The sequence below is a fragment of the Berghia stephanieae genome, chromosome 2 (assembly GCF_034508935.2).
Source record: "Berghia stephanieae isolate SIO BIC M18660-M18661 chromosome 2, UCSD_Bste_1.3, whole genome shotgun sequence".
NCBI lineage: Eukaryota > Metazoa > Mollusca > Gastropoda > Nudibranchia > Aeolidiidae > Berghia > Berghia stephanieae.
Window position 1 is genome coordinate 92,031,344 of NC_088361.1, and position 144,179 is coordinate 92,175,522.

At 35.0% G+C, this 144,179-nt stretch overlaps 3 protein-coding genes across 6 annotated transcripts; 2 read left to right on the forward strand and 1 right to left on the reverse strand.

Moving 5' to 3' along the window:
* Positions 1–18,488: 18,488 nt before the first annotated feature.
* On the reverse strand, positions 18,489–107,099 carry LOC144965849 (ras GTPase-activating-like protein IQGAP1). 4 transcript variants are annotated; one of them, XR_013644114.1, is made up of 41 exons: positions 106,409–107,099; positions 105,580–105,676; positions 62,570–62,726; positions 61,119–61,196; positions 60,524–60,600; positions 58,967–59,034; positions 58,551–58,642; positions 57,314–57,335; positions 56,907–57,085; positions 56,393–56,483; positions 55,627–55,790; positions 54,481–54,556; positions 53,832–54,032; positions 53,270–53,433; positions 52,684–52,765; positions 51,697–51,860; positions 50,992–51,082; positions 50,087–50,254; positions 48,746–48,888; positions 47,620–47,790; positions 46,996–47,079; positions 46,184–46,255; positions 45,470–45,539; positions 45,209–45,295; positions 44,604–44,725; positions 43,247–43,539; positions 37,729–37,803; positions 36,064–36,213; positions 35,597–35,737; positions 34,192–34,276; positions 33,812–33,976; positions 32,186–32,253; positions 31,587–31,719; positions 30,655–30,896; positions 30,212–30,412; positions 27,120–27,234; positions 26,257–26,423; positions 25,348–25,476; positions 24,616–24,724; positions 20,820–22,759; positions 18,489–20,077 (listed from the first exon to the last, which is right to left on the reverse strand). XR_013644114.1 is itself a non-coding variant. In XM_078901632.1 (41 exons), the coding sequence occupies exons 1-41, from the start codon at positions 106,443–106,445 to the stop codon at positions 22,634–22,636; spliced, it is 5,040 nt and encodes a 1,679-aa protein (XP_078757758.1). In that variant the 5' UTR covers positions 106,446–106,979; the 3' UTR covers positions 18,489–22,633. The 4 variants fall into 4 exon arrangements, 2 of the variants coding, with proteins under 2 accessions (XP_078757758.1, XP_078757759.1); XR_013644113.1 differs by having other exon boundaries at positions 20,170–22,759; XM_078901632.1 differs by adding an exon at positions 29,151–29,234 and having other exon boundaries at positions 18,489–22,759; positions 106,409–106,979.
* A 2,988-nt stretch (positions 107,100–110,087) lies between these two features.
* On the forward strand, positions 110,088–128,416 carry LOC144965850 (protein FAM81A-like). Its single transcript, XM_078901635.1, has 8 exons — positions 110,088–110,204; positions 110,830–111,048; positions 115,314–115,472; positions 118,579–118,827; positions 119,491–119,733; positions 120,473–120,583; positions 121,358–121,821; positions 128,151–128,416. Exons 2-7 carry the CDS (start codon positions 110,839–110,841, stop codon positions 121,571–121,573), a joined length of 1,188 nt encoding a protein of 395 aa, XP_078757761.1. The 5' UTR covers positions 110,088–110,204; positions 110,830–110,838; the 3' UTR covers positions 121,574–121,821; positions 128,151–128,416.
* A 2,062-nt stretch (positions 128,417–130,478) lies between these two features.
* On the forward strand, positions 130,479–136,966 carry LOC144965851 (uncharacterized). The gene is made up of 4 exons (XM_078901636.1): positions 130,479–130,622; positions 131,196–131,379; positions 132,161–132,415; positions 133,914–136,966. Exons 1-4 carry the CDS (start codon positions 130,614–130,616, stop codon positions 134,669–134,671), a joined length of 1,206 nt encoding a protein of 401 aa, XP_078757762.1. The 5' UTR covers positions 130,479–130,613; the 3' UTR covers positions 134,672–136,966.
* Positions 136,967–144,179: the final 7,213 nt, after the last annotated feature.

Genomic DNA, 144,179 nt, shown 5'->3' on the forward strand with positions numbered 1-144,179 from the left:
TTTATAAGAACCAAATTAAATCCCAAAGATGAAATAGAATTCCATCTGTTTGTTGACAGAGCTTGTTGCGTGTAGTTGTTGTTATTGCAATGTTGGTAGGTTATCAACAGGTGTTTATGTCGTATTTTTGATAGAGTGAGTGAGAGAGAGAGGGGGAGAGAGAGAGAGAGAGAGAGAGAGAGAGAGAGAGAGAGAGAGAGAGAGAGAGAGAGAGAGAGAGAGAGAGAGTACTTCGTACATATTCAAACTACATTTTGCTACATTACTACTGTGTTAACGTGTGTTGTTTTATCGCCAAGCTCAAATGTTGAAACGAGTTGTCTTTGTACCCTCCATCCATCCATTCAAGTTTATGATCAATCCTTTTCTCCATATATAGTAGTCATGACGTAATTTGGGCCATTCAGTTGGTTTGTATAAAACACAATAACATCTTAGGACAAGTCATTTCTATTAAATAAAAAAAGAATGCAGGGTTGCTAGTTTCTATTAGGCAAAATAATACTAAGAAATTAGGTGACTGGGTGGGGTTCCCTCCCATGGTGAGCAGGGAGGTACCAGCTGTCTTCTATCCCCCCTGTATCTGTTTTCCAATTGCTTTCTGTCTTTATCTTGGAATGAGATTACTTAGTTTTGTCTTGACCCTGTCCAGAGTCCTTGGCTGGGAGGGAAACAGTCGAATGTATAATTTTAGGCTTGGAAGATGATATTTTTTTCATTGTAAATCATCTCTCTGTTATGTACTGTAATATTTTTTTATTTTAACATATGATTTGTAAACATTTGAGTGTATCCCTCTTAGTCTCTGTGGGATTTTGTGCTGGTGTCTGGGTGAGACTTTTAGGTGATGTCAAACTAAGTATACAGATGGTGTGCTCTTGGAATTATACATCTGTTCCCTATTTGAACCGGTCCCCTTTGTCTTACTTTTTCCTCGTCCTTTTAATTGTACATCTAGAATGTTTTTACAATCCAATTTTCTTCCTTTATACTGGTGCTTATATGACCGAAATGTGTTGCAAGCGCCAAATTGGGTGAAAATATCAAAGTATCTTCTTCAGAACAAAATAACACTGACTGAAAGTTTCATGATAAGGTATATTGTGGGGTTTCTTGGAAAAGAAAAATGAGAGTAGATAGTAAATCAGTACCAGGTTGGTCTTGTTATTTAATCCTTTATGAGGTAGGTTTACTTCACAATAAATTCCAACTTTCATTCTACTATCATATACTATATGTCATATACTATTTATTTGTCAATGCAAACATTACACAGCCCTCAATTTTACATTTAAACTGTCGTGCTTTGATATACTTATATGTTTGGACATGAAAGATTGAAATTATTGCTGTTTTGGATTGGATTGCGATGACTGCTATATCTAGTTGTAAATTACATCCAAGACAATTTGTATTCCGCACTTTCTGGGTGGGGATCCTGACCTCCCATAGTGGGCAGGGGGTACATACTGTGTCTTCTATCCCCTTATATCTGCTTTCCAACATGCTCTCTGTCTTTGTCTTGGAATGAGATTACTTGGTTTTGTCCTGGCCCTGGCCCGAGTCCTGGCTGGGAGGGAAACAGTCAAATGCATAGTTATTGTTTTGAGAGATGATATTTTTTTCCTTGTAAATCATCTCTCTGTTATGTATTATTATATTTATTTTTAATGTATGATAATAATAATAATAATAATAATAATCTTTATTGTCCAAATTAAAGGCAATTCATGTGAGGTAAACAATGCTCAGTTTGGTTCATGGTATGAACATCAACACATTTACAAATACAGACACAGCCATACACGAACATACACGCTTGCACATTGTTTCTACACATGTATACAAAAGAAATGAGCGTACATACAAACACATATACATACATACATACATACATACATGCAGACATACATACAAACCAGCATATCATCGTATATGCATGCCTACATTCATACATACATACATACATACATACATACATACATACATACATACATACATATATACATACACACAGACACACACACAGACAGATAGAACGATACGATATATTTGCTGGGACAGCAGATAACCATATTATAAATATAGTGTCTTATATTAAGAAGAAGATGGCAATAATTGTGATGATGATGATGATGATGATGATGATGATGATGATGATGATGATGATGATGATGACTACGATAATGATGATGATGATGATGATGATGATGATGATGATGATAACGACGGCGGCAATGTCGATGATGATGATTCACGACACTGCTTCTCGTTATTTTCATTGGTTGTCTCATTTTTCCACAGAAGATTTGTTAATTAATTTTATGGCGGTTGGAATGAAGGTTGTCTTATGTCGATTTGTCCGACATTTTGCTTCTAGATACCGTCTTCCGGAGCGCAGAAGTTGGAATTTTTCGTTCAGCGGATGCCTCTTTTCGTTGATAATGTTAAAAGATTTCTTCTCAACTGCATTAATATAAGTTGTGTCAAGGCTTCTAAGGTCTGTGTTAATTATTTTTGAAGCCTCTCTGAGGGTTCTATGTAGTTTGGATTTTTCTTTTGTTCCACAGCTTCCATACCACGTTGTGATGCCAAACGAAACGATACTCAATATTAATGACTTGTAGATTTGTATCATGGTCTTTCTGTTCACATTGAAAGACCTTAATTTTCTGAGTATATACAAGCGCTGGTTACATTTTTTGATGACATTGTTGGTGTGCGATTCAAATCTTAGACTGTTATCTATAATTACACCAAGGTATTTAAACGTTTCAACAGTTTCAACCGCCTGATTGTTAATTTTTGTTATTTGTCTTGCTCTTTTTCCTATTTTTCTGTGATCAAACAGTTGTTCCTTTGTTTTTGTTACATTGAGCTCTAGACAGTTATCGGCACACCATTTGCTGAATTTACTAACTTGCTCAGTGTATTTAAATTCGGAGACGGAATCATTGAGCAGGCCGAGTATTGCGGTGTCATCAGCATACTTGATGAGTTGGCAGTTATCAAAGCTAGCCACACAATCGTTTGTATAGAGGATGTAAAGTAGAGGTGAGCTTACACACCCTTGTGGGCATCCGTTTGAAAGAGTTTTTACTGATGATATATTTGAGCCTACTCTGACATGTTGGGGGCGATCGATGAGAAAGTTGTTATACCAGTTGATGAGGTAATGGGGAAGGTTTAGAGCATGCAGTTTACTGATTAATATGTTGGTTTTCATGGCATTAAAGGCAGACGAAAAATCGACGTATAGGATTCGGCAGTAGTTGGCGGGTGACACATCCAAGTGATTTGATATTGAATGCATCACTGTGAGGAGTGCGTCTTCCACACTAAGATTTTGTTGGTAGGCAAACTGATATGGATCAAGTATGTGTTGGTCATATATAAATTGCAACAGCTCTCTTTTCAGAATTTTTTCCAGACATTTCATAATAATTGATGTTAAAGCAACAGGTCTATAATCATTCAGCTGAGTTGGTGGATTCTTTTTGGGTACTGGAATTATAGTCGATGTTTTCCATATAATTGGGATTTTCTGTTCATCTATTGAACGTTGGAAAATAGGCAAGAAAGGGACAGCTAGTTGGTTGTTACAGTTTGAAATGAGTTCCCCACTAAGTCCATCTGGACCTGGTGCTTTTTTCTTTTTACATAATTTAAGAACATTGATGACCGCCTCTTCTTCGATTTCTGGCGGAGGAGACGTATTTTTTGTTATGATATTAATTTTTGAAAGTACGTTGTCAATGGTGTCGAATCGACAGTAAAACTTATTTAATTCCTCGATATTCATATGTGTGTCATTGTTAAAATCTGTCTTTTTGTTGTTAACGCCACCCATTTCTTTAATCATCCTCCACGCCTGCGATGCATTTGAATTTTTAAGGTTTGTTTCCATTTTATCTTTATATTTACGTTTTTCTTCATAAATTACCCTCTTTAATTGTTTTTCTGCCTCGTGCTGCTTGATCTTGTCCCCACTCATATGAGCGATTTTCTTCATATTTATAAATAACTTAACTCGTTTGTTGACCCAAGGTTTGTTGTTGTTAAATATTTTAATCCTTTTAGTGTCCACACACAAATCACAACAGAAATGAATATAAGACGTGACAACATCAACCCATTCGTCCAGTGACATGTTATCAGACATGAGTTCATCCCATATTGTGCAGTCAAAACAACCTTGGAGTTTGTTTATATTTTCTGTTGACCAAAGACGAGTTTCTTTCACAATCGCTTTATGTTGTCTTAATTTAGTTTTGTAGGTTGGAATCAACAACACACTATTTTGATCTGAATTTCCTATTTTTACTTTTTGAACGCTTCTGTATGAATTTTTAATATTTGTATAGCACAGATCCAGGGTTTTATCTCGTCTGGTAGGAACAGAGACGTGTTGATAAAAAGAATTTATAGGAGGGCAGTGATTGAAATCACCAAGAATTATTACGGGGGCATCAGGATGTTTTCTTAAAAAATTAAATGATTCCTCCTCAATTACCCGTAAAGCTGTGTTAGCATTCGCATCAGGAGGGACGTACACAGCAATGACATAAATAAGTGGGAATTCCCGAGGTAAATAGTGGGGTCTAAGAGAGAGGGAAATGAGCTCGATGTCCTTTTCACATAATGAACGTGTAGTTCGACAGCTTTTGCACCAGTTTTTGTTGACATACACACAAATACCACCACCTTTTTGTTTTCCTGTCATTGAGCTATCTCTGTCACGCCTATGTATTATGAAATTTTCCAATTCTACACTTTTATCTGTATCTAAGTCTGAAAGCCATGACTCTGTAAAACACAGTATGCTTGAGTTTTCATAATCAGGATCAAATTTACACAACGCGCTAATATTGTCCGCTTTGTTTCTGATAGATCGAACGTTTGAAAGTATAATCATAGGTAGTGGTACTTTACCAGTTCTTCGAATTCTTTGCTTGACGCCTCCACGTTTTCCTCTTTTTCTTTTCTTGATTGAAACAATAAAACCTTTTCGATCATTTGTTTTGATTGTTGTTTGTCCAATATCAAGCAATTCGTTTTTTGTGTAGACGACGGTCGCCATATTGTTTTTATTTCGAACACAACAACATTGTTCACTCGTTGTAACTTTTCATGCTCTACACATTATTGAAATAGGTACCACAAATAGAAATATTTAAATATAGTCATACCTGTATTCCAATTACAAATAATAAGTCCATATACAAAAACGATGGCAGATAATAACACAAGAATACAAACTTTTACTGATGAACAACAGAGCAATGAAAAACCAAGCGTCGCCATTGAGCGCCACCGGAAATGTAAGCATCTGAGTGTATTCCTCCTTGTTGGATTTTGTGCGTGTGTCCGGATGAGACTTATAGGTGATCTCAAGCTAAGTACATTGATGGTATGCTCTTGGAATCTACATCTGATCCCTATTTGTTCCCAATTCCCCTTTGTCTTACTCTCTCTTGGGTGCTTTAATTGTAATTCTAGAACTTTCGACTATTCCATTTTCTTCCTTTTACTGGCGCTGATATAACCTAAATGTGTTGCAAGCGCCGTAAAACCCTTAAAAACAAACATATTCCGCACTTTATAAGATATGTTTGATGGTGCATTACTATTGATGTCTTAAAATGTTTAACATAAATACAAATATCGTGAGTGTTTGTCCCAATTTATATTTAAATGCCATTCTCAGTCTCAGTGACACAATAATGCATTTACGGTATTTTCTTAACTCAAAACAAGTTTTGTGAATTATTAGGTAAAAAAAGCAATACAACAAGTAGTTCATGTTGGCGATTTCATATTAATGATTGCCTTGTAATTGTTACAAAATACTTTGAGACTGAATATAAAAATGCTTTTTCTTTCTTAATTTTTTTTTTTACAGCAAAGTTTGAAGCATTACTTGCCATTTTGATATTTATTTATTAATTTTTTTTTTTTAATTTAGAAGTGCTAAATACTTTACTTTTTCATCATCATTTTTCTTCAATGCACCATTTTTAATCATATTGAAATTGGCGTTTATTTGTGAGGTGCTTTGTTCTTTTCCTTGAGGGCCAGTAGGTGTGTGACATGGTTGTATGTCTTGTGTCCCTCCAATCGGGGATGGAGATTGGAGGCATTGGTTTTTGGAATATAATGCTTATGTAACAACTTTATTTTTAACGAAAAATCAATATATCAATACATTTGATACTGATAGACTTGACATGAATTTTGTTTTGCTTGTTTTTTTTTTTTAAACTACAAGAATGATCCGGGCATTATTATTAGGAGATGTGCAATGGTATGCGAATGATTGCATTTTCTACTTTTAGTTCTTTCCTTATTTTAGAAATTAAAACCATTATGTCTCTCTTTAACTCATTCAACCCTAGCCCTCTACCTTTTCGTGCTGTCCATGCTCCAAAAAGATTTATTTTTTACTTTTAAGAAATGAAAAAAAAAAGATACACAGTTACTCAATTTAAAATAAAATGGCCTACATAGTTTTATTTAACTAACATCATCATGTGAATATTAAAAAAACAGTAGTTTTAATATCATGCATATGATTTGTCTCAGAAAAATGTAAATAATGATGGGGTAAAAGTAGCCACAGCCAAAGACTGAGATAGTCAGTGTTAGGGTTGAGTGAGTTAACCTTTTTGACTGTTATGAGCTCTCAGAGCATTCTGATATTCGCCTAAACTGTGTAATGAAATGTAATAATGAACTCAGGAAATTTTGGTGATTGCATGGAAATCAACCAGTTTGTATACTTATTTATTTCACATTACATTTATGTATTTGATATAGAACTCCTTTGGCCAGAGTGGTGAAAAGTGGTCCTTCTGTCTGTCTTGTGTGTACTCCCTGTGTCCCCTTCACGGATTCTGGGCCCTGTTCTGGTTTTGCTGTGTTCCTGGTTAGAATTATTTACTGGGATCTTTTGCTGAAAACAATGAAAACATTTGCAAGGATATTATATCTCTTTGGGAGATGATATTTTTCCCCCTGGCAAATCAGATCTCTGGTTTTCGTGTAATGGTTCCTTTCTTTCATATAACATTTTGAGTGTATCTCTTTTTAGCAATATCTTGTAGGCGACATTTTTTTTTTCACGCTTACTATCTAACATGGAGGACTGGGTAAATGGATTGCAAGGTCTCTTAAGAAATAGCATAAAGTAAAAAAAAAAAGGAATACTGGCCACTCTCTGGGTGGGCTCCCCTGGTGTAAAGAAGTCACTTGCTTTATCTACTATATGTTTTTCCTTTCCATGTTGCGCTCTGTGTTAGTTCTGATAGAGATTGCTCTTTTTTTTCTGGTCCTGGCGGGGATCCTTAGCTTGGAAGGGAGACAGTCAAATGTATGGTATCCTTTTTTTTTAGAGGTGATGTTTTTTCCCTTGTAAATCATCTCCTCATTATGTACTATTGTAATAATTTTTAAACAAATGTATTGTACTTTGAGAGATTTTGCCAAGAAGAGTTATTTAAATCGACAGACACATTTGAAGGACAAGTTTTCTGGCACAATTTTTTAATACGCATCTTTCTAAAGAGCAGCACTTAAATAGTTAATAGTTAATAAAGGCGCTTGAAAGCATAGACAGATTCTTGACCTTTTATCTTTTGATTTATCCCATGGTCTTCCCCTTTGCTGATAGGAACTTAAAGAACTCCAAGGGCTGTTTAAATCTTTCAGTCAAATTCCATTGATCTTTGAATGTATTTAATTCCCAGGGTTTTAATTGAAGTTTTGAAAACTCATGGATTTTGTTTTGAATTAATCTCAGGATCTTGACATGGTTGGGATTATGTTGTACGTGTCTCTCTCATGAACATTATCATTAACGTTTATTATTAGTATTTTTTAATACTTCATATTGATTATTGTTCTTATAAATTTTTGAAGATACACAATTTGTTTGTTTTATTTTTGCACATATATATAAGTATATAGTCAGGAGTCAGTAAAATATAAAACGATATTATTTTTATAAAATTTGTAAACTTTTTTTCATTTAGATGTAAACATCACATTAACAAGTGTAAATGTTATATAATCTAGTGTTTGAAATACCCAATACCTCACAATGCTTGCCATTGCTAACACGGTCAATGTAAAAATTTCATTTAGACAAAAAATCTGCACCATAAGTGAGATGCTGTTTCATTACATTTTATTTCAAAATCTGTTATTCTATTTATATTCCATACCTTCATAAAACATAAAGCAAATAAAAAAGATTAAATTACTTTTTCTTATGACGATAGAGGAAAAAAATGATTTTATTTTAATCTAATCGGTGCGGCAATGCCAATCAACATATTTTTATTATTATTAATTTTTTATTTTTTTTTTACCTTCAAGTGTATTGTAATTTTTGAAAAGCTTTAAATTGATCAGAGAAAAAAATGTTTTGATAGCAGTCAGATTGATGCGGCAATTATTGTAAAAATTTTGACCCAGTCAAATTCCTTTCTATACCTGCTCCCGGAGGTCTTATAGGAGGGCTTTCCCCAGGAGCATGGTGGTGATGGATAGAATTCCCTCAAGGACGGGCAAATGTTGGCCCTGACTATACCGATGGATTCTTCACCGGCTTTCAGCCTTGGTTTCTCTTCTATTGCCACTGTATCTTATGTCCTTTCCACAAACGCTTTTTGTTCTAGAATGAGATCAATTGAATTGGTTTCACCTTGGGCCTGTCCATCGTCTTTTGCTGCGAGGGAAAAAGTCAAATGAATTTCTCCTTTGTGAGAGATGATATTATTTTTTTCGGTAAATCATCTCTCCATCATATGATATTTTATAAGTGCTACGTTCTTTGATATGTTTTTTACATTACCAATTGAGTAGAATATTCCTTTTGGCAGAGATCCTGCAACAATGACAATGTGGGGATTTTTAGAGTTTCAGACTAGTTTACAAGGAATACATTGATATTGCTCTTGGACTTCGATATCTGTCGAATTTGTCCCCATTATCTTACTATTCTTCTTTTTTAGGTGATCATAAACTTGATCTACATTGGCAAGTAGCAGGCACTTACCTTACCTTACCCGGGTTCCATCTCTTTTGAGAGGTCGGATGTCATGGCCTTCCATCTTTCACGGTCCATTGCAGCCTCGTTACAGTCTGCCATGCGCCGTCCTGTAGCTTCCTTGATGCCATCTGTCCAGGATTTCCTTTGTCTTCCTCTGCCTCTCTTACCTTCAATTCTTCCCTCCATTATCCTTTTTTCGAGACTATCATGTCTTCGCATATGTCCAAAATATGACAGCTTTTTGTGCTTCACAGTCAAAAGAAGTTCTTTTTGTTTTTGGCCCATTAGGTCGAGGACTTCGATGTTTGTTTTTCTTGCTGTCCAAGGTATTTTCAGCATTCTCCTGTACGTCCACAGCTCAAAAGCTTCAATACGTTGTTCTGTCTGTGCGGTTAGTGTCCACATTTCACAACCATAAAAGAAAATGGACCACACATAGCATTTGGTGCATCTCATTCGTGTTCTGATGGAGATATTTGTGTTGGTGAGGATTGGCTTTAGTTTCATGAACGCATTTTTGGCCAGCATTATTCGTCTCCTGATCTCTTTGTCAGAATTTGCATCGGATGTTACCAACTGCCCCAAGTACGTGAACTCCTTTACTTGTTCCACTGGACACTCTTCTATTTCTATATCTATGTCTATGGGCTCTTTCTTTTTTTGTTATCACCATTGTTTTTGTCTTTTTCGCATTCATGAACAGCCCCTTTTCTTTACTCTCTTCGTTCACTTTTGAAAGTAGCTTCTGTAGGGCTTCCTTACTTTCCGCCAACAGGACAGTATTGTCAGCGTAACGTAAATTGTTGATGTTGTGGCCACCAACCTTCAACCCTTGTGCTGTTTCTACTTGCCGAAAAATAGACTCTGTGTATAAATTAAACAAGCAAGGAGACATAACACATCCCTGGCGCACTCCTTTCTTGATTTCAATTGCATCTGTTGTATCTGCCTGCACTTTTATCTGAGCCTTTTGCTGCCAGTACAGATTAGCGATTAGAGCCACATCATTCTCTTCCACACCTATTGCCACAAGGTCCTGGATAAGTTTCTGATGACTAACAGAATCAAATGCCTTTGAGTAGTCGATAAAACAGGCATATATGTCTTTTTGGACCTCTAAGTATTTTTCTGACAGGATTTTTAAGTCAAAAATTGCCTCCCTGGTGCCACTGTTCTTTTTGAATCCAGTTTGCTGTTCTGAAATCTCACAATCTACTTTTGACGAGATTCTTTTCAGGATTATTGTCAGGAGGAGTTTCAGTAGATGACACATAAGACTGATTGTTCTGTAGTCCGAGCACTCAATTGCACCCGCTTTCTTGGGTAGCATTATGAAGATAGAAGTGCGAAGGTCTTCTGGGATGTGCGTTGACTCGTATATTTCATTCATAAGGTCCGTTATCACATCAACACCAAATTCACCCAGTGCTTGCAGCATTTCTGTTGACACCCAATCTATTCCATTGGCCTTCCCTGTTTTCATGCAGTATAGGGCTTTCTCTACTTCTGATCTTAGGATTGTGGGTCCCCGTAGAAAGGACTGTATATGGTTGTCACCTCTGTCCGCATTGAATAGCTCCTCCACGTATTCTTTCCATCTATTGGCGATTTTTTCCACCTCAAAGAGGAGTCTACCTGATTTATCTTTGATGCAACCGCCAGATTGAGAGTTTTTATATGTGAATTTCTTGATTTCAGCAAACATTGGTCCAGGGTTTCTCTCATGTGATAGCTTCTCAATACGGTGGCACTTTTCATCAAGCCAGTCTTCTTTAGCCTGGATACACTTTTTCTTTACTGATTTGTCCAGTTCATTGTACCTAGGGGTGCCCTTTGAATGTTTCCGTTCTCTCATAAGATTCAAAATCTCATTCGTCATCCATTCTTTCTTTGCCTCTTTAGATTTTTTGTTTAGCATTTTCTCGTTTGTAGTTGTTATTGCACCTTTAAGAGAGGACCATTGTTTATCAATTCTACTCTTATACGTTTCTTCTGTTTCTTTATTTGTGTCTTCTTGTTCTTCCTTAAGACAATAATATGTATTTTCTACTTCTACAGCTCTTAGCTCCTCGTTTCTAAGTTCAGCTAGGTCGTACTTTATGTGTTCGTCCATTTTCTGTTTGGGAATTTTTAATTTAACTTTTATTTTCACCATGATGGGAACATGGTCCGATCCAATGTCAGCACCCGGGTAAGTTTTACATTGGGTCACACAGTTTTTGAATCTGGTTTTGATGAGAAAATAATCTATTTGGTTTCTGCATTTATCTCCTGGGCTCTTCCAAGTGTATAGGCGCCTCTTTGGTTGTTTGAATATGGTGTTTATTATGGTCATGTCATGGGACTCGCAAAATTGGACCAGACGTTCACCCCTCTCGTTGGACTCTCCCAGACCACAACTTCCCATGCACGGTGAGATTGCTGCGTTTCCAACTTTTGCATTGAAATCCCCCATTACGACAACAATGTCACTTGATTTTATGCAGTTGAGGGCCTTGTTTACATTTTCATAATGTGCCTCGACCTCCTCATCTGGGTGATCACTCGTTGGTGCATAAATTTGTAGGAGCACTAAATCAAAAGGTTTAGCTTGGATTTTGCACATTAGGATGCGGTCGTTCACGGGCCAATACCCAGTTACTGATTTAGCAATTTGTTTTTCATCAGGATGCCAACGCCTCTGTTGTGCTGAGTATTTCCGGAGTAAATAAAAGTGTGGCTGTCTCTTTTTATTATTCCATTGTCTTTCCATCTTGTCTCTGAGACACCAAGGATATCCATGTTCATCGCCTCTGCCTCCATAATTAGATTATGGAGCTTTCCTGCTTGAGCAAGTGTTCTCACATTCCACGTGTCAATTTTTAAAGGAACATTTCTTGTCTTCAAGGTAGGTAGATCAGTCTCTGGCTTTCCCGAGGGCTTTCCACCAGAAACGTCATAAGGTGCCATCTTTTGGACATTACTTTGTTCCTCTTCCCTGTACATATTTACAGCTTGATACTTAGTTGCAGGGGGCCCAACGTCACAAGCATCTCTATCACTATATCTCTGACTAGCCATGACTAACTATGAATGATACGTGGTAAGGTTTCCCCCTTTTCCACGATGGTAGCCGCTATCTAATTTTGTCTCAGACGCGCCTCTTTGTCTACCACAGACTTGCTGTCTACGCCTACTTTTACCTAACCATATCCAGACTTTGTGCACTAGAAGGTGAGACATTACCTATTCTACCCTACGACTCGAGTCACTCATGTCGTTTCGCAGGTCAGTCGAGACCCGGTCCCGGCACTAGGGTAAGAGAGAAAGGTGTGTATGATCAGACAAAGCAGTTAGAAAATTACAAGAAAATAAACAAAAAACCCAGCACAAATAATCACAGCCTGCCCCTACACTTATTATACATGACATAAGTATTAGATCTTGTTAATAACAGATACAGAGGTCAAAGTGATACTAAGCTGCTAGAAGCTGTGGACTGTAAAAAGTAATAAACAAAAATGAATATAACAGCTGCAAAAAATAACAAAATACCAAATACGGAATGTTTCGGGCTCAAAACCCTTCTTCACCCAACAACAAAAAAACAATTCCAGATAGACGACAGAGATATGGTAGGTCCTCTCTGTAGATGACTGTAGACTTTCCAAGATTTTTCTCCTACAGAGAGGACCTACCATATTTCTCTGTCATCGATCTGGAATTGAGTAATGCATTCATGTCTTTATTGTTGGCTGAAGAAGGGTTTTGACCGGAAACATTCCGTGTGTGGTATTTTGTTCTCTTTTGAAGTTGTTATAGTCATTTTTGTTTATTAACAGATACAGAGGAATATTCCTTCTATCATCTACCGTACTTGTTTTCCCTTTTAGCTAAACCTTTCATCTTGCTTTCCCCTGGTGCTTAAATGACCCGTGTATGTTGCAAGTGTCGTTATTAAATCTCTAAAAACAATAAAAACATAATTGGCATGAAATGTAAGAATAGTTTAACAAACAATGTAAAACTCCTAAAAAACAGTCAAATCTATTTTTTTAGATTATGTAATTTGTATTCTTGTAAATTGTCTCATTATACAGTATTGTTTTTTTCTGATTAACTTGTCTTCGCAATTTGAGTCTGTTCTTCTTGGATGAAATCCTAGACTGTATCTAGGTAGGGTTTTTGAGTGGTCTCACAAATAGATTGCTATTGAGATTTTGCTTCCCATTCAAACTCCTTTGTCTCTTCTTATCTAGGACTGTACAAGTGATCTAGCCAATGTTTTAGCTGTCCAATCATTCTTCATACTCCTGGTGCTGATTTAAGTGTTGCAAGCGTTGTAAAAATTCATAAAAACTAACAAAACTAAGCGGCTCTTTGTTTCTGATACTTCAGCATTTTGGCTTGGAAATCAGAATGAATGCTGATATTATTTGTTTACTTTTAAATGAAAATCATAACTATGCACTGTTAGTTTACCTTAAAATATGGTAGATGTTTTACACATAAAATATTCATTGTGACGGTATTTTCACCAAAGAAATGATGTGATACAAAGTTCACTATTCCAGCTTTACTTTTAAATGTGTTTCAAAAATGCATTGCTTGGTTACCTGTTTTACATACGTAACGTGACGTAAAACATACAAACCGGTTTTGTCAGGAATTGTTAAATTCTTTAAAATGATTTAGTCCCACCAACCTGTTTTATCATTTTAATATAAATCAAAGTGATCCTAAGCTGCTAGAAGCTGTAGACTTGAAAAAATGTATTTCGGAATATAACAGCTTCTAAAAGAACACGAGGATCCCGTAGAGCAATGGCTTCACATGCAAAGGGATCAAAATCGATCCCAGTTTTTTCTTTCTGATCTCTCTGTCCACCTAGCAGTGAATAGGTAGCTGAGTCTGTTAGATTTGGCAGAAAGTACTTTGCAATAGACTAGCATCCTATCCAAAAGATAGCAAGCAATTGCTATTCTCCGTTTCACGCTATAAAAACCAGGATAAACTCCAACTCCATGGGCCTGGTGGCTCTGAAGGACTACTACTAAAAAAGAACAAAATACCTAACGTGGAATGTTTTGGGTTCAAAACCCTTTTTCAACCAAAACAAAAACGATACATCACTTCAAATCCAGACATCAGAAAAGTATTTGGCACATTTTTTTGAGAGCATACTAGCTGGCAGTCAAGATGTACCAAATACTTTTCTGTCATCCGTCTGGATATTAATATTAAGTGATGTATGTATTAATGTTTTTATAATTTGCTGACAAAGGGTTTTAAGCCCAAAACATTCCGTGTTTGTATATTGTTCTTTTTCGAAGCTGCTATATTCATTTTTGTTCATAGGCTTTGTATGCAATTTTCAATTTTTCAATCTTCTTTAAACCATTTGTTTCCTTCTACCAATGGATATTAAATGGGAGAAGAAAAAGTAAGAAAAGCCTCTTGCTGTAGATTAAATACAAATTTTTAAACGTGACAGCAAGATCTCCCTGCTAATTAAAACGTATTAATTTTGGGTAAAAATTGTGATGATTTATGTTTCTTTGTTCTGCCTCTCTCCTGTGAAATGAATCATAAACATGATTAAAGTTACTGTTTAGCTTCTACCATTGTGATGTAAAGGAAATGTTACTTGCACAAATAAAAGTGTATTGAAGAAACTGAAGAGATTCTGTATTGTTTTCAAATGTTTGTTTTTGTTTTTAAGGATTTATGGCTCCCATAGTGGGCAGGGGGGTACATACTGTCTTCTATCCCCTTATATCTGTTTTCCAACATGCTTTCGCGGGTGGTTGGATGGGAGCATCACCCTTGAATCATATACCTATGATGTTCGCATGGGTGTACGATCCGATAGTGATGTCGTTTCTTCTTCTCTTTACTAGCCTATCCTGCTTCTTTGGTTTGTGATTGTATTTTTGACAGGGGATATTTATTTTCCTGTAAATCCTCTGCCTGTTTGTTCTTGGTTATTTATAATTTAGCTTATGATATCTTTAGGTTATGATTTTGATTGACATTTGTACTATTTTTGTTAGATTGCTTGTTTTTTTGTTTCAGCGGTCTCTCATATAACCTCAATTGTGTTGGAAGAGACCTAAAGCAACAAACAAACAACATGCTTTCTGTCTTTGTCTTGGAATGAGATAACTTGGTTTTGTCCTGGCCCTGGCCGGAGTCCAAGCTGGGAGGGAAACAGTCAAATGCATAGTTATTGTTTTGGAGATGATATTTTTTTCCTTGTAAATCATCTCTCTGTTATGTAGTATTATATTTTTATTTTGAATTTATAATGTAAGCATTTGAGTGTATTCCTCTTTGTTGGATTTTGTGCTTGTGTCCGGATGAGACTTATAGGTCTGGGTGGGGATCCTGACCTCCCATAGCGGGCAGGGAGGTACATACTGTGTCTTCTATCCCCTTATATCTTATCCAACAAGCTTTCTGTCTTTGTCTTGGAATGAGATTACTTGGTTCTTTCCGGGCCCTCGTCGGAGTCCTGGCTGAGAGGGAAACAGTCAAATGCATAGTTATTGTTTTGGGAGATGATATTTTTTTCCTTGTAAATCATCTCTCTGTTATGTATTATTATATTGGTTATTTTTAATGTATAATGTAAGCATTTGAGTGTATTCCTCTTTGTTGGATTTTGTGCTTGTGTCCGGATGAGACATAGGTGATCTCAAACTAAGTACATTGGTGTTATGCTCTTGGAATCTACATCTGATCCCTATTTGTTCCCATTCCCCTTTGTCTTACTTTCTCTTGGGTGCTTTAATTGTAATTCTAGAACTTTTTACTATCCCATTTTCTTCCTTTTTACTGGCGCTGATATAACCTAAATGTGTTGCAAGCGCCGTAAAACCCTTAAAAACAAACAAAAACAGACTTATAGGTGGTCTCAAACTAAGTACTTTGATAGTGTGCTCTTGGAATCTACATCTGTTCCCTAATTGTTCCCAGTTCCCCTACGTCTTACTTTTTCTTGGGTGCTTTAATTGTAATTCTAGAACTTTTTACTATCCCATTTTTACTGGCGCTGATATGACCTCAATGTGTTGCAAGCGCCGTAAAACCCTTAAAAACAAAAAACAAAGGATTTATGGTGCTTGTGTCACTTATAGGTCATTTCAATTTTTTAAAAAAATTACTCCCTTCTGCCACGGCATCACTACATACAGTAATGATGCTGTGGCCTAGGTATTCCATGAAGGAATATAGATAATCCATCAAACAAGATGTCTGGTGTCAATAGGAATCAGCCATATTGCCCAAGTGAGCAAATCGTGGGTTGATAATCTTGCCCAAGAAAAAATGCCGAAAATGCCTGAATTGGGGCTCGAACCCAGGACCTTCCGGATAACTGCAATGCCTTAACCATTCTGCCGCTTCATTGAGGGCATTTCATCACCAGTAAAAAAAAAAGATGATAGAGGAAAAGTTGTAAATCTGAAGTTAAAAGCACCAAAGAAAAGGTAAGACAAACGGGACTGGTGCAAATAGGGAACAGAACCCGTGTGCCTATTTTGGCATTACCTAAATGTCCCATCACGGCACAAGCGAAGGACTTATGAATGATACTTTCAAATGTTTACAAAGCAAAATATCTTTAAAACTAAAAACTATAACAGTACATAACAAAGAAATGATTTACAAGGAAAAAAAAAGATCATCCCTCTCTCTCAAATAAAAAAATAAAGAAAAACTATACAACTTTCCAAGGAGCTAAATCGGGACACCCATTTGCACGTTCCCGTTATGACCCAAATCAGCAGTATGTCTGGACTATTATATAATATAATCTAGATTTAGAGCAATTTCTGTTCCTTGTTTTCATTCTAGTCAAAAAAGCATAATTCATGGATGTCCAAGGATCTTTTTTTTTAGGTCTGTAACTTCAAATTTTAATGCCTAGGCATTCCATAAAGGAATATACATAATCCATCAAACAAGATGTCTGGTGTCAACGGGAATCAGCCCAAATTGTCTTGGTCATGTAAAATATAATTCTTTGTGATTGTTGGATGGGAGAAAACTGAAACAAATTGGTCATATTAGCCTTAATTTTTAGATCGGATTGAAATGTTCCGTTATTGTCTTTTGACTGTATTAATTCCACTTTTGTCTCTATTTTTACTTTTGATATACGACCAGAGTTTTTTTTTTATTGTTGTTGCTCTCATCATTTATTATTTCGTCAAAATACCTTCTGTGGGCTCTACGGCATTCTTTTGAGTTTCCGCTTTGATCTTTTTGAAGTCGTCTTTTGCTGCTTCAGAGTTGTTTTTTTTGGCCTCAAGATACTGTTCATTTTTCTTTTTTAATAAGTCTCTTGGTTTGTATGTTAATCCACGTTTGGCGAGTTTTTGAAGTTGTAATTTTTGAAGGGACATTATCTTTTAGGATAAATTTGATGTTGCTGGTAAAATGTTCCCATTGATCACAAATATCAGAGTCGATGGTAAACTTTTCCAAGAATATATTGGCAAAGTGTGTTTAGTTTATTGTTTCATTTTAGGGATATTTGAATGTTTCCATATATAGATCTTTCTTTTTCTCTTAGGTTTGACACTGTTATCAACTAGTACTATATCATGATCACTAAGACCAGGTAAAATATATACTTTGTCAACACGTGATGGGTGGTTTGTAAAAAACAAGTCGAGGAGTGACTCGGTCATTTCCTTACATATAAGTCAAAAATTTTTTAAAAAGATTCTCTACAGATTGCCATATCGGTACAGTCCCGATTTAAAAAAAAAAAAGTTTTACGGTGCTTGCAACACATTTAGGTCATATCAGTGCCAGTAAAAATGAAGGAAATTGAATAGTAAAAACATTCTAGATGTACAATTAAAAGGACTTGAGGAAAAAGTAAGACAAAGAGAAATGATTCAAATAGGTAACAGTAGTTTCCAAGAGCACACTATCAGAGTACTTAGTTTGAGATCACCTTAAAGCCTCATGCATACACCAGCACGAGATCACACTAAGAGGAACACACTCAAATGTTTACAAATCATATGCTAAAAAAATATAATAATAATAATAATAATAGAGAGATGATTTACAAGGAAAAAAATATCATCTCTCAAAACTATAGCTAACATTTGACTGTTTCCCTCCCAGCCAAGGTCAGGACAAAACTAAGCAATCTCATTCCAAGACAAAGACAGAAAGCAATTGGAAAACAGATGCAGGGGGATATAAGACAGAACAAGTACCTCCCTGCCCACTATGGGAGGTCAGGAACCCCACCCACCTCTCAGCTAAGATTTGGTGCCAGGACCAGGAATCCAGACGAAAGCAACAGTTTAAGGGGGATTGAGGATCTTTCCACCCACCAAAGGAGGTCATAGACCCCAACCCCTAAGCAAACAAGCGTTGGGTTGTAAATGACATAACCATGATAAGGAGAAAGAAATAACGTCGAACAAGAGAGTAGGATGATATATACATGATTTATATTTTAATTTTAAGCAAGAAACCTTCAAATCGATGGATCACGACAATGGTAATACAGTGAAAGTCACGTAAAAATTCTTTAACTCAAAAGTATTGTATAGTTAAGTGGAAGTCGGCACAAGCCTTGTTGCATAGATAATATCGTTGAAGGTAGTGTGAATTGAATGTCACTGAATATCAAATGCAGGGAACACAGAAGATCAAAAGCAAGAGTAATGGCCCCTCCTCATCACAGGGAGTAAAAAACACTCCATTTCAAAAATAACATAAATGTGTAATCAAATGAGAATGCAGTCAATGAGAAAAAAAGATGGTTCGAATTCAACAGAAAAGCATCAAGTTCACAATAACTAATGAATTTTCTTGTAATAATTTCCCTATATTTAGCAGAATATTTACTATTCAAATTGCAGTAACATTATGGGTTTCTTTTTTTATTTTTTTTTTCTCATGTATTGACAGAAATTTATGATGTCCATTTTCAAAACTGACATTGACCAAAAGCACAGTTTTTGAAAAAGAAGAGTTGAGGACTATTTATCGAATAATGGAAGTACTTTTTGATGTGGCACAAGATGGTAAAAGTAGTTTATTATGGTTTTCAAGAATTCTTATCTCTTTTCAATTTTTAATAACAACACAGCATATCAAGCACACTGGACTGTGCTATTTCACGTAAATTCTGTTAAGTTTATTTCAAACAACATAAATCAGATGTTGGGAGCTAAAATCAAAGCCAGTCATTAAATAAGCATGACAATTTAATGCTGGTGTAATGCAAAATTAAACAGTGAAACAGTGACATTATTTTTTTACTTTGTGAAATGATGACTGACGAGACACTGGCTGTGCGGAATTTCAGTTTATATTGGACAAATAAAAATATCTTTTCATTAATAACACTGGAAGATCTGCTTAACAATATGAAAAATGTAGATATTTTGGTGGAATGTAGACAAAGAGGCTGCCTAAGGGGGTCTCACTAGCAAAGTGCAATGCAACATGAAAGCCATATCAATTCTCATACTGGTTAAAAAAAAAAGAAAAAAGATAAAAATAGTTTCATAGAAGGCAGAACAATTTAAAATAGGTTCAATTTTTGTTTATCATAACATGTTTGGTTCATAATTTAATAATTTTCTTGATAGATAAATATAATCACTGCATTAAAAAAAAAAAATTCTTAAAATAGTTTTTAATTAAACCCAACAATATCAAAACCTGTTTGGTTCAGAATTTATTAATTTTCTTGATAAGATAAATATAATCACTGCATTTTTAAAAGGAGAAAAAAACAAACAAAAAAGATTATGCTAAAAATAGTTTTAACGGTAAAATTTCAATAAATGGTATTTATTTTGGTACCAGAATGGAATGTTCATGCTTAAAAGTTTGAGTATCTTTTTCAATGCAACAAAACTGTATTACGAGGTCATGACATGACAAAGGCATAACAGAATACTGCTGTCCTCTGAAAAAAAAACATATTTAAATTTTGGCCAGAAAACTCGTCATTCAAATATTGATCGATTGAAATGATCCTCATCTTGGCAAAAAGTCTCAAACCTGGGACTTCTGTGAAGTCCCAGGTTTGAGACTTTTTGCCATGATGAGGGTCATTTCAATCGATCGATGTTTGAAAGATGAGTTTTTCAAACCAAAATTTTGAATTTTTCCAGAAAACAACAGATTATAAGTTTCAAGTTCGTATCATGAATATATTGACAAGCGTGGCCAGAAATCATTCAAGTGCTAAATTCATTTTTAATGGAAATTCAAAAGATGTTAGCACACAAATAAAATAAGCAGCTAATATTGTTTACAGAGATACATATATGATCACAAAGAAGGGAAAACAAAATCACATTTCAAACTTTAAAATAATATTAGCACCTTGATCAGGGGGGGAAAATTGAAGTGGAGAAATACATATCTAAGCATATAAATAACTAAAAGCAGTACAAACAAAGTAAATAACTCAATACTACCATTCATTATTGATGAAAAAAACAATGTAATATGTAATAAGAGTAGCTTATAAATCTTCAGTTATTATTTTCATCATAAAGACGTACGTTACATGTATGTAAAATAGCAATCTTGACTTAGAGTTCTTGAGAAATTCATTGACATGCTTCTTACACACACTGCCTCAAAATATTAGATAAAAAAATAATCTGCATATAAAACCAAAATGAGACAAATATTCAGTCTGTTTTTAATTTAATATATGGGTGAATTGTTATAAAGACCAATTTGCATTTCTCCCGCATTATTTCCCCCCCCCCCCCCCCTCCAAAAAAAAAACAAAAAAAAAAAAACAATAAAAAAAAAAATTTAAAAACCAAACAAACAGAACAAACCCCAACAAAACCAGACTAATCAAAATATGTTTGCTTGTAATATTCAACTTCTTAAACAAAAAATATAGTGCATGAAGTAGCCCTGCATCCTATCTGCAGTTTACATAATCAAGGTAACCCGTCGCAAAATGATCTTCATATTACATTCCAAAGTAGGGGATGTATTTTATAAGACGCTGAATGACATTAAAAGAATTTATTTTTTTTCCCTTACCCTTGAGAATGTTGAAAATGAATTGATCAAAATCACAATAGAGAACAATAGATGTCTAAAAATACATTGTTAATGTATATTGATATCAAACTTCTGCAATTTTTAAAACTCTAAGCAAACTACAGAATAATAAAATCTCTATCAAGAGCATAAAACAACCAAGTGGAGATGTAAGTGATCTCCTGATATTTTGTATAATCCCTTATAAATCCCTTATAATCACACAGTTTTCATATTCAAAAAACGTTTCTGGCCAGCGAGTTACTTTTACCAAGTACCAATCGAGTTTGCACAAAGCAGCTTGATGGACAACATCTCATATATGTGACATACTTGGCCAAGTAGTACGGCGTGTCATCTTTTAACAAAGTAAAGCAAACTTTAGCATGACCAGTGACCAGACGGCTATTATTAAGGATTATACAAAACAGGTCTGTTTTTAGGCTTTACTTTTATCTTTAAAAAAAATAATCTAGTCCTGGCAATAAAAACACACAATTATTGTGACTGATTGTATTGGGTTATCTTTAAAATTTCCATGCAGTTTTGTGATTTGACAATAGTCAATAGGCAAAAGCAATTATTTATCTCTGGATAGTGCATTTCCAATGAAATTCTAAATCGTCTTCAGGTAAGACACGATACAAATTCATCCATGCTCACCTACTATATATGGAAATGCATATGGAAGCAGGCGTTTCATTTTATGTGTATGTGTTTTCATAAACACACACAAACAAACAAACAAAAAATGAAATAAATAAAACAACCAATCAACATTTTAGACAAATTAAAACATATCGCTCATTGTATAATTCTGGACACAGTTAAAATATAAGTGTGAGAGAGAAATTTCAACTCAAACCCTGATATTATACAAATAACCTATGTTAATGCCGATAGTTCAAAGCAAAAAAAATTAATTTTCCATTCAATCAGCATCTTTTAATTTTTAAATCTTAACCGCTTGTCTTTCTAATTTTATTAATTCTAATATTGGGAAAAATAAAAAATGGGGCAAGGAATTTGTCACCTTATACCTTCCACTAAGTTGGTACAACATTGTAAAAAAAAAATAGAGTAAAGATAATACCAAAGACATTGTTCTTATGGCTATTCTTCTGCTAACCCTGACTACTAATATAACGACGAATGGTGTGTAACATTATGATAATTTCCATTCAGGATCAATAAAGTATATCTTATCTTACCACTCATTGTCTGTACTACTTTGATTCGTGGTCAAGGAAAACTAGGTCAGGTCACTTGAGGAAACTACATCTATTCAGATTCAATTTTAAATGCGCATCATGCAAAATGACTTGATAAAACTAAATTTGGCAGGCAGATGAGAAAAAGTATTTACAATTTATTATGGATATTCCACTACTGGTGTACAGTAACGACATTATAGTTATATACATTGATATTATGACACAAGATACATGCTATCTGCATTGATAAATGTATCTTTAGTTGAATCATTACGGTTATAGTTGACGGAACAAATTATTTATGCAGGAGGTGGAATTTTATTTGTTGTTTCTACTTTGCTAACTGCTTTCCGTAAAATTTCCTGTTCAACAAAAAGATAAGGAGGTTGACATTGATTTTGGCCCTGTTGAACATTTTCATAACAGCCACACCTTCATATTGTAGTTGTAGCAGTTCCTGCAAATGGGAATAGAAAGTACAGAGAATTGAAAGGAAATGTGTGAAATAAATAAATAGCAATAGTCAAATGGAAGGGAAGCATTAATCTAATTAATGAAGGTAGATAACATGGCCGTCTCGCGTTTCCCCTTCACCAACAAAACATGATGGAAGAAACATGAAATTGCATTAACAACACAATCCTCTCATCTCTCAATCGTCTTTAGTGTTTCATCCATCATGTTTTGTTGACAAAGGGGAGACCAAAACGTCCACATGATATCTGACTTTGTTAATTAAATTTAAGCTTCCATTCCATTTGACATGTTTTAAAAAAAATTCTTTAAGCTTCAAGCAGCAACATTTGCAATATGTGAGAAATAAAGAAAATGATGGATAATATCAATGACTGATTACAAAATCCCAGCTTCTCCTTGGGATTTCAAACTTTTGACCTTTTAAGTCTATAACAACAAATAAGTGACTTGATCATCGAATCACTGGCTTGACCAATTCATAATAATAAAAGGATATTTATACTAATTCTTAGTTAAGGAAATTCTTAAGTAAACGGCACAGACATAAAGTAGCCAACTAATATATAATATAATCAATGTGAAATTATTTGATCTTTAAGAAAAATGCATTTATACCATTTAAAACTGATCAAAGAGCTGACTATTTAGGACAATTTGTTTCCATTTTAGTCTAAACTGCAATAGACAGTTTTCTCAATTATATAAGTTTCTAAAATGGAAACAAAGTCAACTCATACTATCTCAATAACACATTGGCATAAATATAGCGCACTTCAACTACTTGTAGACTTGCCCCCAAAAATTCATAGTGTGACTTATCATAATAAATTAAAAAAAAAAAATTAAATAAAAATATCTTAAATCAAATTTGATCTAAAAATGCCTGATACAAAAGTTAAGTTATCCATTATTGTTATTATTTCAATGATTTGTTTTTTTGTTTTTGTTTTTAAGGGTTTTACGGCGCTTGCAACACATTTAGGTTATATCAGCGCCAGTAAAAAGGAAGAAAATGGGATAGTAAAAAGTTCTAGAATTACAATTGAAGCATCCAAGAGAAAGTAAGACATAGGGGAACTGGGAACAAATAGGGATCAGATGTAGATTCCAAGAGCATACCACCAATGTACTTAGTTTGAGATCACCTATAAGTCTCATCCGGACACAAGAATAAAATCCAACAAAGAGGAACACACTCAAATGCTTACATTATACATTAAAAAATAACAAATATACGAATACATAACAGAGAGATGATTTACAAGGAAAAAAATATCATCTCCCAAAACAATAACTATGCATTTGACTGTTTCCCTCCCAGCCAGGACTCCGACCAGGGCCAAGAAAAAAACCAAGTAATCTCAATTCCAAGACAAAGACAGAAAGCATGTTGGAAAACAGATATAAGGGGATAAAAGACACAGTGTGTACCTCCCTGCCCGCAATGGGAGGTCAGGATCCCCACCCAGATTTCAATGATTGTTTTGTACATAGCAAGAGGATCTAAATATCCATCAATAGCTCAAGATGTGTCTTGATAAACAAAATGCATCATCATTCATCCACTGAATTTGTCGAAATAAATCTACCAGCAACTGAAGCAACATTTTGCTCAATTTCCCTTTTGCACACTGTTATAAGTTTTCTCACATTTGTATCTTTTTATATAATAAATAAATACATATATGCAATTTCAAACTTCTTGGCAAGTCTCTAATTTTCCCAATAACCTTTTTGTTGCCCTCATGTTCATCCTTACCTAAAACCTAATATCTTACTCATTGTAAACTCCGCTCTCATTTCCTGACATTTTATGTCTTGAGTAAAGAAAGTTACCTGAAAGACTAGCTCTACTTTGTCCATTGCCACTCCCATAAACTTGGCATCCACAGCAAACACACCAGCTTTCTCTGTTGGTTTGATTTCAAACACCACGTTCTTAAACCTGGAAAACAAAGGTCAACACCATTACATTTTGAATCAGAAGACACTACAATGCAAAACAATTTTTTGGTATACTTATTTCACCTAATGAAGATACAATGTTACCTGTCATTCATTAACTTCATGCAATATGTTATGAAGGAATTTATTCTTTAAGAGAGTCAATTTTATTGATAATAAGCTAAATATTATTTTCATAAATGTGAAAGCTCTGAAGAACATTTGCAGTCCAATGATATGTGGCACTTACCAATGTCTCTTGTGTCGAAGTATTTATTTCAACTGAGTTTACGCTGTGTTTTGAGATCAAAGTATACATGTGTGCTTTTCGAAGAGCACTTACTCAGATAAGCAGTGTATAATTCACTGATATAAACTTAACCAAGTAACTGCTGTACTCTAGAAAGACATATATTTAAAAATTTGACCAGAAAACTTGTCCTTTAAATATTAATGTGAAGCCCAAGGTTTGAGAGATTTTGCCAAGATGAGGGTCATTTAAATAGATCAATATTTGAAGGACGAGTTTTCTGGTCATATTTTCAAAAGTACGCAGTTAACTGGTTAAAATGAAGTCACATCTTGTGACAGAACAACGCTTCATTCTGTTGTAATTCAACTTACTGGTTGTGGGGAAGATTCTCAATCTCAAGGACAACACCCTTCTCTTGCAGTCTTGCTGCTGTGTACTTGACCGAGGCAGGTTGTTTTTGGCCATCTTTTCCACCAAATAATGCAGATTTTCTATTTTTCCTGTGATGAAAATAAACAAATTATAATGTGATCCCCAAATGAGCAATAGAAATACGTCTCTCAATCAACCCATGTCAACCTCAATGGATCAGGAATTGAAGTAAAGTAGGTTGTTACCATACATAACTTACTTGTTTGCATACAAGCCTTGTTAAACTCATTTAAACTATAGATGAAACTTTATAAATTACCTCTCACAACTTAAATACTTTCATTGCCAAGATATCTTCACCTCATTTCTAATTATTTAAAAATAGAGCAGTCATATGGTCTTTTAATTATAAATAAATAATCATATGGTCATTTAATTATAAATAAATAATGTGATATGACATACTTATAGATAAATAATTTTTAAAAAACCCAAACAATTAGACAAAACCTAACAAATTAACACAGACAGCTCTGTCAAAACAGATCACTACGAGGAAAATTAGAATGCTACACTTGTCGAAACGTACAATGCCAAGGTAATATCTATAAAATGAGCTCATGCAAAATAAACTGGTTGGTCATACAAGAGCTGTCATTTAACACATCCACCTCCTGCATATCGATTTATTGCATATTACTTTCATGCCTCTTTAAAACGATTAAAAAAGAAAACAAAATTATATAAAACACCAAAGAGTTGATTGCAAACTCTTGACAACGATGATGATGATGCTGATGATGGGTAATGGTTTTTAATAATATTGATGAAGATTTTACTAATAGTGAAATTTGTAATTGTAAAGTAATAATGTGAAAATCAAGCAATTCCGAATAAACAATACTTACTTGCTTTTCTGTTGTAGATTGTCCAGACATGTTTTGACATACTGGTTGTAATAATCAATTTGAGATTCGTAAAATGTTCGTTTTTCACTCAAACTTTTGATGGTTGCCCTAAGTCGCAATAACTCTTGTTTGCGGTTGTTGCGGTATCTTCTCTGGTTTCGAATGTCCTGATTAAAAGATAGAAATGATTAAATAAAATAAATTCATGACTAAATCTTCCTCCTTCAGTCAGTGCACAAATATTCAATGCAAAATGCTCTTCCCAATTTGACAACCTCGATGCTACCTATTCCAATATCAAATTCATGGTCTCGAGCAAAAAAATAAAGAAAACTAGTTTGTTAAAGCTAAAAGATGTTTGAAAGTGAACAGATGTACACATCGTACACAATGTTGAAACTAATGAGTCGAAATACTGTGGCACAAGTCATCTCCTGTTGTCCTTGTGATTAACATTCCGTCAAAGATTGATGGAATGGAGCAAGAAGCAATCAAACTTCCTCAATATAAGACCGTGCTGATGGTTTTACTTAGATTCTGGGAAATCCATGGATTTTGGAGCCAGAGGAGGAATTTCCTCCTTTTAAAAAATTACAGATGTACTGGCAATGAGAGACTTGATGTGTGGTGGAACAAATAGGTGCAGTTTTCCACTCTCCAGAAGTTAGCTAGAGTATCAATGATAGTTTATCATCTCTATTGCTATAAAAGTGGCAGTTTGTGCAGTAAAAATGGGGCTTAAAAGCAATCATTCAAAATTTTTTCTCCTTTTATACTTTTTGTCGCCATCAGCACTTATGAGGCAATTTAAAAAAAACACCAAAAAAAAAACAAGAGTTGAGTGAGTTTTTTAAAGTTCCTACCTGCACAATTGAGTTTAACAAGTCCTGATATTTGTTCTGCCTGCTGACCATGCCAGCCTGTTCCAAGGCTTGAAGATTGGACTTGATTTTCTTCTTCATGACCTCAATAGGCAGTCTAGAAAAAGAAGTGAGAGAATTGTAACGATTTAAACTTACAGATTCATTTCATTTAGAAAAAACACTTTCAATGCAATTTTTTTTGGGTTTTTTGTTACTCTTTCTTTATGTGTAATATCTTTATGTCTACAAATTCTGTAATATAGATGGAATGAAGGTTACATCACTCAGGTCTTTGATACCCTGTTAGTGATAAGTTCTCAGTAAATTATATCAATTAAACTATAAGTATTAAAGGTTTTACAGTTTTGTGTGTTGATACATCAAATTTGGCGGGTGGATGTTGTGAGTAAATTTACCTAAATGCATAACATCAATCAAGAATATTATTCATTGAGGGAATGTTGGTACATATAATGGTTTAAAAGATCTGATTCCTTTCTTTCAAATATAAGTGAACACTTGCATTAGAGTTATTTACTTGAAGTCTCAGGTCAAGTGTTTGAACTCACTTTGAGAAAACACTTGTATTTTCCATAAAATTATAAAGATTTAATCGCTCTGTCCTTGTGGACTGCTAACTAAACCATAACTAAAATGTTCTTAATTTGGATCTCAACCTAAACTTTTGAGAACTAACATTCCATCAATGACTTTCATATAAGAAAGTTATCTATATTATTTCTTCCAACCTATTCCAACAAAATAATCATGATTCAAGATTTCAGCAAAGTGAGCTAAACTGTAATGTAACTTTCTGCATCATAATGGCTATTTAATTTGTTCTTTTCAGTTCTTTCATGAGATGCCATTGTTTTGACATCTTAAGAGGGAATGTATCTATTCCGTTGAAGAAGAGATGTGAGTAGAAAAGAACTATGTTTTGTTTGTTTTTAAGGGTTTTACTGCGCTTGCAACACATTTAGTTTATATCAGCGGCAGTAAAAAAGAAAGAAAATGGGATAGTAAAAAGTTCTAGAATTACAATTAAAGCACCCAAGAGAAAGTAAGACAAAGGGGAACTGGGAACAAATAGGGATCAGATGTAGATTCCAAGAGCATACGACCAATGTAATTAGTTTGAGATTACCTATAAGTCTCATCCGAACACAAGCACAAAATCCAACAAAGAGGAATACACTCAAATGCTTACATTATACATTCAAAATAAATATAATAATACATAACAGAGAGATGATTTATAAGGAAAAAAATATCAACTCCGAAAACAATAACTATGCATTTGACTGTTTCCCTCCCATCCAGGATTCCGGCCTGGGCCAGGACAAAACGGAGTAATCTCATTCCAAGACAAAAACAGAAAGCATGTTGGAAAACAGATATATGGGGATAGAAGACACAGTATGTACCTTCCTGGCCACTATGGGAGGTCAGAAACCCCACCCAGAGAAAATAACTAAACCATTCAAGATGACAATGACTTTATCAATAATGAAAAGGGGTAAATATAGTGTCAAAAGCATGTATAGGCCCCTCCACCTTATTTGTGTAATTCAATAATAAAAAAATGACGCCCTTCCGCATGTCCGCGTTATATGCCGTCACTCCGCCATTCCATGAAGAAACACAGATAATCTATCAAACAAACGTCTGATGCCAACAGCAATCACTCCTGTTGTCTAAAGTTAGCAAATTGGGGGTTAATAATCTTGCTCAAGGGAAAATAAACGATAGTGCCTGGAGCAAGACTTGAACACTGGACCCTCCAGGTCACAGAGCAATACCTTAACCACCCCCTAATGCATTAATGCACAGACTAATACTATTTATTTGTCAGGACTTTTCCTCATGATAATGTCAAAAGAAACGATAGGTCTCAAGTTTATGATCTGAAATGGAGTTTTTATTTTAAAATAGGTAAAACTGGGTCATTAACTATAAATTGTAACAAAATTCTCAACTCTTGAAGAGGAACAAGCAATCAAACAATTGTAAACAAAACGGGAGTTTTACTTTTGTCTTCTTCTGCAACAAGACTTAACTAGTCTTCTGTGTCTCTCGTCACCGACTTTGGATGTTGAGGGACCCATTAAAGGGCTGAAGATAGTATTTACTTATATTTATTATCATCATCGTATCAATGAGTTATATAAACTTCCTTTTCATCACCACAATTATCATCATCACCATCACTACCACTACTTTCATCATCATCATCATCATCTCATCATCATAATCATTATCATCTATGAAATAGAAAAGAAAAAAAAAAAGAAGAAAGAAATAAAGTGTTTAAACAAAATTAGACCCGAATTGCGATTTTTCTAGATGTTAATTAAAAGTTGGAAAACCTATGACACAGTTTGCTAGTTTTATTGCATATCTATTGTATTTGATCCATTGTTTGCTACTTGTGTGACTCCTGAGAACTTTGTGCTTGTTTCTGAAAGAAATGTGTGTCAACTTATGTAACATAATTTATAAAGAATTAACCATGAGTGATTGACAAAATATGGGCAATTTATATCATTATATTGTTACTTGCCCAATGATGAAAATTATTTACATTTCTATTTCAAGAACTTGAGATTCATTTCAAATAATATTTAATCACGTTGACACAATCAATTTTTGTGCCTCAACAATTACAACTATTTATTTCCCCAACAGTTCGGAATGAAACTATCCCTACAGCACATTGTGGAATGAAACTAAATTTTGAACAGTATGTGCTGCTCATAAAATTCTACCATCAAATTATCAGTTGCTAAACTGTCTACCAAGATATGACTATGACCTGCAAAATTTGAGAACAAATTAATCAAACTTCCCTTTGTGTCAAACTTGAATAAGTGAAAAGGGTAATTAAATATAGGTTGAACATAAACAAACATGTATGCATACAGATACTACGGAGAGGAGGGGTGAAGGGAGAGAGATTTAAAAAAAAAAAGAAAGAGAGATAGAGAGAGAGAGAGAGAGAGAGAGAGAGAGAGAGAGAGAGAGAGAGAGAGAGAGAGAGAGAAAGAGATTTGAGATCACACACACACACACACACACACACACACACACACCTAGTATCACCCAGAATTGAGGCATGTCGAACCAATTTCTTGCCCTGGTTTTGTTTCTGGTTCTTCTTGTCAATCAAGTCTCTCTTCTTGACCATGGCCTGGTGCATTTCCTCTTGGGTCTGACTAGACGGAGAGTCTAACACAACTACCAGATTCTCACCAGACTGGCAGGCAATCACATCCACAATCATCCTCTTAGTCCTGTCAAATAAGTTCAAAAAGTAAAAAACAAGAATGAATGTAACGGCTTAAAAAAAAAAGAACAAATTATCAAACACGGAACGTTTCAGGCTGAAAACCCTTCTTCAGCCAACAGCAAAAATAATAAAAACATAAATACATCACTATAAAAATTAGATAGACGGCAGAGAAATATTTAGCATGTCGTTTCAATATGTAATAGGATATTGAATCCAAGCTCTAACCTAAAATAATATTCTTACCCAATCATCAAACTCTTCATGTCAGCCGAGTCATCAGTTTGAATCTCCAGTTTGCTGGACAAAGTCAAGGAAACTTCTGTTTTGGCCATTTCGGTTCTAAGCGTGTTGTTGGTTGCTTCGTCTCCAGTCAAGTCATGGCCCAGGAGTTCATCAATGGTGGGTGCCTCGCCCAAATCCTCCAGAAGTTCATGAAGTGGATCAGAGGATTGGGGTGCTATCACATCTTGGTGTTGTAGAAGTAACTAAAGTGGAGATACAAAAAAAAAGAAAAGAGTTTCATTTACCAAATAGCATCTAATGACGTTGTTTTATTCCAAATTGCATTGTTGATGCTCCTGTAAAACACTCTAAACACTTCCTCATGATACAGTAGAGCAGTCAACAAATACAATGTATTATTATTATTATTAAATACATACTCACTCAACAAATATAATGTATTATTATTATTATTATTATTATTATTATTATTATCATTATTATTATTATTATTATTATTATTATTATTATTATTATTATTATTAAATACAAATTTATTGTAACATCAGCTTAAACCAAGAAAACAAATAAAGACAATGAATATTTCATATTCAAATCCAACAGTTCTTGAACGATCTAAGGCTTTAGATAGTGAAGTATTGACCAATCAAAATGATAAATTAAAGACAAAGTCGAGTTTGAGCTTTTGTCCAAAATATTGCTTTATCAATACCATTCTGTTGTTGCCTTTTGCACACTAAAGAAGTGATCAATTCTCACAAAATTTTATCTAACAAATTGTAATTGATTAACGTATTACATATACATTGTGTTGTTGTGTAGTTTATTATTGTTTTGCCAGCCATAAATGGTCAGCATTAGACAATTTCAAATATTATTAGAAGATTTAACAAACAAAAAGAGCTGAGTTGAGAAAAGGAGTATCAAATCACCTGGTGAGTATCGACAATCTCTCCCACTGAGATGTAGATGACAGGCTTGGCAATCATAGTCACATCTGTGTATTGATTCACATTGAACTTGACCTCTGGCTCCTCCACTTCACAGGCAGACAAGCAGTATTTCCTGTAAATACGATAATCATTGGTTGCTTCAATTGAGTAAAAATAATGGTACCACCATAGGGACTTTAAAGGTAGAACTGGAGATTAAGTATCTCTTATATTCTATTTTTCTCCTGTAAAAATGGACATTTTTCCTACAATAGTAATCAAGCTTTAATCAAGCCATTAAAAAATCTTATCTCCCCCCCCCCCACCTCCATAAAAATAAATAAAAATAAACTAAAAGTTAAATTTTTTTTTAAATATTTAAAATTGCTGAATGTAATCATTTCTGATAATCTTTTAAAAAAAGGTATTACAACAACAACAAAATCCTGAAAAAACAAGCAACCAAAACAAATTTTAAAAACCCGAAACACTTAAACTTTATCGGAGCATTATTGAATACTTATATTCATTCCAATTGAAATTTTTAATTCAATCATAATCCAATTGGGGGTAAATAATGGATTCAAGTCTATTCTTACTTGAATTTCTCATGCGCATTCCTAATGTAGTCATTCATGCTGGACAAATACGAGCTTTCTCCACCAAACTGTAAAAAAGACAAATACAAATAAGAAAACTTGTACCATGTGTGAGTTTGTGTTTGGGCACAAGAGTGGAATTATTAGATACATAGATCAAAGAGTTTAGAAACAATCTTTAAACATAAATATCCATATATAATTAGATCTTAAAAGGCTGCACCACTTATCAAAGATCAAAAACTAGAGGTGCCTAAATGAGTCTATAAAAAAATAATATATTGAAATTTAAACATCGTTTGTTTTGTGTTGTTCCCTTATTTATGAGTCACATTTATTCCCTTTATCTTTCTCTTATCAAATATCATCTGAAAAAGAATTGAGATGGTTAAAATCTAAATATAAAAGTTCTGAGACCGAGACTTTACCACAAAGACCTTCCAAGGGTTAGAGAAACTTGATCACTACATCTTAATAGACGTATCTAACTCTTATGAATGTATGTTGAAAAAGAGTGCACAAATGCACATGCATCGACAATACAATATGCATAAATCTATCAGTTTTTATGGATAAAGATAAAATGTTTCTTAGTCTAGAGTCATTCCTTCTCTTACCGACCAAATAGACAACACACAAGAGTTTTTGTTTTGTAACATCTTTAATTGACTGACTTTAGTTGTAATAACCTGATTATCAGAATTGCTTCAGCAATAGAGAATACAATGGCCGAATTAGTTGCGTTACATAAAAAAAACCCCAATGCTCTGGCAACCTGCGTGATACCATTGAAGCCCTTGACGAGGAAGGGCTCGATGAGTATTTGTTTCAATTTGATGGTGCTTTTTTGGGTTTTTAAAAATCTGCATGTCATTGTCATGTCTTGTAAAGAGCCTCGAGCGAATATTTTAAACTGATTTGTTGTTTTTTTTGGTTTTAAAAAAAAAAAGAATAAATGATAGAATACTTTCGATGATATTTACAGTACAGCCTTTCTTGTTATTCAATTGAGTTTTATATCAAATTGTAGTGCATCATAATAATGTTTCGTTAGTGGTAAGATTGGGTGGACGGTAGGGGATCGGGCTTTGGGCGGTAGGGGAACGATGGAAAAGAATGTGGTCGAACATGGATAAATTTCTTGCCGGGGAAAAGTCAGTTGACAACCCAAACCTATAACCATGTCTTAAGATTTTGCGATATTGCTCTTTGAAAACGGTATTATTCATGGTGCTTGCTTGGACAGATTATTTCCCTTGTTCTCGTAAGGCGTGACAAGGCTTTAAGCGGACGGTAGGGGACGGAACGACTCTAAGTCTTCCGTCTAACATAAAGTCACAAATTTAAAATCAGTTAAATTGATACACAAAGTGAATTTTATATATGAATTGATATTTTGTATTTATGGGAATAATATATCAAAGATAACAAAATGTGGTGCGTGATAAATTTCTATATTTTTCACATAAGGGTTATATTCTTTGACTAAATTAAAAGTAAAATTCATGAACAAAAAGGATTTTTAAATAATAAATAGAAACTCATTGAAGTTCATAACTTTTTTTAAAATAGAAAATTATTTAAAATAATGATTTTAACAAATTTTTATATAAAAGGTAAACATACTCCTTTATTGGAGGCAGCAAACTGAAGAATTTTAGCAATGGATCCCAAGTTGCGTCTTTGGTCATTTGTAAGAGCTTTTTCTGCTCCAATGTTGACAATATCAAAGGCATCAGGAGCGACAATGGCAGAGTTGATGTAGCGGTAATACAAAAGATTTCCAACAATCTGGTAAAGATAATATAAACTATTACATTCAAGTACAAAGATATATTATTACAATTATTTAATATTTTGATTCCATATCATATATAATTTGATTTAAAAAACCGGATCAGATGGTACAGTTTTTGTCAATGATGGTGATGGTGGTAGTGGTCAAGGTAATGATGGTGATAATGATAATGATGATGACGACGACAACAATGATGTTGATAATTTACCTTTAATATGTCTTTTTCTAATGCATCTGGAAACTTCTTTGTCAAGCATTCTCTCATAACTTTGGCCATGTATCGCATCCCATAACTGAGTGATTATATAAAAAATTTAAAGATTGATTAGCCTTAAAATGAAATTATGCAAAACTTTGAAATTTTATACGAGGGACAATCGAAGATTCTGATAGTTGACCTGCATCAGCTTAGCTATCAATGAGTTCAGGCTTCAAATTTATATTAGAAAGTAATCCTTAATATGTCAACTCTAAGGCCAAATTTTCCCTTTCTTTTGTGACACATCTTTTCATTTTGTTTTGTTTTTAAGGGTTTTATGGCGCTTGCAACACATTTAGGTTATATCAGCGCCAGTAAAAAGGAAGAAAATCGGATAGTAAAAAGTTCTAGAATTACAATTTAAGCACTCAAGAGAAAGTAAGACAAAGGGGAACTGGGAACAAATATGGATCAGCTGTAGATTCCAAGAGCATACCACCAATGAACTTAGTTTGAGATCACCTATAAGTCTCATCCAGACACAAGAACAAAATCCAACAAAGAGGAATACACTCAAATGCTTACATTATACATTAAAAATAACAAATATAATAATACATAACAGAGAGATGATTTACAAGGAGAAAAATATCATCTCCCAAAACAATAACTATGCATTTGACTGTTTCCCTCCCAGCCAGGACCAGGACAAAACCAAGTAATCTCATTCCAAGACAAAGACAGAAAGCATGTTGGAAAACAGATATAAGGGGATAAAAGACACAGTATGTACCTCCCTGCCCACTATGGGAGGTCAGGAACACGACCCAGTATTTTCATTTTATGGGCTCGATGTTACAAAGGAAGTGATGTTGTGAGGTGTGAGGAAACAAGATGGAATTTTCAGATGGAAAGCGTTCCATTCTACATTTACAGTTATGGTCAAAAGTAATGTTAAAATTTTGATTTGCTCTCCATGGCATAAAAAACATGCATCAAAGGAAGTGAAATTCCGTATCAAGTTAAAGGAAATTATAATCTGCATAAAATGATATCAAAGAGTTTGAGACCAACCTCACTTAGAGTAGTCACTGACATCGCCATTGGATCATAAATGCTTGAAAATTATTCGTTTATCAGATGGTGCAAACATATATACACGCTTTTCAAATTAATCAAGGGGGGGGGGGGGGGGGAAAGAGAGGAAAAACTGCCTAGACCTAATGTCATATCCACACAAGAAGAGGGTTGGAGTTGGAAGGAGTAAATTTGAGAATTAGTTTCTTCACATCACCGTCAAAAAAAAAAAAGTCAATGCAAATAATGCTAAAATCTGGGCCTTTGTTGTAGCCTATAATGTCTTTCCAAAAATGTTAAGATTCAATGCATCAAATGCGTGTTAAATATCACTCACGGAATGCTGTCCAGTGATGAAAGAATCTTGTTCAGGAAACTGTCTGTGACTTTCTGTAAACGCTGAATAGTTTCTTCTATTTGAACTTTGACCTCCTCATGTTTTAAAGCCTGCTCAGTGGACACATCATACGGTAGGCCACTGGAAAATAATTCAAGATTCAAGGTAAGGGAGATCATAAAAGACTTTAAAAACCAAAATTAATTAAATTTGTAAATCTTTATAAGATTTTTTTTTTTTTATGAGACAAAAATAATTGAAAAGCGCAAAATACATTAATCATTTTAAAAAAATATTTATACAAGAAAAAAAAAGTAATTAATATTCACTTCAGATCAAATCTAAGTTTCTATCTCTCTGTGACTTTTAACAACTTCTCCTTGATGTATAAAGCTATAAAAATAAAATACAGCTCTAAGAATTTAACATGCTTGCTTATAATGTCATTATTGACATATTATACAGACCTTGTTTTCCCTGTGCTGGATTCCATCTGGTTTACCCATGCCTTGTACACCTCTACTGGATTGGTATTGATACGGAGGTTACGGTCTTCGATTACAGTTGTTATCAACGGATTCAACATCTCCTTCAATGCGTTCTGACCTCTCTGGTTTCTGTTGAAATCAAGAAAGAATAAATGCATGAATAAATTTGTTACTTGTTTTAGTGAAATCAAGAAATAATAGATGCATGAATCTATTATTTAAGGTTTCTAGTAACACCAAGTAAGAGTAACATGGGTGTCACAGCGAAACAATATCTGCCCCTGAAAATTGGATTCCTATCCTGGAAAGTCGGGCACTAGCCTCCCCCCCCCCCTCCTCTCTCTCTGATCTGTGTACACATGCGCACACCCTTTTCTTCCCCATGCACACAAATCCAACCACAACGCACACAAAACATACAGACACACCTACACAAACACATGCACAACAACAATTACATAGGGTGATAGCCAACAGTACACACTAATACTAATACGACCGACATATTGGAGGTAACATGATATGATAATGTCTTGGCCGGAATATCATGTATCCGTAATTCCTGATAACCAAGAAAAATGGCACCCATGGATTAGACCATCACTTTAAGTCTCCCCCTAATTTGATGAAAATAACAATTGTAGTACTAATATTAGAATAAAATTCCATTTTAAGGATATGCTTCATTACTTTGTGCTTTGTTAATATATATATATATATTTTTTTCTTCTTCAATTTCTTTTAAAAAATATTTCTGTCATAATTTGTAACACTGCAAATGTTGAATTGTTTCCTCTATCCGAACACAGTAGGATTCCAATTAACCAAAATGCAAAGCTGGTAACCACAATGCTAGTAAAACAGGGTAAGCCTATGTTTAAAATTTTTAATCAGGTTTTTAATTGTGAAAATCATAATTTTTCCCCCCATAGTCAAAAGCACAAAAACCTGTTATTATGGTTCATTTAAACATTTAATTGTGAAAATTTTGTTTTGTTTTTTTCTTCGTTGCCAAAGGCAAAAAAAACTATTTTTAGAAATTTAGGATGTCCGGCAGAGTTATGCTATAAACAACATTTTAAGACTGATAAATATTCATATTCCACATGTATAAATCATTAAATCATCAAGAAAAAAGTTGGTAGCAAATGGGTACAACTGAACATTCAAACATCCTCGAAAAGAATGGCAGGGAAATAATGGTCAAAGGAAAACAAAACATGTCAAAGTGAGCTCCGCTCTGAGATCAAGTCTGGTCATATAGTTCTAACTCCCTAGGATGAGTTTTAGAAGATAAACAACTCATGAAATTTACTAATTTGAGTAGGTGACTTTCAAAACGCCATAATTCACATCCTGATAGAAAATGAGTTAACAATCTCAATCTATCTTTTGGACTCCATACAATCACCAGAGAAAATTTGGAGTTTCAAAACACTCAGGATATTGTTCTATGAGGTCCACAAGACATGTTTACTTTCCTTTTTAAGTCAATAAATAAATGACAAAAATTGCGTTTTTCTTTGAATTATGAAAATGACAATTCGTTTTGGAAGTCACCTAATCAAATTAGTATCTAGGTATACCGTCTTCATCCATGTTTAAATTTCTTCACAAAAAAAAGTCTAAGTCATATTTTCTCACCTGTTGAATCCAACAATCATCTTAACTACAAGTGGATTTCCAGTCACTATATCTGTCATTTTGTCTACCTTGGAGCTGAAAGTAGACAAAAAAAAAAAAATAGCATTTAACTAAAGAGTGAAAAGTTTGCCCAATAAATATCTTGATTTATTCAACCAAAATGCTGACGAAATCACCCTAACTTCATATACAATTGCTTGACTGATCAAACTTTCCTAATAGAATTGAATTAAAATCAATCCTTAACCATATTAAACTGAAAATTGATCAAGGATAAAAACTTGCAAAATATTGAGAGAAAAAATGAAACATACAATATTGTTATAATTTTTCAGTGTCATTTATTCTTAAATGAAATCTTTGAAATAAAATAATAAAACAGACGTTTAACATAAATCAAATCAACTAATTTAGAAACGGTTTGAGAGAGAGAGACAGAGAGAGAGAGAGAGAGAGAGAGAGAGAGAGAGAGAGAGAGAGAGAGAGGGGGGGAGGAAGAGAAAGAGGGAAAGAGGGATAGAGAGAGATAGTAAGATGGAGAGAGACATTGATGCTATGCATTTAGGTAAAATACTCACAACATCCGCGAGCCAAATTGAACATACCAACACACACAAAACTGCGTGTAACCTTTAACGTTTATGGTCTGATATATATAATTTAGTGAGAACTAATCATTATCAGGCTGTCTAAAAATAACTTCGTTCCTCCTATAAGGTGGTCATTGCCAACATTTATTAAATTCATAAGACTATAAAAAGTATTGTCGACAATAGACTATCAATAGAACATGGGATTAGAGATACACTGCTCATAAAATGGTCTTTTCAAATCATTTAATGTAACAGTAGAAATGCATTAATAATAAACAGAAAATCTGAGCCTTGAAAACAAACAAATAAATTTAAAATCATGGCATTTAATATTTGCAAATATCATTCTTTCACATATGTATATTCTTGTACAACGACTCATGACCAGTTAACTGCCGTACACTGGGAAAACATGTATTTAAAATTTTGGTCAGAAAACTCATCCTTCAGATATTCATTGATTAAAATAACTGTCATCTTGGTAAAGACTCTCAAACCTGGAACATCACGAGTACGGCAGTTAACTGGTTAAATAATACCATTTTTTATGATATATGAATTTCACCAAAAAAACAAACAACAAATTATAGGTTTACAAAGCCACTCCCATTAATAAATGTGGAAATAATTAATGTTGATATTTTCCTACTGGGGAGTTGACTTGTTGGCATTAAAAATGAGAGAGAGAGAGAGAGAGAGAGAGAGAGAGAGAGAGAAAAGAGAGAGAGAGAGAGAGAGAGAGAGAGAGAGAGAGAGAGAGAGAGAGAGAGAGAGAGAGAGAGAGAGAGAGAGAGAGAGAGAGAGAGAGAGAGAGAGAGAGAGAGAGAGAGAGGGAAAGAGAAGAGGGGAATGGAAAATACAATATCTTCCACCAAATTGTACATTGGATATTTATGGTTATAAACAACTGTAACGCTAAGCAAAAAACAAACCAACACCTCCCCTCCCTACAAAGTAAGATGTTTGAAGACTGGTTATGATCTGTTAGCAAAGCAATGTTCATGGTAACAACCTTACATAGTAGGGACGCCAGTCGCCACTTCCTTTCTACACTGTCTGACCACAAAGGCCACTAATAAAACCCATTTAGCTATATATATAAATTTTTAAACAGTTGAAGCAAGAAGAAAAATTCATGGACATAAATTAAGATCAAAGTTATTTTGTCCAAAAGAGAAACCATAACCCTGTATGTCGAGGATCCAAAGTACACATTAAAAACATAGTTTAAAATGTAATGAAAAGTAACATACAATGAATCAATATGGATAAAAGTAAAAGATGCCCTACATAAATGGATAAATGAAGAAATAAATAACAATTTAAAAAGTCACAATTTAATCTAAATACTGAATAATAACGGGAAAAAACTTCTGTAATATGAATAATGAGCTGCTTTTGGTATGAGAGACTTTATAAAGCTACAAAATGTCATAGGAAATAATTCAGGGGACAAATTACATTGTTGTTATTCAGTATATTAGTAATGCAGATACAAAATTGGAACTAAATTCATCGAGGGCACTAACTCATTAATAATAATACATAAGATTATTATTATTATTATTATTATTATTATTAGTATTATTATTTTTCTTCTTCTTCTTCTTATCATTATTATTGAGTTCTTGCCTTTGGCGAATTTTAATACCACTGCAAGAATAATACGCTGAATAACAATCATGAAATACAAAAAGCCAATATAATCAAGTCTAATGCAGCGGATGTCTACCTACAACAGGCCTGAGCCTGCACATGCCATAGCTCATCGTATGGCTGGGTAAGGCAAGAGGGGCAAAGGCTGGAGAGGAATCTGTCAAATAGGACACAAGTCTCTGAGTTTTCGATCAAGATGGCATTACAAAGACAATACCTCTCTTTGTGGTCTAGCACTATGACAATAGTGTTTCCATATAAATGAAATAAACTGTGCACAAGCTTATGTCTAACTAAACAGTGCATAAACCAAATTAGTCTACCTAGATGGTGCATAAATCTGATGTCTACCTAGACGGTGCATAAACCTGATAAGTCTATCTAGATGGTACATAAATCTGATGTCTACCTAGATGATGCAGATACCTGATAAGTCTACCTAGATGGTGCAGATACCTGATAAGTCTACCTAGATGGTGCAAAATCTAATCAAGTCTACCTAGACAAAGCATAAAGGTAATAAGCCGTCATATAGATGGGACAAACCTAAAATGTTCAGGTAGTCAAGGGCATAAATTTAATCTATTGAGACTAATCACAAACTAATTACACTGGTACAAAACACGAAATTATGTCTAAGTTGTCAATGTCATTTGTTCTTTGGGGTTTTACGAGCATGAGGTAGCAAAACAGCAGAAATTCATCAAAAGAAACTTAGACCTTCCTTAACAGATCATAAACTAAAGTCTAAATACTCAAAAGTAATCCTTCAGAGCCAAAAGGTCCACCGAACTGTTTATCCCAATTTCTATAGGGTGGAGCTGACAACAGCAATTGCTTACTACCCTTTTGAGAGGATGCTAGTTCAGACCTGCCTAGTGCTTTAAATTAGTAGAATAACGAATTTTTGGCTCCAGTCACAGAACTGCATGGACGTTTTTGATTCAATTAATCTTGTTGAAAAGGTAATTTTGGTTGCTTAGAAACTGTATGTAGGACTGAGGAGCATTTGTGATCGTTCTGAGGCCAGATAAGTGATTAGTAATGCTATTTATTGTGACCTTTTCATTGTTTTTCTTGGAAACTACGAATTTTTGAGATTTTAAGTAGGCAGCTCTGCTAGTCTATCACACATCCATGAGATCTAACAGACCCACTACCCAATCATTGTTGAGTAGACAAGGGGAGGCAGAAAAAAATCTCGACTTAACCCCGGGATCGATCTCTGTCCTTTGCATAAGAGGCGAGTGCTATACAAACTGAGCTATCGGGAACCCTGTGCCAGATAATGTACAAATCCAGTTCTAAACAAAGCATAGGCCTGTCTATAAAGCGTCAACCTGAGAAAAAAAAATCAAACTGAGGAATCTTGTTGACTGTGTCAAAACAAGACAAGTCTTATCCTTTCAAGTTTTTGGTATGGCTGATATCAAAATGCTACTTGAAACTTACAAAGGTTGAGAGCATCAGCTTTCTCAATCATCTACAAATGGATTATCATTTCAAATAGACAAATTCTCGTTTTATTTAAATGTTTACAAATGTAATTGTGATACAAATTGACCAATAAAAGAAGATATCTTGTGTTTGTATAGTGTTAACTGTTATCACAACACTTCCCATTGAATTGAGTAGTGAACAAAAAAAAGAGGCCCATAGAAGTAAAGCACCAGTGGCTTTTTTAATTTCTTTACTTTTTCTTTTTTTACCAGATGATCAAAGAGTTAGTTGTACTACTGATGTAGAAAACCACATTTGAGATTATAAAATGAGACGACAAATAAAGCAACAACAACATTATCATCAACAACAACAACAACAAAAGTCCACAACCCCCCCCCCCCCCCCCCCCCCCTAAAAATAAAACCCCCAAAAAACAACAACAAACCCAACAATCAACAATACTTAAAGGCACATATAAATTATTTGGTTGTGTTAACCAAAGAAAGCAATTCATTGTACCCATTTTCACCATCATCATGGTACAATAATAATTCATATGAGGACACTAGGAGTTAAACAGATTTCACTTTCCTACTATATAATGCACCATTGTAAAATGTATCATTTACAAAGGCCTTGTGACTCAATATTTCATCATTGATTTGGAGGACATTTTGATTAATTGGCCCATTATACTCGTGTGCCGCTTAATAAATATACTATTTTATCCAAATTGATCGTCCAATAAATATCTCAAAAACAAAAATCAATCTTAATCAAGATAATGATTCTTATATTAAGAAGGATAACTCAGTGGTGAATTTTCAAATGTGTTCAGTAAATATCTACGTGAATTTCAGGACAGATAATTCAAATATTGTTAAATGCGTCATAACTATTTTTCTAATCTCCTCTACCATTAAGGTTTCAGAAAATTTTAAGTTTTTAATGGAAAATATATGAAACAATAGATTTCTTTTCTATAATAAATATTCTTAAGTCAAGAGACATGTTTTAGGTTTGACCAGGAAAAGGTTATCAAGAAAATCAAAACACCATTTTTATATTTCAAAGTTGATACAAACCAATATTAATTTGACACGTTATGAAAACATCGTGCACATTCAGGTACTTACATTCTCCTTGTAAGTTAATTTGGAGGAAAAAGAATATTGAAATGCAAAGTTAGTGCAGGCATTTGAAAAATTGAGTTATTTGAACAGTAAGAGGCTAAATCCGCATAGCTTAGTACAAGCAAGAATTAAGCTTAAAACAGATACACTATTGTCAAATAAATGATACATAAATGTGCTTTTTAATCTTACTTAGATGTGTTCTGATGAAAATCTCTAATTAAAAGGAAATAGAAAAGTGACTAGCAGGAGATCGATTTCCATGTAAAATTGGTGCAAGCATGAAAATAGAAATGTGCTTTTCCGCCATTCATTTCAATAGGACATGGACGCAGGATGAAGAATTTCGAACTGAAAGATTTACAATGTGTTTTCAAGAAGAAAAAAAAAATTCAAAAGAGCAGAGAGGAAGAATATTGAAGAAAGTAACGGTTTGTTAGTCACAAGCAGAAACCTGAGATTGCATTTAGCAACAATATTAGTTACTGTCAGTAATCCTGACTAAGCTAAATTTACAATACCATGGGCATGCAGTGAGATTTCAAGGCATATTAATCATACTACAAAAGATTTTTTAAAAAAATATAATAAGACTTCTTTGTCATTTATCTCAAGATCATTTAACAAAAATAGATATCAAGAGCTGAAGAAAGAGTACAACGGTCAAAGAGGGATAAATAATATATAACTCACTTAATCTCTTCCTCTAGAGCAGTCTGAAATAGCTTTGTGAGGAGATACTCTTCACGCTGGTTGGCACCATAATTAAACAGGGAGTAGATAACTGCCTCCATAAATTTAGTTGTTCTGGACTGCGGCATCTCAAAAATGAGTTTGGCCAGATATCCGGGTGACGTCTGCAGCAGGTAGAAAAGATGTTGATATGCCTCCAATCGTGCATGGTTCTCTTTGCTGAGGGCTTTTAAACCTCCCTTGGACTCTATGTCCACACGTTTGGCAAGTTTCTTGTTGTGTGTCACAACATCCTTAATAAAAAAAATGAAGAAAAATATTATATATTTGAAAAAGCATCGTAAACATTTTTTATCTTGATCTTCTAATAATAATAATAATAAAATAATAAAATGACAAGTTAAATCCATACCTGACAAGTCTTAAAAACATGTTAACATTCTTGGTCATTTGAAAAATAAGGGATACCAGCACTGTGCTTTTTCATTTATATTTCTTCTTCATTCCAGAAGTGTCGGGGGGGAGGGGGGTTAAATATTTAAGTACTTTGCAATAGACTGGCATCCAATCATAAGATTGGCAGACAATGGCTATTAATAGCTACTAATAGCTCTGAAGGACTACGTATTTTTCTCTCTTTATGCATTGTGCGATATGAATATTAGGGTTTGTAATTTAATTATGCTATATTCTTTTGTACCTCATATTTTAGCGATATTAAAGTAAAAATAGAATACATAGAAGCCTTGGATGTTTAAGTTATACTTTCAGGCAAATCCAGAATCTTCAAATTTATAAAGCGGAAAATGCTAAAATTACCTGTTCCAATATTTTGCATTACTTTGCTATATTTGTATTTCATTAATCATTTTTCTCTTTCTTCACACTAGTCAGTCTTAATACTTAACACTTTGATTTACAAGTTATTTAAACTGTTTCAATGACAATTTTACATTCTAACTATGTTTTTCTTTGACAAATTTCTTATTAATATTTAATATAAAAAACTTGTATATAAATGGTGTTTACTATTGCTTTCTGTAGTGTGAGTATAAATTGTTTTCCATAAGTATCTGAAGAAATGAAAATTTACTTAAGTTTCAACTTTGGACATATATTTTGAACATATTTTACAAAACAACTGGAAACTATTGTTTTTGGGATAAATCATGGTTTTAGCACATATATTAGTATATAAAATCTTTCATTATTATGCAATGTGTTGATACTTTTTTTTCCAGTATGATGTATTTGAAATTTGGCCACTTACTATAATATGTGAAATCAACTATGATTTGGGAAACACGGATTATTTATATCGAGAAAAAATGTGGAGCCAAGAATGCAATTAGATTACCTGCAAAGTAATCCGGTTCTTAATAAGTAGCCCAATCTTGATATCCATTTGGTCGAGGTCGGACTCTAATTGTTGATTTGAACGAATTTCAGCAACCACCTGCTGACGTAGCTTTTGTAATTCTGAAAGATTTTTAAAAATCATTACATAGTATATATATTTCTCTTTCTTTTCCTTAGATTCAAATAAATTATTTATTATTTATTCATCATCTTCTTAACATTATTGTAATTATCATTCATTTATTCATCATATTGACATGATTTTCTATTATCACTAATTCTCATTCAATATAATTAATTTATATTCAATCTGTCGAAGGCTTCGATGAGACGACTCAGGGTGTTATCAAAAATTTTACTGTGATCAATGAGTTCAATACTTGTTCTTGACGAAAACAAAATATGACAAAAAAATAAAAACAACTAAAACTAAAATAAAATAAAGCCGACAATGGCAATTTGACTAGATAAAACAGAACAAACAGAACCCCCCCCCCCCCCCCCCCCCCCAAAAAAAAAAAAAAAAATAAAAAATTGCTCAAACAGAAAATTAAAAAAAAAACAAAAAACATTTTTAACCCAATAAACCCAACCCAAACGTACCAAGTTCTTCAGAGTAATCATTGTCACTGGCATCCAACAAGTGGACAAACTTTCTAACAACAGCCAGTGGTGGATTTTCATTTGCAGCTGAAACAGAAACAAAGAATGAATCTGTCAGTAAAGGATGTTAAGTTGTGTGACACCACACAAAAACAAGTCAGTTTGTTGTAACATATCTTAACTTATACATTAACAATCTACTCAAATCTGGCAAACTGCATCTAAATCAATCCATAAATGTAATCAAGTAGATATGCTTACTTAAAGCCTTGTAGTCTTGCTGAGCAAGACTTGATCTAAAAAAGGCTTGGATCTTGACAATGGCTTCTTCCTGTATAAGAAAAAAAGGAGAAAAAAAGAAGGTTAAAATTGAAGAAAAAAACAAAAAAAAACCCAAACACATTAACTAAACTAAAACCTTAACTTAGTAGTAGTAGTTGTAGTAAGCTTAGCAGTAAACCTTAACTTATCTTAACTAAAATGTGTAATCATATATGTTCGTTTGGACATCCATCCCACTGCATCAAAGATAATAACTGAACTTGAGCACAACATGAGCGTTTATATAGTGCAATATCCATTCCGCTTGCTCAAAGAGCTTTACATGGGATCCCTAACCAACAGCAACACTTGACATGTAGGACGAGACAAAAAGCCTGTGAGGCAATATCATTTTTTAATAGACAACAATGTTAATGACCAGGTACTCATTCTATTCTTGAGTATGGTGAGGGAATGTGAGCAAAGAGCTTTTTCAAAGGATTCAACTATGCACCACCCAGAGTGGGACTCGGACCTTGGACCTTCTGGTCAAAGATGAGTGTCATACCACAAGACCACATAGTCGCAGTAAAAATTTAGTGACAGCAGTATGTATATTAAAAATATTTAACTTAACTTGTAAATGAACATTCACGAATATCTAAGAGAATCTTTCAAGACCTTATTGTATTAATACCACAAATGATAACTTACATGATCCCTGAAGTATTTCAAACGGTCTTTATACTTTGTTCTTGCTTTCCACATTCGATAGTAAGATTGAAGCTACATAAGAAAGATAAAGATAAGTCATATTTTAATCTTTTATATCTTCAAAATAAAAAATTTCAATATATAAAATCTATCTTATCTCTTTCTTAAAAGAAACTGATCTACAAAAAATAAAGTTGTTTTTTTTGCCTGTGAACACTAATAACCTGTAAACTTTCATATATTGAGGTGACTTGGGGCTATGTTAATGATCCTTGTCAACTTTAACTCAAGAGGAGACAGGCTGATTTTACTATAAAAAAACCCCCAAAAATAATTAAGTCACTATTGTTTCCATCGCTTTTTGCAAGAGATTAGTAACTGCGATGCTACTCTATCTTCTCCAGAAGCCAGTCGCATCGCAGTTACTAAATCTCTTACTAAAAGTGATGGAAAAGACAGCGTTTTCGTTCTTCGTTTCCCCATTTTGTCTTCATGTTTGAATGTCGAGTTGGTGAAGGAATGTCTTCCTCAGCTCTGTCAGGGAACCATACAATTTAATCTGCATAGGTAAGGTACCAGGCCCAAAATCCTCTCTTGCTATTACATACTTGGACAGCTTGGTATCTGAAATGAGTCATATCCTGACTAGAAGTCATACATTGACTCGACTTAAAATCAACCCTGACAACTGTCGGGATAAACAATAGAAGCCATTGTTAATGATGTACATAGAACAAGGGGTTTGTATTTACATTCATCTCAGGATAAGATATTTATTGATATAGGGTTTATGACTACATCGCTGTTCTTACCAGAATGACAGTATCTTGGTTATCTTTGAGATAATTCAGTCGAGATTGGTATTTTCTTCGTTGTTTGTATCCTCTCCATAATGACTGTGAAGAACAAGAGAAAAAAAACATGTTTTGGTATTATTTGCAATTTGAAAAATAAAAATAGGCTGGTGCCCAAAAACGTTTGCATTTTTCACTATAACAGTATTTTATAAAATCATCATATGCTGGAGAGAAAGAAGAGTAAGCCTTTAACTTATATTTTTCATTTGAGGGATAAATAAAGTCAAGGAGTCAAGTCTATCTCATCTTTCAGAGTTCTTAGGTTCATGGAACTGGATTTCATCCCAGTTTCTAATATGGACAATTTGTTTGCTACCCTTTGGATAGGACGCTAGTCTATCGCAAAGTTCTTTCTGACATGAACATGTATAACAGACCCAGTAATCTGGGGGAAAGGAGGTCTGAAAAACAATCTTCACTTCAATAAGGATCACTCTCGAATCCTTTGCGTATGAAGCGAGTGCTCTACCAACTGAGCTATCGGAAACCCCCAATTTACCTCATGCTCTCATTTCAAAGTTGTGGTGCTACTTTGAAAACTATCCATTCATTATGATAAAAATGTTATAAAAACATTACCTGTATCTTCAAAATGGCAGGGAGTTGAGTGTTCATGAAGCTGACTCGCTCTTTGTAGGCTTTGCGGGCAGTGTAACCACGGAAACTGGCTTGAATCTTGGTAATGAGTCCTTCATTTGATTTAAACAGCACCTCTCTGTCATGGGCAGCTGTTACTTGAGAGATGGTTCGCTAAAGAGATGATATATTACACTGAATGTATTCAAAATATGCCATACTTCACATGCATAAAGTCAATCGATTTGAGCATTATACGCATATACACATTATTGATGTTATGCATTTACGCAAAGTACTCACAACATCTGCCAGCTGGATATAACGTTCCAACACACAATATTATGTGTAACCTTAAACCTAAATATCCTTTACTGAGAACTAATCACCAAATTGGCTGTCTAAAAACAATAACAAAGAGCTGAGTGACGTCAATTTCGTTCCTTCTATATCAAGTCTGTTTGAAGCAAAAAATGTTAAGTACAGATGTAGAAAAAGAACACACAAAAAACATAAGCTTTGAAATATATGTCAGAATTTGTATATAAATTGGAAATAGGGTAATAAGAGAGGATGGGAATCCAATGAATTTTGTTTGCTTGTTTTTAAGGGTTTTATGGCCATTGTAGCACATTTAGGTCATATCAGCGCCAGTAAAAAGGGAGAAAATAGGATAGTCAAAAAATGATAAAATTACAATTTATGCAACAAAGAGAAAGTAACACAAAAGGGATTGTACATATAGGGAAAAGATATAGAGTCCAAGAGCATACTATCATTGTCTGAGATCACCTTAAAGTCTCAGACATTTACAAGCACAGGATCCCACTAAGAGGAACACTTTCAAATGGTTCAAAACAACAAATATTATGATACATAACAGAGAGATGATTTATAAGGAAAATAAATCTTATCTCCCAAAACTTTAATTATACATTTGACTGTTTCCCTACCAGCAAAGGACTCTGACAAGGGAAAGGACAAAACCAAGTAATCTCATTCCAAGACAAAGACAAAAAAAAAAGCAAGTTAGAAAACAGATATAGGGGTATATAAGGCACAGTAAATGACCTCCCTGCCCAGTTTGTGAGGTAAGGAACACCACCCAGCAATAACTTCTGTTAAATACCTGTATGTCATCTTTGGTAAGCAAAGAATAATCTTTGTCTATGGCATCTGTTCTACACCATGAGTGATCTTCTGTGTGGATGTTATAGAAGAATTTGGTGCCATCTTTGAGTCGATTCATCATCCATCCACTTCCAGTCTCTCCTGCACCAGGAAAAAAAAAAAAAAAAGAAAGAAAGAAAGAATTTAACACCAGACTTTTCACCTTACAAATTTTGGAAAGAGTATAGTGGTCGAAATTTTCATAAAGATCATTTATTATTAGTAGACCTTGAAAACAAATCATTTCATTTATGAATTCTACAAACCTTTCATTGATCATTTTCAGGTTTTGAGATCAATAAGCTATAGTAAAATATCACTTTCTTCGATAAAATAATGATATAATTAATGAAGAAAAAATATCATTCTGAATTTGTAATACTAGTTTTGGAAAATATGAAACTAGGGAGCAGGCACCAATGTAAGATAAAGATCTAAATAAGTGTGTATGAAAGGTGCCAGACAAAGCAAGAAAAAAAATACAAGAAAAAATAACATCCCAAAAAATCAGTCTAAGTCGACTAGGGAACAAACTTCAGACCTGAATACCGAGTCAGAATACATTACAGTCGAGGTAGACTGATTTTTTGGGATGGTTTTTTTTATTTTCTTTTTCTTTCTTGCTTTGCCTGGCACCTTTCATACACACTTGTTTAGATCTTTAGTGTTGGATATTGAGCTCAAGTTGTGAGAAACTTATTGTAAGGAGTATATTTGAATGCAATCATTAAATAATAAATAAATAAAATTCCTTTATTCATACCATTGGGGAAATTTGTCTCGAGGGAAGACTGGAATAACCCAGGCATCAGCCACAGTGCAGTGCCGCAAATTGAGCTAAGGTGAGGTGACTTGCTCAAGGCCACACAGCGCAGCAGCAGATGATTGAACTTGGTACCTTCCGGGTACGAAGCAAAGACCATAACGTAAATGTTGCCATTTGAAGCTCCAAGAAATAAATAACATAAGTCAAATGGGATGGAAGCTTCAACATAATTAACAAAGACAGATGATGTGGGTGTTTTGGGTTTCCCCTTTATCAACAAAACATGATGATCATTGTTTTGTTTATTTACCTTACCAATGTCAATCTCTTATCTCTCATTTGTCTTTAGTGTTTCAGTCATTGTGCTTTGTAATAAAGAGGAAACCCGAAACATTCACATCAATTGTCTGTTAATCAAATTGAAGCTTCCATTCCATTTGACTATTGTTATCATTCACAGAATAAAATAAGAGATAGAAAAAGAAAGAGGATACTGGAAAATGAAGTGTCTTTTACATCTAAAAGTTTTCTCACCCTGTTCTGATGCCTCTGCCACAGCTTCCTGTAGAGCTTCCTTGTAGGTCTGGATACAGTCTCCAGTGACGCTATGTATGTTGATAGATGGGGAGGTCAGCGACGACAACAATGTCTCATTGTCTTCTTCTTTGAGGGAGGAATTTACTGCATTCACACCTATCGATACTGTATGAAATGATACAGGACAAACGTCAATACAATACAAAAGAGATCACTTTAGTATAGTTAATACAAATCGGATGCATTGTGTTTCATAAAAAAAAAAAAAAAATTAAAAAAAAAAAGACTTAGGGATTTGACTGATTTTAGACCCAAAGGTAGTGTATGGGATTCATTAAATAAAAATAGCATGCTACATGTCTCTTTACAGGGTAATAAGTTATGTGGCTGATGAACATCATTCATTAATATCAGAACAATATTTTCATGTAATGTAATATCTATGTTAAAAGGAAAGGTGTTTTTTTTGTGTATTTAAGAGTTTTACGGCATTTGCAACACATTTAGATAATTTCAGCACCAGTAAAATAGAAGAAAATGGGATTGTAAAAAAATTTATAGATTTACAATTAAAAGCAACCAAAAAAAAAAAAGACAAACAGATATGGTTTAAATAAGGAACTGATGTAGATTCCAAGAGCAAACTATCAGTGTACTAAGTTTGAGATCACCTCAATCTAAGACAAAGACAGAATGCACGTGGAAAACAGACATTGGGAAGGGGGGGGGGGGGGGGATAGAAAACACAGCAAGTAACCTCCATGTTCACCGCAGGTCAAAATACCCCACCGAGGGGAAATCTTTAAAAAGGAGTGAAAATGTACTAAATGGTGAATGATATATACTTCCTTTTGATTACAAATTTTACAGCATTCTAAGATGATTGAATAATAAATCCTCACACTTAAGCCCCTCTTGGTAATTAGCATTTCCTTTATCAATGCTGGCCTGCACTTCTTCTAACCACAAAACAGCCCCATCTTCATTGCTATCCTGGTTTTAGACATGTGGAAAATAAAAAAGAAGATAAATTGAAAATGAAATATGATAAATATCATATCAATTGTTTCAGGATATTAAAATTGCAACCAATTTCAATTCATTACATTATTTTGAACTAACCTAACAAGAAATTTTAATATGTTTCCTCTGGTCTTCAGAGAAAATTCAAGAAAGCTAAGAGAATAGAGATTTCAGGTGCCAAATGGGATTCAAAGACAAAAATATCATAAAGTTAATGTTTTGTATTGATTTTGGGTGTGGTCAAGTTTTTTCTTCTTTTTCTGAGCCCCTGCTCCCCTGTCCTCCCAGCAATGATTGGGTAGCCAGGTCTATTAGATTGCGGGTAACCACAAATGTCATACCTAAAAAAAGCCTAATCCTTCGAGCTTCGAGCAGCACCATTTACATTACCCAGTATTCTGCAAAAAATCCTACCACATCATGGGGCTAAAAAGTGGCTTATGACTTCAGAAGAAACATAATTAAGGAATGCCTAAAATAGATGGGGATGGAATTTTCTTTAACATGTTGAACACATCCTGATGCTGATATGCATGCTTGCACATTCTAAATGTTTTCTGTATAATTATTTCATAAGCACTTACTTCAGCTTTTTTGTCTTTGGCCCTTGCCAGGAGTATCTGATACAGCAATGCCTGCCTGGGTTCCACATCTGTCAGTTTTGCTGCTGGCATTTGCAAGGCTGTCAGGGTTTCTTCTTCTTCCCCTTTGTCGATGGCTTCGTTGATGGCAGTGATGGCTAAAATTCCTGATTTAAAAAATTCAATTGTTAAAGAACAACTAATCATTTTACACATTTTTCATACATGTCGATACTTCTAATAAGAAATATGCTTTAGCTTCAATGGTTTACCCTAAGTCCATTTGACAGATATGAATTCATTTTCTTATGAATAACAGTTGTTTGTTTATGTGTAGTTGGGCTGAGTGCTTGGGCTTGTAAATTGTATTATAATGTCATTGTGAAGATCCATTAGTTTCTTGGGTAAATATTAGTGTCATACTGAATTCTGGTTTTTATGCTTTGTTTTCAATCGATAAAACTAAAAACAATTTAACAATTTGATAAGATCTTTTTAATACAAAACTAATCAAATCAAATCAAATTAAACTGCAGAAAGCCACTAAATGTGAATAATCAGCATCATTACATACTCAATTGTCTGAAATCAATAAAGGTGGATAAAAACTTTTGTGATGTTAGTATCAAGTTGATAAGCCAGTTATTCAACATTTTAATGTATGATGCCATTATGCTGGTACTTATTGCATTTTCCCCCCTATCAAATCCACCAACTTTGACATGCGTATAATTTAATTGGGTGATAAACATCATTGCTATTGTTTCATTCATCAATCAACATCATCAATATTACTATTATCAAGTAAAAATTGTAAGGATGAAAAATAGAACAGAAACTTTTATTTAATTCACACACAAAAAAAAATTAAAAAAAAAAAAATAAAAAATAAAAAAATTAAGTATTTATTATACATTGATTGCATTATTTTTACTTCTTAGGGCTTCAAGCACCAACATTTGCATTTTAGTGTCATCAAACTTTTCTTACTATCTGTCTCTTCCTGCACTTGCACATGAACACCTGTGACACAAGTCGATATCTCACTGTGTGACAAGAGGGGATTGGGGAGCTGGAAATAGAAAGAGATGCAATATATCAATCGTCTCTTAATTGATTAGCAATCGTCTTAAAATAATTGACTACTACAATCAAAACAGAATGATGGTTGAGAGTTGACTAAATAAGAAAAAAATTTACATAAGGTCTCTTCTCACAGAACAGGATGCCAATAGCAGGATTAATTTATTTTTACAATAAATAATAAAAATAAAAAAACAAACCAAAAAACCCACAAACATCAGCCCCCCCCCCCAACCCCCCCCACACACACAAAATAAAAAACAAAAAACATACATAGTTCTGAGGAATATCCTTTTAAATGATTATAATTTTTTTTTCATTTCCATCTAACCATGTGTTTCTTTCTCTTTAATTCCGCCACCCCCCCCCCCCCCCCCCCCCCTTTTAAAATCTCCTTCTTTTTTGTAGTTAAAAGTTAAGAAAAAAAAATGCGTAAAAAAGATGCATCTAAAGTATTATTATTATTATTATTATTTGTGACAGAACAACTCACATCAGCTTTATTGGATTTCTGTGTTGCCAGACTACTTTGGTATTTCTCTGCGTTCAATTCCTCCAGATCCTCTAAGTGTGCGTCAGGGAGGTGAAGACTGCTCAACGTTGCTTGGGCATCTCCCCTGTCAATTGATTTGTTGATGGCAACAACAGCTTGTAAAACTAAAAAAAAAAACGATTTTTTAAATATAGATTTGTTAATGCTGGTCCAAAATGCATGAGTAAAGAGAAAAAGTGCGTGATTAATGAACACGGTGCCAAGTACCATATCAAATTAAGATAACAGTTATGGTATATTCAAAAGCTTCAAAGTTTTAGTTTAATGTTTAATGCCCTTTCCAACACAAACAAGACTATCTAAAAAGCATGAGTTTAGATTTGTTAAGAACAAATAGAACTCATTAATCAAATGAATGATTATAGTGGAGATGATGTAAATAGTTTGATTCCCAGTTGATCGAAAACTCTGTGTAGCACTTTTAAAAACATAAAAACAATGTATTATTAACTAAATACAATACTTATGAATACAATTACCCTATTTCCCCAGTAAAGCTCACCTTTAATGGCTTCCTCAATGTCGTTATACTCCAGGTCCTCACCCTTATCTGCTCTCATGCTGGAGAATTCCTCTAAGTGCAAATGACCTGCCCCTGTGTCAACAGGGGTCAATTTGGCCAAGGGGTTGGACAAGGACTTCATTAATAGATCAGCATCTCCTGTCTCAATAGCGGTGTTCACATTTGCCACTGTTTGTTTCTCTGATAAAAAGGTTGAAAATGAAATTTGATGATGTACATCTTGGTCTGTATTGTTTTTTAAAAAATTCTCTTAATTAGTAAAAACAGATGGTTGATTAAATTTGAAAGCATCCAAATATTCAATGAGATTTGTGCGACTTTGTGGTCTTGTGGTCTGATATTCACTTTCAGACCAGTTAGTCCCGGATTCGATCCTGCTCTGAGCACCACAAAGTTGAGTTCTTAGAAAAGGCTCTTTACTTACATTCTCTCACTCCAGGTGTAAAATGAGCTTTGTCTCCCTTAAAATTTTTTTTTTTTTTTGGGTAATATTGTCATGTATATTGGCTAAGGACCTCTTGTACAGCGCTTTGAGCATGTTCAGTAGATATTACGATATAAAAATGCTCAAGAAATGATCATCGTCCAACGCTAAACACATACAAAAAAAAAAAGATGAAACACTTACTTTGATACTCAAAATCAGCCTGTAAGTTGGATTCATTCACACAATCTTGTATTTCGTCTTTGCTTAGCTCTTCTCCCTATTCATTCAAATAAAAACAAAAGTAATAAATAGATAAACCAATAATTTATTTTAATATATAGATATCAGTGCCATTGGTCTGCAGACAAATATATCCATGATTGGCTAATTTAATTTTTAAAAAAGGAAAATGCAGACTTTTGCAAAAAATCTATTTTCAATTTTTAAAAAAACCAAACCCATTCAACATGCAGTTTTTAGTAGTAACAGGTACCTTTCAATATTAATATATAACTCATTTCATAGAACGAAAATCCTTTTCTATAGACAAATTCTAATTTTGTTGTGTAAAAAACAAAAGTTGAGCTGTCAGTTATTTGTCTGTGAATAATTGTTTCATTATTGAATTCACGCTACTCACCGAAAGTCAGAAGTTATTCATTCTTTTATCACATGGATTTTTGAAACACCTTTTATAGACTTCATAAAAACGAAATCATATTCAGCAATTTCAAGATAAAGAAAAATGTCTCAAACAAACTTTGGCAAAATAAATGCTTTCAAGTTGATCCATATTCAGTGTGGCTTTTGATCTTGTGGTATACCACTCACCTTTGGACCGGTAGATCCAGGGTTGAGCAGCAGAAATGTAATAGAATTATAATATATCGTCTTAAAGGCTTCATGCCTTGAACTGCATGGTGTTGATGTTGAATGGGGACCCTTTATCTGAGCATCTTAAGTGAATATTACCCAACATAAATGCTCAAGGTTATTTTTTTTTTTTTTAAATTTCTTTTTCACGATACAAGGAAATATGGCCATAGTCATGAGTGAATTTGATAACACAGCAAATGCTATAAAAAGCATTTCTTTCCCTTAGTACATAAGTAAATATTAAAAGATATTTCACATTTCAACGAATTCCACCAAAGTCAATGAGTTTAACAATCTTTTTTTTTTTTAATTCGTATTTCTTTGACAATTCAAATATTTGGATCTCTGGTAAAATTTAATGGTGACATCTGTCATATCACTATAGAAATTGGACATGTGGATATAAGTTCTTTCATTATCAAAATGTTTTATTTAACCATGACTAGACTACTTCACAACAACAACTCTTACATCGCTTTTGCCCTTTTGACACGTTTGCAGATTAGAAGCGTAGAAGTCAATGTTATCTTTTTGAACATTTTTCAATCCGAGGGCAGGGTTTTCCAGAGCGGCCAGCAATGCCACCTTATCTCCGCTGAGTAACGCAGTTGAAAGTTGTTTCAATGCCTGGCAACCTAAGGAAGAGAATATATAGCAAGATGGTAGTAGAATGGTTCTTCCTATTTACACCAAGACTGAGAGAAAGATAAAAGTGAGTAAATGTGACTCATATATAAGGGAACAACACAAAACAAACGATGTTTGTTTTGTGATGTTCACAAAGTCATTTGTTTTGTGTTGTTCCCTTATATATGAGTAACATTTACTCACTTTATCTTTCTCTCCATCTTATTGGCTCATTTAGGCACCTCTAGCTTTTGATTACACCAAGACTATTTGGTAAAGTTTAAGAGAAATTAAGAAGGTAGAAAGAGATGGAAAACAGCATTAACAAAAACACACACAAACATCTAGAAGATTTTGACAAGGAACTGTTTTAAGTCAATGTCTCACAAATGGCTTAAACAATCCTTCCCTCCAGTTCATGCCATCTTCTAGATAGATAAAAACTCCTATCGTAATCTCTTCCATTCTGAGTTTGAAACAAGAAGAAAAAAGGGGGGAAAAATAGAGAGAAAAAAAAAGAAAAAAGGAAGAAAAGATGCTGCCTATTAACATTGAAATTATCCTCGTCCTATGATATAATTATTCTTCTATTTCAATAAATAAAACTCACAGTTAACTTTGTTGACATTTCCTTGGATTTCAGCTTGGGTCAAAAGTTCATCATAAACATCATGCTCCACTGAAATATCTGGATCAATACTCTATAAAAGGAAACAAGGAGGGAAAAATACAATAATTTTCAAATTTTGAATCTCTTGAAGACAACACGACACTACAAAATCCAATGGCTAAAACATTTAAATTATAAGACTGACCAATAACATACATGATATTCCCTTTATTGACAGTTGTTTTTAGAACATTTCTAGTTCATATATCATTTAAAACTATATTTTACTGGTAAATCCAATGAAATAAGATTGTAGGATGTTTCTTTCTTTGTAAATAAAAATTATCTTGTGGGTTTTTATTATTTCTTTTCCTCTTCAAGCATATATAGTCTTTTTTGAAACTGTGAATTAAAAAAAAAGGAAAAGACTAAGGTGGTTTGGAATCAACCAATCACTGAATAATTAGAAATGCTGTATGATTAGAAATTTTCAATTTATATTGAGATTTCTTACTTTGTTTCTTGCATTTTCGGCCTTGACATTTTTAGCATTACTCAACGTAGTCTGGTATTCATCTGCATTTTCAGTGTTAAGGTTATTCAGCAATGCTGAAGGATTCTGTAGAGTGGTCATTGTGCTCTCAGCATCCCCTTGGTCTATGGCTTCGTTGATGGCTATTATAGCCGCATGTACTGAAAAAACAGATAATTTTAAATAAGATTCAGATAGTACGATGTTAAGAGAGCTATCACATTCTTTAAGTATTGCTTCTCATATCTCTTAGACACAACAATAGAAGAGAGAGAACAAAATAAATAAGTACATTTCTAAGATAAATTGTTTTTTTTTTAAATTTGAATAGAACTGATTTTAAAAGGATTTGATTTTTCTGGTATTTCAATGCAAGCAAATTCACTCACATGCAGCATCATCCACTGTCATCTGTGAAGAGAAAAAAAGACGAATTTAGAAACTGAATATGAATTTATACAGAAAAATGCTCTTTAAAAAGATCTGCACTATACCATCCTGTTGTAAGATTTGTTACAGCACTACATAAGCTCCTCATTCTGGAAATTTAGATATTATATACTCTTATATAGACAACATATGACATGATGAAAATAAATAACCAGGATTTAAATTAATAGTTATAGATCTTGACTATTTAAGGTGTTAATTTTTCACTATTTAAACTTACAACTGAATCAAAGACAGGACTAATTACAAAGAAAAGACAACAGCTACAAGAGACATCTGTAAAGAAACAAAAAAAACTGTCATAACTCATAAGTGTTCATTCGATTCACTTGCAGTTTACACACAATAAAGACACTTTTTAGTCTTCTCAATGTAGTTTTCAAGCATAATAATTGGTATATGTCTGCGCCAATAACAACAGTGAACAGATCAATGACCAACATAAATGTGTATCCAATTTTGAAAGTCAAATTTCAACATATTTAAACTTCTTTTGTTCACAAAAAGAAAACCTGAAATATATGATACAAGTAATCGAGACCCTGGTGAGAAGGCATTGTCTAAGTCTCAGATCCATCATTACTAATATTGTTGGTTCAAAGACTGGTGTACAAATATAGGAAATGGACTCAAATCTGGTGGCCCAAAATGTTTGAAGAGCAGAACAGTCTTTTAGGATTCAATAGTGTCATTCTCTTTGATATTTTACATAAAAGTAAATGTATCAGTAATATGATTTTATGACTCTCTTGACCATCAAAGAAGTGTTGTTTGCTGTATATCTTCATTCCTGAGTGGTAGCATTGTACTTAAGGGTAATTATAATCCCCCCACCCACACCTAAAACTTTTATATATAAAACTTTGTATAGGACTGATTGGACTAAGTTGTCCATAAGAGCCAGCAGGCCCATGAAGCCGGAGTTTATCCCAGTTTCTATAGTGTGAAATGGAAAAAGCAAATTGCTTGTCACTCTTAGGATAGGACACTAGTCTATCGCGATATACATTCCGCCCAACCTTACATACCCAGATACCCAATCAGGGGGCAGGGGGGGGGGGGGGGTCAGAAAAAAATCTCAGCTTCACAAAGGATATCTCAGTCTCTATGTGTGTGAAGCGAGTGCTCTACCAACTAAGCTATCAGGACTCATACTGGTTCAACACTATAGCTCACCTCATTTGCTAGGATTCCTCCTATCTTACTGAAGGCTGGCATTTGGATTCCGTATTTGTCTAATTCTTTTCTCATGTTGCTAATTTCTTCCTCTGGGTTATAAGAAAATAAGCAAAAATGAAAGATGTAAAATGGCATTCATCAATAAAAAATACTCTCTTTCTCTCTCTCTCTCTCTCTCTGACTGTGGTTGAGCCCAAGCTTGCCTCTGTGCAAATGTGTGTTCACTACTGTTTGTGTGTTATGTACAAGATTGTAACCTCGTGTGTGTGTATGTTTGTGTGGGTGTGTGTATGGATGGGTGTTGTGTGTGTGTGTGTGTGTGTGTGTGTGTGTCTGTTAATTAGAACAATACTATAATCAGGTTACTGCCATACCATGAAATAATAATATAGCACATAAATATGAGGACTTACCAGTGAATTCAATCTTTCCATACAAATCCTGAATTTGTGGAGCCAGTCCCAAATTAAAGAGAAATAGACTGAAAAAATAAAAACATAAATAAAATACAGTAAATCCTTTATGCCCTATACAGCAATAAAAACTGCATAGTGGATAAAAAATGAATGGCAATATAGTTTTATACTGTAAATTATGATGATGATGATGATGATGATGATGATGATGATGATGATGAAAATGGTGATGATGATATCGATAATAATGAGGGTGGTGCCTAAAATTAAAAATCCATCTTGCCATAAGAATGTGTTTTATTTTTAAAAGATTAATCTACTAAATTCCTGGTACCTCCATTGGGAATCAACCCTGTGAATTTGACATTATCTAAACGCTTTACACTAAGGCCATTGATTTGGTTATTGGCCATTTAAGTGATTAAATTACAAATATCACTGGCCTCATCTGATCATTTGCAATTCAAAAATTAAAAATGCACAGGTTCCCACTGGTGGGGTCAGCAGCATTTATAATTACAAGTCCAACATTAAAATTTTGACATCTCGCCAACTAACACTCAAGTATATTTTGTCGTTGATTTCACCTACTATCGTAGGTGACATTTGGTGATTTTAACGATTTATAAAATATATAAAACATGTATGTTATGTTTTTAGTATGTAATTTATATATATTTTGTTTGCATTTCATAAAACAACGAGTGGTTTTGGGATGGATCATAGTTTTAGCACATACAATGGTATGTAAAATCCCTCATTACCATGTACTGTGTCGAGACTATTTTTAAATCATTATATAAATAATATATAAACAAAGGGAATCAATTATAATCTATAAATCATATCCTGACATGATTAATACCTAAACTGTAATACAACCTAAACTGCAATGCGATACAACTCAGTCAATTAATCCTTAACTCTATCTCATTCAACGTTTATGTAATTTGAACAAATTGGTTCAATGTCCCTCATGTGAATTAGATAGCTGCATAATTGTATGCAAAAATGTATAAAACTACACAGATTCCAACAAAAGTTAAAGTAATACTAAGCTACTAGAAGCTGTCGACTGTATAAAAAAATAATAAACAAAAAGGAATAATTGGCTTCTAAAAGCAACACAATACCAAACAGAAAAACTGGGGCTCAAAACCCTTCTTCTGCCAATTTCAAAAACAATAAAAACATTAATAAACATCTCTTAAAATCCAGACAGATGGCAGAAAAGTAATTGGCACGTCTTGCCATCTGGTACCAGCCTTTTTTCTTTATACATTGTTGCATAAGGACAACTGCATTTTCATTCTCAAGTGGGTTTGTGATCCCTTAAAGAATCAAGGATTATCTTGAATATTTGGTTTAAACTAAACCTGACAGAAAATGAATAAATCAGCACTCATCACAACGTTTTAACATATTATTGTTAAGATCCTTATAATGTTACAAATTTGGGCTTCGTGGGTTTTAAGAGATTCATTAATAAATTTTTAAAAATATATAATAATAAAAGGTTTAAAAAATCAATACAATCAAGTTAAAAACCCAAACCTCAGAGCATGAACACAATATACAGCCCTCGGCATATTCTTTCGATCATAGATGTCTGTGGTTTCTGGGTAGAATATCTAAAGAAAAACAAGTTAGAAATTAAAATTTGTAAATTGGACATTTTGAAGTCAAAAGTTGTGTTCCGCTCTCGAACCTAAATCTTTTTTCTTTCAATAAAATGGGGGGGGGGGGGGGAATGGGGAGAGGCACAGGTTCAAGTTTAAAATCTAAAAAGGTATGGACATTATGACAGTTTCAGACAAAGCAGAAAAAGAAAAAAGAAAATATCCTCAGAAAAAAAATAAATAAATAAAATAATTAAATATTAAAAAATATCAGCCTTCCTCGCCTGAGATTGTTTTTTTTCTTGATTTTTTATTTTATTTCTGTTCTGTCAAAAACCTGATTCAAGAGATTTTTGTTGGGTTGGTGGTTGTGGCTGTTTAAAATTATTTCATTATAAATTTATTCTTTTATTTGTTACTATGTAACATCAAGAATCTGATTTGATCTACACAGTAGAAGTATTTGATAATTTAATCAATTAACTTATCATAAATGATTAACTTATCAGTATATTATAATAGGTTTTTACCGAGGGCAGTCCTATTTCTTGCATGGCCCGGATCCAATGCATGATGTTATCTGTGTGTCGAAAATGGAGACCTCGACTCTGATACAGAAAAAAAAAAGAATTAGAAAATGAATTACAATTAAATAATTAAATAAATAAAAGAACAAAGGCAGTATTAAGTATTGAATCATCATCATCATCATCATCATCATCATCATCATCATCATCAGCAGCAGCAGCAGCAGCAGCAGCAGTAGTAGTAGTAGTAGTAGTAGTAGTAGTAGTAGTGGTGGTGGTGGTGGTGGTGGTGGCGGTGGGAGTAGTAGTAGAAATGGGAAATTACCTTAAGAGTAATTTAATATTTGCTACATTAAATCAAGCACTTCTGCTCGTTCTCATATGCACATGCAGTGGAATCAGCAATAGGTTAACACTCTAAAACTAAACTTTTGCTTAGGTCAACACCTCTAGTTGGTCTCAAAGATTCAGTTCTCTAGTGGCAGATAAAGTCAACTTTGTTTAAAGTCAACCTATCTATCTCTCTTGTTTTGTTTTTGTTTTTGTTTTTAAGGGTTTTACGGCGCTTGCAACACATTTAGGTTGTATCAGCGCCAGTAAATATGAAGATGATGGGATAGTAAAAAGTTCTTGAATTACAATTAAAGCACCCAAGAAAAAGTAAGACATAGAGGAACTGGGAATAAATAGGGATCAGCTGTAGATTCCAAGATCACACCGCCAATGTACTTAGTTTGAGATCACCTATGTCTCATCCGGACACAAACACAAAATCCAACAAAGAGGAATACACTCAAATGCTTACATTATATATTCAAAATAACAAATAAAATAATACATAACAGAAAGATGATTTACAAGGAAAAAAATATCATCTCCCAAAACAATAACTATGCATTTGACTGTTTCCATCCCAGCTAGGACTCCGGCCAGGGCCAGGACAAAACCAAGTAATCCCATTCCAAGACAAAGGCAGAAAGCATGTTGGAAAACAGATATAAGGGGATAAAAGACACAGTATGTACCCCCCCCCCCCCTGCCCACTATGGGAGGTCAGGAACCCCACCCAGTATCTCTCTTGTTTTCAAACTCACCCACAATCTCTTAGGACAAATTGTTACTTTCATATTTATTGTGCTTCAGAGCCATTAGGCCAATTAAAGCGGAGCTTACCCCAGTCAGATTTAACAGACCCAGCTACCCAACCACTGCTACGTAAGTGGACAGGGGAGGGGTGGGGGGGGGGGGGTCCGGAACAAAATCTCGCCTTCACCTGGGATCGATCTCGATCATTTTGCATGTGAAGGGAGTGCTCTACCAACTGAACTATATGAGCCCCCTTACATATTTAACTTTTATAGACTTTTAAAAAAAATCAATGCAGTTATAATTTCATTTTTATTTCATTTTAATTTTTAAGCCCCCGACCACATAGCATTGGAATGTTTGCTTACCGTGTAACGTGACTGATCTTTGTCGTAGATCTTTTTAATCGGGGCGACAGTTGGGGCAAAGAAGTGCCCGAGCTTGGCAAGAATGACCCCATTTCGAAGGCCTTCTTCCAACTCGGTGGTCGGTGGGATTTCATCCTTGATGCAGGCCTGTATCCATCTGTTTCATGTTCCAAAAGACAAACAAAACACCCAATTGTTTGCAGCCCGTGGATATAGAAAGAAAGAAGGAAAGAAAAAGAAAAAAGGTAATTTCTACAAATTTGACAACATTCTTATCATTACAACACTTAGTCAAGCTAAAAGAAATGTGTTTTGGCATAAAAACAAAGAAAAATAATGGTAAAACATTTAAACATCACCGAAGCTCAAGGAACGAAACTACGTATTCTGACGTGCTGACCAAAAGAATGTTTATTTCTTTTTAGAAGCCATTTATTTTAGTAAGAGTAGCTTTATAATGTGCTTTAAGAGTTGATCAAATGGTAATGACTGTTGGGGCGTTCAGTGCAATTTGAAACAAAATTTAAAACATTAGATGTTTTTATATCCAACACTGATTGAGAATAGCCGATATTACTGTAGTATGTGTACAATTTTAAATAAAAAAGAAAGTTTTGGATTCTCTCTCTCTCTCTCTCTCTCTCTCTCTCTCTCTCTCTCTCTCTCTCTCTCTCTTTTAGATATATATATATATATATATATATATATATATATATATATATATATATATATATATATATTATTTGTGTGTGTGTGTGTTTGGACATAATATAAAGACCTACACACATATGCATGCAAACAAGCGCACAAACACAAACACACACAAACACACGAAGATTGCTATTCAGAGCCGCAGAAATATTCTCACGGTTTTCGTTATTCATCGAGTTAGAGAGAGAGAGAGATGGGGGGTAGGAAGGCGGTCAGAGAGAGAGAGAGAGAGAGAGAGAGAGAGAGAGAGAGAGAGAGAGAGAGAGAGAGAGAGAGAGAGAGATATTTTCCGCCATCAAATTGTATTATCTGATCGTGCGAAAATTGTTGAAATCGACAGCGTAAACAGGGTTGTTGTAATTAAGTCGTTGCCGAGACAAAATTTGAACATGTCGTTCTCCAACGTGACAATCATAATTTTGCCTTACTCTGAAGAAGAAAACAAAAACATATTTAAAATTTTGTCCACAAAATTCGTCCTTCAAATATCAATCGACAAAAATAACCTTCATCTTGGGGAAAAGAAAAATAAACAACAAAAACAAAAACAAAATCAAAAAAAAAAAAAAACAAATTAAAAAAAAACAACAATCAAAAAAACAACAATAAAAACAAACAAACAAACAAAAAAAAAACATAATACAAACAACACACACAAAAAGAACCCTCTCAAACTGGGACTGGGTGTAAAAGGTTTTAAGAATTCTTGTTTTTAATTTTTTTGTACCCCCCCCCCCCCTCCCCAAGAATATGATCGTTTTAATTGTTCGATATTTGAAATTCTAAATACGTGTTTAGTTTTTCCCAGAATACGGCAGAATTATATTTCAGACTAAGACAATAAGTCGACATGATTTAGAATTAAGCAATGCAATTTAATTAATTATTAATGTGTTTATAGAGAGCTTTCATTTCAAACCAAGGATATGTAAATCTTCAATAATATTCCTTAAAAAATCCTAGGATGATAGTCACCAACAGCTGCTGCTTTACTTGATTTCGCTTGGTGATTCGTGACCCTCAGAACCATAGACGCGACCAACTGCCTGAAGCCGGAACTAAATTATCGGGATGAACCTAGGTGAACAATTTATGGGCCTGATTTGACACTGTTGTAATAGGCAATATTTGCGTTGGTTTGAAAGTATTTCCATTACAACAATGATACCATAACAATTTGGGTTATCAGACCTGCAAATAGGTACACGACGGGATGAACCAATCACCAACAAACGAATATAGAGTTAAAATGATCAGAAATGTGAAATTTTAGATTATGGCACAAAACAAACTACGAGTGATCGTGAATTCATTTGTCCCAATAAAACATTAACTTAATCCAAATTTAATATAATTTTTTACAATAAATCCACTTTTCCCAACTAAATCGCTCTGTCGAAATACTTCGTCTAGAAAAAAAAAATCTATTTCCTTATAAAAACGGAAACCTTTTACGAGCGCGCCAAACAAAAAAAAAAAAACAGTTGGGAGGGGGGGGGGGGGGGAGAGAGAGAGACCAAGTACCATACGAAGATCAAGTACGTACTAAGGTGTGAGTACAAGTTGTGACAGAATGTTATCCATGCTTGAGAACATTTTTTACACTCAAAGAGAAAGCTTCAAACAATATCGCAATGTTACACTTTCTCGTACATTGCTATACACACGAGCACGGTTTCCTCGAATTCATTGGGCATGAGAGAGAAAAAAAGTTCGAGAAAACCGTAGTTCGAGAGGAAACCGTGTACAAAAAATGAAAAACATTGAGACATTCGAAAGAGTTCGAGAAAACTGTATTCGAAGAAAGCGTGCTCGAAAGTGCAATTCGTAATAATACTCGTGACGATCGTCGTATCCGTCACAGGATCAGAGAAAAACCAAGTAGATTAAAAGCCGACAACCTATGATAAAGTGTTATCTATCCACTAGTTTCATCGTTAAACAAAAAAGTAGTCCTTCGGAGCCATTAGACCCGAATTTATCCCGGTTTCTATAGCGTGAAACGGACAATAGCACTTGCTTGCTATCCTCTGCATATGACACTAGTCTATCGCAAAGTTCTTCCCGTCAAATCTAACAGACTCAGCTACCCATTCACTGCTGGGTGGACGGTGTCAGAAAAAAAACAACTATTGACTGCACCCGGGATCGAATTTGGTCCCTTTGCGTGCGAAGCGAGTGATCTACCAACTGAGCTATAGGGACCCCCATTTTCTTCGTCAACATTGAAGCAAACAAGCCTGGGATATAAGATGGACTCATATAGACTATTCACTTTCTTTCACTGAAAAGTAAAAATTTTAAAAATTAAAAAAATTCCGAGCAAAGTTTCATTCACACAAAATAGTGGAATTCATGTCAAACCCTCATAAACGTTGAAAACGAATTATCTTTGAATAAAAGAGGTTTACTATAGATATATTGTAAAAAACTACCGTCCAAAAAATTTCTTTATCAAAATCTTTTTGTATATATATATACGTAATGATTGTGCACAAATTGACCTTAATCCCGACAGCATACAATGTAGTAGTATGTAAAAAGAATAAGAATACAGTTCATGTCCGCTTAAAAAGCAGTTACTTTTAACAAATTATACACGACAATAATAGCCAACAACAACAACAAAAAAACCCAAAACAAACAGCCGTCATGACATGTCTTAAATGTCCAGTGTTGTCGTTGGTTTAGGACCCCTTGTAAAGCGCTTTGAGCGCATTTAGTGGATTTTGCGCTATACTTTATTTTTAAAAACCCGTCAAGTTTACCTTATTAGGGAGGCCACGTATTAACCTAGTCGTGCTATTCATAATGAAACGGGATATAAATTAAAAACCTATACGAAATATTCAAATCTGTTTTAGGATATAAGAAACGTAATTCTGTGTTCGCCATTCAATATTATCATGAGGAGAGGTCCAATCGAACGATATTTGAAGGTCGAGTTGTGAGGCCAAAATCATAAATACATGTTTTGTCAGAGTAAGGCCGTACATTTAATGCTATTTTCTAGACGGTTAATGATTAATTCACATCTTCTTCGCTAACTCAAGTGTACTCAACACAGTCATGAGAACAGGCGACTTGATAAGTGCCGGGAATTCGTATTCTTTCACACTTGAGCTCTATATTTCTTCTCCTCTAAACATAGAAGGGCAAAGAACGTGAACATAATAATATTAATAAAAGAAAAATAAACAAAAACAGACCGACGAAGGACAGGAAGACCCCCTTATTCCCTCACTTTATCATTCCCAGTCTTCCCTCCCTACCTCTTCAATGACAAAAAGTGAACAAGAATACGGATGATGATGAACATGAAAATTTTTTAAAACGAATGCGAGGCTTAACAACATTTGTTTGAGCATATCATAATATACATTATAGAATGAAGTTAAAACAATCATCAACACCCCCCCCCCCCCCCCCCCCCTCCCCAAACCCTTTTTTTTAAAATTCTTCTTTTCTTCTTATAGGCTACGGGGCATGATGACATTAATTTCTTTCTGCCATTGCATGTGGTTTTTATTTTAATGGGGTCATGAGGAGAGGGGAGCGAATGTTGATTCTTGAGATACTAATGGATAACAGACTGGAAAACGAGGAAAACTGCACGGGACGAATAAATAACAATAGATGAGCAGAAGACTAAACAGTAAAGTTGCCAAAGTAATCTTTTAGAGTCAACAGGCTCATGAAACTGGGTTTATTCCGGTTTATATAGTGTGAAACGGGCAACGGCAATTGCTGCTTCTGCTACTACCACTACAACAACAACGTCAACTACTACAACAACAACGTCAACTACTACTACTATTACTACTACTACTACTACTACTCCCACTACTACTACTACTACTACTACTACTACTACTACTACTACTACTACTACTACTACTACTGCAACTACCATCGTGATAATCATCGTTTTTATTACTGTTATCATAATAATAATAATAATAATAATAATAATAATAATAATAATAATAATAATAATAATAATAATAATAATAATAATGAATATTATTATTATTGTTATTATTATTATTATTATTATTATTATTATTATTATTATTATTATTATTATTATTATTATTATTATTATTATTATTATCATTATTATTATTATTATTATTATTATTATTATATTATTATTATTATTATTATTATTATTATTATTATTATTATTATTATCATCATCATCATCAATATTATTATATTACTATCATTGACATAATATACAAAAGACACAAGGAGGAGACTAGAGTGGATTGCTCATGGCTCATTTCCTGACACCAATCATGTTGTCAAGAGATGACACACCAGGCAGCAGGCAAAGTGATAAAGGGTGAAAGTATTATACTTCACCACCTCGCCTGCAACGCCTTCCTTATTTCCAAGTATCAACTCATCTCAATTGTGTGTGTGTGTGTGTGTGTGTGTGTGTGTGTGTGTGTGTGTGTGTTGTGTGTGTCACGTGTTAAAGATCCCAAAATATCTACGAATAATATACACGTGTTGTTGTTATTGTTGAGTGTTATAGACGAGGAAGAGGAGGAGGAGAAGGAGGAAGAAGTGGATGGAAGAAGTGTGATAAGAGAAGTTTTAAGAGTTATACCTCATCAAAAGTTTTCCCATCAATATCTTGTTTTTTGGTATTACAAGACATATTATTCTCCCATACTCTGGGGGGAAAAAGTATTTTAAATTTTGGCCAGAAAGCTCGTCCTTTTAAAATATCCCTCACTTAGGCAATATGAGAGTTGTTTTTTGGGGTTTTTTTTTTTTTTTTTTTTTTTTTATACCAAGGTAAGGATCATACTAATCGATCGATATTTGAAGGACGAGTTTTCCAATCAAAATGTTTAAGACGCGTTTTTCCAGAGTACAGCTGTATTCATTAATATTATATCATTCCATAAAATGGCCAATTTCATGTTTTGTCGGTACGCAGTGAGTGTTGTTACGAATTACACACATCGTCTGACATGAGCGAAAAAAAATGTCATCCAAAACTTCCAGAAATTATTTTTTTTTAAATTAGCGCGACTAGATACTCAAAACCATCGTCCCGTCTGAAAATAACGTTTAATTCACACGGTGACATTTAACTCGGTTACTCATAAAGGTCTAAAAAGCCATTAAATGGGCTTAAAAAGTAGAGCCGTTAGAATGACATTAGTAAAAAAAAATTAAAAGCTCTACTGCAACATTTACAAGCCGTTGCACGATCTCAAAGAGATGTCGTTCATTTTTATTCAAACAGACCTTGGTATTTTATTTCCTTTCATCATATGTGCTGATTTATAATATTATTACGTGTCACGTGAAGTCGGAATATCACACAATAACACAATCCTCATTATTTCATGTGTGACACAACGTGTTAAAGCATTGCCTTCGTAAACTTATAGCCTGATACTCACCAAAAAAATTACATCAAAAATACGAGGCCAGACCACGAAAAGAAAACAACTCACGAGTTGTATCCAATAGTTAAAAAATTGAGCTTTTATCTAGCGCAATATACACTAAAAGTGCTCAAAGCGCTTTACAGGGGGAGTCCCTGACCAAAAGCAACAAGTAACATGTAGAACGAAACATAACGCCTATTAGGAGATATTACAATTGTTTTTTCCGACATGTTAACGGCCAGGTACTCATTTTACACATGTGTACCTTAACAGAATGTGAGTAGAGAGCCTTTTCCAAAGATTTAATTATGCGCCGAGCGAGGCTCGAACCCAGGACCTTTCGATCCGAAAGCGTCATACCACAAGACCACATAGCCGCACTTAGCCCATCATCATTATCATCATCAACAATAACAACAACAACAACAACAACAACAACACCAACAACAAAGTCAGTCATTCAGAGCAACTAGGCCCATGGATTCGGAGTTTTATCTCGGTTTTATGGCGTGAAATGAACAATAGCAATTGCTGTGAAACCCTTTGGATAGGACCCTAGTCTATCGCAAAGTACTTTCCGCAAGATCAAATAGATCCGTCAACCCAATCAGTGCTGATCGGACTGTGGGGGGGGGGGGGGGGGGGGGGGTACAGAAATCAATCTCGACTTCCCCCGGGATCAATCTCGGTCCCTTTGTCTGTTAAAAAAGTGCTCTACCAACTGCTCTATCGGATCCCCCCCCCCCCCCCCTTATCTAAATCCAAGTATGAGATTATTGACAATGACTGTAACTTTTAGCAACAGTATCATTCCGATATAATATCGTTTTGAGGCGTTGTTGGTTCACTGACACAGAGAGAGGCGTGACATTATTTGGAGTCATGGAAGCGGGGGGAGGGGTGTGTGTGTAAAGAATTAGAATTTCAATTATAATTTAGTAATATATGCACAGCACTGCAGCCGTGTAGATATAGACACAAAATCATAATTAAATATCACACCTTTCTTTGTCCCTTTCGATCTTGCATTCGTAAACTGAATTATATAGAATGCGATCAGTCCGAAAGATAATTCTTGGAACCGATGAGGCAAGGGTAAGAGATCAATCAACAGATAGACAGATAGATAGATCGATCGATAAAGACAAAACGGAGAGACAAGATATTGAGATATATATATATATATATATATATATATATATATATATATATATATATATATATATATATATATATATATTGATAGACGGATAGATATATAGATAGATATTTTGTTAGACGAATAGATAGATAGATATATAGATAGATAGATAGATAGATAGATAGATAAACAGATAGATAGATAGAAAGATAGATAGACAGACAGACGCACGCAAATTCATATGCAGAGAGAGAGAGAGAGAGAGAGAGAGAGAGAGAGAGAGAGAGAGAGAGAGAGAGAGAGAGAGATTTCTATGTTGCAATCACGCATTCAGAGAAACCGTAACCTTAATAATATTATATTTTATAATCGACAACCAGTCAACACAGAAACAAATAACAATACATCATACAATTCGATGTCAGAGGTCATGATATATTGAGAACAGACATCAGCGTTCAATTTGCCATAACAAACACATTATGCTTACTCCAATGGACCATTGTATGTTTATTGTTGTTCACATCAATTGCTTTGATTGACAGAACAAGACAGACGTGATTTCATTTGAGAGAGAATAAAGGACATTAACAATAAGATATTTTAATGAGCCGTCAAAGCCAAAAGGCCCATGAAGCTGGATTGTTATGCCCGTTTCTGTTGCGTTAACCAGATATAAACATTGTATACACTCCTCTGGATAGGACGCGAGTCTAAAGCATAGTACTTTCTGCCAGACATAACAGACCCAACCAATTTTGAATGCGCTCGGACTCAATGTTTTCCACATTGATCGAGAATAGAGATTGCACACGGAGCCGGCCCTATATATCATATAAATAATAAAAAATAAATAAATAAATAAATAAATAAAAAAAAAAATAATATATATATATATATATATATATATATATATATATATATATATATATATATATATATATATAATATATATATACACACACACACACACACATTAACATAAAAATACAAATTGAAAGTTGTCACCATAATAAGTCTCCACCCAAATAGATCACAACGTGACTCATTCAAGAACATGTCGTCATTGTTAAAAATTTAAATAAGCGCTTCGTAGTGTTTGCTTGTTTCCATAAGCTCGCCTCCACCCGATATCCCTTCAAGAGGTTAAGTAAGGAACGTGTGAACTGAAACATGAGACAACCAACTTTTTCACATATCTCCCCCCCCCCCCCCCCCCCCCCCCTCCCAAACCATTCCCCACCCCTTCTACCATCTATTGTAACTGATTGTGGATAAAAAGTGAAAACTTAAATTTCTGCAAAACTCAACTTGTGGATAAAAGGTGAAAACTTAAATTTCTGCAAAACTCCTTGGTCTCGATCAGAAGAAACTGCAGTTTGTGTGATAAAGTTTAGCAAGATGCAATTTTTTAAAAAGCCTTCAGAGCCATTCGGCCCACAGAGCCGGAGTTTATCCCGGTTTCTATAGCGTGAAACGGACAATAGCAATTATTATTGCTTGTTACCCTTTGGTAAAATACTTTCCATCAGATCAAACAGAGCCAGCTACCCAATCACTGATGTGTGGACAGGGGAGTTTGAAAAAATCTCGAATGCAAACCAGGATCGATCTCAGTCCCTTTACGTATGAAGCGAATGCTCTACCAACTGAGCTATCGGGACCGCTTAAGGTGCAATAGCATGCATGAAAATTGTTGTAAAACCAATTAACCAGTTAACCGCCGTACTCATTAAAAACTCGAATTAAAAAAAAAAAATAGCCAGAAACCCATCCTTCAAATATCGATCAACTTAAATGACCTTCAACTTGGCAAAAACTCCCAAAGCTGGGACTTCGCGAAGACTCATTCGTCTTTAGGTTGTTTTAGGGTTTGTTTGTTTTTTCAGTCATCGTATTTTCTTGTCAAATGGGAAAGCCGAAACGTTTTCATAATCTGCTGTCTTTATTGTTTTTGTTTTCAGTTTTATTTTTTGGAAGTTTAAAAAAAAACTTTCCTAATTTTTACTTTAAACTCTAAGTTCTCTATCCAGATCATTCCACGTCAGATTATTCCGCTCTATACCGCAGAAATGCTTTTGTTACCAAGCGAACGGTTCTATTTGTTTACATTTCAAGATAGCACTACTAGCCGACAAGACGAGCGGCAAATACTTTTCTGCCGCCTCTCTAGATTTTAAGTGGTGTATTAATGTTCTTATTTTTGTTGTTATTGACTGAAGAAGGGTTTTGAGCCCGACGCGTTCGGTATTTGTATTGTGTTCATTTTCGAAGCTGCTTTTTTCATTTGTGTTCATTACTTTATCAGTCCACAGCTTCCTTAGAATCGGAAGGTCCAAGGTTCGAGTCCCGCTCTGAGCGGCGCATAGTTGAGTCATTGGAAAAGGCTCTTTACTCATATTCTCTCACCGTACTCAGGTGTAAAATAAGTACCTGGCCATTAACAGCGCTTTTTATGTATGAAAAAAAAATTGTTTTGCCCAGCAAGCGTCTCGTCTCGTGTTAAGTAATGCTGTTGGCTTGGGACCCCTTATAAAGTGCTTTGAGTACGTTTAGTGGAAAATTCCTCTATACAAAAGCTCGTTCATGTGGGGTTTTTTTCTTCTTATTTACGCGGTGGGTCACAGATAAAGAACTCTCTAATGCGAGTCGAATAAATGATAAAGGCATAGCTTCAAATTCGTATTTTGGTCCTGTTCGCAAGTCCAATAACAATAATCTTAGTAATTAACCAGCTACCTGTCGTACTCAATACTCGTGTTTAAACATTAAGTCGGAAAACTAGTCCTTCAAATATCGATCGATTTAAACGAGTCTCATCTTGGCAAAAACTTCCAAACCTGGGACCTCGTGAGGATCGTCACAGATTCATCTCTGGTAGCTAAACAGTTTATTCTAAAGTCCTAATGGACAGGTGGTCCTGATAGCTCAATTGCTAGAGCACTCGCTTCACGCACAAAGGGACCGAGATCCATCCTGGGTAAAGTCAATATTTTTGTCTGACACACCCCCCTCCCCCTCCCCCTTCTCCCTTGCCCACTCAGTGGTGATTGGATAACTGGGTCTGTTAGACCTGACTAGCGTTCTATCTAAAGGGTAGCAAATAATTGCCGTTGTCCGTTTCACGCTATAGAAGCCGGGATAAACTCCGGCTAATGGGACTAATGGATCTGAAGGACAACGTTTCTTTTCTTTCTTTCTTCCTTTTAAAAAAAAAAAAACAAATGGACAGAGAGACCTTTTTAGGGATTACTCATCCAGAACACGACGCACCCTGGTATACACCGATATATCGACGAAATCCACGACAAGCCTGTTGAGTCAACGGCCCCCTGGATATAATGAGGTGATTAAATGGTTTAACAACTTTCTCTTCCCATTACACGGACATTAAACTGATTTTAAACGAGAATAAAATGCAAACAGTTCTCACAGAGACCGTTAATAATTAGATGCAAAAATTGCACGTAAAATGTTATTACAATGATTTGCTTATGTAGATAGATATGGAGAGAGAGAGAGAGAGAGAGAGAGAGAGAGAGAGAGAGAGAGAGAGAGAGAGAGAGAGAGACTAATAACTAAACGAATTGATCTTTTGTTACACAATCGGGTGAATATGATGATGAGGATGATGATGATGATGATGATGATGATGATGATGATGAAGATGACGGGACTGATAATTTAATGATGATGGTAACGATTTTGATGATGATGATAATGATGATGATGATGATGATGATGATGATGATAATGATGATTATGATGACCATGATGATGGCGATGGCTATGATGATGGTGATGGCTATAATGATTATGATGATGATGATGATGATGATGATGATGATGATGATGATGATGATGATGACGATGATGAAGTTGCTGTTGCGATGAAGAGGAAAAGGAACGGGAAGAGGAGGACCTGTAAGAGGATGAGGACAATGAGGAGGAGAGGTGAAGAGGAATGGAATAAAAAGAAACAGGAAGGGGGGGGGGGGGGGGTCATGTCGTTACATTAATTAAAGTATGGTTACATGCTTTTGCTTGGGGTAAGGTGTTATGTTGTTTTTTAAAATGACATTTTGAGAAAATTAAACTAGTAACTCTCTTTCGATAATGCTAAGGACAAAACCTGTTGCCAACATACATAAATGGACAAATAAACTTTGTATTATCTCGTGTGGCTATGTGGCCTGGTGTTATGACACTCGTCTTCGGATTGTGGGTTCCTACTAATGCGCCCTTGAAAAAGGCTCTTTACTCACCGTACTCGGGTGTAAAACACGTACCTGGCCGTTAACAGCGTTGTCTCTGTCGAAAAAGATGAAATATCGCCTGACAGTCGTCATGTCTCGTTCTACACGTTAAGTGTTGCTGTTGGCTAGGGACCCCTTGTAAAGGGCTTTGAGCATGTTTAGTGGATATTGTGTTTTACAAAAAGATCAAGTTAAAAAAAAATAATTATATATCTTATCTGAAAATTATATCTTTTGAAATGATGCGTCATCCGAGGTGTCAATCTTTGAAGCTCTCTCGTTTGAAAATTTTCTTTGATTATCTACACGATGTGAACACAATATAAACGTAAAATGAAGATTATTTATTACATGGCAATGTCGCCCTGATTGCAGTAAAGGTAATTGGAGCTTTGTTGACTAGTAAACACATTCATAAATCCCTTGCAAAGGTAAGCTAAGTTGTCGTTCAGAGCCGTTGGGGACATGGAGCCGGAGTTTATCCGAGTTTCTATCAGGCCTGTAAATGCGCATTTATTGTCCAAAAAAAAAAAGTCTGAAAATATTTTCGGTCGTTATGTTCATAACAAAAAAAAAAAACCCAAAAAAAAAAAACAAAAACAATTAGACCGATTATATAGCGTAATATCCACTAAATGTGCTCAAAGCGCTTTACAAAGGGTCTCTGACCAACAGCAACACGTAACATGTAGAACAAGACATAACGCCTGTTAGGCGATATTACATTTTTTTCCGACAGAGACAACGCTGTTGACAGCCAGGTATCCATTTTACACCTGAGTACGGTGAGAGAATGTGGGTAAAGAGTCTTTTCCAAGGATTCAACTATGCGCCGAGCGGGGCTCAAATCCAGGTCCTTACGAGTGTCATACCACAAGACCACATAGCCGTAAGTAATACAAACTCTACTGATTATAGATATGATGTACCTACAAATGTTTGAAGATAATCAAAATTAACATCTATGGCCTTGATATCCGCACTACGATCCATGCTGTATAGGGCTCGTGAATTCTTAAAAAATCTTGAAAGGTAATCCGTAACAATAAACTGACGAAAATATTTTTTTCTCAGACTTTATGGTCTATCTTGGACAGGGAAACCAAAACCATAACAACGCAGTCGAAAGAAAGAAAGAAAGAAGAGCCGGCATCGTAAATTTAGTAAATGCATGATTCACAATTCAACTTTTCAGCCTTTCAGGCAGAAATTTGGTCTCCCCTCCGAATAACAAAGCTAGATAACGAGCAGCGAGCGGAATTCGGACCTGTGACCTCGGATGACGAAATCTATAAAGTGAAACGACCGATAGCAATTGCTTTCTATCCTTTGGATAATACGCTAGTCTATCGAAAAATACTTTCCGTCAGACGAAAAATCAAATTGATTTACAACACGGCAATGTCGCCCTGATTGTAGTAGTAACGGTAATTGGACCTCATTTGTTTATGATTAAACACATTCATAAATCCCATACACGGGGAATGTAAGGTAATCTACTGTACGTGACAATAAGGCCTTGGTCTATAACATCAGATCAATATATTATTACTACAATCGTACGTTTCTTTTAAAAAGGGGTCAGGACTCATATATGTTGTCAAAAATAGCCTACAACCACTGACTGCCCTTAAGAGAACGTCGAGGTTTCATAGAAGAAGAAGAAGAAGAAGAAGAAGAAGAAGAAGAAGAAGAAGAAGAAGAAGAAGAAGAAGAAGAAGAAGAAGAAGAAGAAGAAGAAGGGAGGAGAAGAAGGGAGGAGGAGAAGGGAGGAGGAGGAGGGGAAGAGGAAGAGGCGGCGGAAGAAGAGGCGGCGGAAGAAGAAGAAAGTGAGAAGGATGAACAAGAGGTGGAGGAGGAGCATCATAAAATCCTTAATTTTCAACTATAAGGTCGTTTTCGGGGTTACTTGGCTAGAAAAAGAATCAAATTTGTTTAAATATTGCTAATTTTGTTAATTCTTATAAGAGAGGTAAGTCAAAGCTTATGCCTAGTTATCTTTTGGAACTCAGCTGTGGTTTTCAAGCGATATATCTAATACTTGCAACATTTAATCCGTGATACCAGATATCAATATCGGGCACTTTAATATATCATTCACACACAAAAAAAAAAGAAAAGAAAAGAGAAGTAGAAGAAGAAAGAATGAAAGAAAGAAGAGGGGGAAAATTCAAGCTTAAGCAAAGAAGTAATTTGTATAATATGAACAATGATATAACGCTGACGTCATAATATTATAAAATGTTGGTTGTCACAGCATACTTTCAGAAACACAACAATACGGTCAGTTATTTATTCCATTTTTTTACGGGGGAGGAAAGAGTGGACATGGAGTTAAGTTAGTTGTCCTTCAGAACCATTTGGCTCCTGGAGCCGGAGTTTATCCCAGCTTCTATAACGTGAGACGGCCTATAGCCATTGCTTACTACCCCTTGGATAACGCGCTAGTCTATCGTAAAGATATAACAGATCCAGCAACCTAATCCCTCCAGGACATGTAGTTAAATAAGTTGTCCTTCAGAGCCATTTGGCACACTTGGAGCAGGAGTTTATCCCAGTTTCTACAACGTGAAACGGTCTATACCAATTGCTTGTACCCTTTGGATTACAAACTAGTCTATCGTAAAGTACTTTCCGCCAGATCTAATAGACCCAACTAATCAATTACAGAGGACAGGGGGATTAGAAAAAGTCTTGAACTTCACCGAATTCAGTCCCTTTGCGTGTGGAGTGAGTGCTCAAGAAAACTGAACAATCGGGAGCCGCGGTTGGTAATACGTATTTCGTAATATCCGGTATTTTGATTTTTTTTTTTAAATTTTACCTAAAAGAAGTTTAATTTGAACTTTTTAAAAAACACTTGCGTAAAACCGTCTAAAATTTCTATTTGGAAGTATCTGGGCGTGGTGATATTTACATTGAATTAACCGCAGCCTGGCAAATACGCGCGATCTCTGGCCTGACTGGCAATGAAATATTTTCACCACCGATTAAAGTGATACTCTTCTGCTGACTGTAGAAATTCTAGAACAATTATGACCCGGTGTCTCGAAGCGGGATGAAACAGGTGGTGGAAATTTATTTCATAGCTACGAATATGAAAATTTAAGTTAATTATTGATGCTTTCACCTGGATACTGGTCATGTGACCCCTCGTTGCTATACCCGGCAATCTATTGCCTTTGAAGTGGATGTCTTTTTAAAATTATATTCTTATAATATGAGTCATGTTATTAAATCGACATGCAATGCAGATACTTTTGAAAATTTCCATTCAGGATCAATAAAGTATATCTTATCTTTAAAAAATTACCCCAGTTGTATAATTTAATTATGACTAGTCAAATAAGTATTCCAGGTTTCCTTTTCGATTTGCAAATTTAAAATAAGAGTATATTTTGCCTCTAAAATCAACCGATAACCGTGAGCCGAAAAACAAAAACAAAAACACAAACAAGAAAATCAAACAACAAACAAAAAAAACAAAAAACAAAACAAAACAAACAAAAAACAAAAACAAAAAAACAAAACAAAACAAAGCAAAGATAAAACAAAAAATATAAACCCAGTGCCTCATAATTTAAAAATGAACGCATGTGCATTAGGGAATAATATTACCATCACGTAAAATTAACAATATCAAAATAATATAGTAGATGCTTCAATAAAATAATAAGCGTTCGAGATGTTGACGGAGCTGAAAAGAATCCCTCCAGACGTGTCGAGGTGCTTATAGATACTACATACTACTAAAGTCACCGGATACGACCCGTCGAATGCTTAAGGACCAAGCGCTCTTTTCTACGTGACATATTAAGAGTACTGAAATAATATACAGGACAGTGTCAGAAAGAAAAAAGAAAAAGAAAACTAGATTCAATCATTGTTACAAGAGTCAAAATAAATAAATAAATTAAATTAATGAATAAATACGAGGCTGCGTCACGGCCAATGAGCTTCACGACAGTTCGTTTATACCCGGAACACACTCATTTCTATCTTTTTTTTGTTTTTGTTTTTTTAATAATTCTCTCATTTCATGGAGAACAATTCACCCTTTGTGAATTTACATTTTTACAACATCCAGGACTGCCTACATCCACACGCGAGTTAAGTGAAGTAATTAATGATGAGCATTGCGTCTTACCCGATGACGCAACACCGGGGTCAGTGACTTGCCATAAGTATTAAATGTTGTCACGATAACCCACCCAACAAGCCACTAACTGCGCTCAACACCGCTGGGCTTCCTTTACAAGGCGGCAAGATATCGCACTGTTCCGTCATCAACGCCATGGACAAGCGCTCCAAAGTCACTTGAAATCGTGTCGGTACGTGTTACCTATCGCATGGCCAAAAAAATATATTATTTAATCCATCCGCAACCACTAGACTATGCTATTTCAGGCCCTTAGCCCTGAGTGGCTGACATTGCCATCAATTACAACACGCAAGGTAATTGCATCTCTGTGTGCGTCGTTGCCAAAGCTACACACGTGTGTCAGGTGTCAGTGTCATAAAATTGATAAAAACCCTTATTTATTTATTGACACAAAAAGTATTTTTTATGAGGCAAATATTGATCAAGTTAATGATAGATACAGCCGATAATGAGGAAATAAATGGGTCACTTTATACTAATGTGGAATTATGGGATGTTTTGGACCCGCATTTGAAACGGAAAACTGGAACAATAGCGACTGGAATGACGTCAACAAAATGAAAATAGAAGTTTTTAAGTTTAAGGATGGCAAATTACGTGTGTGCAAAATAAAAAAAAATTAAAAAAGCAATTGATAGAAAACGCATTACTTTAACACGTTGAAATATATTGAATTTGAATACATTTTTATTTCTTTTGTTGTATCTTAATGAAATAAATGTTTTGTTTGTTTTTGTTTTTAATGGTTTTACGGCGCTTGCGCCAGTAAAAATGAAGAAAATACAAGACAATTAAAGCAGCCAAGTAAAGGTGAAACAAGGGGGAATTGGTTCAAATAGTAAAAAGATGTAGATTCAAAGTACTTGGTTTGATATCACCTAAAAGTCTCATCCAGACATAAGCACATGTCCCCACTCACAAATGTTTACAAATCATATGAAAACAAAACATAATACAGTGCATTAGAGAGATGATTTACAAGACAAAAAAATGTCATCTCCCAAAACTCTAACTACACATTTGACTGTTTAACTCCCAGCTGGGGTATCCAGCCAGGGCCAGGACAAAACCAAATAACCTCATCCAACGACAAAGACAGAAAATATGTTGGAAAACAGATATAGGGGGATAGAAGACACAGTAAGTGCCTCCCTGCCCACTATGTGAGGTCAGGAACACTAGCCAGGTATCTTGATACATGTTCTGTTTTCAGATTTAATGTGTGATAAAACTTATAATATTTTTTTGTGAACGAATTCTGACGCGTGTTATTCACTATAATCCACTTGAGTTATTTCGGCACACATGCTTTACAGTGGTATTATATTCTATTCAAATTTCTTGAAAGCCCTGATCGAATTATTCGGTCTATTTTTGCTCTGCGTAAGATAAAATACTCACAACATCCGCCGGATAAAATTTAACATACCAACACACAAAAACTGTGTGTAACCTTGAACATTTATAGTTTGATTGATATAATTTACAGACAACTTATCACCAACAGGCTATCTGAAAATAAAATTTAAAAAAAAAAATCCCTTTATTCATCCCCATGGGGAAATTTGTCTTTAGGGTCTATTCCAAGGGAAGACAAATAACCCAGTCGTCAGCCGCAGAGCAGCATCGCAGATTGAGCAAGGGCGAGGTGACTCAACGCAGCGGCGGGTGATTGAACTCGGTATCTTTCGGGTAGGAAGCAAAGACCGTACCACTGAGCCACGCTGACCCTATAATAACAAAGACCCGACTGACACCATCAACGTTAAACCGACATTATGCTGAAAGAACCCCCCCCCCCCCCCAAAAAAAAAAAAAAAAAATAAAAACAAAAACAAACAAACAAAACAAACCAACAACTTGTTTTTCATTCAGATGTCTAAAATTTCGTTCAATATTGCTACAATCGATGGCACGGCGTTGAAAAATGTAAGCGTCTAGGTATGTTCAGCGCTAAATAAGTTCTTGTTTTTATCATTATTATATATACGTTTTTATTTTTATCGTTTTCCTAAATTCGATCACATTAATGTCATATATAAGACATAAAGCACATAGATAGGTGGGAATGATCATCGTGGCTCTATATTATTGCATTGAAGATTGACAAATCATATTTTAGTAATGATGAAGTCAATATCTGTCTGATATTTATGGGCATGTCATAATATTTCTACCTTGCTGTCTGCGTGGGCTGAGGTTGAAATTATTTGACTCGTGACATAGTCGTTAAACTTGCGTGGTTACGCCCTTGTGTGCGACAATGACAAGACGGGGACGGGTAATAAAATGCATTTGCATAGCGCATCACTCATCTCTGAGAAAGATCGCTCTCATTGATGCGGTTACAAGATATTCTGACCGTCAGATGAAACGGACCAACACACAAAACTATGTGTAACCATAAACGTTTATATATATATATATATATATATATATATATATATATATATATATATATATATATATATATATATATATATATATATATTGGTGAGAACCAATCACCCAACCGATGGACTAAAACCAAAACAAAAACAAACAAAAAATAAAATAAAGGGGCTGAATGACGTCAATGTCATTCGTTCTTCATATGCCGATCAGCCCGTGACCTTCGTTAACTTACTGATGCTATGCGTTTAGGTAAAATACTCGCAACATCCGCAAGTCAGATATAACAAATGTACAAAAACTATATGCAAACTTAAACGTTTATTGTCTAACTGATAGAATTTAGTAAGAATTAAACATTAAAACGACTGTCTATAAGCTATATCAAAAAGCTGAGCGACGTGACTTTCGTTCCGTTTATTGTGATACTGAGCCATAAACTAACACCATTCCACACCACACAAGGATTTCATCTATTTGTCCGAGCTGGCTTAAGGGTGTGTGATCCCGCGTTTTGATTGGTAAAAAAATCAACTGGTTACTTCAACGATGTTACGGTGCAATTCTACACATTACAACGCGATTAATGCTACGAAACAAGAGAGAGAGAGAGAGAGAGAGAGAGAGAGAGAGAGAGAGAGAGAGAGAGAGAGAGAGAGAGAGAGAGAGTGTGTGAGAGAGAGTGAGAGAGAGAGTGAGAGAGAGAGAGAGAGAGAGAGAGAGAGAGAGAAGGGTTGGGAGGGGGGGGGGGGGGCATCCGATACAGTTAGTAGACATAAACATAAACCAAAGTAGGTTTTGTTCCTGATCATTGAGCGATTCAGTTTATTGCGATTTATCATAATATAACCTCCGGGAATGGATCAAATCACTTGCAATTTCGTAGGATACCATCCCTTGAAAGAGGGGACAATCCAATAATATTCAAATCAGAGTGACAGGGCTGCTATAACTATTACTATTACCTCCAGCCAAGATAGATCTTATTACAGGCAACAATACCACTCGCATTAGCATGACAAAAAGGGAGAAGAGTGAACGATACATAGATAGATAGCGTCGGAATGCGGCAATCGTAATATGAATAACTATAAAGTGTGTCTTGGCAGAATGACACCACTGTTACGCAAATATATAAGTGGAGAGCGAGTGAGCCTCTTTACCTAAGTTTATGGATCACGCTTGACTCATTTACGTTCAGCTCATAAATTATGAGTCTTGGTGTAATACTATAAACAAGCAACAAAAAACAAAAAAAAATAATAAATAAAAATAAACAACAACAACAAAAAAAAACAAACAAACAAACAAACAAACAATCTACCTTAAAATTACTTAAAATTAGTCTTTATGGTTTTGTGATATGTGATACGACAACAGGGAGCAAAATTGTGATGTCAAAAAACTGGTTGCATTCTCATTGATTGGCGCTTGTAAAAATGGAGGGGGTTACTTTCAGAGACGAAAACCGATTCTGAATTGAAACATCCAATGGACAAGTCAGAAGATGGAGATCGGCCGGTAAACAATTTGCAGATGACAGTATAATGGAAAGAGACACCCGGGAATGTACCAGCGTCATGATTTGGGGGTGTCATTAATCTTCCAAAACATTGGTCTTGGACGTGAAAATAGAGTCATTATACAGCAATATATTGACCAGGTCTCACTGCTGCACCTTGTGCCATTTCTTAAAGGCAAGAAAATGTTTTTTTCCAACTAAATAATGTTCGGGCACGACAAATGCAACAAAGCATTTTCTAGAGATAAAAAACGTCCGACTGTTGCAGCATCCGACTTGTTCGTCAATAAAATACACGTGGGACAATATCCAAAGGCGCACATAGGATGGAACAAAAGCCGAGTACAGCTGCCCAACTCGCTGCAGCCATTGACCATGCACCAAAGAGAAATTAAACAAATTGGTTAACTCAATGCACCTCAAACGCTGTAATTCAAGCACGCTGAGCCAACACACATGTATTGGCATTTAGTTGGTTTATTTATTTAGGCTTTTTTAAAACATCAAATCTTTTCAAAAATTTGTGATTGAATAAGATTAAATTATCGCCCCCCCCCCCCCCCCCCCCCTTTACCTGGCCGTTAACAGCGTTGTCTCTGTCGGGAAGAAAAATATGTAATATCGCCTAACAGGCGTCGTGTCTCGTTCTGCATGTTACGTGTTGCTGTTTGTCAGGGACCCCATGTAAAGCGCTTTGAACATGTTAAGTGGATATAGCGCTATATAAAAGCTCAATGGTTGTTTTTTTTGTTTTGTTTTTTTTTTTGGTTTAAAAAAAAAGTGTTTGAATCAGTTTGAAGAATAAAATCACAATGAAAATCGACATCCATTGAAACTGATATTCTAGCATTAATCTTGCTGGCCAGTATAACTAGATAAAGCTGGGAGACGAGTCTTATTGAATTTAACAATGGTCCAAGTCGTGTTTTATCATTCACTCCGGGATCAGCTCGAAGGATACGATCAGCTGGGGACAGCAAGGGTAAGTCAAACACATTTAACTCAAAATAGACCGGTCTCGTCGAGGAAAGTCGAACGGAGAAGAGAGAATGTTTAACTAATATTATAATTGCGAAGTTACTTTTAACTTTGTTTTGTCTGTCTTGTTGTTTTCACATTAGACAGTAGGCCGATAGAAGGAACGAAGAAGACGTCACTTAGCTCTTTGTTATTATATTTAGACATCTTGTTAGTTGATGCGTTCTCACTAAATTATATTAATAGACATTTACTAAATTATATTAATCAGACTATAAACGTTAAAGGTTACACACAGCTGTGTGCTGGTATGATAAATTAGGCTGGCGAATGTTGTGGGTAGTTTACCGAACGCATAGCATTAAAAGGTGTGTGAATGACTGTGGAAAATAATAAATCAATTAAGTTACTATAATGGCATCCGTGTGACATGAATTGTTGCTATCTCTTTTTTTAAATGTATTCCTCAACCTGTTGTTGTTTGTTTTCCTTTTTCTTCGTAAGATTTGACTTACTTTACAAGTATGAAAAGCATCAGCTTATTGCATGATTACGTTTATTTGAATAATCCATCAATCAAAGCCGATTGATAATACAAAGAATCAATACAACACAAGCGTTTGGTATGTTTACCAAACCAAGTTGGTCAAGCGTGTAAATTATGTTGATCGCTAGTCAAAACGACCCCGGGGAGTTTGAAAAGCAGGACCTAGATATTCTAGGAGCTGGACATACCACATACTGTGTAAAATACTATGTTGAACTCTCCAAAGCAACAGAAGTAATAGTCGTAGTCGTCGAAGTCGTTGTCGTCGTCGTTGAAGTAGTAGTAGTAATAATAATAATAATAATAATAATAATAATAATAATAATAATAATAATAATAGTAGTAGTAGTAGTAGTAGTAGTAGTAGTAGTAGTAGTAGTAGTAGTAGTAGTAGTAGTAGTAGTAGTAGTAGTAGTAGTAGTAGTAGCTATCGCCACTGGACTTTGTTGTTTGTGGTCGGATTGATGATAAAGATTTTTAACACTTCAGACATTCTATAACATAACAGTGATGTTATCAAATTCTCTTTGGAGTGAAGTCATGGGGAAGGAAGCAATTGAAAAAAAAATAGGAAGAAAGAAAAGAAAATGAAAAACAACAACAGAGAAGAGAATGAGAATGTCAGGTGACCCGAAAGGAAATATTATAGTGAAGACGATGATGATTCGTAAAGATTGGGAATTAATGACATGATGTGTTAATAATAGTGAGACTTAATTTATTATTTATTTTTTAAAAAAAGCTATACTGTTAAAACGGCTGAGGAATTGTAAATGAAGGAGTTTGGGCTCTTGCTGTTAGTGTTAGGTTACGATTAGCTTTGTTGGTAGAGCAAAGAGCCCAAGCTCAATCCCGAGTGAAGTCGATTTTTCTAAACCTCCTGTCCACCCAGCAGTGATCGGTTAGCTGAGTCTGTTAGATCTGGCGGAAAGTACTTAGCGATAGACTAGCGCCCTATCAAAAGGGTAGCAAAAATTGCTACTGTCCGTATCACACTATAGAAACCGGGATAAACTCCAGAATAATGGACCACGTGGATATGAAGGACTACAACTTAACTTGTTAGTTTAAATCACTTAAAACATTTCAATGTTTGTGAGATTATTTGTGAAAAAGATATTTATTCAAAGAATAGAAATGCGGAAATTCTTTAAATTGTATCCCCCCCCCCCCCCCCCAACACACAAACGTCTCGATAGACTAATAAAATATACGAAGCATGATGGAAAAATTCTATACTGTTGGATAAACTTATCAAAACGATCACGATTAGCATTACAGATAACGGTTACGGTGAATAGAGCGTTTTGCTTCATCAAATGAATGCAGTAAACTTGCAAACATCGGTATGATTACCTAATTCTTTAACCAACGTTTGAAACACAAGTTAAATAGGAAGGAAATTTCAAAAGAATCACATCTATTATCCCTCCATCGATTTTATATTAGATTTTAATCAGCATTATCATATTTAATGGCTCGATGAGACATTGAAAATATGAACCTAAAACAATTGTGGTCTCGAATATAAAAAAAAGAGAGAAAAATATTGGACACAGCAACGATGAAACAAAGTTTTCACCTGACGCAACCAACTACAACAACAAAATCATAATACCTTTCAGCGACGTGAACATCTTTGTTTCATTAGGGAAGGGAGCAGCAACACATACATCAAACACCAACAACAAAAAGTCATCTTTAAAATCCACCGAGCACATCCATCAACACGACACGTCAACGACTACAATATAGGACACAATGTCTCTGTCACATCTCCAATGAAAGAGGAGACTAGATTGTGCTAATAGGAGACGAAATTATGCTCGTCGTCCTTCTCGTGAGAACAAAGGGAAGGGGAATTAATTATATTTGGTGAACGTAAATCCGTGAGATCCCCTCGTCTCTGATGTCCAAACCCGTTGACGTAGGATGTACAAAAGAAACCATGTCTCCAGCCCAAAAATAATCATCAATCCTGCATGTTTTTCCTACCTCTTAAGACAGGACAAAAATTGATCTGAAAGAAAGACAAGGCAATGCCTTGTCAATGCCCCTTGAATAAGATGCTCAAAGAAAACGTCGGGAGACAGAAAGGATCTTGGTTTGCTCTATGAGCATTTACGGACAAGGGACATGATTCTAGAACATTGAATTTTAATATGATTGTCATTAAATAGGATAAAAATGTGTTTTGTGCTTGTGTGTGCGTACGTGCGTGCGTGTGGTTTGTTTTGATGTTTTTAAGGGTTTTACGGCGCTTGCAACACATTTAGGTTATATCAGCGCCAGTAAAAAAGAAGAAAATGGGATAGTAAAAAGTTCTAGAATTACAATTAAAGCACCCAAGAAAAAGTAAGACAAAGGGGAACTGGGAACAAATAGGGATCAGATGTAGATTCCAAGAGCATAGCACCAATGTACTTAGTTTGAAATCACCTATAAGTCTCATCTGGACACAAGCACAAAATCCAACAAAGACGAAATGCTTACATTATACATTCAAAATAATACATAACAGAGGGATGATTTACAAGGGAAAAAATATCATCTCCCAAAACAATAACTATGCATTTGACTGTCTCCCTCCCAGCTAGCACTCCGGCCAGGGCCAGGACAAAACCAAGTAATCTCATTCCAAGACAAAGACAGAAAGCATGTTGGAAAACAGATATAAGGGGATAGAAGACACAGTATGTACCCCCTGCCCACTATGGGAGATCAGGAATCCCACCCAGTGCGTGCGTGTGTAAAATGCCGGCAAGGCTCTCAAATCAAAGCATTTCTTGGGTCAGTAGCATCCCACAGTTTGAGCATGAAGCCTTAACCTCTAGTAAAACATAAGTGAAGAACTCTTGGAAGAAATAATGCAAGAAGACCTAGTGTACAAGGTCTTAAGTCTACAGTGTGAGTAATAGAAATGTACTGTGCTTAAAAAAAAAAAATAATTTAGGTATGAAATAAGGAAGTCTAAAATAAGTCTCTCAATAGGATCCATATGACGTGTACATATATGCAGGTCTGACATCCGAACCTACTTTGCCGTTGTTTTTGGAAACATAGTATATGCAATGTTAACCAAATAGCACATACTGTGTTCTTCAATAACACGGCAGTACTATGGGCATAGTTTAACATTGTTGTTACGGACAATATTTTGAGTCATTTTTTGATATTTCCATTACAACAATGAACCCATAAGGAATTTGGTTATCAGACCTGCAAATAAGTGCACGTCGGATCGATACCTATCGACATGAAAAACGAACGTTTAAAATGCATATGAAGTTACATTTCTTTTAAGGGACCATCTCTGTTAATAATAGAATAAATCAAATGATCCACAACTTTTGTCCCGATTGGATCAAAACAAGTTGTAAATACTCAGATGATATATCGATATTTTGAAATGTTTTAAAACATATTATTATCAGTTTCTATAAACTGTGGTGTGGAAAAAAAGTGGGCGATGGAGGCTGAATGTGGGTTGATGTGTCTTTTCGCTTAAGAATTTTACTGTTTTCTTTCTCTCTTTTTGTACAGAATCGTCGTCGTCGTCGCGTCCTCCTCCTCACCACCCACCCCATCATTTAAACTTTTTCTAGTTTTTCTTTGAGATAAATAAGTTCACCACAATGATTTATGCATAAAAAAACCCAACTTCTTCTCACTATTTTTAACCCAGTAAAAGAAGAGATCAGTTCTCATCATATTTTATCATACAAACTGTCAGCAGTTAAGGTTGCACCCAAATAAGTGTATTTCTTTCCCTTCTTTGTTATTGTTTTGCCAGTCAACTCGAGGAAAACTTTACTAAATTGCTTTATCACTTATATTATTATACCAGTAGACACAAACTGGCGGCCATTACGATATGCGAATGGCCGATGGCGCCGATTTTCGATTCCCACTACAAACATTGTTACAGTTCATTAAATATAAACTCCCCAGGTTGACGCAACATTTCCTTCAATCAGCTTTTGTTTAGATTTCATAGTCTGAATCGTTCATGGAAGTGACTGCGCCATATATTATAGATTTCATACCGTTAACAGAGGTTAACGATGCGTGTAAGTGTCAAGTAAAACGTTAACAATGACACCTCCATTTCTTGAAAAGCTAAAAATTTGTGATTTATCGAATATTTGGATTTGTATGTTTGTAAATACATAGATGCGAGTAATAGCAGCATCAGCGGGAGTAGTAGTAGTAGTAGTAGTAGTAGTAGTAGTAGTAGTAGTAGTAGTAGTAGTAGTAGTAGTAGTAGTAGTAGTAGTAGTAGTAGTAGAGTAGTAGAAGTTCTTGTAGTAGCAATGCTGGAAGTGGAGATGGTATTAATTAATAGTAGCAGCAGTTGGAACCTTTGTCTGTAGTAGAAGTTGGCACAGTATATACATTCGTAGTAACAGCAGCTCTTTTTGTCGTCGAAGCAGCTCATCTATTTTGCATTATATTTTACACTCGTATAACATGTGTGGCTGGCTGAGAAAACCCGGAAAGATGCGCAAATTTCGTAAATTGAGTTATGTATGCAGTGGTGTAGACCACATCTTTCTGATCGTTTACCACTTTAAATTTTCTTTCTATTTCTATTAGAACTCAAGTTATGAATTCGTTTAAAAAATAACATGTGTTGCTATGGGAAACACTTTATCTTCGATTTTGGTTCATATCTCGAATCGAAGCTTGCCGCATCTTCCCGGGTTTTCTCAGCCAGCCTCACATATTATGTAAAATAAATGCTGAATCGATAACTCCCAGGAACATTTTTTTGACAGAGCTTCATGACATAAACATACCGTAATAGAATATTGTCATCAGTCACATCACTACACCTGTTGCATAGAGAGGCTGGGCGATTTTCATCGGAACTTATCGATCTCGCCAGGACGTGATCCCGTCATTAATATTGCCTGCTACCACTATTCAACTAGATCGCTTTATCCCTTCGATCGACGGCGATAGTAGTAGAGTACAAGTCATCCATCCCTCCATCCATTCATCTCATCCATCCATCCATCTATACATTACTACATTCATCTATTGGGCCGAGTGAGGTGACTTCGACATCGACCCAGATAACACCTAATCCTCTTTCCAGGCCCCCAAACACCTTCACCTTGCGTCGTCTTGTCAAGTCAACATGGCTAACGTTATTTTGTACAAACAGGTTGTTGGTGGTGGTAGTTCATGTTTGTGAGATTAGATGTGTCTGGAGGGAGAGAGCCGTGCATTATTGGACGATCCTAGGCTATCTTTGAAAGGCTCAGAATTATTTTATTTTTTTAAAATAGATAATAAACACTGTGAGATTAGATGTGTCTGGATGGAGTGACGTGCATTATAATATATTGGACGATCCTAGGCTATCTTTGAAAGGCTCAGAATTATTTTTTTAAAAATAGATAATAAACACTATCGACGACACACGTAATAAAGTGACTTAGGGATGATATATGCTCTTGGCCCTGAGTTAAATATCTTTATTTAAAACTTGCGGTAAGTCAAAAGACAATAAAGACTTATTGCAATAGTAATCGTCTTAGATTTGGAGGAAAAATCCCGTTCTGAAGAGCTATATGTGGCCTTGTAGTATAAACACTTCGGATCGGAAGATCCTGAGTTCGAGTCTCGCTCGACGTTAGTTGAGTCCTTGGAAATGCCAATTCTTTCACCGTACTCAGGTATAAAATGAGTACCTCGCCGTTAACAGCGTTCTCTGCCCGATAAAAAAAATGTAATATCGCCAAACAGACGTCATGTCACGTCCTACATGTTAAGTGTTGCTGTTGGCCTGGGACTCCCATGTGAAGCGCTTTAAGCACGTTTAGTAGATATTGCGCTATATAAAAGCTCACGTTAAAAAAAAAGTTATATACCAATGCTATAAAATCGTTTTAGATTTGAAGGAAAATATCAGTTGAAAAAAAAAATGCATACTATTGCTATAATAATAATCGTTCTAAATTTAAGGAAACTATACGTTCTAAAGGACTGTAAGTGGATATAATCGGCCCCGTGTGTGTAAATGAAAACTAAAATAATTGCTGAAAGAATTAATAACAGCCGTGAAAAATGATAACTGTTTGAGCAATGAACGTGTTTTTTCTTTGTTTGTTTTTTAAAATTATTTTTAGGGGGGGGGGGGGGAGCAATTAAAATATATTTTCGTTTATTTTAATTGAAATAAAGTTTAAAATTTAAGTTAACCCAAATGTTTCCGTTTCTTACGATGATTTGACATTGAAACGATTAGAAGTCCCAGATATCTGACCGCAATCAAAAAAATATCGTGGGAAGCCCTTTATAAAAAAATCTCCTGTTTTTTTTTTTCTCCCGTCCAATTGAGTGAATGCATTATCAACCAAATTCAGTCCCTTGATTGGTGGACAAAGAAAAATTACAAAGACCTTTCCACACGGATCTGGTTCTCGGTGTTGTGGCTTGTTGTTTTAATGGATTGTTTGATTTTGTGAGGCATAGTGTCTATAGATAGTTCGAAGATGACGTCACTCAGGTCTTTGTTATTGTTTTTTGCCATCCGCGTTTATGAGTAATGCTCACTGAACTGTATTAACCTGATTATAAACGTTCTTGGATACACACAGTTTTGTGTGTTGATCCGTTATACTTCCGGATGGCAATGTTATGAGCTTCTTAGCCAAGCACATACTATCTATAGATAGAATGCGCTTGGCCAAGGAGTTCACAACATTGCCATCCGGAAGTATAACGGACCAACACACAAACTCTGTGTAACCATGAACTTTTATAGTCTGGTTAATACAGTTTAGTGAGAACAACTCACAAACGCGGATGGCAAAAACAATAACAAAGGCCTGAGTGACGTCATCTGCATACTATCTATACGTATGCTGTCCTCTGAATAGTGTTCACTGTATTGGACACAACTATGGGACAGAATCCGTGATAAACGCATTCACCTAATAGACACATAGATAACCAGGCCTCTCGGACAATCTAATCGTCATAGTGTAAACAATGGCAGTGATTGGTGAACATAGTAAACTACACAAGTTTTACTATCGATTCTGTGTGTCAAAAGCAAAATACCCACTGCTCTACCGCTTGATCAATAGATAGAATGCGCTTGGCCAAGGAGTTCACAACATTGCCATCCGGAAGTATAACGGACCAACACACAAACTCTGTGTAACCATGAACTTTTATAGTCTGGTTAATACAGTTTAGTGAGAACAACTCACAAACGCGGATGGCAAAAACAATAACAAAGGCCTGAGTGACGTCATCTGCATACTATCTATACGTATGCTGTCCTCTGAATAGTGTTCACTGTATTGGACACAACTATGGGACAGAATCCGTGATAAACGCATTCACCTAATAGACACATAGATAACCAGGCCTCTCGGACAATCTAATCGTCATAGTGTAAACAATGGCAGTGATTGGTGAACATAGTAAACTACACAAGTTTTACTATCGATTCTGTGTGTCAAAAGCAAAATACCCACTGCTCTACCGCTTGATCAATAGATAGAATGCGCTTGGCCAAGGAGTTCACAACATTGCCATCCGGAAGTATAACGGACCAACACACAAACTCTGTGTAACCATGAACTTTTATAGTCTGGTTAATACAGTTTAGTGAGAACAACTCACAAACGCGGATGGCAAAAACAATAACAAAGGCCTGAGTGACGTCATCTGCATACTATCTATACGTATGCTGTCCTCTGAATAGTGTTCACTGTATTGGACACAACTATGGGACAGAATCCGTGATAAACGCATTCACCTAATAGACACATAGATAACCAGGCCTCTCGGACAATCTAATCGTCATAGTGTAAACAATGGCAGTGATTGGTGAACATAGTAAACTACACAAGTTTTACTATCGATTCTGTGTGTCAAAAGCAAAATACCCACTGCTCTACCGCTTGATCAATAGATAGAATGCGCTTGGCCAAGGAGTTCACAACATTGCCATCCGGAAGTATAACGGACCAACACACAAACTCTGTGTAACCATGAACTTTTATAGTCTGGTTGATACAGTTTAGTGAAAACAATTCACAAACGCGGATGGCAATAACAATAACAAAGGCATGAGTGACGTCATCTGCATACTATCTATAGAACCAACACAGAAAAATATGTGGAAACTTAAACGTTCACAATCTGAATGAGAAAATGGTGTGATAACTAATCACCCATCTGGCGGTATAAAAACAATAACATTGATCGGAACAAGGTCGATTTCATTCACGTTATCGTTTATAAACAATCAGTCGTGCTTGTCCGAGCACACTTGAAGGTGTGTCAAAATTCCATGTTTTGATTGGTCAAAAATCTACTGGTTAATTGGAAACGGGTTTAAATTTATTTTTTAAAATTCCTCACTAGCGTAAAATGTGACCAACCGCCTCAAAACGGATATTATTTCGGCTAGGTAGAACTTAATGATTGATATTCAATCTTAAACTTAATCTATAAAGTTTGAATTGAAATAAATGTCCTCTTCAAGAAGATTGAGTTTGTTTTGTTTTGTTTTTTTAATTTTAAAGTTATATTTTAACGCCATCTATTCATTCTGAAATCCCGCCATTATACCGTTTTGAGACGATAGGTCACGAATAACGACATAGCCTCTGACTGAGAGCATTATTTAACATGCACATAAAAAAAGCATGCATCCTATTAGGCAAACCAGTCGCTTAATGTTTGTTTTTTTCGTCAAGACAATAATAGATGTCAACTTGCTTTATTAATGCATTTGTATTTTTGGGGACCGAAAAAAAAATGGACTATGGAAGTTGACAAAAACCATAATCATTTTTTATACAAATTTCAATTAAATAAAGGTGTGAGTGTGTGTGTGTGTGTGTGCGTGTGTGTGTGCGCGCGCGCTATAGAGAGATAGATAGATAGAGAGTGATATATATATATATATATATATATATATATATATATATATATATATATGTGAGAGAGAGAGAGAGAGAGAGAGAGAGAGAGAGAGAGAGAGAGAGAGAGAGAGAGAGAGAGAGAGTGCTCAAGTGAAAGTGGTTTATACAATGGAGAGAAAGATAAAGTGAGTAAATGTGACTCATATGTAAGGGAACAACACAAAAGAAACGACGTTTCGGTCTGTTAATGATCAGTACTCACGAAATTTATCAATCAGACTATAAACGATAAAGGTTACACACCATTTTTGTGTGTGTTGGTCTCTTTAATTTGGCTGGCGGATGTTGTGAGTGTTTTACCTAAACACATAGCATAAATACTACTTAGCTACATACTTCCCACGACATATTATTATACATTTGTACTAATTTCGGCATTATGGTCGAGATATTATACTGATAACTGATAACCTTCCCCAAGCTTTTGGGAGGCTCCAAATTATGGGCTCGTCGGGCATAGGTCCTTACATGATAACAGATGTCCGTATAAACAGAACGAAGGGTTCGCATAAGCTTAAGGAATCTCATGTTTACACACAGAATTAAGCTTATTGGACCCTAATGGCGAAAGTATAAGATACCATTCATTGAGGCGACTATGATTGTTATTACAAATAGCATGAAATATAGCAATACAGAACAGCCGTAACCTGGAGAAAAAAAACCCCAACAAAAACACAGATTTTTCAATTAAAATTACCCTCATCTTACTTAACATCTCAAACATATGACTTCGCGAAGTTCCGGGTTTGTGAGATTTTTGTTGTGATTACTTTTATTTATTATTTTTAAATTATTTTTTTAAAATCAAGGCGACGGTCATTTTAATGTCGAGTTTTCTGGCCACAATTTTTTAAAAACGTGTTGTTTCTTTCTGAGTACGGCAGAGTTCTAGGCATTCCTTTCAGACCACGGTGGAGATTCCAATCTCTTTTCAACATCTGTTAGATTTGCTATTAAGTAAAAACTTGAGCCTTTATAGAGAGCAATAATATATCCATTGAATGTGCCAAAAACGCTTTCCAATGGGTCCCAAACAACACAACATTGGGCGAAATAAATCGCTATTTCATATTTTCGTCCACAGGCACAACGCTGAAACCTACCAGGTACTCATTAAACACCTAAGTATGGTGAGACAATGAGAATTAAGAGCCTTTTCCAAGGATTCAACGTTGCACCGCCAACGGCAGGGCTTGAACCAGGGGACCTACAAGTCCAACGATGATTCACACTGCAAAATCACAAAGGCGGCACTTCTTTTTCAAAGGCAATCTGCGATAACAATGATACATACACACAAGGTCATTCCTCCTTAGTCACCTTTAGGATTTAAACCCATCCAAAATCATGTTAATGTTACTTAAACCACTATGGGACAGACTCGCTTCTATCGAAAGACCCAATGCATTGTTAAATTCAAGGATCATTCACCGTAAATACACCATTATGCCTAACCTATCAATTTGATATAAAAATTACGTAAACAAGCGTTCAAGCCTGGATGCGTCTGATTATCTGTGATCTTACTCTTAAGCTTATATAAATCATAACAGAAGTTAAACAATCATTGCATGAATGCTCTCAAAGTTAACGTCCTTTATTTAAAAGACACGGAAAGATTTTTTTTTTTTTTTTGGGGGGGGGGGGGGGGGGGGGGGAGGGGATTGATGACAATGAACTTGACAATTTAGATATTCTTGAATGTAATTTAGTCCCCGACAAAAATAAGTCATTTCAACATCAATTTAAATATAAAAAGATGATATCAATTTAAGGAATTTCCCGAGCGCAAAAAGATTAGCGAGAAGGGAGACTGGAGGAAACCGAGAGAGATATTAAATAGGAAGAGATGGGGCTGAAAATGTAAAATATAATTTAGATTTAGAGAGAGAGAAAGAAAGAGAGAGAGAGAGAGAGAGAGAGAGAGAGAGAGAGAGAGAGAGAGAGAGAGAGAGACGGGGTGGAACTGGATATTTAAACCAAGGGAGACGATGGGACAGATAAACGGATAGATAGATAGATAGATAGATAGATAGATAGATAGATAGATAGATAGATAGATAGATAGATAGATAGATAGATAGATAGATAGATAGATAGATAAATAGATAGATAGATAGATAGATAGATAGATAGACAGACAGATAGACAGATAGATAGATAGATAGATAGATAGATAGATAGATAGATAGATAGATAGATAGATAGATAGATAGATAGATAGATAGATAGATAGATATCGACTTGGGCAATGAAATTATAAGTCAAATATAATGTATTGTTATCGATCGAATAACTATTATTGTCCATAAAATATACGCTGAAACGCTCGATCTGAATCATTCGCAACGTATCGAATCACGTTATCTAACTTCCATTTATAATGAACCCAATCAAGCCTTTAGGTCATTTATAAAACCATACATCATCGTGTTATTTGTGCATATATTACATATGATTGATGAATTAAAACCCAAGTGCAGCTGTTGCAAATGCAACTAGTGAAATTAAGACGTGATACCTTGACATTAACTATAAAATCGGATTAAAACTTACTGTAAATATCGATATAACTTTTACAGGTGGTTAATTCTGCACTAAATGCTCATATAACTTATTGATATAATTTAGTCAGCAATATATTAATCGATATAAAAGTTTAAAAAGTAGTCCTTCAGAGCAATGAGGCCCATGGAGCTGGAGTTTATTTCCGCTTTCTATAGCGTGAAACGGACAACGGCAATTACTTGCTATCCTTTTGATAAGACGCTAGTCTATCACAAAGTAATTTCCATCAGATCGAACAGACCCAGCTATTTAATCACTACAGAGTGGACAATGAGGGGCATAGCAGAAAGAAAAATACAAGAAAAAAAAACAAGAACCCAAAATTGTTATTGTATTTTTCTTTCTGCTTTGGTTGGCACCGTTTCCTACATAAATTGTTTCTCATTTTTATCTGCCTGCTACCTAATTTGTAAGTTTGGAGTTAAAATGACTTGTGATGACGCATACGTTTCTTGTACGTGAGAGAAGCGCACTTTGTACAATCAGGTATTTTTTTTAAATGATACTTTCTTGTCAAACTAGAAAAATGATTTTTTTTTTAAAATGTCAGAATGTAGACAACATTCTGGCACAGAAATCACCAACACGTTTGGGTTTTGTTTATAGAAGGAAAGAACTTGACAACACTCAGCTCTTTGTTATTGTTTTTAGATTTACATTTTTTTGTAATTGTTTTTAGATTGACATTTTAATGATTAGTTCTCACTAAATTCTATCAATCTATATAGTTATATAGAAAGAATGCGCTTGGCAAAGAAGCTCATAACATTGCCATCCGGAAGTATAACGGACCAACACACAAAACTGTGTCTATCCATGAACGTTTATAGTCAGGTTAATACAGTTCAGTGAGCATTACTCATAAACGCGGATGGCAAAAACCAATAACAAAGTCCCGAGTGACGTCATCTTCGAACTATCTATAGACGTTTTCGGGTACACATTATTGTGTAGTACGCTATGCCGGGCTGGCAGATGTCTTTTACCTAAACGCATAGCATCAATAGTGTATTATGTGCTTGCCGACATAAGATGATTGCTGGATAACATCAATCTCCCCCCCCCCCCTCTTGAGCTTTAACCATAAGAGGTCAACTTTTCCCAATTTCTGAACCAAATTGTCAGTTCAAAAGTGTCGTGATGAACAAACTTCAAAGCGACGACTTAGAAACGTTGGGCATTACCCAATACAATCAAAAATCATCTGTGGTTCATCGAGTGTAAGTAGCCTTGTGACAAAGGGTCAGTCTCAAAATAGACGAATCATTTGTAAGACGAACACCGCCGTTTAACAACGCGACAGATGGGTGGTTTGCACCCATGACATTATGTAGTCACCATTTTACCTACTTGCTCCGTCAACGTTTGGTGGCCTCGACAATCTACTCCACTGCTGGTTTACATTTCAATTATTAGATATAGGAAACATGTACGTATCCCCAATCTGTGCATTAAGGGGACTAATAAAATTACACATCCTAAGAACAGAGGCCATGTATTCAATATATTAAAACGATATAGATTTCGGGATGTACTCGGTACTAGAAATCGATTCTATAGCCACAAATATGAAACTTTTGGCTATTTATAATCGTTACAATGAAGAATAAATGCAATTTCTGACATTGAAAAAAAAAAACAAAAAAACAAAAAAACAAAAAAAAAAAACAACAACAAATAAACAAACAAGAAACAGACCCCCAAAAACTCTACCAAAGATCGTATATAATTTCAAATTCAGTTAATCGGAATCCGATTCATCCCGACGTAAAACCGTTTTGACACGATAGGTCACATTTTAAACACAAGATTGTTCACACAGATTGTCGAAGTTTTCAAGTCAGACGAGTGAAAGCATCCTTCATTCATCATTCACGGTTTGATGTTTACTTGGGATTTTTTTAACGCATTTCTCTCTCTCTCTCTCTCTCTCTCTCTCTCTCTCTCTCTCTCTCTCTCTCTCTCTCTCTCTCTCTCTCTCTCTCTCTCTCTCCTTCCCTCTCTCTCTCTCTCTCTCTCTCTCTCTCCTTCCCTCTCTCTCTCTCTCTCTCTCACGCACACATACATACACACACACACACTCTCTCTCTCTCTCTCTCTCTCTCTCTCTCTCTCTCTCTCTTCTCTCGATTATTACATAAGAGAAGGATCACAGCCAAGCCTTCGTAAACTCATAGCCTGCGTCAAAATATAAGGTCAGACCACCAAAAGAAAGCAAATCATGAGTTGTATTCAACAGTTAAACCAATGGGATCAGTTGTTTCCTTGAGCACTAATGACAACTCGCTTGGTGCTGCTGCACGAACATAAAAATATCGTCAAAATACAAGTCCTTGTGGCAGGCTTTAAGTTGACGAAGGTTACAGTCAGAGCATGGCCTAAAAATTAGTTTTCATTGTCCATTCCGAGCCCTTTGTTACTGTTGTTGTGTTGCTTTTATTTGTTGTCAGAGTTGATTTTAATACCGTGTAGAGAGCTTATAATTCTTGCTCACTGTCTGCGATAAGGTCAATATCATTAGCGAAACGTTAGTTACGTAGTTGCCTGCCTCTAAAAGTGACATGCGACTGATGGATCGAGGCTTGTTTTCTGTTATTGTTGCTTTTTATTTTGTTGGGTTTTTTTTTTTTTTTTTTTTTTGGTTTTTTTTTTTTTTTTTTTTTTTTTGGTATTATCCTTTCAAGTTACATGTCAATAAAGTTGGGAATAGTATCAAAGTGACAAATTAGGGAGCAGATAATAGAAGATAAAGATCTGAAAAAAATGAGGTCTCAGGTCTTAGAGTTTTGACAAAATGAGAGTCATTTTGGAGTCATTTTGAGCGATCAACATTTGAAGGACGAGTTTTCTAACCAAATATTTATATACGTGTTTTTTTTGGGTTGTTTTTTTTTTTTTTTTTCAGTGTCAGGCAGTGTGGCCATTTACCATATAGACAACTTTACGGGCGATTCTATATCATTATAATATCACAATCGTTCTTTTCTATTAGTTCAACCTAAATAATTACGATCTTCTTGGTCCAAGCTCATTTCTTTTCGGGGCATTCGGGGCATTCGGTATGCGATTCGGAACGCGTCGCGGAGTAGTCTGGTTGTTTGAACTGATACTCCTCAACATTATAATATAGAAAAGAGTTCGTCATTTTTTTTTTATTTATCTATCTTATATGACAAATAAGATCTATTCTATTTAAACGTTTGTTGAAATACTTTCACAAGAAAAAGCAAACAAGGCGACAACGACACAGTCGAACAAAAGGTCATATAAGCGTTCTCGCCCTCAGAGCCATTAGGCTCATGGAGCCGGAATTAAATCCCGGTTTCAGTTGCGTAAATCGGATAATAGCAATTGCTTGCTACCCTTTTGATAGGACGCTAGTCTACCGCAAAGTACTTTCGGACAAATCAAACAGACCCAGCTACGCAATCACTGCGGGATGGACCGGGGGTTCTGATAAAAATCTCGACTGCACCCTGGATCGACCACGGTCCCTTTGCTTGTGAAGCGAGTGCCCCACCAACTGAGCTATCTTGTCCCCCTCACGAATAACAACGGTAGGTTAAATTATGTACATAGAAATAGAAAAGACCGTGTACATGACAATCAAACAGCAATTTGAATAAGTACAAGGGCTATCTTGTCTTATTGGCAAAGTAAACATGGCTTTGCTTCAAACAGGGAGTAATATGCCCCAACGACGAAAAGGATCAAATTTGGAATGCAAATTGACCGTTTTATTTCACATGCTAGCCACTGCTTCCGTACCTCTGGAGAGACAGCCCAATTTAAGTTACTCCCATGGCATTATTTGGAGGGGGTGGGGGGGGGGAGGATATCTCCTAAATTGCATCTTAGCCATTGACTAAAATAAAATTAAACAAGCAAAAAACAAAATAAAACCAAAAAATAAAACCAAAAAATAAAAAAAAATAAAACAATAAATAAATACAAACAAAAAAAAAAGGATTTAAAAAACCCAAAAAGAAAATAACAAAGAACAAAAATAAATAAATAAATAGAAATATGAAAACTTGAGCACCCATAGATGGAACGAAATTGGCGTCACTCAGCTCTTTGTTATTATTTTTAAGACACCCTTTATAATGATTGGTTATCTCTATATTACACCAATCAGTCACTAAACGTTCAAGATAACATATGTGTGTGTGGTTGCGTAATATCCTGCAAGCAGATATTGTGAGCATTTTACCTTAAGCTCAAAGCGCTTTACAATGAGTCCCTAGACAACAGAAACAACAGAAACACATAATAACTATTATGACGAGATAACGCCTATAAAGCGATATTGCAGTTTTGTTTTAGACAGAGACAACGCTATTACTCGCCAGGTACTCATTTTACACATGAGTACAGCGAGAGAATGTGAGTAAACAGCCTTTTCCAAAGACTCGACTTTGTGTCGTTGAGAGCGGGACCCGAAACCGGACCTAAGGGTCCGAAGACGAAAGTCATACCACAAGAACAAATCCGCACAGAACAAAAGAAAAAGAAAGAAGAGCAGAACTGACATAACACTGTATCATCAGTCCCCACAAGTTCGACGTATCTGACTGAACTTGATGTTCAAGGTTTTAATAAAATTAAGGGGATGGATTTTGGCTATATATAAATTTTATCTATTTATCTATTATTTATTATGAAGGTTATTTTTTCTTTAAAGAAAGGCGGCATGAGTTTCATTTTCAGAGCCATAAGCCTGATTTGTTGTTGTTGCCTTTTTAAAAAAAATAGCTGGACTTTCATTACTTTTAAAACAAAATTAATTAAACACTAGGTATAGGTTTCGAAAAAGGGGAGAGGTGGAACAGTGGTATGGTCTTGCTTTATATTCAGACGGTCTCGAGTTTCATTTCTTGCCCTAGTTCAATTTGCGGTGCTGCACTGCGGCTGGCGCCTGGGTTATTCGTGGAATTGACCTTCTTTGGAGATAAATAAAGAAAATTTGTAATACTATTTTCTCTTATAGAATGCAACTCTTCATGTTTTCGGCATCGCTACGTTTCGATTAATAAGCTGGTGACTCAAAGGCTCCTCTTTAAGTAGACAATGACCTAAACAGGACAGATGACTTGTAAACAAGGAACTAGAAAACAAAAACATTTCCGCCTGCCAAAACACTGGACATGTTAAAAACATTTATTCTACAGGAACAAACAAACACACACACAAACATACACACACACACACCACACATACACAAACACACATACCTTAATTACGTGCGTGTTTTAAAACGTTTACCTAATCAAAAGTCCTGACCGCCCACTCTTTTCGTGCATTCTAAAGAGGCAAAGATCAACCACAAGTGACCATCCAGCCAGTCACTCAAGCATGAATGATTAATTAAGCCACGGCCAATAGTCCGTATCGAGAGTTATTTTGGCTTAATTACACAATAGTCAGGATACAAACTCACCATTCCAATGCTCTCCTGTGTACACGTGTTATTTATGTTTTTTGTGACGTTTTTAAAGGCTTTACGGCGCTTACGATATATGTACACAGACATATATGCCCATATGCAGGTCCGAACGCAAATATGAGCCTAGTTTAACATAGTTCTAATGGACAATATTTTGCCATGCGTCATTTAGTGAAATTTCTGTTACCAACAATGAGCGAATAATGAATTGGGTTGTCAGACCCGCAAATAAGTACACGTCGATGTACACGTATTTAGGTCATGCATTTCATCGCCGGTAAAAAGGAAGAAAATGGGATAGTCTAAAAAATTTCAAGATAAAAGCACACGGAAAGGGTAGCTAGTACATATGGTATGTTTCAAATAGGAAACATGTAGATTTCGAGAGCACATTATCAATTTGAGATTACTTAAAAGACACAATCACAGAATCCCTCCACTCAAATGCTTTACAAATCATTATGTAGACTCAAAATTTTTTTTGAAAATAATATATATAGAGACATATATATATAGTTACATTTCTGAGATGAATTACAAGGAATAAAATATCACATCGCCAAATTATAACTTTACATAAGGGCTGCGGCGCTGCACTGCGGCTGACGCCTGGGTTATTCCAATCTTCCCTTAAAATAGATCCTAGAGACACATTTCCCCTATGAGACGAATAAAGGGAATTTTATTTTATTATTTATTTATTTACACACGTGAATGTTTTCCTTCCAGCTAAGGACTCCGGCCTCTCGGGTGATTACATCTTATTAAATTCTCCCTTACAGACGTTGAAGGTTACGCATACCATCAATAGATCAAATGCTATATTTACCGACTTGACATTGCATACGCATGGAGCACCTAAGTTTCTCCTCTCAATGTATATTACTATCATTTTAGTCCCGGGTGCAACCTTAAACGTTCATAGTCTGATTGAGAACTAATCGCCCAACTGGCGGTCTAAAGACAATGACAAAGATCTGAGTGAACAACTTCATTCATTCTATTAATCGAATACTGGCCGCAACCCTGATTAAAATTAGTTCGAAATCGCTTCTTTTCTTTTTCTTTTTGGCTTACGGAGTGATCCGACTTCCAACACACGCGTTAACTGAATATTATTATCATCATAACAATGACGGGATTTAAATTGGGTGGGGGGGGGGGGGGGGGGGGGGGGGGGGAGAAAGAGGAGGAGGAGAGAAGAATCGGGGTCGGCACACGGCATCAGTAGTATGTGGAAGGAGACACCACAACATAATTCGCTTCAGTGAGGTCAAAAGGTAAACAGAGGCAAATATTATGTCGCAGCAGCAGCTGTCAGTCCCAAAAGAGAGCACAGCACAACACATCGTGAGAGCAAATTGTTTGCCTTGAAATAATAATCACCAAAACACAGCATGTCCTATAAATCTGTTTATAGAAAATGACAAATCAGCCATCACAATCGTAGACACACACAATGATATACGCAGATAAAGGCCAAAAAAAAAAAAAAAGTCCTTGCAATTTTTAATTACTGGGTTGCTTTCTAATGTCAATATCTTAGTAGACAACTTAGGAGATAATATATGGCAAATAATTTAAATTTAAAAAAGTCTATTGCACGTGAACCAGACGAGAGATGAAAATCCTGCACAGTGACGTAAAAGCGCGGGCAATAAAAACAAAAGTTCAAAAGGACAAACCATTTTACAAGAGTTGAAGCAGAAGAGGATCAAAATCTCAAGTGATTAAGCCGAATACTACAGACCCCGCCCCCAACACAAAACGAACGAGAAGATGCTATTCTAAATCTTTCTTTTTTTTTCTCTCTAAATTATTAAAGTTCTAATAATTTTAGGAATAATATAAGCAAAAAATGGTTATAATATGATCAAATTCGACTTAATATGATGAAAAACAACCAGTTTAGTAATCGATTAAATCCCGGGAGGCGGGAACGGGGGTGTGTGAATCCGGGAATTTCCCGGGCAATCCGCGAAAGTTGGCAGGTCTGTTTAAATATCCAAAAAGTTTAGCATAGACTATATTCGGGTAAGACACGAGTTCGAGTCCAGCTTGGGGCATTGTCTTTTTGTAAACTTTCTTTCTTTTCGTTTCAGCAAATCTATTAATTGCTCTAAATGGATCATCGGTAATTCCTCTATGTTAACATACGAGAACTCTGAGTTTGAATCAAGTTTTAAGCACGCTGATTTGCTCGAGGGTAAGTTTCATAGTCCTTCCCGAAAAAGACTTAATTAATGGCGTAAAACCGACGTGAACTTATTTGCAGGCCTGATAACCCAATTCCAAGGTCCATAAAAGTGGGTTCGGATGCCAGACCTGCACATATGTAAACGTCGCGTAAAACCAAAAACTTAAAAAAAATAACAGATAAAAAAAGGAAAGAAAAGAAAAACTAATTAAATTTTAAAAAATCAAATTACCGAGATCAATACAAGAAACTAAAAGGCTGAGTGTCTTGATAGTTAAACGAACTCTGTCGACAAGGAGAAATAATCTTAGAGTTTTTGACCTTGTAGTAATCACGAAACTGCACCATATTAATGTGATGTTATAAATAGTTTGGAGCCAAATTTGAAACTTAAAATGCAATACGTATGTGTAGTAACACAATTCTACCCCCTTTTTACCCATAGCTCCTGTGAGACAGCAAACGTGGTTGGGAGTTAACGTTAAAAAGCCTTTTTGGCTTATACTTATAAATTATCGTGTCCCCTTTATAATATCGTATTGTGTATGGAATCCGTTTGTGAAATGATGCTTAAATAACAATAGTATAGGAGGTAAATAACCCACTTAAGCAGGCAATAACAGAAAGAGAAGAAAGAGAAAGAGAAGACGACAGGCTGAGAAAACGTGTAAACTCGGGTCATTAAATTTATTATCATCTTGACTTCCCATTCGCATTCTAGCGACAAAAACACTACGACGTGTACAGCAGTATGAATCACAATAGCATAGTGATATTTAATTATAAAGTGATGAATGCAACGCAGGAAGTCCACCATTTTCCACCACTTTCCATTTCTTCATACATATAATTTAATTATAAGAGAGAGAGAGAGACAGAGAGAGAGAGAGAGATGTGCCTGATCTCTCAATGTCAATTAGAAAAAAAAAATAAGAGAGAAAGAGAACAGGAAAGAAAAAAAAAAAAGAACGACACGTTTGCGTTTCACAACATCCGTGTTGTGTGCTTTCTTGCTTATGATGCAACAACACACTTTTTTCATGCACCAAATTCCATGAGATCAAAATATAAATTCATAATGCTTCATAATAACCGCTTGAAACGGATGACAACCGCGAGAGAACGTCTACATTGATTATGAACTGTTGGAAGTGGGCATGTTTAAACAGTGAAATAATATGGACCAAACGGCGTCCACGAACAATCATTACGATTATAGTTATAGGCATGCGGTACGATGCTTTTTTTTTTTTTTTTTCTAAAGACGTAGGTATTCAACAAGCAGATGGATTTATTCATTGGAAAATGGCAAATTAAATACACTGTTGTTTTTGTTGTTGTTTTGTTTTTGTTTTTTGTTGGGTTTTTTTTATTTTGTGTGTGTGTGGATAAAAACACTAACGGCAACATCAACTAATGAGGTGGTAACTTGACAATGGGGATTGCCGTTGATGATTATGGTGGTAATGATGGCAATGAAGTGAGTGCAGTCTTCCTTGACAATACTCTGCGTTTTTGTACTTGACAGCATCTTTTTGTAAAAATCTCTCGGACTCTCAGAAACGTACTTGGCAATCTCCATTAAATCATACATCGATAATATGGATTACTGTACAATTGTCCTCGTATGCATTCTCAGGCACAAAGTCAACAGTATCCCCCTCTTTTATGAGTTTGCATGTTGAATTAGCAATAAACTAACAATTTTTACAGAACAATTTAAAATTTAGAGCGCGCTCTGGATCATCACGGGTAATATTAATTGATACGGCATGTGAGGTCATCTAACCCCGGTGAGTACGATAAATGGGCGAATGGAAAACCACCTAGCTTGTCAATATCATTATTATTATTAACTTTCTAGATATATATTTATGATGTCAGCATTAAGGAGCGAGAACAGGCTTATTGCATCTTAATTATTAATTACACCTCTATCGTTCTATACCTTATTGACGATATGGGGGGGGGGGGGGGGGGGGGGGGCGGGCGTTGTGAAATGAGTGGGACGAGATTGATAACGTGGACACGTCGTAAAGTGTTTCGTATTATTCTGGTGAGCATGTGGAATTTACCCGCGAGAATAAAAGCGTTGTCCACAGTGCCTGCTAATAGAAAAGAAGTCGGCGGTTGTCCATATCTAATGTACAGGAGGAAGTGTAACCCTTACACACAGAGGTGTAAGTAACACAGGTGAAAGAACTCTTGCCACAAACAATCAATGGCTTCCTCAATTGCCCTCGGTTTGTTGTTAAATGCCCAAACTATTAATAGTGTTATGTAGATTGGTATTATATCTAATTCTATATACCGAGTCCGTTCACGCACCAGTGACTACGACAATATGAACAAAGTAAATGACCTTCTCTGTGACGCCTTTTATTGATCACGAATCCCAATGAACTATTAGGCATTGTGTGTTGAAATCAACAGCCCAGAGCCTTAAGGCAAAAAACGGATGATCCCTAAATAGGCTATGAGTTAATCATTCAAATGCTTGCAAAAAGATCTCTATAATTTAGAAAGCAACGGTGATGTCAAAATAACATATGATAGCTAATTAATGGTTATTGTCGACAAAAATCAAAATCAAAGAGATGATATTAATAAGCAGGATTGATTTGAAAGATAGGAAAATATTTAAATATGACTAATGGTAGATGGACACAGAACGATGATAGCTGTAAGAGCAGTAAAAGTTTCTTATGATCAGTTCTTACATTTTGGCTTCTTCAAGATGGCAGAGATATTCGTATGCAATATTCTGTTTCCTTCGTTCATCCATTTCATCGGCCGTGAGCCGTGCATCATCAAGGGCTGTGATTCAAAAGGTTATTTTGTTATCGTATTATTATCATCATCACCATGATTACTACTAAATTTACTATTATTAATATCTAACTGTTTAACATTACAAATACAAGTCATATGTTTGACAGGTTTCTCTTTAGTTTTTTTTTTTTTTAATGGGAGAAATTCTAAACGTGTCAACCACTTACATAACAAACAGTAAATATAAGTAGTTTCTCACATTGAATTAAAATCTTATCTATACAAAGAAAGAAATATATAGACCTCTATTGGTAAACACTGGTTAAAGTAAAGGTTGCGTCTACACGGTTATTATGCGGTAAAGAATTCGAAAAATACATGTTCGCCATATGACTTAACTCTTTTAAAAATGTATCCCATTACAATGGAAACACTGGATTAAAAAAATAATAATTCAAACTGTAGTACGATAAAAAAAAACGTAAGCATGTCGTTAAAAAAAAACCATTCCATAATATAATAATACTTTTTTTGTCGCCTTTATGGGGTTTTTATTTTCTTCGCAAATGCGAGACAACGCCCTCTTCTTGTCCATTTTATTGAGACAATATAAACTAAAAATCTAAATGTAAGTGTAGGTATATAATCAGATTCAGATACGAAATATAAAATGTAGTCGACCGTGTTATGGAAATATAGTGGTTATTATTTTAACGTTAAAAAAATAAAATTTAAACAGTAAAAGAAAATAGATAAGCACAAAGTTTACTGACTTACTTCTATAGTTCGGCTTGAGTTCGTTCTGTGAATCCATGATGATGAGGAGTTAATCCGATAAGGAAAATTAAATATAAAAACAAATTCTTACAAAATTAAAAAACAAAAATCTATGATTAAACTTGATTTGATCCTTTAAATCTGAACATAGTTGAGGAGAGAGTGTAATATTCCAACTGACAGGCCATCGTCATGAAATGCTCATGAAGCGAGAAATCGTCACAAGAATCAAAATAATTAACAAACAGCTGATATATTTGCTTTCTTTTTTTTTTTTTAATTAAAAGAATATAGACGTCTAGGAATTATTATCCTCGCTTATTAATCACATCAGTTCAGAGTAGTTAGTACACCAAATAAGATGAATAATATTATTACTCCGGGAACAGAAAATCCTACAAAATCATAAGACGACTCTAAATCACATCATTAGCTCGTTTCCAGTCGATAATTAGAGGTTAATAGAAGGTCCGAATCAAAGGAACACAGGCTCAGTCACTTTCTCTATCAGCAGATCACAAAGTTTCTTTCCGCCACTGCGCTTGAAAGTTGAATGAAGTTGCCAAGCCTGATGCATCGTGGGACGTCCCGAAATTTTGTAAACACAGACCCGTCGGCTACCTTCGACTACTTTCGGAAACCGATAAAGAATGCTAAATGTATAAACGTGACTGTATAAGTTCAGTGATTCAGAAAATTATATTCTCGTAAGGATACTTTATTAAATTTTGTAGCTTACGTGCATCTAGGCATTGGTTCAACAGCGAGGGCCCTGCTACCTCGGCTTTTCTAACGATAAAGGGAGGCCTTCCGTAAGTTCCTCGAGGTAGCATCTCTTTCAATTAGCATTTTCATCGTAGATCTTTTGTCAGGCGTATATTTATTCAATTTGTCATTATATACTAGCATTTTAAAAACAAAACAAACATTGATTGATTAATGAAAGTTTAAAATTTCCTGTTACGACCATTCTTTTGGTTCTCCACCGCCATTTTGTCGTTGAAGTATTGAAAGGGTCAGCTCGAGGTCGGTGGATTTAAAACAAATCCATTAGGGTTCGTTATAGTTATAGGTCTTTGTAAAGATCCTAGGATGTTTGCTTTTCTTTTTAGAGTTAGAGAGAGAGAGAGAGAGAGAGAGAGGGAAGGAGAGAGAGAGAGAGAGAGAGAGAGAGAGAGAGAGAGAGAGAGAGAGAGAGAGAGAGAGAGAGTTTTCTTGTTGGCAGGAGTCAGAATACTATTTCATTACTTCATCTTCTTTACTTTGAATCACAATTTTTATTTGCATTTACAATTGGATTTTGTTTGATTATTAAATTTGTTTATTTCTTAGTCTTGTCTGAGATTTCATTGTGAATGATTCCGAGTTTAGGCAGGGGTTGTTTGTTTGTTTGTTTTTAAAAAATAAAAAGTCCGATTAAGTTATCCATATGAACTTTTTTGAACTAGTCTTGCTAAATTTTTGATAAATTTGATTTCAACAGAATGCAAAGAGAAATTATCAGAAACAAATGGCCACATTTTTTTTAGCTTAACACTTTTTAAAAAATCTGGCCGCTGTCTCTAGCCAAGCAAAGTAAGTCGACGACGGGGAATTAGTTTTTCAATCCGGGAAGATAGTTACGGATTGATCAAATTCAAACTTTCAACAGAAACTATATATTTAAAGTAAAAGCCAAAAAGTGTATCTATAATCTATATTACAATGATATCATATATATATATATATATATATATTATATATATATATATATGTGTGTGTGTGTGTGTGTGTGTGTGTGTGCATTATTATTATCATTATTATTATTATTATTATTATTATTATTATTATTATTATTATTATTATTATTATTATTATTATTATTACTAATAATCATAAGATCATTATCAAAATGGGTTTTTTTTTTTTTGGGGGGGGGGGGGGTTTCCTGCTACGATTATATTATGTCTTCATTTTCATTTTTCTAATCATAATTAAGAGTATTGTTCAAGGTAGTCACAGCAATAATGACCTTTTAATCAATATAAATATATTATTACCGGTTTTTCATTATCACCATCAGTATGATCATTATTCATTTATCTATTTATTTATTTATTTGTGTATATTTATTTATTTTAATCTATAGTCAACCACTGCTAGTCTGAGTCACCCTCTCCTATGCACTCTTAAAATCCCCCACCTAACTCCTCCTCTCTTCATATCCCTCCTTTCACTCATTCACTCTTCCTTCCTCTATTCACCCATCCCCATCCTTCTATCCATCTCTCCATCCACCTACAGAATCTAGGACCTGCCTGGACGCCCATCCAACTTGCTCACTCGTCCATCGCACTCAGTGCCCTCTCCCTCTCACCGTCCCATCCCCACTTGACCATCTCCAACTCCACCAGTTTTAATTTCTTCTTTCGGGTTGCATAAGCCTAACCTATTTGTGTTTCTTTCTTTCTCATCATCATTCATTCGATAAGTCTCATTTTCATATTTACTTCTTTTCCCTTTCTCACCTCTTTCATTTTCTTCTAATAAAAAGCCCCCCCCCCCCCCCGCCCCACCCCCTTAAAAATTTTTTTTTTCTTTTCCCGATATTACGTCTCTCCAAATTGCGTTAAAATTACAAATATTCTCTCTTACCTTTTCCTCCGCCTTCATCTCTACCTTAATACATACCTACCTACACACTAACTCCATCTCCCAGTCTTAGACCGACCACTCACGGAAACTTACATCCTCTCTCCCTCTCTCTCTCTCTCTCTCTCTCTCTCTCTCTCTCTCTCTCTATCTATCTATCTATCTATCTATCTATCTATCTATCTATCTATCTATCCATCTATCTATCTCTCTCTCTCTCTATTTCTCTCTCTCCCACTATTTCTCTTTCTCTCTCTCTCTCTCTCTCTCTCTCTCTCTCTCTCTCTCTCTCTCTCTCCCTCTATCTACCTATATCTCTTCCTCTCATTTTGTTCATTTATATATATTTGGTATAATATACTAACCACCCAATCACTCGCTCTCTCACCCCCATCCCCATTTTAAAGACCTTTTTGCAGTTACTTTTACTATATATACACATACACAGACATACGCACATACACAAACATATACATATCCTCTCCATTCCCCCCCTCTCTCTCTCTCTCCTCTCTCTCTCTCTCATTCTTTCTCCCCCCCCCCCTCTCTCTCTCTCTCTCTCTCTCTCTCTCTCTCTCTCTCTCCTGATCTCGCGCCTCTTCTTGCATCCACACTCGACGCCCTTTCCTCACATTAACTTTATTTCCACATTTGACAAAATGTGATATTTTGTAAATGTACATATTTGTGTTTGTGTTTACTGTCTCCTACGATGGCCAAGGGCCGAAACGTTGTTTGTTTTGTGTTATTCCCTTATATATGAGTCCCATCTACTCACTTTAATTTTTTCTCTCAATGATATCATAAACAAAAACATCGGCATTAACACAACAACCATAAAATAACAAGAAAAAAACCCAATGGAATCAAACTACATCCTCATCAACAACATAAACGATTAAAACAACAACAACAACAACAACAACAACAACAACAACAACAACAACAACAACAAAAACAACAGTTTTAAACTGTATCTTGAGAAAAGTGAGAGATTGCCGGTTTGTCTATTTAAACGAACCTCTCGCGCAATAACGACATTTTCGATACTGGAAAAATTGTTTACATATGGCTGCGGCGATCTAGCAACAGTCACCACTATTTTCAGCATTATCTTAGATTTATTCGTTCAATAAACATCGGCGAAACTTCTGTTTAAATAGAGGTAAGATAAATATTTTCAACTACGAAATAGTTTATATCTAGTACTTTTGCTCGATAATAACTGGAAAGGCATTATTTACCAATTTAATCGTACCACAATCACGTAGACGTAGTCGTCGGACTACACAGTACAGTCGGTCAAAACAAGCCTCTGTACTGTATCATATCCGTAGTTCAAATTATTTGCGTGTTTATAGTTTTGAAGCAAAAGGGTTATCTTAGTCTAACCGAACTGTTTTAGTTTCTTCACGACCTACGGGGTCATATAATAATTATGATAATGATTTTAAAATTGAATGACAGTGTGTGTCCATATTCTATTATAAAAATGTCTGAAGATTGATATTGATAGCGCGGGGTTTTGATATTTATTTTACTTATGATGTTAATATACATACACTGCTTTACACTCATTCTTTTAACTGGCAAAAAAAAAAGATCTTTTCTCACACCAAAGCCCGTCTCCCTTTTAAAAAGAGTCTCAACACAATAATTTAGATTAAAGGAAATTGTTTTTATTCAAAAACCGCTAAGTAAGCATTGGTACTAAAACAAAACAATACCAAATACCTAATACTAATACAACAGCATCAACAAAATGGTTAAACTATCTTATTCCATTTCAGAGTGAACAAATGTCATTGAGACGTAATAATCTCCCTGCCCTCAGGGCACCCTATGACACGACACATGAATACAATGCAATCTCAGTTGGTTCTCCGAGATCAATTCCAGTTCCAGTTCAAGAAGCTATTATTCCCCTTGAGGCTATAAGAGGAACAGATATTCCTTCTCGTGTTATAAATTTGGAGGAGCGTGTCTCAATGCAAGAGCGAAACACGCAAGTAAGTTCTTCCTCATTATTATTACTAACATTATTAATATCGTCATCATCATTATTATTATCATCATCGTCATCTTCTTCTTCTTCTTCTTCTTCTTCTTCTTCTTCTTCTTCTTCTTCTTCTTCTTCCTTTTCTTCTTATTCACTTCCTCCTCTTTTCCCTCCTCCTCTTCATCATCTTTTTTTCCCTCCTGCTCCTCCTCTTCCTTCTTCTTCTTCTTCTTTTTCTTCTTCTTCTTCTTCTTCTTCTTCTTCTTCTTCTTCTTCTTCTTCTTCTTCTTCTTCTTCTTCTTCTTCTTCTTCTTCTTCTTCTTCTTCTTCTTCTTCTTCTTCTTCTTCATAACCTTTATTGATTAATGAAAAAAGGTCGTCCATGTGTCTTTAAATAGGTCACAAGAGGAAATTTATAAATAGTCAAAAGAGGTGTCTCTTACTACAGTCATAAAGTATTCTGATAGTCATGGAAAACTTTTTTTTTAACTTTGAAAATCCATACATAAATAATACAATGAGAACAAATTCATTTTTTAAGAATTGTTTTGTTTGCCAATTGATGTAAGTAAATATTCCAACTTTGACGTGAAGTAAATAAAAACCTAAAGAGTTTATTTTTCTTGTGAAACTTAATTTTACAGAATAGTGACTAGAAAAATGAAAGATAACAAGATTTGATCTATACAGAAAACGTTTCCATGGTCTACAGTTGGTCGAAATAAAAAGAAAAAACACTCCTGAAAGTAATTGTTTTGGTCACCAACGAAATAGCATATTCCATATGTTAAAAACAAAGACAATGATCATACAAATTGATATATAATTCACGCCAACCAGACGGCAGTACTTCCGGGAAGAGGTCCAGATTTTTCCAGACATTTTTTTATAATGGTCTTTACAAAATAAAGAAGTGAACATTAGGAAACACACAATTCTGTGCATTCCCATAAATATAGCTATAATTACGAGCAAAATGCATAAGAGATTTAATAGCTCACGAAATAATGCAGATAGAGGAAAAATATCACATGTTATTGGAAATTAGACCTGCTCAATTTATAAAGCTCTTAAATGATTGTTAGAGTCAATATTTTCTTCTCATACTTCACTATGACATTAATCATGAATAGTATGCACAATGTTCGAACCAGCAGCACAAGATGATAAATCAAACTCCTAAAAAACTAATATCATCCTAAGTCATCCTGTCTTTGTTTTCCCCCACGCCTGTTTTCATTTCCATGCTGCTTTATGGACTTGTCTGGGAATGATATTGCTTGGTTTTGTCTTGGCCCTCTCAGGGATCCTTAACCAAGAGGGTACAGTAAATTGTGTTTTCCTTTTATGGAGGATGATTTTTCCATTGTAAACCATTTCTCTCTATATTATATAAATCTATATAAATATATATATATATATATATATATATATATATATATATATATATATATATATATATATATATATATATATTCCTTGAGTGCTTCCCTCTATTTGCCTGTGCCCAGCAGGTGTGACATTTTAAGTGGCCTCAACCTCCTACCACCCCCAAGTCGTTTAGGTTTGCTACCCTTTAGATGGGATGCTAGCATGAAATAAAGTACTGTCTTCCATACATTAAAGACTAGCCACCTAATCATGTTTGATTAACTCGCTTTGCTTAAGAGGTAACCTAAGCGTTACCAAAGCAGTAAAAAACATGCATATCTTTGTTTCTATTCTCTTCTTAAATATCCATCACTTTGATTAAAATTTAAAAAAAAAAATCAACACCCCATTTTTCATGTTGATCCAGTCTTGATGGTGCAAGGAATGATTATTTACCTTCTGCACATAATCTGCTTCATAAGCCATTTTTAAGTTGCACTTTTCTTACACACTGACTATCGTGAAAGCACCAGACAATTTTTTTCTCTTTTTAATGGCACTTTTCTGTTTTGTTTTTATTTATTTTTATTTTATTTATTTGGGGGGGGGGGGGGGGTCCATTACACCAAATTATATTAATTGTGAGTGCCAATTTCCCTCAAAGACACAATGGCAATGCTTCTTCAGTTTTCTAACACATTTGGGTGAACCTCATTTGTCTTTTGACTATTCCTAAACTATTAGCAGCGGACAGTCCTATGCAATTATTTTTAAAACGACATAATTACTTCCTTGACACCAAAAGTCTTTAAAATGTGTAACTGATTACTAAGTCGTGATGGCAAAAACAATCTGTTTGTCATAGCAACAAAATGGATGCAATGAATTTAATTATCTCGAAATTCTGTGTGCACATATCTTCAGGTATGATAACCGAATGCAATTGTGGGGTTGATTTAACATTGTTTTAATGGCAAATATTTTGCGTTGGTTTGAGATTATTTCCATTAAAATAATGAGCCCATAACAATTTGGGTTATCAGGCCAGCATAAGTACACAGTGGCTAAATTCAATTACGATTTTTTTTTGTTTTGCAATACAGAGACATCAAGAGACAAATCAAATTTGAAATAACACAGAATGATAAATTGATATAATCAACACTGTTCAACAAAAGCCAAGGATGGAAAATCATCCTAAAAATTATAGGTTTTTTGAAAACCAAAAAAAAAAAACTACTAGGGTTTCTTTGGCTGTTCCATCAAACACACTCACTTACTGACTCGAATTATCAATTGAAATAATAATATTGATCGGGTTTATTCTTTTTTACTCTCTCTCTCTCTCTCTCTCTCTCTCTCTCTCTCTCTCTCTCTCTCTCTCTCTCTCTCTCTCTCTCTCAAGCATTAAATATGATGATACTTGTATAAGGTATTCATGTGGTTTTCGTGAACTTTATTCTGTTTCTTGTAAAATCATTTAGACCTCAGTCTCATTGCAACTAGTCAGCTGTTACATGCTCCGACCAAGTGACAAAATTTCGATCACAGTCAAAGATGAAAACAAGAATTTGTCGAGCTTTTCTTAAATTGCGATACCTTGGTCATAAAGCAACCCTCAATAAAACAAATTAGTTACATAGAGATAAGATGATTGTCTTTTGACAGACTTGGTTTAAATGTTATATCAATACAATGTTCATTTATTTTCACTCCTGTAAAATTTCATATCAACATTTTGCTATATTTAATGCCAATTTTTGAATTGTTGGAGTGGTATAGAAATAAAGCTGAAACCGTGCTCTTTTAGATTATACTAACTTTTGGCTGAAGTATCAATGATTGAATGTCCTGGTTTGAAAAAAAGTAATTTTCTTGATGCAAATGGGGGTTTTTTCTTCCACGAAAATGATATTTTTTTGGGGGTTTTTTTTTGTGGTACCTATTTTAAAGATGTGTTGGTCCATAAGCGGAACATTAATTTGAAAAAAAAAAAACGTGTTGTATATTAAAGATCATATAGTATGAATAGTGCTCGACATTTTGATAGTAACAATGGGCCTGAAACATTGTCGACTGACTCCAATATTGTATATATATATATGATCTCCTTTTGTATTTATTCAGATTTTAAAGGCGTAGTTTACAAAATGAACATTTTATGATGAATTTTATAAATTTTTTTTAAAAATGAGTTTCCCTACAAGCTTTTTTTCATTTTACCTTTCTTAATCTGCTTTGTGGGCGTTTATGTACTCTATAATTTATTGAAAATACAAACAAAACAAGAAAAAATGCTTGTAATGCACATTATATGAAATAAAGATTACATATATAAACGCCAACATTGTAATTTATCTTAGCATTTCTATTATTTGCTTTTTAATTAAATCTTTTTTTGTTGTTGATATTATTCAAAATTTTTATCCAAGACGGAAAATGCTATATTTCGAAGTTGCTTGGATATTTTCTATTTTATCACAAAGCATTCCCAATAAACTATGAAGATCCTGTAGCTCAATCGGTAGAACACCTGACCCAAACTTCACCAAATCCTATACTTTGATAGATTCCGTTTTATCTCATTCCTGTCCATCACGCAGTGATTGGGTATCTGACTGTTATTTACAAACTAGTCTGAACTACGTCCTATTCAAAGGGTAGCATTTGTGAACGTCCGTTTTATTCTTTATCTATCCTCACATGAAACCAGGAATAAAGGTCCTGAGGGACTAATGCAACTAACCAACATTTGTATTATCATTGAGCTTACTGTCATACAGATTCCATTAAAAACAAGTTCTGCTAAGTGCAGTTCACTTGATTGTGACGACTAAATAAACTTGTGTCATTTGCATTATTTATTTTATTAAAATAAAATATATTTACATCTCTATTGATCAGAATCTCATTGACAAAGCTTTCAAGATTAAAGAAGATGTTATTGACAGTTTGAACTTTACACAAGGAACTTGGAATGAAGAGAAACAGGCCAGGGGTCTTTTGCAAGAACACATTCGGACTATAACAGCTGTTGTCAACAAGTTAAATGGAGATATTGCCGTGAGTGTGTAAAATATGCCAATCAAATTGTTGTGAGTGTTATAATATAAATTAATCAACTTGGAAGTAATGGTTAAATCCATAAATATAGCCTGAAAAAAAAATCAGTTGATTAGACCGATTCCCCCATATAAAGACTTAGACATGAATATGAGAAGAAGAAAAAAAGAATATTTACTTGATTAATTTATTGTAAATGAAAAATCCACAGGGAAATATTCTGTCCGTTATTGTGTAAATAATAGAAATTTATAATTATCTTACTAAAATCTGTGTTTTATTAATTTTTTTTTCAACACAAATTCGTCAGACCTGTAAGAAATAAAGAGTTAGTCTCTATTTCGCTACTACAAAATGATGTAACACCATTTCTTATAATGAATTGGTTTTACAAAGAGATCACAATAATCTGTAATGCGTATTATACTTATTATTGTAGGCAATATTGGATTTACAGTTTCCAGACACTTCGGAGATTGACAAAAATTCATGATCAATATATTGTTCGATTCAACAATATAAATTTGAAACCCATCATAATTAATTAATTGAAATTATATAGATGTCAAAGAATATATATGACATGGCGTTTTTTTGCAAAAAAAAATCCCAAATTTTGCAAGCTAAAAACAGCAAAATTTGCAAAAAAAATTCAAAAATTTTGCAAAAAGTTGCGATTAATTTTCCTAAAAACCCATAATTCGTTCATGAAAGAGAAAGGTATTTGTTTGTGTTTAAGGGTTTCATGGCGCTTGCAACAAATATAAGGTCATAGCAGCGCCAGTGAAAAGGAAGAAAATGGGATCTAGTAAAAAGTTCTAGAATTACAATTAAAGTACCCAAGAAAAAGGAAGAACACGCTATCAGTATACTTATTTTGAGATTATCTAACTGTTTCATCCTGACACAAGCACAGGTCCCCCAGTGATGATAATGAAAATTTGTCAAAAAGGAGGAAAATCTACCGGCCCGTCAGTCAAACCCAAATCTAATGCAAATATAACATAGCTATTCATAGTTATTTAATATATTATTAGTCCTAAAGCACTTCTGATCATTAGACACATCCTGACCTTTTGCAAATAAAATTTAATGAATTGTCATTTCCAATTAAACATTTTAGAGGCCTATAATGCCACCCACTATATCAAGTAATTATGATAAACTTTTGGCCAAAAGACCAGGAGGTATTTGTTTTTACATAACAAACCCGGTTAGTGTCTGTATTGTTGAAACCTTGTGATGATGCAGCTTATAAATAAGAATCTTTAATTAATTGCAAAACATATTCCATCAACAAATCAAATTTAAATCAGCTTTTAAACACTCGTTTCCTAAATTGATCAGCCTAACTTATTATCTCTCTATTACCAAATGATATCTATAAACATAATATGAAGATTGAAGGGTGGCTGAGAGAGAAATATGGATATGAGAGAGAAAGAAAGAGAGAGAGAGATAGATAGATAGATGGAGAGAGAGAGAGAGAGAGAGAGAGAGAGAGAGGGAGAGAGAGAGAGAGAGAGAGAGAGAGAGAGAGAGAGAGAGAGAGAGAGAGAGAGAGAGAGAGTGAGAGAGAGAATTGATGAATTTATTTTTTAATAATTGTTTTATAATTAGACACAAGTTGTATTGAATACTATTAACAAATTCAGAACAATCAAACAAAAACAAAACAAAAAAATCAAAAAGGAAGAAAAAAAAAAGACAGGCTTATAAAACTTATAAAATCGCCAAATGTACTATCATGCTACAGCTAAAAGTAAAAGGTACATAAATATTTACACCCATTTGCTCCATCCCCTTCCCTTCCGATCATCTTCTCATCCATGGCCACCATGTGTCTTGCGCTACTCTTGACATTTGGTGTCAGTGTGTCTAGACTAACGTCATAAATAAAGGAGTGTCACAAAAATTCATGCAACTGAGCAGAGGTGTCAAAAATGATAGAAGGCATTTTTTTTTCATGAACTACCACTTAGCAGAAAATGTTTGACATGACAAAAACAATGGTACATTTATGAAAAAATCTGCAGAAGATTATCATCACTTGGTCCCACTAAATGATTTTTAATGGTTTTTTTTTTTTTTTTGGGGGGGGGGGGGGGGGGGGCAAAATCTCGAAAATTTGCAAAAATTTGCAAAAAATTGCAAATTTTGGGGCCGCAATGCAAATCAGCGATTTGTTGCCATTTTTTGCGGCCGCAAGCGATGCAAAAAAACTGTCATGACAGATATATCCCCCAAAAACAAGGAAAATTAGAAGTACAATGGTAATCGCTTTAATGCCCTCTGGTAGGCAGAACGGGTATTTAGACTAAGTTGATCAAGAGCAAGATGATTAAATATGAACATTTATAGATGAATAAATATGAACATGTATATCACACATTACAACTGATTCAATGATCATTGTGCCCTACAATGCTTCATTTGTTCCACCAAACCATATTTATCAAATGTCCATTTCAAAGAGTACAAGTTGTCGGATAGACTCCCTTTTTGGTACTAGCACATCTAAAATATCTGTCACTCTCTAAAGCTAGAGACATGTTCATTCACATCTCTTGTAATTGCTGATAATATGTTTTAAGTGCCATGCATAAATCCACAGTCAGATTTCTCTGATCATTGTTACCTGCCCACTAATTGACCATGTTCAAATTTGCTTGTCTATGTTACAAAATAAGACAATGTAATGCTTGGCCACAGACATTTTTACTGACATTATGTTGCTGCTAGTGTGGTCGGATCAAGAATGAAGACTTTTGCAAATTACGCTTACACGCACTCACACATAAATGGCAGCAGCCTCTTATGGTTCACACGACTATGTTATGACGATCGACCCAATCAGCAAAGTCCGGTCCGCATTCATGCACCGTCGCGAACCCGCCGGGTAGCATCGTCACAACACACCTTTCGACTAGATGCTCTGCCGTCTCGGGTTCTTGCCCACAGCATGGACATAAATGGCAGGATCCTGGATGGAAACTCAGTTGGTAGAGAGCACTCACTTCACATGAATTATGATAACAAATATCCCTGACTCAATAAATTCTTCTTTTTATGGTAAATACCTAACACACTTTTATTCTTTTAACAGGCAATAGAAGGATCAATCAAATCAAGAGATACTGCTCATGTGGGAACAAATAATGCTGTCAAAAATTTGGAAGTTCATCACGTTCAGTCACTTACAGATCTTCGAGGTAGAATTGTGAGATGTGATTCTGCTATCTCAAAACTTGGTGGTGATGTAAGGTCTTGCTTTGAGTCTATCAAACAGCTGTCCCATCAACAGCAAGAAATGCAAAATCGTATGATGGATAGAATGCACGGCTTAGAAGCACAGGTTAGTCAATAATGTGCACATTTACGTAGCTTGTTTCCATACTTTCACCATACTCAATGTACTTCAAAATGTTTCATTTATTCCTCCACCAGACTTTAGGCATCTTTATTTTTGTAATGGAATTTAGACATAAGTTAGATAAGAGAGTCTAAAGTGCTTTACCAAAGGATACAATGCCAGAGTGAGAGTTTTGAGGTTAATAATAGCATCCACTCAGTAATTAACCATGCTCAAAATTATTGACTCTTAACAAGACATGACACTGTGCCCCTCAGTCATATGTCAGGAATGTATGGTACAGACTTGATGCACAATATACTAACTGACATTTTGATAAGATTTCCTGCATATTTCATTTGAACAGAGAAATTCATGAATTAGAAATTTTTAAATTTATCATGTTTCCTGTCACAGTAAATGGCCACTAATGAGTGCTTGCCTCTCTAGGAATAAGGTTTTGTTTTCAAAGTATTTTTTCCCTCAAATCAAATACACCCAGCGTCCCAGACCTACAATGCATTGAAAAAAAAAATCTATCAGCAGAGGAAGATTGCTACAAAGAAATGGAGCAACGTTGAAAAAGAAAATCTATTTTATACTTCTTACCTAACATAAATTGCTACCTAAGCTTATTCTTATATTTCTTTATCTTATTATCTACAGCTTGTAACTCTGAATAGCAATATTGAAAGAAGCAGTGGAGAACACAGGATGAAAATGCAGCACATGGAAGGTGATACCAATTCACAGATGACGATGATCGATGCAAAAACAAAGCAGTTGATCGATGAGCTGAAAACGATGATAATGAACACACAGACCAATCTTGATGCTGAGAGGGAAAGATCAGAGCAAAGATTACAAAGTGCTATTGACAAAAGTGAAGCAAGCCACGAACTTGCAATGGTAAAGCCCTTTGATAAAGACATTTGAAACTGATGATAAATAATTGCAAGTAATCTACTCCATGACATTTTTAACTTCATGATTTTGTAAGTTATAAACAAAAGTGAATATAACAGCTTCAAAAAAGAACATTACACCAAACACGGAAGGTTTGGGGCTCAAATCCCTTCTTCAGCCTGTAACAACAACATAGAAAACATTAATGCATCACTTAAAATCTAGACAAACAACAGAGAAGTATTTGGCATGTCTTGTCCACAAGTAACGATTTCTTGATTATTTGACATACTTAATGAGCTAATGGTTGTATTTTTATAGCTTGGGCTTTTCACTTAATTGGTTAATTGGAATACCGTCTAATTGGACAGATCTCTGCTAAAATGTACCAATTAAGTGATTTTATAGTATCATATTGCCTATTAAATTATGTTCCTTTTAAAAATCAAATTTGCTAAATTGTTTCTGAAAGCATATATACAATTTTAATATAGAAGCTATAGATATAGAGAAGTAGATATAAATGTATTTTTGCGCTCATAAAATCTCTTTATGCTCCATTGCCTTGATACATTTGCAATAGGTTCTACCCATTTGAAATTTGATCAATCACAATTTTCTTTTTTTGATTCACTAAATAAAGTCATTTAGATTTATTGTTGAGTTTTGCAAGAGCAGTATAAATCGATCTGAGGGTTTCATCTTTAGTAATCACACAATTATTAAAATTTTATTTTTCAAGGAGAAAATTATCAAAAAGATTGATGAAGGCCAGTACGTCACAGATGCAAGGGTACAGAAATTAGAGGAAGCCTTGATGGAAATGAGAAATTATTTGAATGACGCCCAATCAGTAAGTTATGAATAAATCAAGTGTATTTGTTTACTCCAGATTAATGTTCAACCTCAAATTGTGAATGCAATAATTATTTTTTTTCTTTTTTAAAAAAATCTTTATGTTGTTACATTGATATTTTCTCTCTCCAATAAAATTTCTTCCATAAGGATTGTTTTGATAAAAGAATTATTTTCAAAATGCTCTGTTATTTTTGTCTTTGGCATAATAGATAAATATTGTGAATGCAAATTTTAGATCACCCATGCCCACTCATTGAAGTGACGTGTGCAGAATTCTCTTGTAATGATCAATTCAGATTGTCGGCACTTCCATGATGATGGCTTGTAAACAAAAGAATGAGTGTATGTTAGGTGGAGATAAGAATTACATGCTTCATTGATCATGTCAGCCACACACGCTATCTTTAGCACTTGCTTAGATCAGCGGTACCAATGTTGCATATCGTTTGAGAGCCATACTTATTACTAGTATGTTAACAATTCTAGCACCCAACATCGTGCAGTGACATCAGAGGACAGATCCTGGTTTTCCTCTTCATCATTGGTCGATAATTTAGATTTCTGGAACGTAATTGTTAACTCATCACTATCTACTAAAGAATTGGAGTTTTAGATCCTACCGAGTACTTTTCATGTGCTAATTGAACTTCTGCAACCATAAAACTCTTTTTCCATTCCATATCCTGACTGTCCTTCTGATGACTTAGAATTATTTGATTTATATTTATAAATGAGAGTTAATGCTTTATGTCTCTTCCATCCTTGACAGTCAATGGAAAACAAACTGTTAACAAAGATGGAAAAGGCACTTCATAAACACTCTGATGACATTTCACGACTGAAGAGGGAATGCAGGGAAGGATTTGCTACTGTACACGAGAGCATCAGCAATATGAAAACAGTTATGGAGGGCAAAAGAAAGTTACTAGAGGATCAACTTCGCAAAGAAATCGGTCAAATCAGAAAAATGGTTGTCCTTGTTTAAACTCAAGCCATTGACTTACCTCAAAAATCATTTGCTGGTGGTTGGATGGGAGCATCACCCTTGAATCGTATACCTATGATGTTCGCATGGGTGTACGATCCGATAGTGATGTCGTTTCTTCTTCTCTTTACTAGCCTATCCTGCTTCTTTGGTTTGTGATTGTATTTTTGACAGGGGATATTTTTTTTCTGTAAATCTTCTGCCTGTTTGTTCTTGGTTATTTATAATTTAGCTTATGATATCTTTAGGTTATGATTTTGATTTACATTTGTACTATTTTTGTTAGATTGCTTGTTTTTTTGTTTCAGCGGTCTCTCATATAACCTCAATTGTGTTGGAAGAGACCTAAAGCAACAAACAAACAAATCAAAAATCATTTAATGCTGTTGAAGTATCTTAAGGTTTCCTTTTTTGTTTTAACCTCTTTTCTTGGGTTCAGGAGGGGTACGAAGGAATGAATTTATCTGTATTTAATATATGCATGATCTACTTGTGTACAGGAGGTCATGAAATATATCATATTCTGTCTCTTTCTTCTGAATTTGAGTCATTTTCCACAATAATATTTCTATTATGTATCTTATAATAAGCGAAGATGTATTCTTACTTCATTAAATTATATAGAATGGATCGAATCATGAAATAGAACAAATCAATCCTTCAGTAAATTTCTTTACTCATCTGTTTTGATTTCAGTTTCCTTCTTTTGAACGCTAAAAAGAATATTTGTGGCATTTCCTTTCTTTTTCATATTCTTAAAGTATGAATTGAATTGATAAAGACCTAATAAGTGTGCATCAAAGCCTACTCAGTCATTTCATGTGTGGTTTGGTCAAGTGTTAATTAATGATCTTTATCTGACCCAGAATTACTTTTTTTTAGTTAACGTTGTTTTGGTTTTTTTGGGTTTTTTTTTTATTTTTCCAAAATTCATTTTACAAAATTGAGTCATGAATACAATAAAAACCCTCTGTATCAGTAGGTAAGTCTTGGGCTGTGGTATTTTGGGAGTTATATAGAGTTGCCAGTATCACAAATGATTTTATCACTACTTTGATATGTATCGTGCATTTGGTGTAATGAATTGTAGGGAGGGGGGGGGGGGGGAGAGGGGTTATAGTAATGTTTTACAATACTATATTGTTTTCTAAATTGTACTACGGACACAATTAACGCAACATTTTTTAATATTTTCATTCTGTATGTCATTTTATGTAATGATTTATATAATAATTTTTTTGGAAAGAGAAAATAGAAAGGAATCTATATGTATATAGCATTTAAAAATCTGACTTACAATAATTTGTTCACGCTATAAAAAATGAGCACTCCTTGAAAAGGAAGATAACACAAAGAATAATGTGTGGAAGAGCTGTCTGTTGCAATTTGTTAAATGTTAAAAAGCAAAATAATCATGAATAGAGGGATAGATTAACAACAACAGAAAGAAACCAAGAGCTTTTTTTCTTTGGGTGTTCAGCATGAATTAGATGACTCCTTGGGATGTTTGATCGAACAAGTAACTTGGGTCATTTCACTAGAAAAGGTTTGAAAAGAAAAGCTACTCAAGTGGAGGACTATCTGATGATGAACTTAATGCTCTGTTATTTTTGTGTATTTTGAAATTTGAAAATGATCATAGTCTTTGGCATAATAGATAAATAACAGCATCTTTGTTCAATGAAATCATATAATAGAGAGTCAAAGATTTGGATCGTCAAGTATTGTGAATTCAAATTTAAGATCACCCACGCCCACTCATTAAAGTGACTTGTGCAGAATTTCATATCCGTTCTTACATAACGATTGATTCAGATTGTCAGCGCTTCCATGATGATGGCTTGTAAAAAAAAGAATGAGTGAATGAGTGTATGTTAGGTAGAGATAAGAATTGCATGCTTCATTGATCAGCCACACACGCTATCTTTAGCACTTGCTTAGATCAGCGGTATACATGAAAATCAATTCTTACTCACTAAAACCTTTGCCAATGAAATTATTTTTTAATGCTATTCAGTTATGGTACCAGTTTTTTGTTCACACCTTATGTAAACAACGAATGCAGGTTTAAAAACCGTTGCATTAATTATGTCCACAAGTGTGTAATTTTAAAAATATCAACAGTTGTAATTTCCACACCTTTTATATATCCTGAGTAATCTTTTCCTGTTCCCAAGACTCAATTTTTTTTGTTTCTCTTCATATACTCTTCTGCAGATTTCATAAGCTTTTAAATTAATTTCAAATCCATGAAGCCATTCAGATTTATGATCAATGCTTATTTTGACACCTACCTTGAATAATTTTACAGGACGTTAGTCGTCTGTTTATTACTATTACTGTTAACTATATGATATATTTTAATACATTAGATAATTTCACTTCTTTATTGCTTTTATGCAGTATAGATCATAACCCCAAAACAAACATATAAAGGAGCTCAAAATTAAAAGTATAGTAAATGTACATTGATATTTTTCATACCAAATGTAAAATATGATTATTAGGTTACGAAAAAAGAATTAACAGTCACCCTGTATACCATATTCTTAAACTAGTCCAGACAACTTTCATACTTTTCATTTTATTGTTTGCACTTGCACCGTGTGGATTACTTAAACAAAGAAACATTGATTTTTTATGACATTGTTCCATCTTTTTTACCATGTAACTTTGGAGGACATTGTGTGATTTTCATAAATTATTCCTTTATTACATGCCCATTGCGTTAGCAGAAATCTATGTATTAAAAAATGATTTGTCTGATTTTAAACGTTTCTTCAAGTACTGATCTGACAACCTGAGAAAGTTGCGATTTTTTTATTTTTTTTTGGGGGGGGGGGGGGGGGGTGTTGTCTTTTCATTTTGGAATACTTTCTTACTTTATCTAATAATCAAAAATTTACATGAGCGAATGAATAAAAAAGAAAATGTCAATAAATGTAAATTAGGAGTAAAATTTAAATTAATATTTTAGAATATGTTTTATTTTATCCACTCTACTCTTGTGACTTAACCAAAAGAAAAATGCACTGATAAGTTTAGTGACTTTGTAATTTAACTGTTCAAGTGAATTATTTCTAAACGATGATCATAGGAAGATCGTTGGTATTGGTTCCGCCATGGGCCTTTTAATATCTTTTGTATATCTTTCAAGACACTGCGACACCACAGTATCAAAATGTTTATTGTTGAATGCGATTTTATACAATACAAAAGGGGAATCATTCTTGTATCTTGTTTAATTAAGACAATTTGCTCAACAAATGGATATTACTCTTTAAACCTGTCGCACACTGAATGTCTTCCTATGATAAAAATCATGAGCATTGATCTTTTATTTCATAATATACGTCTTCATCATACTTGATTGAGATGATCTGGTTTGATTTTTTTTTTCTTGGATTTAATAATTTGTAAATCCGATGCAATCATCATCTTTTGTCATATTTGATTATCAAGAAGCCCCAACCAACTCTTTTCTAGCAGAGATCCAAAACCTTCTAAGAAATGCAAAGTTTTCAAAATTGATTTTTAATGTCCTTCTGATAAAACTTTAATGTGATTCAAGAAATTTGTTTTAGATTGAACCATTATTTCCATACTGTGACCTTATAGCAGCTTTCTCTTGCCACTTTTAAACCTTTTATTATGCAATCTGATTTTGATTCGTTTCCCAGTATGGGTCATAAAAATTGAATATAGATAACCAACCAATTTGATTGTATTTTATAATTAAAATCGATTCAAGCATTGTGATACTAGAGCCAACTAGATAATCTATTAAATTGACAGTTACATAATCTGTGTTGCAGATATTGAAAACTGTTAGCTTTATCTATCTTTATCATGGTCTTGTTATGGCTTTCATTAGAAGTCACTGTCTGACTTTATGCCCTCTTCACTCCTTTATCAATTTCCAGACCAGAGTTTCATAGATAAATCATTTATATTATTGTACATTGAATTTTTTTTTTTTTTTTTGGAACAATCTCTATCAGCCAAAAGTAAGGTAGTCGGTTTACACCTGATTATGGTGAGTGAAGAGCCTTTTCCAAGAAATCACCTTTGTACAGCCCACAGCTCAAACCTCCAGTCAAAAGCTGCATGTCACACCACAAGACTACAAAGCTGTCAGTAAAAATATATTGGTTTATTTTCCGTTTGTGTTTAACCTCTATAAAATAAATATATAATTTAACATTGCAGTTAGTAATCACCAGCTAAAATGAATTCTTCATCAATGCAGCTCTGTTTTGACAATGTCTCGACTAAACACATTCCAATGTATATTCCCCTCAAACTGTAAATATCATTGTGAGAATTTGACAATCTCTCTGAGTTACAAAAATGTTTGCTGTTATGACTGCTGTTACCTAAGTATTATTTGTAACAGTAACATCAAGGTTGATAGCTTTTCTAATCTACAATCAGGATTATGCAATAATATTTCCATTATTCCGTCCACATTTACAACTTGTCCTCTTTTGAGATGTATACCGTTTTCAACACCATTTAGAATAGAAGCTGCACGTGTGATATTTGTTTTATCTTCTTTTTGTCCATTTGTGATGATATGGTTGTTTTACAGGAAATGAGTAACATTTATATTAATAATAGTCTACTGCCAGTTGTCTAGTTTTGTACTGATATCAGGAGCTTAATCATTGGAATAATATACATCTCTCCTTGTTAAATTAAGTTCAGTTATCGGGGTTTGTTCGGCCATTGACTAGACTAGATACCTGGCAATAAATTATCTACCATGATAGCTTTTATTATTTATTTTTAACCAGAGCCTCATTGATCTGTTTAACTATGTCATTGATTTTCATTTATAATGTATTTATATATATTTTTAAATTGAATGTATTGTAATTTTTTGAGTAATTAATGAAAAAAATCAATAACAAATGTAAATGTGGGCATTTTTTTCTCAACTAATAAACACCTCTGTGCCTGTATTTTCTCTTTTAACTGTAATTCTCACAATTCCAAGACATTTTAAATTATTTTCTTTTTATTATATATTTAGTTTTCAGAGTAAAAGATCCGACTGGAATAATTTATTCTTTGGTTCTATCATATGTGTTATTGGTATCATATGAAAAATAAGCAACCTACGTGTCAGTTTTTAATGGAGAAGATTATTATTTTTTTAAAAATGTTTTTGTTGATTTTGTTTGTTTTATTTTGTTTTGTCTTTGTCTCTGGAAAGGGGGGGGGGGGGTTCTTGTAATGGACGCTGTTTTAAATGTTGAAGCTTTGTAAATTATACACTCTACCCAATTTACATTGGATACCCCTTGTTTGATTACCAAAATGATTACCAGTAATAATCTAAAAACGAAAAGAAAAAAAAGTAGTCATTCAGAGCCATTGGGCCCATAGAGCCGGAGTTTATATCGGTTTCTATAGCGTGAAACGGACAATAGCAATTGCTTGCTACCCTTTGGATAGGATGCTATTCTATTGCAAAGTACTTTCCACCAAATCTAACAGACTTAGCTACCCTCCTTTCACTGCTGGGTGGACAAGGGGGTCAGAAAAAAATATCGACTGCACCCGGGATCGATCTCAGTCCCTTTGCGTGTGAAGCGAGTGCACAACCAACTGAGCTATTGGGACCCCCAGTAGTAATCTATGTATTGTTTTTGTTTGTTTGTGTTTTTTTTCTAATGTAAAAGCCTTAAGTAATAAGGTTACATATAAGACAATATTACTACTGTGTTTGATATTTACCGAAGCGTTTTTAATCCTGCTGATTATTTGTTGTTTTACATACCAATTTTCAAAAATATAACTAATTATAATCATTCGTTTCAAAGCTGATCAAATTATTTTCTTTTAATCAGAATAATATGCAGCATTATTTATATAATATATGTATGGTGTTTTATTACAATCATTATGTTCCTATCTATCACCTAGCTCACCAAATATATCCAAACCATCTATTTGGTATTTTCTAAAAACGATAGATACTATTCACAATGCACAAGCATATATGCTACTGTATTTATTTGTTATAAAGGAATTTTATGATGTTTATATACAATCTTTTTTAAAACTAATTTTCTCAGTTAAGGTCACATTGAGGGGGCGTGTTGCGTGTTAAATTGAAATAAGATGTGCACCTTGATCTACTTTATTTCAATCTTAACAAATTATTAAGCTAACATGGTGTTTAACACATCTTTTGACCCAGTAATACAGATTTAAAAAATAGAAGAAATATTATTAACATGGACCAAGTCTAGGATTGAGAATGTTTTCCAGCTCACAATTCCATTGCCATATTAATTGTTAATGCATTTCTATGATTGTAATGTGTTGTGAAATTCTAATCTATCTAAATATGCGCGGGTGGTTGGATGGGAGCATCACCCTTGAATCATATACCTATGATGTTCGCATGGGTGTACGATCCGATAGTGATGTCGTTTCTTCTTCTCTTTACTAGCCTATCCTGCTTCTTTGGTTTGTGATTGTATTTTTGACAGGGGATATTTTTTTTCTGTAAATCTTCTGCCTGTTTGTTCTTGGTTATTTATAATTTAGCTTATGATATCTTTAGGTTATGATTTTGATTTACATTTGTACTATTTTTGTTAGATTGCTTGTTTTTTTTGTTTCAGCGGTCTCTCAAATAACCTCAATTGTGTTGGAAGAGACCTAAAGCAACAAACAAAAAAAAACAAAAATATCTAAATATGCTACTAATATTAAACGTAAAACTGTAGATGTTAGTTAATTAAAGTGTATGATGTAATCAAAGCTTGTTTCCTGTCCGTCGATACTTTTTTCGTAGAGAAATGAATAAAAGTTGTAAATGAAATCAAACTTTTGAATTTATTTTTATTTGCATTTCTTTCCTAATAATTTTTTTCTGTTTCTTGAAGTTTTTTTGTTTTTTTCGAATTTACGAAACTGCTTGTCTGTGTATGTATGTGTGTGTGTGTGTGGGGGGGGGGGGTGCGTGTGTACGAATGTGTGAATGGGAGACGGCGTAAATTGCCAACAGAACTCTAAGTTCAATAGATTTAATTTATGTCAAAATAGAGAAGGTAAGTTTCACATTCTTATATTGATCTAAGCCCAACAACGCAGAAACTGAAATCTGGTCAACCCCCGCCCAAATTCCCTCACGCACACGCACTGGCTCCGGGATGATGACTAGAACACCATGGTATGGAACTCTAGATGAGTGACGAATTAGGGAGCAGGCACTGATGTAAGATAAAGATATGAAAATGTATGTATGAAACAGTACCAGAAAAGCAGAGAAAAAAATACAAGAAAAAATCAACCAATCTTGACTGGGGATCGAACCTTAAGCCTCCTAATTACAGGTAAGACGTGCTACTATTAGGACCACCATTGCACCACAGAGGTTACCTGATAGTTGAGACAATTCAATGTCTTTATTATATACTAGATGAGCCTCCACAAAAAACTAATCTTCAGCCGGAATAGGAGGGATTTCAGTTTGTTTTTTATTGAGCTGTTATATAGCGCAATATCCACAAAACGGACTCTCCAGGGGTCCCTGGCCAATAGCAACACTTAACATGTAGGACGTAACATGACGCCTGTTAGGCGATATTACATTTTTTTTTCGGACAGAGACAACGCTGTACACGGCCATGTACTCATTTTACACCTGAGTACGGTGAGAGAATGTGAGTAAAGAGTCTTTTCCAAGGACTCAACTATGCGCCGAGCGAGGCTCGAACCCAGCACCTTCGGATCCGAAAGCGAGTGTTATACCACAAGACCACATAGCCGCAGCTTCGAGTCCAACCAAATGAGACATCAGGTCGTTTTTATTACGTTACAGCAACAGTTATCTTATTACGAGTGAAGTAGGCAAGACGCAAAGCCTTTTGTTACAATGGGACCCGAGATGGAACTAGGACTATTCATCTTGCCTCAATTGCAGAATATTTTACTCTGATATTTTTACATCATTTTATATTACTGCCTTCAGATTTTCTGCCGTTCTTTGATATACAAACAACAAACATAATATAAAATATATAAAATATAAAATAAACGTATATAAAATTTTGGCCATAAAACTCACCCTACAAATTTCAATCGATAAAAATGACTATCATCTTGTCAAAAACTCAAAATGAGGGTCGTTTTAATCGATCGATATTTGAAGGACGAGCTATCTGGCCAAATTTTCAAATACGTGTTTATTTTGTTGTCTTTTGTTTATTTGTTTGCTTGTTTGTTTGTTTTTTTAAATTTTCATCAAAGTACACCAGGGTCCAGATAGCTTAGTTGGTAGAGCACTAGCATCACACGCAAAGACCAATACTGTCATTCTTCATTTTCTTTTCTTTTTCATTATTATTAAAATATATTCTTATCATACATATGTCTGTAATGACAACGTGCAATGTGACACTGGAAATAGTCTTTAGTTACAATAAGTTATTAATGTTAGTTAGGAAGATGGGTGTAAGCATGTGTGTGTGTGTGTGTGTGTGGTTGTGGTGTGAGTGTAAATGTATGTATTTATCAGATGTTAATGGTATTTATGTATGCATCTGTGTGTATGCGCGCATGCATGTGTGTGTGCGTGTACGCGCGAATGAGTGAGTGTGTGCGTGTTTCTGAATATGTGTTCTCAAAATAGCCAAGTTGTATTGTTGAATTAATTTGGAGAATGAATGTTTGAATGACATATTGTAAAGCGCCAACGGACACTTATGTGGAGGTTGGGCGCTATAGGTAAATTAGTAACTTATTATTAATCTAATGTCGAGTAAATTCAAAAAAGATAAAAGGTCATGAAGTTCGTCCGACTAATGGATTGTTATGCTCTTAAGGGAAACAACTTATATCATTTATGAATTTGAAAATTTATCAGAGTTACCTTTCACTTAACAACAGAAAGCGTCTTTGCAGTTTCATTTTAGTCCTCAGTTTGTAGTTAAGTTTACGAACTTTTATACTTTTATTTTAGTTTAAAAAATACTTTCTGATACTCCCTGGAGTTAGGCGTCCTCCAAGTTAAAAGCTGACTATGCAACGGGTGAGGAAAATATAGGGGCGTTTTAAATCAATCCAGTTCCATTTAAAATCGGCTGTGATACTGTGGTCAGTAGTGGAAAGTCAAAGTCAAAGTTCCAGATTCCAAGTTGGCACAGGGGCACATTCCGAATTGATTGTCAGTTATTTCCTCTGTTGTAACCATATCACCGGCGGTCTTATCCGCATGAATTTTTTTTTTTTGGACAAATTCTAAATTATATCGCTTTATCGCAAATTGTAATTTTTGCACACTCTACTAAATCTAAACTTTAGCCATGGAGTACAACAAGTGCACGGAATAAAAAACATTCTAGATAATTGTTGTTGTTGTTGTTGTTATTATTATTATTATTATTATTATTATTATTATTATTATTATTATTATTATTATTATTATTATTATTATTATTATTATGTTGTTGTTGTTGTTGTTGTTAATATAGAGCTAGTACTAGTACTAGACTCTATTAGAAATCACAAACTGAAAATCATATTAGTATTGATCTATTTTAATTTGTCCCCTCTTTAATATAAAAAAAATATAACAATTTAGATCTGAATGATTTATTTTCAGTCAAAGAAGTTGTCATCTGTTGAAAAAGATTCGGATCCAAATCTGTCACCTTTAATGAAAGCAGTCCTAGATAAAGATGTGGATATGGTGCGAGCTATCCTCTTTGATAAACCTGATTTGGAGTTCAGAGACCGTTTGGGAAGAAATACTTTATATCATGCATTCCCAATCAAGTTCTGTGAGAGTGAGTACATGGACAGACTTATTTTCTAGTAAATTTTAAAAAGTCAGGGTTTTTTTCTTACGAATACCATAAAAAAAAATTCAGAAAATTTGAAAGTAGACACAGTTATATATCTATTTATAACGAGTCAATTCTTAAAGATTGAAAATTTCATATATTTTTATCAGGATGGATTTTTTTTTTCGAAAAAGGCTATCAATATTTCACGCAGCATTTTAAAGATTTATAAAGTTTTCTCTCTTCAATGAAAGCAGCAAAATTTCAATTACTGAGATAAATTGGACTGCCTTACTTAATGCTCTTTTAGGGAATGTTTCTGGAACCGATCCCTCTGCTTCTGCTTTTCAATAAAAATAAATACTGCAGAACATTTAGTTTTTCTTTAACATTAAGAATTGCTCCCATATGCTTCAAAGTAAAAGATGCTATTATGGTGATAGTGAGCAACTCAAGCATGATCTTGGCTAATAACTAAAAGCTGAATTTCATATGGGTGGTCTGCCTTAACATTTCTTATGTCCAGATTGAGTGATAAATTGCCAAATAATTCATGTTTTATATATATATATATATATATATATTTAATATGTCTTTCTGCTGTTTAACATTTGTCACAAATGCAGGAAAGGAAAAATGATACGCGCTAAGGTCACGGTACTACAACGGTATTTAGAAAGATGGCCAGAAAAAAGTTCGAAAACATTGGAGAAGTCAAGCTATTTTTCATCATAATGTATGCTTAGCAACTCTTACACATATACATTTCCCTTCTTTTCCCCAGAATCCTTGGAAATACTTGAAATGCTTTTAGAGCATGGTATCAATGTCAATGCAAGTTTAGATAATGATGGCTGCTCAGCACTTGTTACTGCTGTTGAGATGAATGAAGCTAACATTGTCTCCTTGTTAATTTCAAATAATGTCGATGTTGATGATCCAGCGATGTCCAAGTTTTGTGGCAATATTAATAGCAACAAATCTGAAAGTTTTTACACACAAGATGTTCCAGCTGACACGCAGTTTATCTTTTCAAAAGGTAAAGAATGAGTGGAGTTTTTGTCAGTGCTATACTGGCATATGTACTGACTCAATTACTGAAAGTATGATAATGATCATAATATTAGTGATGATTTAATAATGATAATAATAATAATAATAATTAATAATAATAATAATAATAATAATAATGATAATTAATAATAATAATATTATTAATAATAGTATAAGCAGTAGAAGTGGACTTAGTACAGTTGACTCTGCTTTATTGCACACCATCGGGAGTTTTGGCTTAGTATGTCGATTAAGCAGAGTGTGTGATTAAGAGGAGAAGCTATTAATAGCATTTAATCCCCAGCTTTCGTGTGCAATTCATGTTGTGCCTTCCCATCTGGGTTTTTACGGGTTTGGGACCGTCATATTCAGGACATATCGTCATTAGACTATTTGTTTCTTAATTGTTATTTATTTATTTATTTATTTTATTTTATTTTTGTGGTTTGTATTTTCTTTTTGATTATTTGTTTCTTTTTGTTGTTTTCTTTTGTTTTTTGAGTTTTACCAACAACAAAACGTGACATTATTGTTTGTAAGAACAATAATCGTGAAGCGTTGATTTCTTTCTATTCTGTACAAACTGTTTATAAACCCTTGTCTCCAATCCCGCCAATGTAGATCATCTGTCAAGCATTCTTCTTAGTTTTAGCGGCGTTAGTATTTCAGTGTTTGTCACGAGTTGTGTGTCACATTCCGATGACTCATCCTCATCTTCATTATCCAGGCATTGTCTTTTGTGTGGCTGAAAGGAGCTCAGTAGCTCCTGAGATGAAGTTCACTGCTGATGGGTATATTGTTGTCCGTTGTAAAGAATTGATTGAATGCTTTTGCCAAAAAGTTGTGTGGAACGGGAACAACATCGTTGATTTCATATGGCTGTTGGTTGTCACTCCAATCAAGATGTAGCAATTAATCAGAGATGGTGTTCAATTAAGAGGGTCAATTATATAGAAAAAATTCTGTTTTTCGGGAAAGTGTAGCGTATAAGCAGAGTGTGCGATCAAGCGGAGGGAACTGTAGTAGTAGTAGTAGTAGTAGTAGTAGTAGTAGTAGTAGTAGTAGTAGTAGTAGTAGTAGTAGTAGCAACTAGTAATAGTAGTAGTAGTAATTGTTGTTGTAAATCATGAACTAAAAGGGTTTCTTAAAAATAATAAAATATCAACAGCCACCAGCGCTACCATCGCTCCTTTCATTGACACTGTTACATCATCTTTATCTTCATCATCATCATCATTACTATCATCATCCATCAGCATGACTATTTTTTATTTGTAACCTTTTATGCTTCTTTTTGTTTTTTGGGGGTTTTTTTAGACAGAAATGTTTGAAGGTAGAGAAGAGAAAATAGCAGACATTCACAAATGTCATTGTCATAATTGATTTTTTTTTTTCGTTTTTTTTAAACAAGCACCTATTGTTAATGATATTGCATTTCAATCTAAATCCATACTATCATATTGCTTTGTTTTCATCAATTACAGGTTGCGAACACAATGTAACGCCATTGCTGTGTGCTGTGATGTTTGGGCACCATGTCATTGCTGAAATGTTACTGGCAGCTGGTGCAGGAACAAATTGCATGTCATCAGGGTCTTTCTGGCGAGCAGCTAACATCAGTGTATGCTCCATTTGTGAAATGGAAGTGACACCTCTACAAATGAGTGCCTACATCGGAGATCTTTACATGACGCAATACCTCATAGATCACAAAAATGACAAAATATTGAATGAAGATCAAAATCCATGCTTTAGCACTCGACGCCTGCTGTCTTACAATGATATCACTCCACTCTGGTTTGCATTGTTAAGAGGACATGAACATATTGTTAAATTATTCTTGACTCTTGGAAAACCTGTTGCCCCTCCATGCCATTTTGGATCAGGGTTACAAGTTTGCCTTCAAGAAGGGTATTCACATCTTGCACATATGATTCTACGTGCTGGGTATGATTTGGAGGATGATATGGAATGGATAGAAAATGGAACTTTCGAAATTGAAGACATTGAAGTGAAAGATAAAGTTTTCTCTCTCCTTGATCAGCCAAGGCCGTTGTTAGAATGGTGCTGCTTTTCTTTAAGGGAGAAATTCGGAGCTAGTTTAATTGATTATCTCAATAAGATCAGAGCACCTAAAAAGATCTGTGATGTTTTAACATTCCAAGACCTTTTGAAAACATCCAGTGAGTCTAAAGATAATATCAAGGATTCAAAATCAAGCGTGAAAGTTAACGAATCTTAGCACATTGTTATTAATATCTACTTTTTAAAATAGTCATTTAATTGGGCTTTCACTGTGTTATTTACATGCTTTTGAAAAAGTTGTTATTATTCATATGATTGAAATGGATGTATACAGAGAAATATTGGCTGCCAAGAGTTTGAATATTAAGTACTTTGATAAATGCTATTAGAGTGAAACTTCACCCAGGAGCTAAGAAAATTGGATGGTATCTTAATTTAATGTTAAATTATTATCCATTTAATCGTTTGTGCTCATCATTAAGTTTGGTAATGCACGGGATGAATAATTATTATTTCCAATCTGTAGGTTTATATTACTTCACATGCTTTGTTTTTTTTTAAAAATGAGAATGATTACTGGAAAAGTGATTGACAAATACTTCAACTGTTTCATGTGGCAAATCACCATATAAAACACTCCTGATATTTGAATTGATATCCAAAATTTAAGATGACAGATTTTTTTTAAACAGTCATTTTTGTTGTAATCGAACATCTTACCATACCCGATACATATTAATGATATTTCTTCTTCTATAGCGCCTCCTGTTGAAACTTTTAAGCGCTTTACATCACATTTCCAAATGTTTTCATACGCTTTACACTCAACTGCACAAACACACACACACACACACACACACACACACATATGCACATACAAAAAGATGTGGGCGAGGGGAGCATGCTTGTGCAAGCAGGAAAAGATGCATGATGAGAATAGGCAGGTACAAGAAGAAAACAAAGTGCTATGAACCAGTAATAAACTAGGACTATAAAACTTTCATAAATATTTTGAGAAAAGAAATGACTACAGACGTTTCTTGAAAACCACACCACTGCTTTGAAGTACAATCATGTGACAGCCTGGGAAACTGGGATAAACCCCCAGCTCCATGGGCCCGATGGTTTCGAAAAGACTCCTTTTTACCACCTTGAAATGGTATTATGTCTGAATGATTTATATGTGGAAAAATCAATTATATTCATAAGTACGAGACATGATTAAGTTTTTATGTTCAATCGAGAAAGCGGAATATAGTTTCCCAAACTGCAGAAGTTCAATATATCCTATTGTTTTAGTATTTTAACTTTACATTCTCTTTTTGACATCTGGTTTACTCTGAGATGGGAGCCAGATGGCAGAGTGGTTAAGGCTGAAAGTGACCCGATAGTCACTGGGATGGACCCCTGCTACAGGCCTTATTGTTATTTTCCTTGGATAAGATTTGCTCATTTTGGACAGCATGGGTTATTCCTGTTGAAATCAGACGTTTGATGGATTTTTTATATTCCTTCATGGAATGCCTAGGCGATGGCCTCATACAATGCCTCATAGAAGGGCGTAATTTAATTTTTAGGTAGTTCTTCAGAGCCATTAGGCCTACGTAACCAGAGTTTATCCTGGTTTCTATGGCATGAAACGAACAATAACAATTGCTTGGTACCCTTTGGATATGATACTAGTCTATCACAAACTACTTTTCAACAGATCTAAGAGACCCAGCTACTCTCTCCCATAGTGGGCAGGGAGGCACTTACTGTGAATTTATCCTTTATAATAGATCTGTTTTTCGAGTTGATTTCTGTCTTTGTCTTGGAATTACATTACTTGGTTTTGTCCTGGCCCTGGCTGGTAGGGAAACAGTCAAATGTTTAGTTAAGAGTTTTGGGAGAAAATATTTTTGTCTTGTAAATCATCTCTCTGTTATGTACTGTATTATTTTGATTTTGCAAAATATGATTTGTAAACATTTGAGTGTATTTGAACTAATTTCCTTTTGTCTCACTTTTTCTTGGATGTTTTAATTGTAATTCTCGAACTTTTACTATCCCAATTTCTTCCTTTTTACTGGCGCTGATATGAATGTGTTGTAAAACCCTTAAGAACAAAAACAAACAGATCCAGCTACCCAAATACTGCTGGGTGGACAGGGGGTTGGGAAAAAAATCAACATCACCTGGGTTCGATCTCAGTTCTTTTCTTGTGAAGTGAGTGCTCTACCAACTGATCTATCTGGACCCAAATATTGAAACAATGGTCACGTGGAAAGATGAAGGAAAGTTTATTGATTGTCATGCAATCTGACCTGTCTGATGGGTGGATAAATCAAGGCATATATTTTTTTTAATTAAAAAAAATTAAAAAATCAATTAAAAAAAATTAAATTAATATATGTACTTTTTATTAGTATTATGTGCAGAGTTTTAACAAGTTTACAATGTAAAACCCTACAAACTGTGGAGTGATCCTCGACAATATTGGAGGTTTCCACAAGAAGAAGAAGAAGAAGAAGAAGAAGAAGAAGAAGAAGAAGAAGAAGAAGAAGAAAAGGAGGAGGAGGAGGAGGAGGAGGAGGAGGAGGAGGAGGAGGAGGAGGAGGAGGAGAAGAAGAAGAAGAAGAAGAAGAACCAATCAGGGCTGAGAATCTTCCGCCTAAAGGCGGATTTCCGCCTAAATGGTGGTTTGTCTCCGCCCATCACTATCACAATTCCGCCTTTTTCCATTTTTTAGAAAATGTATAAAAACCACTCACCACGACCACTACACAATCATCCCTACCACAACTACTGCACCACCACCACACAATCATCCCTAAGACCACTACTAGTACTACAAGCACCAGCACATCATCATCCCTACCACCACCACATCATCCTTCCTACCACCACTACTACTACAACCACCACCACATCATTATCCTACCACAACTACTACAACCACCACCACATCATCATCATTCCTACCACCACTACTAACTACAACACACCCACCACATCACATCCCTACCACAACTACTATACTACAACACCACCACATCATCATCATCCACCTACCAAACACTACACTACATACAACCACCACCACATCACATCAACATACACCTACACAACACTGCAACCACACCACATATCACATCTCCTACCCACCAACTACTACCACTACAACACAACACCACCACCACATCATCACTACACAACCTACACACCACACACATTACATCATTCCTACTACACTATCTCAACCACCACCACACATCATCCACTACCACAACTACTACAACCACCACCACAACATCATCCTACCACCACTACACTACAACCACCACCACTCATCATCCCTACCAACTACTACAACCACCACCACATCATCATCACCTACCACCACACTACTACAACCAACCACCACATCATCATCATCCTACCACCACAACTACTAACCACCACCACATCATCATCATTCCTACCACCACTACTACAACCACACCACATCATCATCCCTACCACAAACTACTACACACCACCACATCATCATCACCTACCACAACTACTACAACCACCACCATATCATCATCATTCCTACCACCATACTCTACAACCACCACCACATCATCATCCCTACAAACTACTACAACCACCCCACACATCATCATCCTCACCACCACAACATCTCACCACCACACTACTACTACAACCACACCACTCATTACCCTACCACAACTACTACAACACCACCACATCATCATCACCACTCACCACCTAACTACTACTACACACCACCACATCATCATCCCTACCACAACTACTACAACCACCACAACACATCATCATCCCTACACCACTACTACTACAACCACCACCATCATCATCATCCCTACCACCACTACTACTCAACCAACCACACCACCATCATCATCCTACCACCACATACTGCTACAACCCACCACCATCATCATCACCCTACCACCACACTACTACAACCACCACCACATCATCATCCCATTACCACATACTACTACAACCCCACCACATCATCATCACCTACCACCACTACTACTACAACAACCACCACATCATCATCCCTACCACACTACTACTGCAACCACCACCACATCATCATATCCTACCACCACTACTGCTACAACCACCCCCACATCATCATCCCTACCACAACTACTACAACCACCACCACATCATCATCCCTATCACCACTACTACTACAACACGCCACATCATCACCCTACCAACACTACTACTACAACACACCCACCACATCATCATCATTCTACCACCACTACTGCTACAACCACCACCACATCATCATCCCTACCACAACTACTACAACCACCACCACATCATCATCCTACCACAACTACTACACACCACCACCACATCATCATCCCTACCACAACTACTACAACCACCACCATATCATCATCATTCCTACCACCACTACTGCTACAAACACCACCACATCATCATCCCCCATACCACAACTACTACAACCACCACCACATCATCATCCTACCATCACCACACATCATCCTCCCTACCACCACTACTACTACAACCACCACCACATCATTATCCCTACCACAACTACTACAACCACCACCACATCATCATCATCCCTACCACCACTACTACTACAACCACCACCACATCATCATCCCTACCACATCTACTACAACCACCACCACATCATCATCCCTACCACCACTACTACAACCACCACCACATCATCATCCCTACCACCACTACACTGCACCACCACCACACATCATCATCATTCCTACCACCACTACTGCTACAACCACCACCACATCATCATCCCTACCACAACTACTACAACCACCACCACATCATCATCCCTATCACCACTACTACTACAACCACCGCCACATCATCATCCCTACCAACACTACTACTACAACAACCACCACATCATCATCATCCCTACCACCACTACTACTGCAACCACCACCACATCATCAACCCTACCACAACTACTACAACCACCACCACATCATCATCCCTACCACAACTACTACAACCACCACCACATCAACATCATCCCTACCACCACTACTACTACAACCACCACCACATCATCATCCCTACCACCACTACTACTACTACAACCACCACATCATCATCCCTACCACCACTACTACTACTACAACCACCACATCATCATCATCCCTACCACCACTACTACTACAACCACCACCACATCATCATCCCTACCACACCTACTACAACCACCACATCATCATCATTCCTACCACTACTACTACAACAACCACCACATCATCATCCCTACCACACCTACTACAACCACCACATCATCATCATCCCTACCACCACTACTACTACTATAACCACCACCACATCATCATCATCCCTACCACCACTACCACTACAACCACATTATCATCATCCCTACCACCACTACTACTACAACCACCACCACCATACCATCCTCCCTACAACCACTACTACTATGAATAACCACCACCACATCATCATCATCCCTACCACCACAACTACTACAACCACCACCACATCATCATCCATACTACCACCACCACCACACCATCCTACCTACCACTACTACTACTATAACCACCACCACATTATCATCATTCCTACTAACACCACTACTACAACCACCACCACACCATCATCCCTACCACTACTTTTACTACAACCACCACCACATCATCATCATCCCTACCACTACTACTACAACCACCACATCATCTTCATCATCCCTACCACCACTACTACTGCAACCACCACCACATCATCATCATCCCTACCACCACTACCACTACAACCACCACCACATCATCATCCCTACCACCACTACTACTACTACTACCACCACCACACCATCATCCCTACCACTACTACTACTACTATAACCACCACCACATCATCATCATCCCTTCCACCACTACTACTTACAACCACCACCACATCATTATCATCCCTACCACCACTACTACTACAACCACCACCACATCATCATGAATTGGTCTTGAAAATTTTCCTCCTTTTTTGTGACCAGCCATTCTCACCCCTGCCAATGCAAGATAAATAGATCCAAGATCCTATTACTACTTACATAAAGGACGTGGCAAATATTTCTCTGCCTCTATCCGGTTTTTAAGTACTGCATTTACGTTTTTATCGTATTTGTTGTTGGTTGAAGAAGGGTTTTTAGCCTGAAACATTCCGTATTGGTATTTTGTTCTTTTGAAGCTGTTACATTCCTTTTTGTTAATTAGATACAATTTTGTGCAACTGTGGTCTTTTTGTATGACTATGGCTATTGTCTTTTGACCTGGCTCGGGTTCCATTCTGGGAGGTGCAAAGTTGAGTCCTGGTAAAAGCAATTTACTTACATCCCCTAAGAACACTCACAACACTGACGAAAAAAAAGAATAATTTAATAGCACCCTACAGTAATCATGTCATTCTACATGTTTAATGTGGCTGTTGGCTCGGGACCCCTTGTAAAGCATTTTGAACACATTTAACTGATATTGTGCTACATAAAGGCTCAAGTAATTTTTTTTTTGTTTTTCAATGATACAAGAACAAGATTACAAAAACTAAAATAACTTCCTTTTTTTCGGGAATGAGACAATCCCAAAGTGAGAGAGTGAGAGAGAGAGAGAGAGAGAGAGAGAGAGAGAGAGAGAGAGAGAGAGAGAGAGAGAGAGAGAGAGATCTACTCAGGGGTTGCCCCTCAAACATATGTCGTTCTTGACCAAATCATAAATTAAATGGGAGCAAATATCCTTGTTGCCATAGGCTTTGAAGATGCCGTGAAAAAAGTTTGTGATGCATGTGCTTCTGTACATAAAGAAAGCGAAATGAACATTATATGCACTTTTGACCCAAAGCGTCAATCTGGTAGTATGTCAGACAGAGCTATATATAATGATAATAGAGTTAAAGTAAAAACGACTAGATATATTAGATTTAGAAAGCTCAATCTTTCTGACGTTTTCAGAAACAAATCTCACTCTCTTCATTTGATGCTATGCGTTTTGTCCACAAACATCCGCCAGCCTGATATAAAGTACCAACACAAAACTATGTGTAACCTTAAATGTTTATATTTAGTATTGATTGGTGGAATTCAGTTAGAATAATCATTCAAATGGCTGCATAAAAACAAAACAAAGAGCTGAGTGATAACGTAAATTTCCTTCCATCTTTAAAGGCATTTATTTTCACTCAGATTTTATGAGTTACCCGTAAAATTTAATTCTAAACATCAAATTCATCCCGACATACGTAGTACCTTTTTGAGACAATTGGTCACAATTGTGCATACCGCAAATGGTTGCTAAGGATGCAACAATGTTGATTTATAATCAAACTTAAATGCTAATAATGTCTCCATTTGTCTTTGCCACTGGTATCCTTTGATGAGAGTAATCGTAGAAATTGATTTTAAACAACGTGCACTTATTTGTAGATCAGACAACCCAGATTGTTATGGTTGTTGTATTGGAAATACTCTAATCCCAACGCAAAATATTGTCCATTACAACAATGATAAAAAAGCTCATTGTTGCATGCGATTATCAAACCTGCTAATATGTGCACGTCAGTTTAAAATATCAAACACATTTTATTAGAGTTTTTTTTTCTCTCTCTCTCTCAAGTTCATTGTAGTTGAAATGTTAAAGTATGCATTAAACATTTCAGAATTTCATATTTATTGTCCTCTTTAGAAATTCTTTTTAATTTGAGTGAAAATTAAAGTTAAATTTTCTCGCTTTTAGGTGATCTCAAGCTAAGTACGCTGATGATATGCTCTTGGAATCTACATCTGTTTCCTATTTGAACCAAATCCCTTTTGTCTTACCTTTACTTGGGTGCTTAAATTGTAATTCTAAAACTTTTGACTATCCCATTGTCTCCCTTTTTACTGGCGCTGATATGAACTTAATGTGTTGCCTGCGCCGTAAAGCCCTTAAAAAAAAAAAAAAAAGCAAAACAGCATCCACTATAACATTAAATTGTTTTGCTAAAATCTCAGGAGCAACAAGGACACAAGAAGTATAATTTTGTTCCGAAAAGCCATCGTTACAACAGCATGTTGTGATGATCTGATCTGATAGGTATAATTATAACAAAGTTTTATCTTCAAATATTTTGGTGAGTAAGATGATCTCAGCTTTACATTTTAAAAAGTGCTGGTTGCATGATAACAAATGTGACGATTTTCCTGTTCTTGGTAAAGTAGTTCTTCAGAGCCATTAGGCCCATGGAACTGGATCTTATCCCGGTTTCTATTGCGTGAAACGAACAATAACCATTTCTTGGTACCATCAAAAGTACTTTCCGCCAGATCTAACAGAACCGGCTACCCAATCACTGCTAAGTGAAGGGGGGGGGGGGGTCTTGACTGCACTCGGTCTCTTTGAGTGTGAAGCGGGTGCTCTTCCAACTGAGTAATCAAACCCTTCCCCCCCCCCCCCCCGCCTGTTTTTGGAAAGCAGAGGATTAATAATATATGAATGGATGCATCGAATGGAGATTAAGTAAGTTTGATTGAAACCAATCGCAATCCACAATTATTGTGCGCTTTTGCCTGTATTATGTCATTTAGATTTTTTTTTTTATCGTTACAATATTCTTTCATAAAAAAAATGATGTGTCTTGGATAAAAATTGAATTCTAAACATAAAATATACATGATTTATGTTAACAGGAAAGACTAGCTGTTCAACTCATACAAAGAAATAAATCTAGTTGCTTAAAAAGGAAGGACACAAAAATGTCTAACACTAACATGTGATTAGTAACATATGAAATGAAATTTTGATTCCAAATTCTATGCAGTGACAGTAAATATTGCATTTTTAGGTGAATTTGGCATAATCAACGTGAACGTATTTGTAGGTCTGACAACCCAATTATTATGGGCTCATTGTTGTAATGGAAATAGATACTCCCAAACCAACGCAAAATGTTTTCCATTTCAACAATGTTAAATCTAGCCCATAATTTCTTTCGGTTTTATCAAACCTGCGAATATTACGTATTCCTAGGCATTTAAAGCTAGAAGTAAAAATGCTCTGTTGTAAACAGTAATGTGTGAATAACCTGATTAAATCATTCTTATTATATTGATGATGTATGCGGGGTTGCCAAGTGGTAGGCTTGGGGGAAAAAATTGTTCGAAATGCATTTTGAAAAGACTGCCACGCGCAATACGTACAAAGATTCAAGATTCAAAGTTTACTTTTAGTCAGGTTGCCAATACAGAACACAAATCTAAACATAACTACTAATTATTAACAAAACCAACATAATCGTATTATTGTAAATAAAGCATAATTAAATAAATTACTTATTACTGAGGATGACGATGTTGATGATGATGGTCACTGATGATGACGACAACGATGATGATGATGATGATGATGATGATGATGATGATGACAACGATGATGATGAGGGTGTTTTACATGATACTATTCAGAAAAGTGAGTGGAGCAGGCACTTATGTTGGTAACAACAAGAGATGAAGTGAATAGAAAAGTGCCAGTTTTGTACAGGTATTCCAACTTACGAACATCCATGGAATAGCACAATTAAAATATATACACAAACTATAATAGTAGTGCTAGATTAAATTGAATTCACAGTAATATCTCGTTCCACTTTGAATGTTAACCAATAATTCATTTTACCTCCAG

Excerpts from the sequence above, each read along its gene's own strand:
- LOC144965849 (XM_078901632.1), bottom strand. The coding sequence starts at position 106,445 with ATGGATTCACAGAACGAACTCAAGCCGAACTATAGAA. Across the intron at positions 52,766-53,269 it reads AGAAATCCAATAAAGCTGAT|CTCCCCAATCCCCTCTTGTC; the intron begins GTGAGTTGTTCT and ends TTCTATTTCCAG. Across the intron at positions 36,214-37,728 it reads ATGATTGTTGGATTCAACAG|AAACCAGAGAGGTCAGAACG; the intron begins GTGAGAAAATAT and ends TGATTTCAACAG.
- LOC144965850 (XM_078901635.1), top strand. The coding sequence starts at position 110,839 with ATGTCATTGAGACGTAATAATCTCCCTGCCCTCAGGGCACCCTATGAC. Across the intron at positions 115,473-118,578 it reads AGTTAAATGGAGATATTGCC|GCAATAGAAGGATCAATCAA; the intron begins GTGAGTGTGTAA and ends TTCTTTTAACAG. Across the intron at positions 120,584-121,357 it reads ATTTGAATGACGCCCAATCA|TCAATGGAAAACAAACTGTT; the intron begins GTAAGTTATGAA and ends CATCCTTGACAG.
- LOC144965851 (XM_078901636.1), top strand. Across the intron at positions 131,380-132,160 it reads CCCAATCAAGTTCTGTGAGA|AATCCTTGGAAATACTTGAA; the intron begins GTGAGTACATGG and ends TCTTTTCCCCAG. Across the intron at positions 132,416-133,913 it reads GCAGTTTATCTTTTCAAAAG|GTTGCGAACACAATGTAACG; the intron begins GTAAAGAATGAG and ends CATCAATTACAG.